The sequence below is a fragment of the Diorhabda carinulata genome, chromosome X, assembly GCF_026250575.1.
Source record: "Diorhabda carinulata isolate Delta chromosome X, icDioCari1.1, whole genome shotgun sequence".
Classification (NCBI taxonomy): Eukaryota; Metazoa; Arthropoda; class Insecta; order Coleoptera; family Chrysomelidae; genus Diorhabda; species Diorhabda carinulata.
This window is the reverse complement of record NC_079472.1, coordinates 997712-1131794: the sequence shown is the minus strand read 5'-3', so window position 1 is coordinate 1131794 and position 134083 is coordinate 997712. Positions and strand designations below refer to the sequence as shown.

Genomic DNA, 134083 nt, shown 5'->3' with positions numbered 1-134083 from the left:
GTCGTTTCCAAAAACAAAAATAACAGCGACGCTGATTTATAACGCAAATAAAAATAAGTGATATAGCTGTTGTTTTTTGAAACCTCCTTTTCAGCATTATAATTAATCTCCTTCAAAACCTCCGTTGTTTTCATTCAAAAACTCTTTAAGTCAATATATTATGTAAATTCGACGAAACTGTAATTACACTAAGAAAAATACTTTCTTAATAAAAATTGTCGGAAACGGATATTGAAAAAACTAATTTCGTTGCTGGTAAATCGTTTATTATGAAGTTTACATCAATCTACGATTAAATAAAAGTACAATAATCGGGATAATAAATAAATATTCTGAAAAAACATTTCTAACAACACCTGCCGTTGTAGTTGACGACGTACTTTGAGTCGTTGGAATTTCAGTTGTCGTACTACTACTAGATGTTATCTCTTCTTTATCGTTATATTTATTAAGAGTATTAATGACGTAATAATTAACAAAGTCATCCGTATTATCAGCTATCAAAAACCCCAAATGACTGAAACGTTTATAATCGATGATATGATCGTCAATAACATTCGGTAAATCTTCGATCAAACGCTCGGTATCCTGGAAAATAAATATCATAACCTAAAAAAATATATAACCGATTATTTACTTACAACAAGTGATACAATCAGATCATTTTCACCGTAGTAAATTCCTATTGGTACTGATATCGCAGAAAGATTATAAGATGGCGGGTTGATACTGTCATAAATGTCTAAATTTTTAATTTTTCCGTAATCATATCGAGCGAAATTACCTGTATAACATTAAATTAAGTAATAAAATTAATTTCTTCGAATATTTATATTCTAAAATGCCTTTTTTTCATTTAATATAATTCAAATGAACAATTCATAAGTTACAATTAATTGGCTGGACAAGCACGCGAGGTTGAGGCCAGTGTTTGTATTATAAAAGACGAAGAACCGAACCTGGTAGTTTCGTGAACATGTACATCAATAAAACATCAAGTTTTTGTCTTTTTTGAGCTCTTGTTAGACTTGAGCTAAGACCAAAGTCCAAAGAATGTTTTGGATTGTAACTAATTTCTTTTCGTTCATAAAATAATTTTATTAATTGAAATATCGTACCTGTGAGTTTCAACTGTAGGAAGTGATTAAGATTTTTAGTGGACGTTCCTGCTGGAAAGGATCTGAACAAATTCCTCACGTTGATCTAAAATAAAAATACGACATTTCCTTACCGATTTTCGTGATTTAAATAATACTGACTTCAGTTATTTGCGTTTTATCGAAACCTGTAAGGAAAAACAAAACTGCCGAACATAATTCTTTAATTTTATCGATTCGGCAAACTAGATCTAGACCTGTGTTCAATATCTTGAGATGCGGTAGGATTTCCGTCAAGTTTAGCGACTTTTCAGCGGCCTAAAACAAATACTGAAAGTAGATAATCACCGTTTATAATGATAATTTATAATTACCAATATCGCCGGATAATCTACGGGGTTTACGAAATTTAATAGCAAACTAGTTGTGTGATTCATATAAACGACCGGCGCTAGGGCAGCCATAACTTTTATTTTCTCGTTATATTCCGGTCGAGTGGATGTTAATATGAAAAATTGAGAAGCCCCCGTCGAATGTCCGATATAAGAAATTCGATCGTTTCCGGTTATTTTCAATATATAATCGATTGTTGATGAAACATCGTACAATGCGAGTTCGTCTAAACTAAATAATTTAATCAAAAAAATAAATAGATTCAGTACATTTTTTTTATATTTATATCGATACCTGAAATCCCAAAATTCTTCGTCTGTATCAGGATTTAGAGTTTTATGTTGCCTTCCCCAACTATTTCCTCGATTGTTTCCGACCCAAACGTCGTAACCTTCATCGGCAAGTCTTAAAGGTAGAGATTTTCCAGTACCTATGTGGAAAAAATCCGCGGAACTACCAAGAAAACCTAAAAAGCAGAATACACTCGGATTTTTGAGTCCAATAAGAGTTGTGAGTGTCTAGATAATCAGAAGAAGACTTAGCTTGAGCTACTGGATCTAAATTGAGCCCAACCTCCGAGGAGCTTGATTACGATTTACCAATATATTTGGACTGATGAAATATGGTGTTAAAAGGAAAAGATTTAACGGAAGTTGAAGTTTTGGACAGTCTTGCATAAAAGGAAACGTTGATTTTAGAGGAGGAGGTTATTGGATGGTGAAAACCACGAATTTTTTGTCCAGAAATCTTGTACAAGCCACGAAATTTGATCCCAAAACGGCGCTGAATCAGGAATGGGATAACATGGAACCAGATCAAATAAAGAAGGAATTTTGACGAATTTTTTGTCCAGAAATCTTGTACAATCCACGAAATTTGACCCCAAAACGACGCTGAATCAGGAATGGGATAACATGGAACCAGATCAAATAGAGAAGGAATTTTGACGAATTTTTTGTCCAGAAATCTTGTACAATCCACGAAATTTGACCCCAAAACGACGCTGAATCAGGAATGGGATAACATGGAACCAGATCAAATAGAGAAGGAATTTTGACGAATTTTTTGTCCAGAAATCTTGTACAAGCCACGAAATTTGACCCCAAAACGACGCTGAATCAGGAATGGGATAACATGGAACCAGATCAAATAAAGAAGGAATTTTGACGAATTTTTTGTCCAAAAATCTTGTACAATCCACGAAATTTGACCCCAAAACGACGCTGAATCAGGAATGGGATAACATGGAACCAGATCAAATAGAGAAGGAATTTTGACGAATTTTTTGTCCAGAAATCTTGTACAAGCCACGAAATTTGATCCCAAAACGACGCTGAATCAGGAATGGGATAACCTGGAACCAGATCAAATAGAGAAGGAATTTTGACGAATTTTTTGTCCAGAAATCTTGTACAATCCACGAAATTTGACCCCAAAACGACGCTGAATCAGGAATGGGATAACATGGAACCAGATCAAATAGAGAAGGAATTTTGACGAATTTTTTGTCCAAAAATCTTGTACAATCCACGAAATTTGATCCCAAAACGACGCTGAATCAGGAATGGGATAACATGGAACCAGATCAAATAGAGAAGGAATTTTGACGAATTTTTTGTCCAGAAATCTTGTACAAGCCACGAAATTTGATCCCAAAACGACGCTGAATCAGGAATGGGATAACATGGAACCAGATCAAATAGAGAAGGAATTTTGACGAATTTTTTGTCCAAAAATCTTGTACAATCCACGAAATTTGACCCCAAAACGACGCTGAATCAGGAATGGGATAACATGGAACCAGATCAAATAGAGAAGGAATTTTGACGAATTTTTTGTCCAGAAATCTTGTACAAGCCACGAAATTTGACCCCAAAACGACGCTGAATCAGGAATGGGATAACATGGAACCAGATCAAATAAAGAAGGAATTTTGACGAATTTTTTGTCCAAAAATCTTGTACAATCCACGAAATTTGACCCCAAAACGACGCTGAATCAGGAATGGGATAACATGGAACCAGATCAAATAGAGAAGGAATTTTGACGAATTTTTTGTCCAGAAATCTTGTACAAGCCACGAAATTTGATCCCAAAACGACGCTGAATCAGGAATGGGATAACCTGGAACCAGATCAAATAGAGAAGGAATTTTGACGAATTTTTTGTCCAGAAATCTTGTACAATCCACGAAATTTGACCCCAAAACGACGCTGAATCAGGAATGGGATAACATGGAACCAGATCAAATAGAGAAGGAATTTTGACGAATTTTTTGTCCAAAAATCTTGTACAATCCACGAAATTTGATCCCAAAACGACGCTGAATCAGGAATGGGATAACATGGAACCAGATCAAATAGAGAAGGAATTTTGACGAATTTTTTGTCCAGAAATCTTGTACAAGCCACGAAATTTGATCCCAAAACGACGCTGAATCAGGAATGGGATAACATGGAACCAGATCAAATAGAGAAGGAATTTTGACGAATTTTTTGTCCAAAAATCTTGTACAATCCACGAAATTTGACCCCAAAACGACGCTGAATCAGGAATGGGATAACATGGAACCAGATCAAATAGAGAAGGAATTTTGACGAATTTTTTGTCCAGAAATCTTGTACAAGCCACGAAATTTGATCCCAAAACGACGCTGAATCAGGAATGGGATAACATGGAACCAGATCAAATAGAGAAGGAATTTTTTGTCCAGAAATCTTGTACAAGCCACGAAATTTGATCCCAAAACGACGCTGAATCAGGAATGGGATAACATGGAACCAGATCAAATAGAGAAGGAATTTTGACGAATTTTTTGTCCAAAAATCTTGTACAATCCACGAAATTTGACCCCAAAACGACGCTGAATCAGGAATGGGATAACATGGAACCAGATCAAATAGAGAAGGAATTTTGACGAATTTTTTGTCCAGAAATCTTGTACAAGCCACGAAATTTGATCCCAAAACGACGCTGAATCAGGAATGGGATAACATGGAACCAGATCAAATAGAGAAGGAATTTTGACGAATTTTTTGTCCAGAAATCTTGTACAAGCCACGAAATTTGATCCCAAAACGACGCTGAATCAGGAATGGGATAACATGGAACCAGATCAAATAGAGAAGGAATTTTGACGAATTTTTTGTCCAGAAATCTTGTACAAGCCACGAAATTTGATCCCAAAACGACGCTGAATCAGGAATGGGATAACATGGAACCAGATCAAATAGAGAAGGAATTTTGACGAATTTTTTGTCCAAAAATCTTGTACAATCCACGAAATTTGACCCCAAAACGACGCTGAATCAGGAATGGGATAACATGGAACCAGATCAAATAGAGAAGGAATTTTGACGAATTTTTTGTCCAGAAATCTTGTACAAGCCACGAAATTTGATCCCAAAACGACGCTGAATCAGGAATGGGATAACATGGAACCAGATCAAATAGAGAAGGAATTTTGACGAATTTTTTGTCCAGAAATCTTGTACAAGCCACGAAATTTGATCCCAAAACGACGCTGAATCAGGAATGGGATAACATGGAACCAGATCAAATAGAGAAGGAATTTTGACGAATTTTTTGTCCAAAAATCTTGTACAATCCACGAAATTTGACCCCAAAACGACGCTGAATCAGGAATGGGATAACATGGAACCAGATCAAATAGAGAAGGAATTTTGACGAATTTTTTGTCCAGAAATCTTGTACAAGCCACGAAATTTGATCCCAAAACGACGCTGAATCAGGAATGGGATAACATGGAACCAGATCAAATAGAGAAGGAATTTTGACGAATTTTTTGTCCAAAAATCTTGTACAATCCACGAAATTTGACCCCAAAACGACGCTGAATCAGGAATGGGATAACATGGAACCAGATCAAATAGAGAAGGAATTTTGACGAATTTTTTGTCCAGAAATCTTGTACAAGCCACGAAATTTGATCCCAAAACGACGCTGAATCAGGAATGGGATAACATGGAACCAGATCAAATAGAGAAGGAATTTTGACGAATTTTTTGTCCAGAAATCTTGTACAAGCCACGAAATTTGATCCCAAAACGACGCTGAATCAGGAATGGGATAACATGGAACCAGATCAAATAGAGAAGGAATTTTGACGAATTTTTTGTCCAGAAATCTTGTACAAGCCACGAAATTTGATCCCAAAACGACGCTGAATCAGGAATGGGATAACATGGAACCAGATCAAATAGAGAAGGAATTTTGACGAATTTTTTGTCCAAAAATCTTGTACAATCCACGAAATTTGACCCCAAAACGACGCTGAATCAGGAATGGGATAACATGGAACCAGATCAAATAGAGAAGGAATTTTGACGAATTTTTTGTCCAGAAATCTTGTACAAGCCACGAAATTTGATCCCAAAACGACGCTGAATCAGGAATGGGATAACATGGAACCAGATCAAATAGAGAAGGAATTTTGACGAATTTTTTGTCCAGAAATCTTGTACAAGCCACGAAATTTGATCCCAAAACGACGCTGAATCAGGAATGGGATAACCTGGAACCAGATCAAATAGAGAAGGAATTTTGACGAATTTTTTGTCCAAAAACCTTGTACAAGCCACGAAATTTGACCCCAAAATTTTTACTAGAGATATTTGAAAGTGATTTTGTTTTTTTTTCATTCTAGAGTATATTTGGAATCAAATGAATAAAGCATGTGTACAAAGATTCAGATAACTTATCTTTTATCAAAATCAAAGTTCAAGTAATCAAAAGCGACTTACAAATATTTCAAATGTTTGAATTTTTCAAATAAATAGAAATTTCGTGAAACAATTTCTCAATTAACTAATATTTTTTCACCTAATTTTGAGCATCGAAATTTTACATTCCATCTGCTATCGTTCTTCCAATATTTAAGGTAAATTTCAATCAGTTAAAGTGAATAAACTATTTCTATGGATGCAGAAAACATCCAATTCTGGTTACCAATAGCAAGATAATCAATATTTTCCTGTCTGTCAAGATCATTAGCTTCGAAACGAAGAAAAACTATCCTCCAGACCAATTAACACCATACAGTGTATGAATCCAACGTTGAAAATCGGCATTAGCACTGAATACTATTAGTTTACATAATCAGCAGGTTGTTCAATGCTCTAGAATCCAATTTTGGTGAATTATCTTCATGCCTGCTAACTATCCACCAACTGTCAGCTGTCTATCTGTCACGTCATTATCATGTCAACTGTCAACCAAAAGCGCGAAATTCAAATATTGCGTTCTCATTGTGTATATAATAATAAATTTACTTACCGTGCCATAATAAAACTGCAGGTTTATCGGTATTTGCATATTTGGTAATCGACACACGATGACATTCTAATTTATAACCATCTTCAGTGTCTATATTGTGTGTTTCCATTTGGTATCCCAAGCCATTAACGAATTTGGTCTTTTAGAATTGAAAAATTTAGAAGAAAAGTTTGATTATTATAAATAAACTTACCAAATCGAATTTAAAAACATCTCCCGAGATATTTTTAGATGTTCCAGCTACGTATGCATTAAAAATAACAAAAAAGAAGTTAAATATAACTAAATTCATGGTTTTAGAAAAATATGAGACCGAATCACGTTTACGATTATCGTTTTTATCGATAAATATAAATTTGAAGTGTCCCTTAGATTTATCGATATATTTTTATCAATTGCTGCAACTTATTTTTTGTTTATTAACGATAATTATTGATAAAATTGTATGAAATATGTGAATAATCATTATTCGCTCTGTTTTAGTATTAACCTTGTTGCCGGATGTTTAGTTTTAATCGGAAATCTAAAGAAATCACCCGTCAATACGTTGTAATTCTGAAACGCTAAGAATTCGTGTTATATGTAAAAATAAAATTGGATTTGTTGACGTTTTCTAACAAGTTTAAGTAGTTCCCACATCGATGCACACGAAGTTTCGAAGCTGATTTAAACTTAAGACACTCGTTTTTAGATGCATTATTCATATCGAGCATACAAAATTTCAACCACACATTTCCGCAATAAAAAGTTCCTAGAAAGTTTTGCTTAATGATGGAAGTAGGTAAAGACACCTTAGATATAACCTTTTAGAGTTTAAATGACATCGCAGTGCACTGGCGGAGTGTAATGTGAGTGTAAAGACACGGTATAAAAATAACGAGAAAGGCATATCAATTGTGAGTATGGAAAGGAGGCAACTTATAAAAAGTGTCTAGGTATTGAAAACGGCTTACAAAGTGACTAAAAAGTGCAGACAGCTCATAAAAAGTCACTATGAGATGCAGGCAGCTCATAAAAAGTGTCTAGAAAACAAGAGCATTCATAAAAAGTAACTAGAAAATGCAGACAGCTCATAAAAAGTGTCTTGGAAACAATAGCTTTTATAAAAAGTGACTAGAAAATACAGACAGCTAATAAAAAGTGTCTAGAAAACAAAAGCTTCTATAAAAAGTGACTAAGAGATGCAGTCAGCTCATAAAAAGTGTCTTGCAAACAAAATCTTCTATAAAAAGTGACTAAGAGATGCAGACAGCTCATAAAAAGTGTCTTGCGAACAAAAACTTTTATAAAAAGTGACTATGAGATGCAGACAGCTCATAAAAAGTGTCTTGCAAACAAAAGCTTTTATAAAAAGTGACTATAAGATGCAGACAGCTCATAAAAAGTGTCTTGCAAACAAAAGCCTTTATAAAAAGTGACTAAGAGATGCAGACAGCTCATAAAAAGTGTCTTGCAAGCAAAATATTTTATAAAAAGTGACTAAGAGATGCAGACAGCTCATAAAAAGTGTCTTGCAAACAAAAGCCTTTATAAAAAGTGACTAAGAGATGCAGACAGCTCATAAAAAGTGTCTTGCAAACAAAAGCCTTTATAAAAAGTGACTAGAAAATACAGACAGCTAATAAAAAGTGTCTAGAAAACAAAAGCTTCTATAAAAAGTGACTATGAGATGCAGACAGCTCATAAAAAGTGTCTAGAAAACAAAAGCCTTTATAAAAAGTGACTAAGAGATGCAGACAGCTCATAAAAAGTGTCTTGCAAGCAAAATATTTTATAAAAAGTGACTAAGAGATGCAGACAGCTCATAAAAAATGTCTAGTAAACAAAAGCTTTTATAAAAAGTGACTAAGAGATGCAGACAGCTCATAAAAAGTGTCTTGCAAACAAAAGCCTTTATAAAAAGTGACTAGAAAATACAGACAGCTAAAAAGTGTCTAGAAAACAAAAGCTTCTATAAAAAGTGACTATGAGATGCAGACAGCTCAAAGAAAATGTCTAGAAAACAAAAGCTTTTATAAAAATTGACTAAGAGATGCAGACATCTCATAAAAAGTGTCTTGAAAACAAAAGCTTTTATAAAAAGTGACTATGAGATGCAGACAGCTCATAAAAAATGTCTAGAAAACAAAAGCTTTTATAAAAAGTGACTAAGAGATGCAGACAGCTCATAAAAAGTGTCTTGCAAACGAAAGCTTTTATAAAAAGTGACTAGAAAATACAGACATCTCATAAAAAGTGTCTTGCAAACAAAAGCCTTTATAAAAAGTGACTAAGAGATGTAGACAGCTCATAAAAAGTGTCTTGCAAACAAAAGCCTTTATAAAAAGTGACTAAGAGATGCAGACAGCTCATAAAAAGTGTCTTGCAAACAAAAGCCTTTATAAAAAGTGAATAAGAGATGCAGACAGCTCATAAAAAGTGTCTTGCAAACAAAAGCTTCTATAAAAAGTGACTAAGAGATGCAGACAGCTCATAAAAAATGTCTAGAAAACAAAAGCTTTTATAAAAAGTGACTAAGAGATGTAGACAGCTCATAAAAAGTGTCTTGCAAACGAAAGTTTTTATAAAAAGTGACTAAGAGATGCAGACAGCTCATAAAAAATGTCTAGAAAACAAAAGCTTTTATAAAAAGTGTCTAAGAGATGTAGACAGCTCATAAAAAGTGTCTTGCAAACGAAAGCTTTTATAAAAAGTGACTAGAAAATACAGACAGCACATAAAAAGTGTCTTGCAAACAAAAGCCTTTATAAAAAGTGACTAAGAGATGCAGGCAGCTCATAAAAAATGTCTAGAAAACAAAAGCTTCTATAAAAAGTGACTATGAGATGCAGACAGCTCATAAAAAGTGTCTTGCAAACAAAAGCTTCTATAAAAAGTGACTAAGAGATGCAGGCAGCTCATAAAAAATGTCTTGCAAACAAAAGCTTCTATAAAAAGTGACTATGAGATGCAGACAGCTCATAAAAAGTGTCTTGCAAACAAAAGCTTCTATAAAAAGTGACTAAGAGATGCAGACAGCTCATAAAAAATGTCTAGAAAACAAAAGCTTTTATAAAAAGTGACTAAGAGATGTAGACAGCTCATAAAAAGTGTCTTGCAAACGAAAGCTTTTATAAAAAGTGACTAAGAGATGCTGACAGCTGATAAAAAATGTCTAGAAAACAAAAGCTTTTATAAAAAGTGACTAAGAGATGTAGACAGCTCATAAAAAGTGTCTTGCAAACGAAAGCTTTTATAAAAAGTGACTAAGAGATGCAGACAGCTCATAAAAAATGTCTAGAAAACAAAAGCTTTTATAAAAAGTGACTAAGAGATGTAGACAGCTCATAAAAAGTGTCTTGCAAACGAAAGCTTTTATAAAAAGTGACTAGAAAATACAGACAGCTCATAAAAAGTGTCTTGCAAACAAAAGCCTTTATAAAAAGTGACTAAGAGATGCAGGCAGCTCATAAAAAATGTCTAGAAAACAAAAGCTTCTATAAAAAGTGACTATGAGATGCAGACAGCTCATAAAAAATGTCTTGCAAACAAAAGCTTTTATAAAAAGTGACTAAGAGATGCAGACAGCTCATAAAAAGTGTCTAGGAATCATTTTGCTTAAACTATCATCCAAATTTCTAAATGTATGTTTATCTAACGATATATTTCATCTTTAACAAAAATAAAACCATACAGTATGCGTCATTTATATTGAAAACTCGCTTAAAAACTTGGAATTGTTCGTAATCGTAATTTTATAAAAAAAAATTTCGTTATTATGTCATTTATAAAAAAAAAAGTTCGTCTAATGTAAAAACATTCTAGGCAAGGACCATAAGGATGAATAAATATGTATACAACCAGAAATTGAGTTTTTTTTTCGTAAATGACGACTCAGAATGTTACCTCTAGTCTCTGATGAATTTTTGATGCTTTTTTGAGTAGGTGATTTGTACTGGTCATGTGATTTTTTTTTATTAAATCCCTACAATATAATTTTGAAAAATTACTCGATGCTAAAGAAGGCTTGCCAATCTATTAAAAACAAACATACGAGGTGGAGAAAAAATCTACATAACACACAGACGACAAAACTTGCAGAAAAGCACACAGAAAACAATCAACTAAAATACTTCGAACTTTAGAAATATTTAGGGGAGGAAAACCAACATCAATAAGGGTTGAAAATGAACTAATACCTGGATGGATGAAATCCACGAAGCTCTACACTTAAAACTAGCGAAAAATCGAGTGAAATCGAAGAATATTTTGGAGAAAAGAGACACAACTCAAAGTCTTAAGCAATAATGACATAAAAGACAATACGTATCAGATAAATACTTAATATGGAAGGACTTTATTCATCCCGTGTCCGAATTAAAAAATTTCTACGTACAAAAATGTTATAAACTTCTTTTTTTTTTTTATTTAGACAACTACATAATCGTCTCCTCTCTTTAGACAAGCACATAATCGACCTCTCCCCAAGGATCAACTTCATATTTATAAAAACGAGGAGCTTCACAGCTTCAAGGCTGTACATGGTAATACATCACACGCAATGTTTTGAGACAGCCTCAGGTCGTGGCCCAATCATAAAAAACAAACCTCGCGACGTTCTAATAATACTAGACGGTTTTATGATGGAAGAAAAAATGTTTCGAGCTCTATTCAGGCATTGCCGGAACGATTATTTTCTATCTAAGGGTATTTTTTTTCATCTAAAGTAAACAAACATTTTTTTTTCACTATTCCAATGTTTAATTTAAGTAAAACGTTGAATCAACACCCCCGGTATATTTAATCCGGTGTTGCTGACGAATACTCCAGGAAAATACCCCTAAAACACCTTGGATTGGTACAAAATTTGAATTAGTTCATCGTTTTTTACAGGTGGTGCAGGTGTTCAAACTTAAAATGTTGTCAAGCCTCCGCATTCTTTAATACAGCTCCGATTTTTCCGAAAATTTATAATTAAGCTAATCTCACCCCCTATATCAAGATCTATATATTGCGAGGTGTGCAAATTGATTTTAAGGAGTGAAAACCACCCCCAATCGAAAAATATCGATATTATAGTTTTTCCTACTTTTTTTCCAATTCAAATGTTTTTGTTTATGTGACATAACTATCTTAACAAACTGTATAATATAAAATTTATAAATTTCCAAGTATCAACCCTTAAAAATCTTTAAAAACTACCCTTATGATGAAAATAATACAAAAAAAATGTTTTAACGATTTAAAACACTGCAATTTCGTTTTTACTGTGAAAAATTCATTGCATTTTAAAAAAATTGATTAATTAGTTATTAATTTTTAATATTCAACCCTTAAAAACTACCCCTTTGCAGAGAATAAACTAAAAATAAATCTAATTACTGCCAACTTTTAGATTTTGCATTATTTTTGATATTAAAGTTTTTTGTCTCTATTTGAAGTAATTTTTTATTGTTTATACCCTGTCAACCCTTAAGAACCACCCTTTTGATAAAAAATAAAAAATTTTTTAATGACTTTTAATGTTTTGATTTTGAATTTTTTCGGTATTTGAGTGTATTTTCCAAACACGAAGGGATTTTTCATTCTCTACACCCTGACACCCCTTAAGAACCACCCCTTCACCAATATTATTAGTATATCATCTCTTGGTACTCTCAAATGTACCTACAGGCAATTCAGCATCAACAGAAAAAATCCGCGCGCCAAAATTTGAAACTTTTTCATATCCTATAATTCACCAAAAAAAAAATTTTTATTTTTTTTTGTAACTCCATTATTTTTGAAGCTATCACGTTCTAAAAAAAACTATTTTAAAGGTTATTTTCAGAACTATAAGTCTATATATGTTAAAAGGGCTTGTAGCCCTTCACATTTTATTAATAAAGGGTCAAAGGGTTGTGGATAAGCAATCATCAAATTATAGTGACAGATTAATTTGATTATAACTCCGTCAATTTTCATGCTAAAAACAAATAAAAAAAAACATAATAATCGTCATAAAAAATGCTTTAATTTGATTGTTTTTTTGTTTCTGTATCTCTCATAGTAATTGAGAAAAAAAATGAGAAAAAAAAGATTTTTTGAAAAATTAAAAAAAAAGTATTATTTAAAGCTGATTTTTTTCAAAATTATGCATTTCTAATCAGTCAAACTTTCAGATGTCGTGAATAACATCCAAATAAAGTATTTGGTACAAGTAATAAGTTTTATTTTGATTTTCAATGAAATGGCATTAGTTTTAGTGTAATTTTTTTTTTAACTTCAACTATTTTACATCATATCTCACTGAAATTTCAGTCGTAACGACTTTTATCAGTAGTCATTTGAAAGGTCTTTTCAAGCTCTTTAAAAAGTATTCCATGATTTTTCGTTGAAAAATGTATATTTTTCCAGTTATTTGAGGTTAAATGCTCAATTACGTAAAACAAAATCTTTTCAAGTATCTATAACTTGCTTTAGGTAAAACATTAAGTATTTAAATTATAGCTTAATTCCTTTGTTCTTGTATAAGCTTCATTTTTGTTCATTACACTTTTTTCGATAAAATGCATCATTACAGAGTAATACGTAAAAAACTATTGAAAAATGGGGTGAAAAATCGTATTTTTCAATTGCGAATAATTCAAAAACTATTGATCTGGCGAAAAAACTTTATATAACATTTTTTACTTTAAATTTTCTGATCTTTCGATTATCATCAAAATCAAGACTAGATATTTGGAAAATTTCCCTCTAATTTCGAACAAAATGCGCCAATGTTAAACATCCTTCCCAAATTTTATATCTAAAAAAAAAAGACAAACGAAAAGAAAGTTTTTATTATTAATACAGCAATTCGTTATTTTGACATAACAGAATTAGTTACAACCCTTCTTCTTTTTTAATAAATTGTTACAGAGGGCGAATAAAAAGTTATTAAAACATTCAATGAGTTGATACAAAAAACGAAAAAAGTTGTTTGCAGTTGCCGTCCTAGAGATGGCAGTACCTATACAGTTTCGACGAGACCGTACGACCCGCGAATACCAAAAACAGCGGTCCAACAAAGTAGCTATAATGTTTTTTATTAATTTGAGCTTATGGTGTAGTTCGTAAAGTTTTGAAAACAGAAAATGATACTCTAAAGCTATTATCCGATTTAGTACAACTCCAATCACGGAAGTAATTACAAATTTATCTTATCTTTTATCGGAAAAGTCGATTTGCAAACCAATTAATTCCAACTCCGTGTGACCCTCGGCATAAAACTCCGAACTAGATTTGTATGGATACAAATAAAGTTTGATAAAGACTAACAGGATTTAATATTTGAATTTAAAACTGAAATATTACCACAAATATTGATGTGTACTTAAAAACATTGAGTTTTATAAGTTGGAAGTTTAGGAGCAAAAACTTAATCCAAAGGGGCTAAATCTGGTTAATATTTTTACTGATTTGAATGAATGAAACGCCAATTAAAACGTGAATCAATATTTTAACTTAAATTCCCAAATAAAGGTAGTCGAAGCAAGTTAAAAGTTTGCTTATAGAAATAACGTTGAAGTTAATGTTTGAAAACTTCTGTGTAAAATTCAATTGATATCGTCGAGTTTATAAAGATTTCTTTCCAGATAAAGTAAAAAAACAACTTGGAAAAAGCATTTAACTAATTCAAATTTGAACCATGTCTTCGGAAGTTTTTCAATAAAAAGTGTTCGAAAAAAAAGGTCGAAAATCAAAAATAAAACACGTAGACACAAGTTGAAAAGTTTCGTTTCTGTAGAAAGATAACTATGAATTGGAAAAATAAGAAATTTTTATCGCAATATAATAATTTTTGTTTTCGTAAGATGTCTTCGGTCTTTTAATAACTCCGAAATAAATTTCCATATTTGAAAAACGATTAACTGCCTACGGATATTTTCATTTCATTCCTGTGATCAAAGAGCGGTTCACAGAAACTTGTAATTGCTCGAAAGTTTTCTTTATTTCTCACAAAAAAATCATTATATAACATATTTCTTTGATTCTCATAAAAATATATGTTTTTACTAAAAAATTAAATGTTTGTACGAACCCTGTATAGAATTTCATGAAAATACGAGCGACATTTTGTATAAATCTAGAAGAATTCCCTCCCAAGACGACAATTTAGGACTCCAAATGGTGAAATGGCCTAGGGTGGGCACTTTATACTAACATTAAATTAAAGCAAACGTAGCAAGAAAGAAATTAATTTATTTTCAATGTAAATAACCTTATCACTTATGCAGAAAGTCATTCCCCTATACGAAATATTAACGAATAATTCTATAATATATAAATACTTTTTTATCTACACTCGTAACATCAACTGTCAATAATTAGTGATTCAACTACAAGGTTAATAAATAATAGGTTGACCGATGTGTAAAACAAACGAAAAAAGGATGCCGTTACGTCATTTGTTGAAGAATAAGAAATTTTTATGTTTAATTTGTGTCATTTGTGTCAAGCAAATCTATGAAAATTGTGTCATTCCTATGTTCTCGTAGATTTTCACCTGATGACGTCAACATACATCGGATAAGTTATCGGTCAACCCATTCTCTATTAACCTTGATGATCTGACGTTTATTCTAGTCGGACGGTTATGACACTTGGTTTTCAAACACGAGTTTTCATTTTAGTAACATAATATTTACAATATAAATTGTTTTACTGTGAAATTTGAGATTAATTAAAGTGATTTAATAATTATTTAATTTTTAGATATTAAACATAACATAATCTCTATATTAGAATTGTAATTAGACATTTAAATACACTGATTTGGAATTATTATAAATATAAGTGAATTCAATGTCATACGTCAAACAGTGGCGTACTTATATATTGTTTATTACGTTGTTATTCAATGGCGTGTTTCGATATAATTAAAAATATTTAATATTAAAAATAGACATAATAAAAACTGTATTTTAAGCACATTTTCACAAAAATAACAGTTAAAAGGTGTAAAAATGATAATTATAACGGTTAACGTCAACTTAGTCACAACTTTACGGAAATCGCCGAAAGAGGTCGTCGTAAATTTCATTAGGTTAATGACGTGTACTTTTATGTTGATGTCCGTGGACCGAATGATTTGATTCCGCGAATAAGATACCTGCTTTATCGACTCGAACTATCTTGTAGTCGACGACATCGTGTTTATCAAGATCTGAATATTTTTTCAGTTGACACGACGTCGTCGATGAAATCTCACCGGGAGTTGAGGTGAGAGTCACGTGCCACTGATTCAGTTTCGTCTGCTTCGATTTGAATAATATTTTAATTCAGTGACTAAATTTGACGAAAATAATATTAAACTCGTAGTTAATTATCACGCTTTCGTGTTTTTTGTCGAGAATAAAACCCAACTATTCCTAATTTAATCTGTTAATCAACGAAACTAAATCCGAAAGTTCCGAAGGTCCTTTTTTTCAAGGTAAAACTCCTGTACAACATCTTGTTTAGAAACTATTCAGCAAATGAGTCAGGCAATTCCAGACAACGGGCGTGATTCTTCAACTTAATGAGAACTTTTAGGACAAAGCGAACAAACACTGTTTTTAATATCGGTAGTGGCTACTACTCCGTACATTGTCAGCCTATTGGGAAAATCATTTTTATTAATTCGAAATATAAGTTTACATTTTATAATAACAACGACGTAAAATTAGTACAAGGGAACGTACTTCTGGAGATAAATATAGGAAAGTGTTCCGTCGTATAAAACTCTATGTCATTTTAATGAAAGTCTACTGCGTGATTTAAATATAGGAAAGAGTTCCGTCATTGATTAAATTGACTGATTGATGAACGGTTATATTTATTAAATATTATAGCGAAGATTTTTCGTCTGTCAGTTGATAAAGTAGTGAGAAAAAATATAAAAAAAGCTTAATTGAAACTTTATCTAACTATTGCAATGCATAAATTAATCTATAGGCCTTTCGATAAACGTCTAGGACAAACAATGTTTTTAATATCGGTGGTGGCTACTACTCCGTATATTGTGAGCTTATTTGGAAAATCATAGCGAAAAATCAGTCGTAAAATCGATCGTTAACGATGAATTGCATCACGTATTTTTTCAAAAACGACTTTATTGACCATTCGAGTTCAAATAGTTTTCTTTCCAATCTCTGTCCTAAAGACATAAATTTAATTTTCGTAAAAGTGTGAATAAACTTTGTTTCATGCGACCAATTTTTAGTAATTCGAAATATTAATTTACATTTTATAATAACAACGACGTAAAATTAGTACAAAGGAACGTACTTCTGGAGATAAATATAGGAAATTGTTCCGACGTATAAAACTCTATGTCATTTTAATGAAAGTCTACTGCGTGATTTAAATATAGGAAAGGGTTCCGTCATTGATTAAATTGACTGATTGATGAACGGTTATATTTATTAAATATTATAGCGAAGATTAGTGAGTAGTGAGAAAAAATATAAAAAAAACTTAATTGAAACATTATCTAACTACTTCTAACTATTGCAATGCATAAATTAATCTTTAGTCCTTTCGATAAACGTCTAGGACAAACAATGTTTTCAATATCGGTGGTGGCTACTACTCCGTATATCGTGTGATTAAATTTGACTCTAATTAAAAACTTTTTACGTATTTTACTATAAATCTTCATTATTTTCGACCCAATTTGATACGGTTTTTTCAGTTTGGCATCTTCGGAAGCACCTTTCACTAGATAATTATAAATAACTTGACCAGACGTCCCGTTAGTTAGATATTCTATGTAAAAATAGAATAACATATGAAAAATTTCGTTTTTATTATTTGAATTAATCATTTTCTATGCAGAAAAGACAGTATACACTTCTGAAAACGGTTGAATTCTCACAAACAACCTAGAGAAAACAAGATGTAAAATTAGCAGAGTAAAATGCGGAGTGGGATTTTAAGAAAATGCTTAAATCTGCATATTTCTAGTCCAGCGAGGATACGTTAACGCAAAACCGCTTTTCAGCTTTTCCTATTCATCATTAACTTGCAATTCCAAGTTAAACAATTCGTTTTAAGTATTCATCATTCGAATTTCGTTTATTTCCACATAATATATTTGATTTATAATGAAGATGGAATAAAAATAGTATGAAACAAGCTTGTCATTACGTAAAATGCCATCTCTAGTATAGTTTAGGTACTAATTGACCTACAACGAAACCCAAAACTAATAAATCTAACCTCAAATATTAATTATAGCAAACAGTGGATAAAAAATTCATTATTTTACAATAAAAATATTACGAATCGATTATATGATATTCGTATATTCAAATTTTTAATTTGTACAATTGTAGAATTCCCTGAAAACATTTCATTTTATAAACGCCATTGACATTATGAAACAAATATATCAACATTATACAACGACATACATTCATATGCGTTTTTTCGAGATTATCCCTGCTACGTAAGCCCCTTTTGTTGTATAATTCAGGGAAAGAAGATTTAAGATGTCGTAGTAGCTTTTCGATTCTTATTTATACCGTTAAAGTAGTTTTTCTTGCCATCTCCGTCTTAGAGACGTAAATTCAATCTTCGGAAAAGTGTGAATAACATTTTTTACATACTTTTCGAATAATTATTAAAACTAGTACAAAGGAACGTACTTCTAGGGAGATAAATATAGAAAAGGGTTCCGTCATAGAAATCTTTCTGTCATTTTAATAAAAGCCTACAGCTGGATTTAAATATAGGAAAAGATTCCGTCGTCAAATACATTCACTGATTAATAAGTTTATATCAGTTATTTGTAGAATTGATAAACCAATTATCAGTTTTGTCGATGAACGTTTATTTCAAGAATTGAATATAGAAAAAGATTCCGTCAACGAAAACACAAAATAAACTTGTTATGAAGATAATTATAGGAAATTGTTCCGTCATCCAGTCATTTTGAAGAACGTCTACTTCTGGGGATAAATATAGAAATGCGTTCCGTCATAGAAATCTTTCTGTCATTTTAATAAAAGCCTACAGCTGGATTTAAATATAGGAAAACGTTCCCTTTGAATATATATTTACTGATTGACGAGTTTATATAAAGTTTTATAGCATTTTAGGGAAAATATACGGCGAATCGAATCAGTTATATTTATTCAACGTTATAGCAAAGATTCCTTATCCGTTAGTTGATATTCTAGAGGAAAAAAATTAATGCGTTTTCTAAATATCTAAATAAAACGCTTCATTTAAATCAATTTAGCCCCAGAAGAAATTGAGATATGGCAACGTTGATTTGAATATGTCAAATCTGACATTGCATTGTCTTTGTTTACCAGAAGTGATAAATAAAAAAAAATAACACGAAAACCAATCGGTGAAGTTCGAAGCAAATTCCTTTTATTTTCAAAAAACTTCTTCCAAATACTAGAATTGATAAACCAACTGTCATTTTGATGAACGTCTACTTCTGGGGATAAATATAGAAATGAGTTCCGTCATAGAAATCTTTCTGTCATTTTAATAAAAGCCTCCAGCTGGATTTAAATATAGGAAAAGGTTCCGTTGTAAAATACATTTACTGATCAATGAGTTTATATCAAGTTTCATCGTTTTTTGAAAAAAATAGACAGCCAATCGAATCAGTTATATGTATTTATAACTATAACAAAGATTCCTTATCTGTCAGTTGATAAACTAGTGGAAAAAATTGAGAAAAACTCAACTGAGACTTTATCTATCTTCTTGCAAAAACTAGAATTGATAAACCAACTGTCAGTCTTGTCGATGAACGTTTATTCCAAGAAATGAATATAGAAAAAGATTCCGTCACCGAAAACACAAAATAAACTTGTTATGAAGATAATTATAGGAAATTGTTCCGTCATTTTGATGAACGTGTACTTCTGGGGATAAATATAGAAATGAGTTCCGTCATAGAAATCTTTCCGTCAATTTTAGATGAAATGACAATTGACAGAAACAAATATATATTATTTAATAATGAAGTAGACTTATTTTCAGTTTTTTAATGATATTGATATAACCGCTACGCCTATACAATCAAATTTAGTCTCAAAAGAAAGCTAATAAGATTCACTATAATCTAACTAGATATAATATTTCGCGTGAAATCGATAGTTTAGAAGATATTTCATAAAATAAGTAACGATTTCGAAAAAATTCACCATAAACTGTATCTTTGGAATGAATTGTTATATAAAATTCGTGCTGGTTTCAAATTAAAACTAATAAATCAAACAATAATTGGAAATATCGATGTTAAAAATTAGAAAATAGAAAATTCTAGTTATATATTTCGAATTGAATAGCTTTATATATGTTATAATATAAGTTTTGACCTCTCGATGGTTTCTATTGTCTCATTACTGGTGAAACTCTTGATTGATGGCTATTCGGGGAGCGTGAATATGTTCTTTCGACCCTTTGAAAAATTGCCTTCTACTCTGACGAATGTTCTCACCACACTTTCAGAGCTCTTAATACGTATATATTTTTTCCAGCTGACGCTGATTAATAATTTTTCGGTTTGTTTACTGTTATTCGTCATCGTCAATTCAATTTCCGAAACAAATATAGACAAAGAATAAAATAAAAACTATTTTCACACTGAATTACCCATTCTCAAGTGTATAAATCGCGGTTAAATAGTCCGAAACGTTGTCCGAATATGAATTCGCTTGATTCACTCCAAATATGTTCGTTCGAGTTATCAATTTTTTCCGTAGAAACTTTTCTATTTATTATTTATTATATTACGCGACAAAAAATTCGGAAAACAAAAAAAAAATATTTAATTTCAAAGTTGGAAGTCGGCATTGAGTGCAGAATCGGATATATATGTTTGACAGTCACTTTATTAGAATTTACGCCCTCTGGGGGAATTAAAAGGTAGTCGAATGGCTTTAGAAGTTCCGGACGACAATGCCGGTGTAATATATCGACTTTCGTCGTCTTTTTTCCTAATAGGAAAACCATTAACTACTAGATAAGCAGAGTTTATATTTCATAATATTTCGTTGTTAAAAACAATGGAAAGGAAAACTTGTATTTTCCACATTTTAGTTACAACGATGCGTTTTCTAAATATCTAAATAAAGTCTTTAAAACGCTTCATTTAAATCAATTTGGTTTCAGAATAAATTGAGATATGGCAACGTTGATTTCAATACGTCAAATCTGACATTGCATTGTCTTTGTTTACCGGAAGTGTTAGATAAAGAAAAATAACACGAAAACCAATCGGTGAAGTTCGAAACAAATTCCCTTCCAAACATTAGAACTCATAAACCAACCCTAAGTCTTGTCGATGAACGTTTATTCCAAGAAATGAATATAGAAAAAGATTCCGTCATTCTGTCATTTTGAAGAACGTCTACTTCTGGGGATAAATATAGAAATGAGTTCCGTCATAGAAATCTTTCTGTCATTTCAATAAAAGCCTACAGCTGGATTTAAATATAGGAAAAGGTTCCGTTTGAATATATATTTACTGATTGACGAGTTTATATAAAGTTTTATAGTATTTCAGGAAAAATATACGACGAATTGAATCAGTTATATTTATTCAACGTTATAGAAAAAGATTCCGTCACCGAAAACACAAAATAAACTTGTTATGAAGATAATTATAGGAAATTCTTCCGTCATTCTGTCATGTTGAAGAACGTCTACTTCTGGGGATAAATATAGAAATGAGTTCCGTCATAGAAATCTTTCTGTCATTTCAATAAAAGCCTACAGTTGGATTTAAATATAGGAAACGGTTCCGTTTGAATATATATTTACTGATTGACGAGTTTATATAAAGTTTTTTAGTATTATAGGAAAAATATACGACGAATTGAATCAGTTATATCTATTCAACGTTATAGAAAAAGATTCCGTCACCGAAAACACAAAATAAACTTGTTATGAAGATAATTATAGGAAATTCTTCCGTCATTCTGTCATTTTGAAGAACGTCTACTTCTGGGGATAAATATAGAAATGAGTTCCGTCATAGAAATCTTTCTGTCATTTCAATAAAAGCCTACAGCTGGATTTAAATATAGGAAAAGGTTCCGTTTGAATATATATTTACTGATTGACGAGTTTATATAAAGTTTTATAGTATTTCAGGAAAAATATACGACGAATTGAATCAGTTATATTTATTCAACGTTATAGAAAAAGATTCCGTCACCGAAAACACAAAATAAACTTGTTATGAAGATAATTATAGGAAATTCTTCCGTCATTCTGTCATTTTGAAGAACGTCTACTTCTGGGGATAAATATAGAAATGAGTTCCGTCATAGAAATCTTTCTGTCATTTCAATAAAAGCCTACAGCTGGATTTAAATATAGGAAAAGGTTCCGTTTGAATATATATTTACTGATTGACGAGTTTATATAAAGTTTTATAGTATTTCAGGAAAAATATACGACGAATTGAATCAGTTATATCTATTCAACGTTATAGAAAAAGATTCCGTCACCGAAAACACAAAATAAACTTGTTATGAAGATAATTATAGGAAATTCTTCCGTCATTCTGTCATTTTGAAGAACGTCTACTTCTGGGGATAAATATAGAAATGAGTTCCGTCATAGAAATCTTTCTGTCATTTCAATAAAAGCCTACAGCTGGATTTAAATATAGGAAAAGGTTCCGTTTGAATATATATTTACTGATTGACGAGTTTATATAAAGTTTTATAGTATTTCAGGAAAAATATACGACGAATTGAATCAGTTATATTTATTCAACGTTATAGAAAAAGATTCCGTCACCGAAAACACAAAATAAACTTGTTATGAAGATAATTATAGGAAATTCTTCCGTCATTCTGTCATTTTGAAGAACGTCTACTTCTGGGGATAAATATAGAAATGAGTTCCGTCATAGAAATCTTTCTGTCATTTCAATAAAAGCCTACAGCTGGATTTAAATATAGGAAAAGGTTCCGTTTGAATATATATTTACTGATTGACGAGTTTATATAAAGTTTTATAGTATTTCAGGAAAAATATACGACGAATTGAATCAGTTATATTTATTCAACGTTATAGAAAAAGATTCCGTCACCGAAAACACAAAATAAACTTGTTATGAAGATAATTATAGGAAATTCTTCCGTCATTCTGTCATTTTGAAGAACGTCTACTTCTGGGGATAAATATAGAAATGAGTTCCGTCATAGAAATCTTTCTGTCATTTCAATAAAAGCCTACAGCTGGATTTAAATATAGGAAAAGGTTCCGTTTGAATATATATTTACTGATTGACGAGTTTATATAAAGTTTTATAGTATTTCAGGAAAAATATACGACGAATTGAATCAGTTATATTTATTCAACGTTATAGAAAAAGATTCCGTCACCGAAAACACAAAATAAACTTGTTATGAAGATAATTATAGGAAATTCTTCCGTCATTCTGTCATTTTGAAGAACGTCTACTTCTGGGGATAAATATAGAAATGAGTTCCGTCATAGAAATCTTTCTGTCATTTCAATAAAAGCCTACAGTTGGATTTAAATATAGGAAACGGTTCCGTTTGAAAATACATTTACTGATTGACGAGTTTATATAAAGTTTAATAGTATTTTAGGAAAAATATACAACCAAATTCGAAACAAATTCCTTCTAGTATCAAAAAACTGTAGATAAAGCTGAATAGCTCGTTTTTTTTTTGTTCAACACGAATGATCATTTCGCAGCCACTTGTGTATATGAACGAATTGTTTCGTTGATTTGATTGACGTCGTTGCTTGTTCTATATGCAATCGTACTAATCAATTTATTTATTATTCAAATACGGACTTTAAGATACAGCAATCATTGATAAACACAACACCAGATTATCCTCTAAAGTATACAGATGGAACCGCAGTAGTTGTTCTCATAAATTATTAACAGACACTCCTTCCCGAACTTCCCGAGAGTTAAACCAGAACACGAGGAATTCAACTCCTCGAGCGTCATCTGTACCATATATAAATAAACTATGAATCAATTCCATTTATACCGACTGAATTCTTATGTAATCTTATCATTTTTATATCAATTTCGAATTGAATTTCTTTTGTTTGATTCGATGAAAAAGTTGGTACGAAAAACGAAATAGAAAACGGCTGCGATTCGAGAAAAACCGTTTTTTACTATCTACGAGCTTCGCAAAAAAACTTGCGCTCAATTAGAACATTCTAAATCGAATATTTACATATAAACGTACACGAGAAATTCAATTTCTAAACATTTTCTAATACAACGTTTGCCCGGATTAACTTAATAAAACCCAACCCCTACTCGGAATAGCAGGTTGACGGGTGGTAATCAGCGTAGGGTCGATACATTTTTACTTCATTTCTACTTCTCTATTTGAGTCGGAAGAGAATCAGGTCACGAATACCAATTAGAAAAACCTGTTCCAAACATTCACATTCGGCAGTTGTTAAAAGACCGCTGCACCGAAACATACAAACCACAAAAAATCGATTGTAATAAAAGATTTTCATATACTGATTGCGATAATACAAAAAAACATCATTTTTTCACAAACACCCATCAGTAATTTCATCAAAAAACGTTTTCTATAACTATTTTAATTAGAATACTATATTTTTACTTTAAAACGCCGTATCTCGTTAAAATACTGTGATATTAAATACTATGAATGACGACAAGTATTAAATTTGCGATTAGTTTAACCTAAAACATAAAACCACGACTTTTTGACTAACTTTTATAATAATAGATAACTCAATTAACCGACCGTTGGTCATTTAGCCATAATCAATCATATAAGTTTCATTTTGCAATCATTGTTTATCTGGTACGTAAAAAAACATCATTTTTTTACAAATACCCATCAGTAATTTCATCAAAAAACGTTTTCTATAACTATTTTAATTAGAATACTATATTTTTACTTTAAAACGCCGTATCTCGTTAAAATACTGTGATATTAAATACTATGAATGACGACAAGTATTAAATTTGCGATTAGTTTAACCTAAAACATAAAACCACGACTTTTTGACTAACTTTTATAATAATAGATAACTTAATTAACCGACCGTTGGTCATTTAGCCATAATCAATCATATAAGTTTCATTTTGCAATCATTGTTTATCTGGTACGTAAAAAAACATCATTTTTTTACAAATACCCATCAGTAATTTCATCAAAAAACGTTTTCTATAACTATTTTAATTAGAATACTATATTTTTACTTTAAAACGCCGTATCTCGTTAAAATACTGTGATATTAAATACTATAAATAACGACAAGTATTAAATTTGCGATTAGTTTAACCTAAAACATAAAACCACGACTTTTTGACTAACTTATACAATAATAGATAACTTAATTAACCGACCGTTGGTCATTTAGCCATAATCAATCATATAAGTTTCATTTTGCAATCATTGTTTATCTGGTACGTAAAAAAACATCATTTTTTCACAAACACCCATCAGTAATTTCATCAAAAAACGTTTTCTATAACTATTTTAATTAGAATACTATATTTTTACTTTAAAACGCCGTATCTCGTTAAAATACTGTGATATTAAATACTATGAATGACGACAAGTATTAAATTTGCGATTAGTTTAACCTAAAACATAAAACCACGACTTTTTGACTAACTTTTATAATAATAGATAACTCAATTAACCGACCGTTGGTCATTTAGCCATAATCAATCATACAAGTTTCATTTTGCAATCATTGTTTATCTGGTAGGTAAAACAAAACATCGTCTAGTATATATTCCTAAAAACAAAACTTCGTAACTGCCATCTTTTGTTTCCAAAGTTTCCACTTTAATATTGTAACTTAGTTAACAAATTTCTAATCAGAGTTTTTAGTATTATGAAAAACCATTATCTGAATATTAATATATTAGTACGGTAAATAGATGGCAGTGTAAACAACATTATTAACTTAATATGTCGATATTAATTGAAATCGATATAAACAGATGTCGCTAGTGATTAAGTCTATACGTAAAATCGGAATAATTTAGATTTAAAAACCCCTTGAATACGAAGTTGAATAAACCACCGAACTATCACTGTCAAAAACAACAAAAAGTAAAATGCGAAGTACTGGAAAACGACGAAGAGAAAATGGGAAACAGATTAAACGATAGCACGTGAACATTTAGGATCAGAGTAGAATATTGAGATAAGAAACGAAGAGAATTCAGATTAGTTTTTAGGGAAAAGAAGTTATCCTGTCTTATAGGGAACGCATTATTATAAAATGTAAAATTGGATGCTGTATGCCTGGCACGAAATGTACTTTACATTTATTGTCTTATACGTGATGGTTTCCGAGGGAAATCTAACCATTTTTTTAGATAACGAGATGTTTGAAAATTGTATTCGAACGAATAAAATGAAATTTTAACCGACGAATGAAAAAAAAGTCACTTTTAATCACACATGTATGTCATTCCGACTATTTATTATTCATAATCATATTAGTTATCAGAAAAAAAATGTAATTCCACCAAATATACTAAGAATTATAAATAGTACTGCCATCTATATTAGAATAGCAAAAGCTTTTTGAAAACTTTCTTGACATATTCCATTTAATTACGTAGTCAACTGTAAACTCTTAATATTAAATTAAATAATAGTTTATAACCTCACTAATAGATGGTAATATCGATAAATAACATATTAAATATTAAACAAATAATATTAACTCAATTTAAGTTAGTATTTCTAGTTTTTTTTTCAAAAAATAAATGTTATTGTAATTTAAATGTTTTATCGCCATCTATGTACCAATAGACGAAGCTATTTGTAATAATATTTCTAGTATAATTTTCAAATCTGTAGTTAACTGTAATAGTAGTTTCAATAATTTTTGAATAGAGGGCGATTCTGGTTACAAAATAATAAATTTAATTGTTAATAGGAATTTTTATAGTTCATTATCGAAAAAAAAAAATTAAAAAGAGTGTGTAGTTGGCGTGGAATTTAAATATGTGGAGATATAAATTCATAATCTGGTACTTACAATATTTAAAGACTCGTATTGAATTACGGGAAGTTGTTTTTTTTTGTAATATTTATGTATCTTATTACTTACAACTCAATAATTTCATTGCGAACAATCAGAGCTTATAAAGCGTAACAAAACTCTGCGTGTCGCACACGTTACCACAAAAAGAAAACTTGTTTGTCCCAAAAAGGCATATACGTCCCAACAAAACATATTGGTAAATAAATATCGTTCGTTCCAGCTTCTGTAACTTTTTATTTTATTGGCATGTTTTAGTAAATCATTTAAAAGGTTCACAAATTTATTATTCTATACCCTATAAGGCTCATATATTAATATTTTATAATGCCGTAGTTGCTTTCTTAATTATATGTAAATTATTCAGAATCTTTACGCAATATACCGAGTTGTCAATATCGTTGGTAGCAGATGTCTCAGTTGATAAATTGATACATCAACAGGAAATATTTATTCAGCAATCATTTCTTAATTCACTTTTTAAATAACAAAAGTGGAACACAAAATATAAATTTATAAATAAATTCAATGTTTATTTGACCAAAGACAAGAATGACAGAAGAAATCATAGATAAAATGAAAGTATAGAGGTTCAAATTATATTTCACATAGAGAAATAAGAAATGTAAATAATTAAGTCATTGTTTGATGAATTATTGAAGAAATTACAACTTGATATAGTAAAAATCGTAGAGGAAACGAAAGTATACAGGTTTTGAAGAAATTTCGTACAGAAAAAAAATAGTATAAACAAATATATATATAAAAATACCCAGTGGCTGTTTAATGAACGATAGAAAAGTAGATAATCCAATCGAAAAGAAGAAGAAATCATAGAGGAAATGAAAGTATAGAGGTTCAAAAACTATTTCACATAGAGAAATAATAAATTTGAATAATTAAGTTATTGTTTGGTGAAGTATTGAAATGATGAAAGAAATTACAACTTAATGTAGTAAAAATCGTAGAGGAAACGAAAGTATACTGGTTTTGAAGAAATAGTACAAACAAATATATATATAAATATACAGTGGCTGTTCAATGTTTAATAATCCAATCGAAAAGAAGAGGAAATGAAAGTATAGAGGTACAAAATAAATGTCAGTTGCAGTTAGACACAAACAAACTAAAAACGGAATAAGAATTAGGCACAGGACCGTACCCGTACTAAGGGAAAATAAACAAATTTCACTATTTGAAAGATTCACAATGTCAAATACGATATTTCATCCAACAAATGTTTCATAATAACTCTCATACTCTGTATATCAATCAGAATAGTTACAGCTTTCACTATATAACAACTTTAATCTAATCTATATATTACACAATTCATCTTTCAAACCGAAAATGTCTTTCCGATGTTACCTATCACAATGACCATTGTATTGCTTACATTTGAAACTACTCATAGTGCGCAATCGAAATATCCCAAGACCTGCAATTAACTCCGTTGTGAAGATCCTCACTCATTATATCCGTGAGCTTTTCAATTCAAACAAAATAACACACTTGTAATCACATAAGTAGTGACAGTGATATAGTGACGGTTTATTGTATAGGATGACTCTTATTTCGACGTCAGTGGCGTCCGGCATTTCCCACAATTAGTACCGCAAAATGTCGATTTACTCATATGGGGATTCTAAGAACACCTTATAGGTTAGAATTGAGTTTTTCGCAACGAAAAACCGCAAACGTAACGATTTATCGCCGAACTTGTTTTTTTGTGTACTACAATTAGTCGCCGATGTCACATGAAAGTACGAACAACATTTTTTTGACGAGTATTTCCACCTGTTTCAATTTTAGTTGCACGTGGCGGAAAAATCGCAACGCGTTTTGTTTGTTACATAATTTTTATCGAGCGAATCTTGTACTTAGCGTTGTATAATATTATATAAAAAAAAGGTCGTTAAATCAGTAGGTAGAGACTCATTAAAACAACACCTGATGTTTACAAGTTAAGAAATTAATTTTTACACGTTGACACGCCGATAAATTACTAATAAAACAATTTTTCGCGTGTGATTTTTAACTTATATCATTTCCAAAATGGATTCATCATCGTTTTATTCATTACATTTGTAAATTATCAATTATTCAATCACGAAATCCGAAACGTCGTTCATCGATTTGTTTTTCGAACAAATAAGACTAAAAAAAAACCACTAAAGTATGTTTAACGAAGAAAAATAGTAAACGAAAACAACGATCATCACATCATCGTCATTAATCCAAATCAGTAGCACCATAAAACACCGTAAAGATAAAGTTTCGTGGAAGGGACGCATCGCCGCAGAAGCCACTAGATTTTTTGCCAAAAAGAACCAGGTCTGGACTACATAGTGGATGTAGTATTCGATATCGATTGTATCTTCGATAATCGATTAATAATATACCATGCGCATCACAAAATACTGAAGCCGTAACTGATTTTTGTACCATTGGACGTTTAGGATGTGGTTTTCGGGTGGTAGTTCGTTCAGATGATGATCGTTTTGATTCCGGAATGAAGTGATGGATCCGTGTTTCGTCTATTATCACGTATCGACGCAAAAAATCTGATTTATTCCGTGTAAACATGACCAAACACTGCTCCGAATCATCGATTGTGAGTAAACGCGTTACATACTTTGAAAAAAGCTTCCGCGTTGTCAAATATTCGTGTTTTTTTGTAAGTAAACCGTCTTTTGATATCTTTAGGATCCAAACTATCTAACGCAATTCCAATTTTCGATCAGATATAACAGATTTGTGGAGTTTTCCGCAGTAGTTATCGACCAGAACGTTCGACATCATCGTTGACTGAATTAAAGTCAGCAAACGATTAAAAAAATGTTTTTTTCCGATAGAACAGAGTCCTGATAACACTTTTGAACCATTACCGAGCTTGTACACTATTTTTTCTATCCAGAATTAATAACAAAAGTTAGTTCAATTAAATAGCTGTCACTTTTTTCTGACAGATCGAAATGTCATGGAATTTGACACGTAGTTGGTACGTCGTATGTATTTGACAATTGCAGCGCCATCTTTGCGTTAGTCACGCAAATTATTGAATGATGTATTAGCGTCTGGGTGCTCGTGCAAAAATCGTACGTCACTGGATATTCAGAAAAGAAAGTAATCATACCAGAGGCTTTTTTTTTTCATTATAATTGATAGCTTTTATCGTTACGGTGTTTAAATATTATTTTTTTTTTGTTCTTTATTCAAACTTCTACTAAAAGGTATTGCCTTATAAAAATTAATGAAACCAGTACATCAGTGATAATTTGTTAATAGATGCCATACCATATTATACCGTGTAATTTGAATGAAATGGAAATAATTTTCAATATTCAGACACTGGTTTCATGGTAGTTTTTTGTAGGTATAAACGTTGATTGATTTTTAAAAGTGTGATACATTGTTTCATATGACGAACTGAAAAAGTTTTTTCTTTAACAGCAATTTAATACAATGTTTGTTTTTTATTTTCTAATCATATAAACTTACACTAAAAAAAAATCGTTAAATATTTAATAATGTTTGTCTAAATTGAAGAGAACTTTGTGATTTCGCCAATAGATGGTGCCACAAGAAACAAAATAATACAACACCAAAAAGTCGTGAGTTATACAATGAAAAAACAACTTGGATTGTCAAAATTATGACTTATTTCAAATAAACTCATCGATATTTATCGTTTTTTCCCGTTTTGAAGCCCGATTTCCTGCCCGAACTTTTCTCGTAACTTTGTGACGACTATGACATATGACATTTCATTCAAAAGCACTTAATACATAACCTCAATAAAACGATAATCCATCCACACCTGACTGAGCCAAACCTGACCCAACAAAGTCCAAATAACGTAGAATTAAACTAATCCTACTTAATATACTTGATTTTAAGAAAAAACGAGAAACCTTCTACTTTAATTTTGTCTAGTTCAATTAACATTGCATCTGGAAAGTCGTAGACGGACTGGGGTTAATTTGAGGTTAGTAGTTGACGTTTGTGATTTGAGGTTAGGTGTTTTTGGTATTCAAAAGCAATATCATACAAAAAATAGTGAATATGAATGTATAAATACGCCCAGTAGTTATTTAATCAATATCAAATAATAGAAAAAATTGTAAAGGTCAAAAGAAATGTCAAACAGAATAATATAAAAATTAATTTATAAAAAAGTCAAGTTGCTGTTTAGGCAACGACAAAAACGGTAAAAAGGAGGAAGATTTCATAGAGAAAATAAAACTATAGAGGTTCAAAAGATATTTCTCATAGAGAAATTTCAATAATTCTGTCATTGTTTGATGAAGTATTGAAATGATTAAAAAAATTACAACTTAAGGCAGTAAAATTGTAGAGAAAACGAAAGTATACAGGTTTTGAAGAAATTTCGTACAGAAAAAATGGTACAAACGAATATATATAAAAATACCCAGTGGCTGTTTAATGAACGAGAGAAAAGTAGATAATTCAATGGAAAAGAAGAAGAAATCATAGAGGAAATGAAAGTATAGAGGTTCAAATTATATTTCACATAGAGAAATAATAAATTTAAATAATTCAGTCATTGTTTGATGAAGTATGAAAATGATGAAAAAAATTACAACTTAAGGCAGTAAAAATCGTAGAGGAAACGAAAGTATACAGGTTTTGAAGAAATAGTACAAACAAATATATATATATATATATATATATATATATATATATATATATATATATATATATATATATATATATATATATATATATATATATATATATATAATATACAGTGGCTGTTCAATGTTTGATAATCCAATCGAAAAGAAGAGGAAATCATAGAGGAAGTGAAAGTATAGAGGTACAAATTATATTTCACATAGAGAAATAATAAATTTAAATAATTCAGTCATTGTTTGATGAAGTATGAAAATGATGAAAAAAATTACAACTTAAGGCAGTAAAAATCGTAGAGGAAACGAAAGTATACAGGTTTTGAAGAAATAGTACAAACAAATATATATATATATATATATATATATATATATATATATATATATATATATATATATATATATATATATATAAATATACAGTGGCTGTTCAATGTTTGATAATCCAATCGAAAAGAAGAGGAAATCATAGAGGAAGTGAAAGTATAGAGGTACAAAATAAATGTCAGTTGCAGTTAGACACAAACAAACTAAAAACGGAATAAGAATTAGACACAGGGCCGTACCCGTAACGATTTTCAGTTTTTTGATCTACCAAATTATTAAAATATCGTCTCTATATATATATACACGGTGTTTTAAGAAAAATGTGCTTCCATAAAAAATTGTTTCAACAGTTTTCGATAGAATCTCAAAAGAAAACACGAAAATTTTATAAAATCTCCAATCACCGAGTCGTTTTGTCAAATTTGATGACAGAAAATCATCCGAGGGGGTTAAATCTGGCGAATAGGTTGCATAATGTAGTAAATCAAACTTTAATTTATTAATTATGGCAATTGCAATATCGGATTTATTAGCTAATGCATTATTTTCGCAGTTTTTGGTTTATTTCTTGGCTGAAACGTCGCAATTTAAAAACAATCGTTCCAACACCAAAGTTTTTCCTATTATTTGCATCCGGAAATGACGTAATTATGTCGGGAATTACCGTTAAATCGTCGACGTGTATTATTTCGAATCAAAATGAAAAAACTATATAATTTTTTGAATTAAAAGCTTTCTAATTTTTTTCCCGAAATATCTCAATTCAATCGGTCATGAAACAGGTGATATTTTTTTGTCGAGAAATTAATATCACCTGCGTTATTTATAACGTAAAATAGAATAAAAACCCCACACGTTTCATTATTTTTTTCCTATCCAATTGAAATTCCACGTTAATCAAATTATAGTCCATACTTTTCACAAACTCGAGGTAAATACGTACTTACCCTCGTATATCAGTTTTTAAATCATTTAAATGGTTCCTTTAACAAATCAATCTAACAAAAAATGATTAATTAAAAAAATTTGATACGTATTTGACTATTTGAATATTCTACACATGCCTTAATTTGAATAACCAAATTACGTCTCCCGGTGGTATTAATATATTTTTTTAAAAATTTTTTTTCGTAGCAGACGTCATCACAAGATTGTTAAGTAGCAGGTGGACGTTCTGTATATTATCTATCGTTAAAATAAATGAGAAGATGATTTGGTTAATTTCCTTTTTCTATCATTTTAATGACGTCAATCGAATTAGAAAAGTTTTTAACCTAAAAAAATGCGGAGATGTCAAAAAAAATAGGTTATGTCTTCTTTATTAATATAATGACGTGGTTTATTACCTTATGTATCAAATTTATCCACTTTTTTTCTACTTATCATTGTTTTTTTCATATTCCCGAACATCAGTTTTTTTTTTATTTTTATTTCCGTCTTATTTTCCACGTGTCATCTTGAACTAACATACATTTTGTTTTGTTTTGATTAATATTTAATCCTCTGGTTTCTGTTTACTCAATTATCTTTGCTAGCGCTTTTTCTATATTTTCTCCGTCTTTTTATTTGTGTTTTACTTCATATAGTCCGGTCAAATTAGACATTTGAAGTTACATAAATTCCCATCGAGCTGAAAATCAGTAAAATTGTTTAAAATACAATTGAAAGTGAAATTTGAATGTTTCCCATCGTTTCCATGTATGGAAAAAATTTTATTCAAGGTCAAAGGTCAAAAAAATGAGTTTTTCACGATTATCAACGAAACGGTAAGTTTTATCATAAAAATACTTTAGACAAAAATTGTAGATCATAAAATTATCTACAAAAAACGTATATATACTTTTTATCCTACGAGCCACCGTTTCTGAGATATAAGTTGTAAAAGTTGTATTTAATGGTTTCACCAATATATTTTCAGCAGTAAGCTTTTCTTACAACTTGTGATTATTTGTAAGCAATTATCAATTTACGAAGATGTTGTTAAAGTTCGACGATGTTGTTCTACAGCTTTGGTATTTGTCCTACAATCATTATACTACAGTAAAACTGAAACATTATAACTTTAACAACTTATATCTCAGAAACGGTGGTTCGTAGTAAAAAAAGTATTGATACATTTTTTGTAGACAATTTTATGATCTACAATTTTTGTTGGAAGTATTTTTCTGATAAAACTCACTGTTTTGCGGAAAATCGCGAAAAACTTATTTTTTTGACTTTTGACCTTGAAGAAAATTTTTTTCATGTACGGAGATGATGGGAAACATTCAAATTTCATTTTTTAATTGTATTTTAAACAATTTCACTGATTTTCAGTTTAATTGGAATTTATGTAACCTCACTTATTTTTTGGTCTAATTTGACCGGACTAATTCTAAGTTTTATTAAAGTTATGAGTTGAATTTCAATTTTCTCCATTTTTTTTTAATGAAAAATTCTTCTAATTGTGTCGAAAAATATTCTCAATAGAGAAATGTTAAGATTTATATACGTGGTTTGTCGAAAAAATTAAATTTTCGATTTTGAAAAGCGATTTTTTGGAAACACATATAAGATGATTAAAAGAAAATAAAACAAGAATTTTATTTTTCATAAAGTTAGAGATTAGTATTAACAAGAATCCTTTCGTATAATAACACAAAAATATATACAGGGTGCTATAAAAAAACGGAATATAACAGAAGCAGCTTCAAAATGATTTAAGGACATTGTATCGGTTTTTTGAGATACTCGTGGGATTATTTTCGTTGATTATCTTGTAAATATCAACGATGAAGATTATGCTAACTTATTGAAGCGTTTGAAGGTTAAAAATAAAGCAAAAACGGCCGTATTTGGCTAAGAAGAAAGTGTCGTTTAAAAAGTTTGAATTACTACATAACGCACCCTATTCGCCAGATTTAGTTCGCTGGGGTTATCATCTGTTTCCAGACTTGAAAAAATATGTCGGCGGTCAAAGATTTTCCGGCGATTAATGTATTTTCCGAGAAGCTTTACGTTTCTTGTTATAAAAACGAAGCGTGACTTTTTTATTGCACCATCCTCGTATATAGAATAAATTCGGTTGTGAATTGTGTAAAAAAATGTAAAAATCTAATTAAATTCGTTGATAAAAGACGCAGTATGTAAATTATTCGGTTATTTATTAAGTAAATTGAGTCCCACCTAGAATCGAATACATAAAGACATCAATATTGACAGTACACACGAGGCCCTTATTTTTAAGAAATTTTACACAAACCGGCAATTTCCTTTCAAGTATATTCCGCACATGGCTAACAAGAAACTTCATTGTAAGTTTTCGAAAACGTAATGGGACAAGCGGGCACTTCCGAATCGTAAATCAGACGGTACTTGATGTATGTCGGTACCACAAACTAATTAGGAACGAATTTAAACAACTAGCGACTGAATTCTTCTACTGAATTCAGATAAAATCTTTTATTTAAGTCGATATTGTATTAAATTGATAAAAAAAATTATATACCAGGGTTTATATAAAAGATATCTAACGGAAAAAGCGAAATTTTTGACATATCAATTGAAAAGTGACAGTGACATCTTTTATAACCTCAATTTCTTAATTCTTCTTCTTTCTACGCTATCCAGTGATGAATGACATCTGATTATTCTATCCAGTCTTCGTTGGAAAAAGAAGAATTAGAAAAATAAGGTTATAAAAGAAAGGAGGTTTATTAAACGCGGTAGAATTTTGAAATTAGCGTAGAAAACTGTTTTCGTACACTCAAAAGTTTAATAAACTGATTTTTATACGCGAATTATTAGAAATTATGATATACGAGAGAAAAAAAAATGTTTTATATTTACTTCTATTATTTTATGAATTAAAATAAAATCTCTACAAAGTGAGGGTTTATTTAATGAACTGTAATGATGTTGATCAGGTAGTTTTACCTTTTCGAAATCCAGGTAGATAAAAACATTAACCCAGATGGTCCTTCCCTTAGAAATATGTGAACGTTCTTTATCATTTCATCTGTAATTAGTCAAATTAAAAAGGTGTGAAGTTTGGGGTAGTTATATGACAGAAATAACATTTTATTTAAGGGAAAAATTAAGAAAACCACACACAAACTTTTATTGACTTCAACACGAGAAAAAAATACATCGAAATGAGTTTAAATGGATGTCGATTGAAGAAAAATATTTAATTTATACGATAGTTTTGAGATATGGCAACGTTGTTGAAATTTACATTACCAATATGACATTTTGACTGATTCAAATTATGATAGTCTTTTGATTTACCAGATTATATCGATGTGTCTAATTAATCGTAAAAATGAATGATAATAAAGGTGAAATAAAACAACTACAACTACGAAAAAATTAAAATAGTGAAAATGTTTAACTTGAACGATAAATATATTTGAAAAAAACAAAGAAAATAATTAAGTAAAAGCTGTGGAAATTATTGGAAAGAGTAATGAAATAAATGAGGGGAAAGAAATTGAATTATAAATGAAAAATTTGATGAAATTATAAGGAACGTAAATAAAAATAGAAATCTTAGATAGGGATAGAGATAGTAGATAGAAGAAACGAAAAAAAAAAGCGAAAAAAAACATAATTAATGAAAATAATCAAATTGCACATCAAATCAATTTGAATTTCGAAGCAACAATAACAGAATAAGAAAATAGGAAAAACAAACACAAAATTTTGTTTACTCCCCGTATAAAAGTGAATATCTAACAAATCGTCAGTCCAAGTGATCTGATCATCTCCTCTATTTACCAATCAAAGCATCGATTCGTTTACATAAATGCATTTCTATTGGCCGAAGCTGTCAGAAGGCGTTTGTAGACAATTCCTGTTAGACAGTCTGCGATAAACAGTGGCGTGGCTAAGTGAGATTCATCTAATCCATAAATTTCTTTAAATAAATAGAAATATGGACGTTATTTAGACCATGGACGAATAAATATTCAATAAGAATTTAATAATAAAGATTTATATATACAAACACACCAAATTATTCAGTAATCTGATAAAGCAATTATAATTAGAATTGCTGTAGATCATTCACAGAGCCGAAAAACATTTAAAAAAAAAACTGAAATAAATTGACGAAACTAATCAAAATTTTATACGTAGGGAAATTAATAGTTAGGTACAAAAATTGCTCAGTTCACGTCTGGTATCATGTTTAAACCGAACGCCCCCTTTTACTCGTCTCAGTATCCATTTGTACCAAGTTAACGACGTATAATGTCCAATTTATTTCTTAAAATATAAATATTTTCGATATAAAAATAATAAATCCATAAAATGATAGTTTAAACAAAATTATCGGGTTATTACGATATTTTAAGAAATTCCTGTTAGACAGTCTGCGATAAACAGTGGCGTGGCTAAGTGAGATTCATCTAATCCATAAATTTCTTTAAATAAATAGAAATATGGGCGTTATTTAGACCATGGACGAATAAATATTTAATAAGAATTAATTAATAAAGATTTATATATACAAACACACCAAATTGTTTTAAATATATCCGAATGTTTCCAAGTGGACTCATCCTCTCCGCTGTTTACCAATCAATACATCGAATCGTAAATATAAACGCATTTCTATTGGCCGAAGCTATCGGAAAGCGTGTGTACATAATTTCTTCGAAATATTCCTGCCAGACAGTCCGCGATAAGCAGTGGTGTGGCTAGGAAAAACTAAAACACAGCGTAAGGTAGCAGATTATCAAGAAAAATTGCGTCAAGTTTTATCACACAAAAAACTAAATAAACAAATAAAAATATATGAATCGTCAAGGATAGTTCGATGGCTATAAGATTATTTGCGTCAAATAAAACACTAACGAAGTTGTATTAGACGATTGGGGTACAAAAAGTGCTCAGTTCACGTCTGGTATCATGTTTAAACCAAACGTCCCCTTTTACTCGTCTTAGTATTCGGTTGTAGCAAGTTAACGAGGTTATAATAATGATTTTTTTTTCCTAAATAGGACTACAATTAAGTAAAACCGTATTCAACGAATGTTTTTCTCAATATAAAGACAATTTCAGAAGCTACAAAGATCAATTAACCGAATTAGAAGAAGTCTTCCGTCGAAGATACCGAGATGGAAAACAAAATAAAAGGTATAAACACCAAAAGGGCCTCTGCCAACAATGATATTGCAAGTCAGTGAATGCCCATTATTACTGATGGTGATTACAAACCCAGCGGGGGTGCGGCTTGTCACTTTCAAACCAAATTATACATAATTACTACCACGATGTAAACCCACTACATAAATATTTACAGGGTGTTGTAAGCAATTGACTTTTCTCAATGCAACTGTTGGTTTCGATAATTCACGATCAATTGGGTTCAAATCGGGCGACTGCGACGACCAAATCATCACTTTCAGTATATTCTTTCTTTCTATTTCCATAAAATACTCTTCGTATTGTTTCCAAGGATCGTTATCATGATGGAAAATAAATTTTCTGGTAATTAACACGGATTTCAATTTACTGCTGTAAACTCCCTTTTTTATCATGAATATTGACCCCAGTAGAGTCTCCAGTGGACCTTTACACCGACAACACTGTACTGTACTGTAAATTAAACGTAAAGAAGTCGATTCTAACCTATAATTTCCTTCCAACAGTCCTACTAGGACCCCCATGACTATAATGACTATTAAATGCTTAATTAGTGCGGGTTTTTTTTCAAAATTTGAACGTTTATATAAGAAAAACATGTACAAAAGTATTGCCCATTTGAAACTAAGACTTTTTCCCATCTTTCTGGCAATTTTTGGATCTCATCATCATGTTTGGCAACCAAGAATGAAAGAATCCAATTTTTGATATCTTGCTCTGATGGGAACTGTTCTACATCGACCGGAACAAATGGTAGTTACAAGGGGCAAAGTCTGGGCTATAAAGAGGGTGAGGAAAAACTTCCACTGTTTTCCAAATAATTCTTAACCGGAATAGCAATTTGAGGACGAGCGTTGTCATGATTGGAAAATTATCGTATTTATCGCATATTTCGGGCGTTTTTCAGCTACTGCACTCTTCAAATTGATCAAATTTTATTCATTAACGTTCTCCATTGATGATTTCACCAGAATTTAACAGCTCATAGTACAGCACACCCTTCTGATCCCACCATTACCTTCGCGCCGAGGATATTCGACTTTACCATTGAATTGGTTGGTTAGACGGATCTCACATATGATTTTTTGCGCTTGGAGTTATCGTAATTGATCCATTTTTCATCACCAGTTTTAATCCGATGCAAAAATGACTTCCTTCGGTGGAGTTCCGGCGGTCTTTCGGCTTGAGTCCATGAGGAGCCCAATATCCTTGCTTTTGAATATATCCAGCTGCTTTTAAACGTTTTGAAATAGATTCTGCGAGTTATTTTTTGCATTTGGCAACATTCCTTATCGAGTAATGCTTCCAGTTTGTTATCTACGAACTTTTTTGGCTGCCCATGAGGTTAATCGTCTTCCAAAAACCAAAATCGCCATTTTTAACAAGTGCTAACCACTTTTGGCACGTTCGATCACAAAATACGGATGATTTTCGGTATACCAAGATGTTCTAAATGAGTTTTATGTATCAGAAATGATCGATTCCAATTTAGAATGATGATTGAAGGCCAGCTTTCATACCATCTTGGAAGTTCTGTTCACGTGATCTTCTTGGACCGATCCCATCTCACTATATCCTGTATGTCTTCATCATTTGAGAAGTTCTCTGGTTTCTACGTCATCTTCTGGTCTTACCCAGGATGTTTGAGTGTTGAAATCTTTGGTTATTATCATTAAAAACTCAGTTTTTGATAATACAACTTGTAAACAGTTCAATGTATGAACGAGAATCCAATAAGGAATGAATAATGTTTGTGAAATATCGACGTCGTCTTTAACTGTTTCGAACTAATGCTTTTCCCATCTTAATGTATCTTATTTGTCATACGTCACTAAATTCTTCATCAGAAATTCCCCGCACGAGATTTATAATAATAATAAAGAATGAGGAATAAATCATAGTATAATATACTTCGGGCATTGATGGGTCGAATATAAAAAACGAATATCAAAGATGTATAGCTGATACTCGCTTTTTTTAAAACTAAGACCCTCGTATGATCAATTTCTCATATGAGTTATTTATAGTGTGGAATTATTTTCGGTGTCAAAACGACGCAATATGAATACAGAGTAATTTCAATGTTTTTTTGATAAAATAACGACGAAGAAAATATTTTATTTCAGTATAAACCGACTCCTTTTAAAGTATTATATCTGAAGACGATAATTTAGTTATCGAAACGTTGTAATTAACAGTTTATATTCCTTAAAATATCGTAATAACCCGATAATTTTGTTTAAACTATCATTTTATGGATTTATTATTTTTATATCGAAAATATTTATATTTTAAGAAATAAATTGGACATTATACGTCGTTAACTTGGTACAAATGGATACTGAGACGAGTAAAAGGGGGCGTTCGGTTTAAACATGATACCAGACGTGAACTGAGCAATTTTTGTACCTAACTATTAATTTCCCTACGTATAAAATTTTGATTAGTTTCGTCAATTTATTTCAGTTTTTTTTTTAAATGTTTTTCGGCTCTGTGAATGATCTACAGCAATTCTAATTATAATTGCTTTATCAGATTACTGAATAATTTGGTGTGTTTGTATATATAAATCTTTATTATTAAATTCTTATTGAATATTTATTCGTCCATGGTCTAAATAACGTCCATATTTCTATTTATTTAAAGAAATTTATGGATTAGATGAATCTCACTTAGCCACGCCACTGTTTATCGCAGACTGTCCAACAGGAATTGTCTACAAACGCCTTCTGACAGCTTCGGCCAATAGAAATGCATTTATGTAAACGAATCGATGCTTTGATTGGTAAATAGAGGAGATGATCAGATCACTTGGACTGACGATTTGTTAGATATTCACTTTTATACGGGGAGTAAACAAAATTTTGTTTTTGTTTTTCCTATTTTCTTATTCTGTTATTGTTGCTTCGAAATTCAAATTGATTAGATGTGCAATTTGATTATTTTCATTAATTATGTTTTTTTTCGCTTTTTTTTTTTCGTTTCTTCTATCTACTATCTCTATCCCTATCTAAGATTCCTATTTTTATTCACGTTCCTTATAATTTCATCAAATTTTTCATTTATAATTCAATTTCTTTCCCCTCATTTATTTCATTACTCTTTCCAATAATTTCCACAGCTTTTACTTAATTATTTTCTTTGTTTTTTTCAAATATATTTATCGTTCAAGTTAAACATTTTCACTATTTTAATTTTTTCGTAGTTGTAGTTGTTTTATTTCACCTTTATTATCATTCATTTTTACGATTAATTAGACACATCGATATAATCTGGTAAATCAAAAGACTGTCATAATTTGAATCAGTCAAAATGTCATATTGGTAATGTAAATTTGAACAACGTTGCCATATCTCAAAACTATCGAATAAATTAAATATTTTTCTTCAATCGACATCCATTTAAACTCATTTTAATGTATTTTTTTTCTCGAGTTGAAGTCGATTCATATATTGCCACGCCACTGCTTATCGCGGACCGTCTGGCAGGAATATTTCGAAGAAATTATGTACATACGTCTTCCGACAGCTTCGGCCAATAGAAATACATTTACGTTTACGATTCGATGTTTTTATTGAAGATGATGAGTCCACTTGGACTGACGGTTTATTAGATGTTTCCTTTTACACATTATAAACATTATTTTTCATTTTTTAATATCGTTTCTGTCTTTTGCAATCGACATACCACCAAAACATGTAAATTCTTCAACGTATTTTTGAATAGAAACTGAAACTTCAGACAGTTTATATAACTTATATATAGAACAGTCAAACAATAGATTAGGAGACCTCCCAGTTAATCATGAAGAAGCCGTGAGTACGAAAACCTATTAAAGAATCATTTTCTGCCACGTCACGTTGGAATGTTAACATTTGATTTTTGGTAAGCTGATATACTATACCCATTTGGTGGGTATGCTTCAACCGATCCGTACACAAAATATAAATTGACTACCATTCAGTTTGTTGAGCTTATCGTAATATAAATCGCTCGGATGTACAAGGACCGTATTTCACTGAAAAAATAAAAACACGCGAAGTTTGTTAATAGTTAATTGGAAAAATAACAAAATCCACCCCTTTTAGACGAGAAAAAAAACTGTATTAAAGAAAAATATGCGATTGGAGGAAATCTTTGAGCTACGGTGCTAAAATTCCACGCCAAATCATTGTGAACTAAACCCGAGGGGTTACAAGACTACAATAAATGATATGAATGTGATAGAAAGGAAATTCCGGATCGAAAATACCTAAACAAGGTTCCTTGTCAATGGTGCGGAAGGTCCTGGTACACCTTTACATCAATACTAAAGAAAATTGGATATTTGAAGTTGTAACTGAGTGCGTTGGTTCGAAACTAGATGCTGGACGTGTGCTGGAATTCAATTGGAACACAAGTTGATGATGTTAACCTCCAAATGTGTTTAGTCATTCCTCAAAAGTCTACTGGAAGTCGTCGTCTAGTAACCCAAGAAGAATTTAAGATGAAAAGCTACTGCAAACGCAGGAACCAGGAAGTATAAGATTACCTCGTGGTTCCTTCTACATCAGAGACTACTACCAGTCGTCCATCTTCTCAAGATCGTTCTCAAAAGTCTACTGGAAGTCGTGGTCCAGTAATTCAAGAAGAATTTAAGATGAAAAGCTACTGCAAACGCAGGAACCACGAGGTACAACATTACCTCGTGGTTCCTTCTACATCGGAGACTATTACCAGTCGTCCATCTTCTCAAGATCGTTCTCAAAAGTCTACTGGAAGTCCTGGTCTAGTAACCCAAGAAGAATTTAAGATGAAAAGCTACTGCAAACGCAGGAACCACGAGGTACAACATTACCTCGTGGTTCCTTCTACATCGGAGACTATTACCAGTCGTCCATCTTCTCAAGATCGTTCTCAAAAGTCTACTGGAAGTCCTGGTCTAGTAACCCAAGAAGAATTTAAGATGAAAAGCTACTGCAAACGCAGGAACCACGAGGTACAAGATTACCTCGTGGTTCCTTCTACATCAGAGACTATTACCAGTCGTCCATCTTCTCAAGATCGTTCTCAAAAGTCTACTGGAAGTCCTGGTCTAGTAACCCAAGAAGAATTTAAGATGAAAAGCTACTGCAAACGCAGGAACCACGAGGTACAACATTACCTCGTGGTTCCTTCTACATCGGAGACTATTACCAGTCGTCCATCTTCTCAAGATCGTTCTCAAAAGTCTACTGGAAGTCCTGGTCTAGTAACCCAAGAAGAATTTAAGATGAAAAGCTACTGCAAACGCAGGAACCACGAGGTACAAGATTACCTCGTGGTTCCTTCTACATCAGAGACTATTACCAGTCGTCCATCTTCTCAAGATCGTTCTCAAAAGTCTACTGGAAGTCGTGGTCCAGTAATTCAAGAAGAATTTAAGATGAAAAGCTACTGCAAACGCAGGAACCACGAGGTACAACATTACCTCGTGGTTCCTTCTACATCGGAGACTGTTACCAATCGTCCATCTCCTCAAGATCGTTCTCAAAAGTCTACTGAAAGTCGTGGTCCAGTAACCCAAGAAGAATTTAAGATGAAAAGCTACTGCAAACGCAGGAACCACGAGGTACAACATTACCTCGTGGTTTCATTCTACATCGGAGACTGTTACCAATCGTCCATCTCCTCAAGATCGTTCTCAAAAGTCTACTGGAAGTCGTCGTCTAGTAACCCAAGAAGAATTTAAGATGAAAAGCTACTGCAAACGCAGGAACCACGAGGTACAACATTACCTCGTGGTTCCTTCTACATCGGAGACTGTTACCAATCGTCCATCTCCTCAAGATCGTTCTCAAAAGTCTACTGGAAGTCGTCGTCTAGTAACCCAAGAAGAATTTAAGATGAAAAGCTACTGCAAACGCAGGAACCACGAGGTACAAGATTACCTCGTGGTTCCTTCTACATCGGAGACTGTTACCAATCGTCCATCTCCTTAAGATCGTTCTCAAAAGTCTACTGGAAGTCGTCGTCTAGTAACCCAAGAAGAATTTAAGATGAAAAGCTACTGCAAACGCAGGAACCACGAGGTACAAGATTACCTCGTGGTTCCTTCTACATCGGAGACTGTTACCAATCGTCCATCTCCTTAAGATCGTTCTCAAAAGTCTACTGGAAGTCGTCGTCTAGTAACCCAAGAAGAATTTAAGATGAAAAGCTACTGCAAACGCAGGAACCACGAGGTACAAGATTACCTCGTGGTTCCTTCTACATCGGAGACTGTTACCAATCGTCCATCTCCTTAAGATCGTTCTCAAAAGTCTACTGGAAGTCGTCGTCTAGTAACCCAAGAAGAATTTAAGATGAAAAGCTACTGCAAACGCAGGAACCACGAGGTACAAGATTACCTCGTGGTTCCTTCTACATCGGAGACTGTTACCAATCGTCCATCTCCTTAAGATCGTTCTCAAAAGTCTACTGGAAGTCGTCGTCTAGTAACCCAAGAAGAATTTAAGATGAAAAGCTACTGCAAACGCAGGAACCACGAGGTACAACATTACCTCGTGGTTCCTTCTACATCGGAGACTATTACCAGTCGTCCATCTTCTCAAGATCGTTCTCAAAAGTCTACTGGAAGTCGTGGTCCAGTAATTCAAGAAGAACATAGAGGAATATGTAAAGAGAAGTTGATAGATGATATCAATCAGTTTGTTAACATTCCCAGCAGTTTTATGGAAGATTTTATAGAAAAATCTAGTGCAGATGCAACCAAATGGTCATCGTAAGCTCCGGTGATTCCATGATGAGCTTGAAGTACAAAATTCTGTTGAAAATTTTATCTTCACAACGTTTTTTTATCTACAGTTTGATTGGTGACTAATATCGAAGTCGAATACGGTCCTGTATCTTTTTTTTTTCTTCTAAATCGTTTCTCTTTATTTCTGTTCAGTCAGTGTGTGAAAAGTATTAGTTACCAACCTAAATAATTTCAATTCGGATTGATTGGTTCGTCTGTACAAATAAAGTGTTGAAAAAAAATTTGTCTTTCTATAATAACGAATATAAAAATTCCAATTTTCATTCAATTTATTTAATTAAAAGTGGTTATAGTCCATCGTATTTTCTCTATTGACTGATTACCACATCTCGGTAGACATGTTACACGTAATTTTTCTTTCTGAAGTTTACAAATAGGTAATATTGGATTGAGTAATAAGCTACCCGAAGATCAACAAGATTTATTAGTTAATAAATCCACTGTTGGTTGTAGAAGAAAGCGATGTATTAAATAAAGTCATCATCAAATCTATACTTGAAGAAAATCCGTCAGAATTTGTGATTATGTTGGACAAACTCGACGAAACGATGTTTAATAGTATAAAGGATCATATAAAAGCTTCTCTATTGGAGTTTTTCGAATCCCCTTATGACTTTTGAGGGTAATTTGACAATAATTCTTGACATATTCTTCAATAAGTCTAATCTGATCAATCGTGAGTAAACGCGGCATCCATTTGGTCGACAACTGCGCTGCTGGTCTCCCTAGATCGTACGGTCTCGTCTAAACTTTGCTATTCAACATTTTACTGTATTTTACTATTTTGGTTGTGGTTTTTATTCACTGTTGGTTGTAAAATAGTATCAAGGATCATATAAAAGCTTCTCTACTAGAGCTTTTCGAATCCTCTTATTACTTTTGAGGGTAATTTGACAATAATTCTTGACATATTCTTCAATAAGTCCAATCTAATCAATCGTGAGTAAACGCGGCATCCATTTGGTCGACAACTGCGCTGCTGGTCTCCCTAGATCGTACGGTCTCGTCTAAACTTTGCTATTCAACATTTTACTATTTCGGTTGTGGTTTTTATTCACTGTTGGTTGTAAAAGAAAGCGATGTATTAAATAAAGTCATCATCAAATCTATACTTGAAGAAAATCCGTCAGAATTTGTGATTATGTTGGACAAACTCGACGAAACGATGTTTAATAGTATAAAGGATCATATAAAACCTTCTCTATTGGAGTTTTTCGAATCCCCTTATGACTTTTGAGGGTAATTTGACAATAATTCTTGACATATTCTTCAATAAGTCTAATCTGATCAATCGTGAGTAAACGCGGCATCCATTTGGTCGACAACTGCGCTGCTGGTCTCCCTAGATCGTACGGTCTCGTCTAAACTTTGCTATTCAACATTTTACTATTTTGGTTGTGGTTTTTATTCACTGTTGGTTGTAAAATAGTATCAAGGATCATATAAAAGCTTCTCTATTAGAGTTTTTCGAATCCCCTTATCACTTTTGAGGGTAATTTGACAATAATTCTTGACATATTCTTCAATAAGTCCAATCTGATCAATCGTGAGTAAACGCGGCATCCATTTGGTCGACAACTGCGCTGCTGGTCTCCCTAGATCGTACGGTCTCGTCTAAACTTTGCTATTCAACATTTTACTGTATTTTACTATTTTGGTTGTGGTTTTTATTTCGGTTGTGTTAAAGCCTCTCAAATCAAAGTATTTTTTGATACAGTTGGTATTTTTCGAACAACTACCGCCATCTTTTGGTCCGCCGCCCTATATATAAAAAAAATGTGGAATATTTGAAAGTGTTTATAAGAGAATTATGAATAGGATATCGAATTAAGTAAAATGTTTCTCTGAATCGCCCACCACTAATAATAAAGGATTCTTTTTCGAAATAATTTGAGGTTAGAGATAGTTGCCTAACCAGCCACTGTCTTTCGCCTTGTAATTTATCTTCAGGGGCACTCCGAAATTATACAAATATAAAAATTTTGTCTATACACTTTCGTGACTAGTTCGAAATCGCGTGCGACTCCAATTTATTTTTTTAAAAATTTTTTATTAGGTCACCAATCAATAGAACGAAAAAAATATGGACTCATATATACAGAACGTCCAAAACAAATAAACTTTTATTGAATTTTTTTATCGAACCGCTCAATTTTCTATTCTATGGCCATCATTCAAACAATCACAATTAAAACTTATGTTAACACCAACAAAAAGAGTTGTAGAGCTAAAGAAGTGAAGGAATTAACGAAAAAGAAGAAGAATATGAAGGACACAATCAAATACAACAACAAAAAATCATGAGATTATCGAAGAAAAGTAAAATAGATATGAAAGATGATAAATTAGTAAATTTGGAAGAAGTTGTTGATGATATTGAAGTAAAAAATGAAAAATCAAAAAACACGGATAACTGAGAGGTAAAATTACAAGTCAAAATGTTAAATAAGAGCTGGGTATTCAAGATAAGCTAAAAATCGTGATGAAATCATGTCAAGAGGATACCAGAAAACACCAAATTGCACCAAATCCCAGTAGGACTGTTCTTAGATATCTTGGGGATCTTTTAGTACGTTGATACTCATTCCAAGAATGCACTACAATAATAAAACATAATCAAAAACCCATGGAGTACGAATACGAAGGTTACTAGTCGATTTTGAACGCATCAACTGCTTCATAAGTTGTTGACCACGCGGAAATTAGCGTTGCCAAACAAGGAATGTACTTAGGACGATCTATCAACTGTTAAAAAGCGTTTTTGTTTGATCTGATGTGTGTTTTGTGTTCTGAGATTGATATTTTCCCGATTTAAATCCATTTTTCGATCAACAACCACTCGTAAATCTTCAAAAACCGTTTAGATGTTTTATAAAAGTTCCTGGACATACTATATGTTGAAGATATTCATGAATATTTTGATTGTTGCCGTTTTCATCATCGTCTAAATTATACGTTTAGTTTTTTCAACTGAAATTATTCGAATTATCTATTAAAATATCTGAAACTTGATTTCGCAGTATCATCAAACCTCAAGATATATTTTTTACGAATATTTCGATAATTTTTAATGAATTTTGAATTCTAGGTGAACCAAATAACTAAAATATTTAATATTAATGGGGAAAAATGATTTTTCTGATGACCAATTAATGAAAAATCGCTAAAATTATTTTTTTTAATGTGTCTGAATAACAAATCTTTGTATCTCGAGTAATTAAATGCCGAAAAACAACGATTTTGATGCACAATTTTATATACAGGTTATATAATTCATCGTAAAATCATTTAATTTGCAAATATTTCAAAAATCTGGTGAACTTTCACTAGGGCTTCACCTGGCGCTAAGTGTAGTAGTCTTTTCATCTGCTCCGTATAATTTTTAATTAAATTATTAGTCACTTTACGGATTTATACATTAAATTATCGTCCATTATACAGCTGCGTCCCGTGGCTATATCTACCTGTTTTTTTTTTAATTAAATGACATTTTTTATTGCTATATATATAAATTGTCACTTAAATAATTAATAGCATCGAATATCGGAAATGTTTCCATAGATTTTCTTATTTTTTGACACCAAAATGGCCTTTGGGAACCATTAAAAGAGAATTGTACAACAAGCGAATATAAATTCAGTAAAATTAAGTACAAACATGATTATTCTAATGCTGATCTCAATCTCGTTTTCTTCAGATGCAGCAATCACTTTGTTAAAACCAAAAATTCGTTAAAATCACTTTTTTTTCTTATTTAAATGACATTTTTTATTGCTATATATAAATTATGACTTAAATAATTAATAGCATCAAATATCGGAAATGTTTCCATTGATTTTCTTATTTTTTTGACACCAAAATGGCCTTTGGGAACCATTAAAAGAGAATTGTACAACAAGCGAATGTAAATTCAGTAAAATTAAGTACAAACATGATTATTCTAAAGCTGATCTCAATCACGTTTACATCAGACGCAGCAATCACATTGTTAAAACAAAAAATTCGTTAAAATCACTTTTTTTTCTTATTTAAATGACATTTTTTATTGCTATATATAAATTATGACTTAAATAATTAATAGCATCAAATATCGGAAATGTTTCCATTGATTTTCTTATTTTTTTGACACCAAAATGGCCTTTGGGAACCATTAAAAGAGAATTGTACAACAAGCGAATGTAAATTCAGTAAAATTAAGTACAAACATGATTATTCTAAAGCTGATCTCAATCACGTTTACATCAGACGCAGCAATCACATTGTTAAAACAAAAAATTCGTTAAAATCACTTTTTTTTCTTATTTAAATGACATTTTTTATTGCTATATATAAATTATGACTTAAATAATTAATAGCATCAAATATCGGAAATGTTTCCATTGATTTTCTTATTTTTTTGACACCAAAATGGCCTTTGGGAACCATTAAAAGAGAATTGTACAACAAGCGAATGTAAATTCAGTAAAATTAAGTACAAACATGATTATTCTAAAGCTGATCTCAATCACGTTTACATCAGACGCAGCAATCACATTGTTAAAACAAAAAATTCGTTAAAATCACTTTTTTTTCTTATTTAAATGACATTTTTTATTGCTATATATAAATTATGACTTAAATAATTAATAGCATCAAATATCGGAAATGTTTCCATAGATTTTCTTATTTTTTTGACACCAAAATGGCCTTTGGAAACCATTAAAAGAGAATTGTACAACAAGCGAATGTAAATTCAGTAAAATTAAGTACAAACATGATTATTCTAATGCTGATCTCAATCACGTTTACATCAGACGCAGCAATCACATTGTTAAAACAAAAAATTCGTTAAAATCACTTTTTTTTCTTATTTAAATGACATTTTTTATTGCTATATATAAATTATGACTTAAATAATTAATAGCATCAAATATCGGAAATGTTTCCATTGATTTTCTTATTTTTTTGACACCAAAATGGCCTTTGGGAACCATTAAAAGAGAATTGTACAACAAGCGAATGTAAATTCAGTAAAATTAAGTACAAACATGATTATTCTAAAGCTGATCTCAATCACGTTTACATCAGACGCAGCAATCACATTGTTAAAACAAAAAATTCGTTAAAATCACTTTTTTTTCTTATTTAAATGACATTTTTTATTGCTATATATAAATTATGACTTAAATAATTAATAGCATCAAATATCGGAAATGTTTCCATAGATTTTCTTATTTTTTTGACACCAAAATGGCCTTTGGAAACCATTAAAAGAGAATTGTACAACAAGCGAATGTAAATTCAGTAAAATTAAGTACAAACATGATTATTCTAATGCTGATCTCAATCACGTTTACATCAGACGCAGCAATCACTTTGTTAAAACAAAAAATTCGTTAAAATCACTTTTTTTTCTTATTTAAATGACATTTTTTATTGCTATATATAAATTATGACTTAAATAATTAATAGCATCGAATATCGGAAATGTTTCCATAGATTTTCTTATTTTTTGACACCAAAATGGCCTTTGGGAACCATTAAAAGAGAATTGTACAACAAGCGAATATAAATTCAGTAAAATTAAGTACAAACATGATTATTCTAATGCTGATCTCAATCACGTTTTCTTCAGATGCAGCAATCACTTTGTTAAAACCAAAAATTCGTTAAAATCACTTTTTTTTCTTATTTAAATGACATTTTTTATTGCTATATATAAATTATCACTTAAATAATTAATAGCATCAAATATCGGAAATGTTTCCATTGATTTTCTTATTTTTTTGACACCAAAATGGCCTTTGGGAACCATTAAAAGAGAATTGTACAACAAGCGAATATAAATTCAGTAAAATTAAGTACAAACATGATTATTCTAATGCTGATCTCAATCACGTTTTCTTCAGATGCAGCAATCACTTTGTTAAAACCAAAAATTCGTTAAAATCACTTTTTTTTCTTATTTAAATGACATTTTTTATTGCTATATATAAATTATCACTTAAATAATTAATAGCATCAAATATCGGAAATGTTTCCATTGATTTTCTTATTTTTTTGACACCAAAATGGCCTTTGGGAACCATTAAAAGAGAATTGTACAACAAGCGAATGTAAATTCAGTAAAATTAAGTACAAACATGATTATTCTAATGCTGATCTCAATCACGTTTTCTTCAGATGCAGCAATCACTTTGTTAAAACCAAAAATTCGTTAAAATCACTTTTTTTTCTTATTTAAATGACATTTTTTATTGCTATATATAAATTATCACTTAAATAATTAATAGCATCAAATATCGGAAATGTTTCCATTGATTTTCTTATTTTTTTGACACCAAAATGGCCTTTGGGAACCATTAAAAGAGAATTGTACAACAAGCGAATGTAAATTCAGTAAAATTAAGTACAAACATGATTATTCTAATGCTGATCTCAATCAGGTTTTCTTCAAACGCAGCAATCACTTTGTTAAAACAAAAAATTCGTTAAAATCACTTTTTTTCCTTATTTAAATGACATTTTTTTCTTCTTCTACAACTTTTCTTTATTTGTTTTAACTTTCCATTGATATCCCGTAAGTTTTTTAAGTAATTTTCTAATGTCGAATGTCAATTTCTTTATTTGCATGTAGTTTTTATCATATTTCTTTAATTTCAAACTAGTCTTGATGGAACATAGTCAAATTTTATTACGCGTTTCCAAGGATGAAGATAAGGACACATTTTGTATAACTGACACTCGCTTGTAATCAAAAAAGAAAGTGTTAATATCAATTTACTCGAATTAAGTTGTCAACATTATACGTAGTTATTCCAAAAAAGGTCATAAAATGAAATAATACGTATCAGATCAAGAAAGAACGTACAGAGACGGCTCGGGAATCGTTCAACCACGACGATTTTTAATTTTCGATATTTATTTCATATAATTAATTTGTAATGGTTTTTTTATTATCTTTACAAGGTTTTATGTATAATTTGAAGTGAATAAATAACTGAATTATTCATAATGATATAATTTTTCATATTAAATACGTCTCTGTATAATGATAAGCATAAGATTAACAGAGACGGCTCGGGAACTAATTTAATCAAAACATTTAACTGTTTTTGATTGTTATTTAAGCATATTTTCTTGAAAAAGCATCTTTTCTTCAATATTTCATCTCATTTATTAATATTTTAACATAAAACATCAACACAATCATTTAAAATGATAGTTTGTAGTGATATTTATCTTATTAAGACCGTATCTGTATGGTATTACGTATAAAATGAACAGAGACGGATCGGGGACTAATTCAATCAAAACATTTAACCGTTTTTGATTGTTATTTAAGCATATTTTCTTGAAAAAGCATCTTTTCTTCAATATTTCATCTCATTTATTAATATTTTGACATAAAACATCAACACAATCATTTAAAATGATAGTTTGTAGTGATATTTATCTTTTTAAGTCCGTCTCTGTATGGTATTACGTATAAAACCAACAGAGACGGCTCGGGGACTAGTTCAATCAAAACATTTAACTGTTTTTGATTGTTATTTAAGCATATTTTCTTGAAAAAGTATCTTTTCTTCAATATTTTATCTCCTTTATCAACATTTTGACATAAAACATCAACAGAATCATTCAAAATAATAGTTTGTAGTGATATTTATCTTATTAAGTCCGTCTCTGTATGGTATTACGTATAAAACCAACAGAGACGGCTCGGGGACCAATTTAATCAAAACATTTAACTGTTTTAGATTGTTATTTAAGCATATTTTCTTGAAAAAGCATCTTTTCTCCAATATTTCATCTCATTTATTAATATTTTGACATAAAACATCAACACAATCATTTAAAATGATAGTTTGTAGTGATATTTATTTTATTAAGTCCGTCTCTGTATGGTATTACGTATAAAATGAACAGAGATGGATCGGGGACTAATTTAATCAAAACATTTAACTGTTTTGGATTGTTATTTAAGCATATTTTCTTGAAAAAGCATCTTTTCTTCAATATTTCATCTCCTTTATCAACATTTTGACATAAAACATCAACAGAATCATTCAAAATAATAGTTTGTAGTGATATTTATCTTATTAAGTCCGTCTCTGTATGGTATTACGTATAAAATGAACAGAGATGGATCGGGGACTAATTTAATCAAAACATTTAACTGTTTTGGATTGTTATTTAAGCATATTTTCTTGAAAAAGCATCTTTTCTTCAATATTTCATCTCATTTATTAATATTTTGACATAAAACATCAACACAATCATTTAAAATGATAGTTTGTAGTGATATTTATCTTATTAAGTCCGTCTCTGTATGGTATTACGTATAAAATGAACAGAGACGGATCGGGGACTAATTCAATCAATACATTTAACCGTTTTAGATTGTTATTTAAGCATATTTTCTTGAAAAAGTATCTTTTCTTCAATATTTTATCTCCTTTATTAACATTTTGACATAAAACATCAACACAATCATTTAAAATGATAGTTTGTAGTGATATTTATCTTTTTAAGTCCGTCTCTGTATGGTATTACGTATAAAACCAACAGAGACGGTTTCAGAGTTATTTAAACGAATTATTGACTAATATCAAACAGTTTTTTATGTTTTGAAAGTCGTTTTTTCTTGTTAAAATATTTCAATGTAATTTGACATACATGATTATTATATTACTCAATAAGTTATGTGACAGATAAACAGAAGGCGTTGCCATTGTCAAATTCAGTCGGAGAACTACGTTCCAAGCGTCCAAAGACGCAACAGGGAGCTGGGAAGGTTACGGCTCCGATAATTTTGGATATACATGACAAAATTTCAATCCCCTTTTTCCAAAAATGTAAAAATACAAAAAAAAAAACGATCTTATATGTCGAATAAACTATCGCTGTATTACCATAACAAAGCACCCATCCACAAAACGATGATTGGATCGAAAAAATTGCTTTCTCAGCCACCGTATAGTCCAGATTTAGCCCTCAGCGACCACTGGCTATTCGCTGATCTCAAATAAATAAATACTCGGTAAGAAATTCAGCTGGAAAAAAGTAAATGATGAAATTGAAGTTTATTTTGAGGCAAAAAACAAATCCCTCCACAACTACGACATCTAGTAGTTGGAGAAAGGTCGAAATGATTGTATTGCTTTCAAATTCATGAATAAAATCGATTTTTGTTTTTTTTTTGTCAGTTAGTCGTAGTTAATTCACCGATACGTTAATTGTGTCAATCATATTAAGTACGTCTCTGTAAAATAATACGTATCAGATAAAACGGCGGGACATATGGTATAAACTGGTCAAGAATGAGTTAGATACTGAGTTTTCTATAAATGTAAAGCACCCATTTTATTACCTCACAGTTTAATAGTTGAAAACGATTGAGAATCGAGACTTGTTTCCTTTTTCTTTTATCTTAACTTCACTAGAACTTAGTAATAAAAAAAACGACACATTTTACTGATTAGAAGATAAAATTCAAACTAGTAAGTTCTTTAGATAACTTTGTTATTGATGATTAATCGTTTTTCCATGTGATTTTTTCATTATTTATTCTGTATCCGATTTAATAACTGATTTGATTTGATTGTTGTTGAAATGTCTTCGTTGACGTCCATTTTGTTATCATTAAAGCCTATTCGTATGGTTGACGTCCAGAACATAACCTCAACATTCGGTTGACGTCGAAAACATAACCTCAAAATACAATTGTATCACGAGATTTAGGATTCATTATCAAAAACAAAACGACACGTTACACCGATAAGAGTTTTTTAGATTTATAACTGATTGTTTAAATTTCCTTAATAAAAAATTGAAAGTACTTGTTGTAGATTTGATTTTTATCGAAATGGCTTCATCGACATCCATTTTGTTATCATTAAAACCTTCAAAACATCATCTAAATCTATTTATATAGAACTAGCTTTAAAAAAACGGTGATTGTTTCAATATTAAATTAAAAAAACTTTGAATAAACTGAATTTTGATAATAACTAGTCTAAACATTCGGTTGACGTCGAAAACATAACCTCAAAATACAATTGTATCACGAGATTTAGGATTCATTATCAAAAACAAAACGACACGTTTCACTGAAAAGAGTTTTTTAGATTTATAACTGATTGTTTAAATTTCCTCAATAAAAAATTGAAAGTACTTGTTGTAGATTTGATTTTTATCGAAATGGCTTCATCGACATCCATTTTGTTATCATTAAAACCTTCAAAACATCATCTAAATCTATTTATATAGAACTAGCTTTAAAAAAACGGTGATTGTTTGAATATTAAATTAAAAAAACTTTGAATAAACTGAATTTTGATAATAACTAGTCTAAACATTCGGTTGACGTCGAAAACATAACCTCAAAATACAATTGTATCACGAGATTTAGGATTCATTATCAAAAACAAAACGACACGTTTCACTGAAAAGAGTTTTTTAGATTTATAACTGTTTGTTTAAATTTCCTTAATGAAAAATTGAAAGTACTTGTTGTAGATTTGATTTTTATCGAAATGGCTTCATCGACATCCATTTTGTTATCATTAAAACCTTCAAAACATCATCTAAATCTATTTATATAGAACTAGCTTTAAAAAAACGGTGATTGTTTCAATATTAAATTAAAAAAACTTTGAATAAACTGAATTTTGATAATAACTAGTCTAAACATTCGGTTGACGTCGAAAACATAACCTCAAAATACAATTGTATCACGAGATTTAGGATTCATTATCAAAAACAAAACGACACGTTTCACTGAAAAGAGTTTTTTAGATTTATAACTGATTGTTTAAATTTCCTCAATAAAAAATTGAAAGTACTTGTTGTAGATTTGATTTTTATCGAAATGGCTTCATCGACATCCATTTTGTTATCATTAAAACCTTCAAAACATCATCTAAATCTATTTATATAGAACTAGCTTTAAAAAAACGGTGATTGTTTGAATATTAAATTAAAAAAACTTTGAATAAACTGAATTTTGATAATAACTAGTCTAAACATTCGGTTGACGTCGAAAACATAACCTCAAAATACAATTGTATCACGAGATTTAGGATTCATTATTAAAAACAAAACGACACGTTTCACCGATAAGAGTTTTTTAGATTTATAACTGATTGTTTAAATTTCCTCAATAAAAAATTGAAAGTACTTGTTGTAGATTTGATTTTTATCGAAATGGCTTCATCGACATCCATTTTGTTATCATTAAAACCTTCAAATTATCATCTAAATCTATTTATACAGTCCTAGCTTTAAAAAAACAGTGATTGTTTCAATATTAACTTAAAAAAACTTTGAATAAACTGAATTTGATAATAACTAGTCTAAACACTCGGTTGACGTCGAAAACATAACCTCAAAATGCAAATCAAAATTGTATCACGAGATTTAAGATCGAAAAAACATCAAAATTTCAATTAAATTGAAAAAATTGCTTTGGAGATATTGGAAAATAAACTATAAAAGAAAAGTTTCTAGTTTCATCTTAATCTTCAGCTCGAGCACTTTCAGCTGAAGATGTGGATTTTTTTCAACGTTTCTGGAGTCGTCACCTCATTTGATCGACCACTACGAAGCTGGTCTTCGTCATTGTCGATTTTCAGGCGTCAGTCGGCGTTGTGCTACAACTATGTCCGCCATTATTGATGCTTCCGCCATGTTTGATTCGTTTTCTACGTGCTGCGCCCTCGTATAACGAAAATATTATTAATAAAACTAATTTGTTGATAAATAAGCGATAAATTCCAAACTATGAAAAGTTAATTTAAATTAATTTGCATAGAACGTTAATAATAAATTTTAATTTTTCCTCAAGCACCGAAACACACAGTCAATTGATTTTGCCAGCGTATATTAACTTCTTTAACTCAAGATACACCCTTAGGTAATATAATTATAAATCAGAAAAAGCGTAGGCTTAGCAAGCGATGTCGTTCAAATGGTCATACATTAATAACTCAAACGAAATTTGTTGTGCTTTCAATTGAAAGAAAAATATCGATTTTTCAACAATATTTCAACAAACCCTCGTATTTACATATGAATTACCATCAATTATTTCCGCGAAATCACCTTTGGACGTTAAATTATGTAAAATTTCACACAGACGTGAACCAACCAGTCTCGTACGCGACTGTTGTTTTGTTTGTCCAATATTGAAGGTTTTTCGATGGAATAGAAACGGTCAAACACGCGCGGGCGTCTACTACTCTGAAAAAGAAGAAATTTACAGCACCAGTCAGTCTTCAAACACCGAATTCGATTTACAAATTGGTCAAACGAATCGATTGATTGTTCAATTGCAAATTTTTCGAAAAAGAAACTTGGATGACGTTGATCAAAAGTTAAAGTTGCTGTGAAAAAATTTCGAATGAGTATTTTGGAAATTCGGGATCTGTTGGTGACAAAAAGGACCAAAAGGAAGAAATTCTCAATTTTACAAACTCAGAAGGTCATCAGTTTACATCCAATTCGAATAGGCAGTAACAGATGATTCCACCAAATGTAAAATTCGTGGTGGAATCGATATTAGCGTTAAAAATATTGTTTTATCTAATTTGTTTCAAAGTACGTGGGCCAGGCACTACTCGGTGTGGGTTAACGCCCAAAAACCAAACGATTTATTAGAAAATTTTTGACACATTCTGAAATATTGTTAGAGGTGCTATAACTTTGAAGCCACGGCTCCGAAAACAGATTTTCTTGTTAATGACATTTATTTTTCAATATTTTTGGATTATGACATCGCTTCTTTATCGAAATGTCATTAAATATCACAAATAATCTTTCAAAAGTTGGTATTTCGTAAACGTCATATGGATTTGACAATTACACCGCCATCTTTATGTCATTATTGACTTATTGGTTGATGTTTCGTGCTGGACGGTTCAGAAAAGAGTTTTCCTTGTTAATGGCATTTCTTTTTCAATATTTTTGGATTATGACATCACTTCTTCATCGAAATGTCATTAAATATCAAAAATAATCTTTCAAAAGTTGGTATTTCGTAAACGTCATATGGATTTGACAATTACACCGCCATCTATGTGTCATTATTGACTTATTGGTTGATGTTTTATGTTGGACGGCTCCGAAAAGTGTTTTTCTTGTTAATGACATTTATTTTTCAATATTTTTGAATAATGACATCACTTCTTCATCGAAATGTCATTAAATATCAAAAATAATCTTTCAAAAGTTGGTATTTCGTAAACGTCATATGGATTTGACAATTACACCGCCATCTATGTGTCATTATTGACTTATTGGTTGATGTTTTATGTTGGACGGCTCCGAAAAGTGTTTTTCTTGTTAATGACATTTATTTTTCAATATTTTTGAATAATGACATCACTTCTTCATCGAAATGTCATTAAATATCAAAAATAATCTTTCAAAAGTTGGTATTTCGTAAACGTCATATGGATTTGACAATTACACCGCCATCTATGTGTCATTATTGACTTATAGGATGATGTTTTGTGCTGGACGATTCAGAAAGGACATTTTCTTGTTAATGTCGTCATTTCCTCTTTCGAATTATGACATTTCTTCTTTTTATTCCCAATTATTCTTGAAATCTGTTACTTTCCTTATAATTTTGAAACAAGGCTTAATCGATGATATTTCAAATTGATTTACAGCATTCTCATAAAGTCAAATAAAAAAAAATCAATTATCAAAACTTATGTAAGTGTTTTTTTTTACATTTATAAGATGCTATAAATACAGGAAATAGTAAAGATGTGTTACCTTTATATCTAAAAAAAAGATTTATAGACTATAAAAAAAAATAATTTACACAAGAAATTCCTTGCCCACACTTCTGAAGATTCCACAGAGTCGGATTCGATTGAAATTTGAATAAGCTGCTTCGAATTATTTTATTACAAAAGAATTCGATGACCTCTGAGTCAAGGGGTTTCGAAAAATGTCATAAAATTGGGTTGAGATCAACCCCAACACAAATTCATTCCAAAATTCTCCGTTTTCCAATTGAACACCCACCAAACAGCCCTGATCTGACCCCGTTCTACTATTTTTTCTTACCAAAGTGGAAGTTCCAAATAAACCGAATTTAGAATCACTTCAAATTTAATTGAAAAGTTGCGTACACACAAAATCTTTCCTTCGATTTGATTTTTTTTCAAATTTTTGTATTTTTTTTATTATTTTCACGCACTAAAATATCTGTACCTTCTTGATCGAATGATTATATAAAAAAAGAAATGTTTCCCAAGCTACTAAAAGTTCCAAAAGAAGCAGACAATAAAAACTTATCGGTCTAACAACTTTTTGAAAATTTAATGTCGCCCATTACCGAGCACTCAATAAATCTTTGAACGGGTTTAATTATTCCGAATTAACAACTTCTCGGATTGAATTTAAATGAGTTAATATTGTTCAAAAAGCAACATCTTAATCTTCGGTTGTTTTTCGAACGCGAACGTAGATAATAAAATTAATTCGGGGGGGTAATAAATTAAAATAAAGTTACCCCTAATAAGTTGGTCGTTGTAACAAACCTCTAAATGTACTTCGAATCAATTTACGAAGATGGTTCGAATATGAACTGGAAGTTTTGGTTCAACAGCCAATTACCAGCTACACAATTGAAAAAAAAGAATAAAAACATTTCAACAATCACAAAAAAAATATAAAATATATTTCCAAATTGAAGGGAACCGTTTTTACTTGATCTGGAGCTGTCTCTAGGTCTTCTTTGATTAAAAGAACCGTTCTTAGTTGATTCGGAATTATCTCTTCGTTTCTTTGATCCAAAAAACAGTTCTTATCTGATCTAGAGCTGTCTCTAGGTCTTCTTCGATCTAAAGAACCGTTCTTAGTTGATCTGGAGCTGTATCTTCGTTTCATTGATCCAAAGAATCGTGTTACTTGAGCTGGAGATATCTTTTTGTGTTCTTCGATCCAAAAAACAGTTCTTATCTGATCTAGAGCTTTCTCTAGGTCTTCTTTAACCCAAAGAACCATTCTTAGTTGATCCGGAGCTATCTCTAGTTCTTCTTTAACCCAAAGAACCGTTCTTATCTGATCTAGAGCTGTCTCTAGGTCTTCTTTGACCCAAATAACCGTTCTTAGTTGACCTGGAGCTGTCTCTTCGTTTCTTTGATCCAAAGAACCATGTTACTTGAGCTGGAGATATCTTTTTAGCTTCTTCGATCCAAAAAACAGTTCTTATCTGATCTAGAGCTGTCTCTAGGTCTTCTTTAACCCAAAGAACCGTTCTTAGTTGATCTGGAGCTGTCTCTAGTTCTTCTTTAACCCAAAGAACCGTTCTTATCTGATCTAGAGCTGTCTCTAGGTATTCTTTGACCCAAATAACCGTTCTTATCTGATCTAGAGCTGTCTCTAGTTCTTCTTTAACCCAAAGAACCGTTCTTATCTGATCTAGAGCTGTCTCTAGGTATTCTTTGACCCAAATAACCGTTCTTAGTTGACCTGGAGCTGTCTCTTCGTTTCTTTGATCCAAAGAACCATGTTACTTGAGCTGGAGATATCTTTTTAGCTTCTTCGATCCAAAAAACAGTTCTTATCTGATCTAGAGCTGTCTCTAGGTCTTCTTTAACCCAAAGAACCGTTCTTAGTTGATCTGGAGCTGTCTCTAGTTCTTCTTTAACCCAAAGAACCGTTCTTATCTGATCTAGAGCTGTCTCTAGGTATTCTTTGACCCAAATAACCGTTCTTATCTGATCTAGAGCTGTCTCTAGGTCTTCTTTAACCCAAAGAACCGTTCTTATCTGATCTAGAGCTGTCTCTAGGTATTCTTTGACCCAAATAACCGTTCTTAGTTGACCTGGAGCTGTCTCTTCGTTTCTTTGATCCAAAGAACCATGTTACTTGAGCTGGAGATATCTTTTTAGCTTCTTCGATCCAAAAAACAGTTCTTATCTGATCTAGAGCTGTCTCTAGGTCTTCTTTAACCCAAAGAACCGTTCTTAGTTGATCTGGAGCTGTCTCTAGTTCTTCTTTAACCCAAAGAACCGTTCTTATCTGATCTAGAGCTGTCTCTAGGTATTCTTTGACCCAAATAACCGTTTTTATCTGATCTAGAGCTGTCTCTAGTTCTTCTTTAACCCAAAGAACCGTTCTTATCTGATCTAGAGCTGTCTCTAGGTATTCTTTGACCCAAATAACCGTTCTTAGTTGACCTGGAGCTGTCTCTTCGTTTCTTTGATCCAAAGAACCATGTTACTTGAGCTGGAGATATCTTTTTAGCTTCTTCGATCCAAAAAACAGTTCTTATCTGATCTAGAGCTGTCTCTAGGTCTTCTTTAACCCAAAGAACCGTTCTTAGTTGATCTGGAGCTGTCTCTAGTTCTTCTTTAACCCAAAGAACCGTTCTTATCTGATCTAGAGCTGTCTCTAGGTATTCTTTGACCCAAATAACCGTTCTTATCTGATCTAGAGCTGTCTCTAGGTCTTCTTTAACCCAAAGAACCGTTCTTATCTGATCTAGAGCTGTCTCTAGGTATTCTTTGACCCAAATAACCGTTCTTAGTTGACCTGGAGCTGTCTCTTCGTTTCTTTGATCCAAAGAACCATGTTACTTGAGCTGGAGATATCTTTTTAGCTTCTTCGATCCAAAAAACAGTTCTTATCTGATCTAGAGCTGTCTCTAGGTCTTCTTCAACCCAAAGAACCGTTCTTAGTTGATCTGGAGCTGTCTCTAGTTCTTCTTTAACCCAAAGAACCGTTCTTATCTGATCTAGAGCTGTCTCTAGGTCTTCTTTGACCCAAATAACCGTTCTTAGTTGATACGGAGCTATCTCTTCGTCTTCTTCGATCCACTCAGTCTCCTAATCTTCATTCCTCTTTCTAGCACAATCTCAAACCAATTCACTCCAACCCCAGCTCTGCATAGGAGCAAATCCTGCATCAGATCCAACTCCAAGAAACCCACTTTTCTTTTTCTTCAATACTCGCGTGAAAACTTTAGTGTTTTTAGAGCAGCTGCATTGGATTTTAGACTGGTCTGTGGTAGGCATAGAAAACACCAAGTAATCCGACGAAAATCGATCGAAAATGAATTTTTGCTAGAGATTGTTATCGTAGAAAACAATTTTGAGGTTATAAATAAGAAGATGAAATAGCTGTCAATAGAGTAACGTGATTGGTTGTTGTTCGAAGTGTCATCTGTTGAGAAATCAACGTTCGCGTATAAAGTAATGAAAAAAGAAGAAGAATAAGACAATGAAGAGAAAAATTATCGGTTTTATTGATTTTTCTTGTTTTCTTTAATATCCAACAGAAGTTTTTTTGTATCTACCCCTGTTTAAAATCTCTAATGAATGTTAATGTCAACAAGAATTCTTCGTAGACGTTTTAATTAGAGATCCGATTCGTGATTCGTCGATTAGAAAAAGGCAAATGAAACTGTTGTCGACGAGATATTTTTCACGCCCCCTCGTATACTATTCACACGCGCTAAAAAGAATATTAAACGTTCGATATATTTCTAGCTTCTGTTTCGAATTAACGATGATCTATTTCATTTTTTTTTTGTTGTTGTTGTCGTTGTTGAAGGGATCGAAAAATGTAAATTTAAATTAAAAGTTGCCTTTCTATTATAGAATTTCAAAAATCCATTAAATTCTAACCCGAAGCGAGATCTGTGTAAGATGGTAGTTAAGTAATCATGTGCATTTTCATGAAAATTGTAGGATCGAAAGTCCCGAGGTGATCCGATGGCAGGCTACCTGAATTTGAGTAAACGAACCCCTCCGAGCTTTCCTTGCATAAATTTGTACACGGAGGTCACAAAAATTGTTTGGGAATCATTTAGAACTAGAGATATTGAAGTAGACAGTTCGTAGATGTTTGGATTTTGCACTAAGACGTCTGGCAACGCTGTATACTTGTTGGTAAATGAAAAACGATTCAAAAATCACGATCGTTTTGGGATTTCATGCAGAAAATGTTTATTTTCGAGAATGCATAGACAGACGAATAATCGTTGATTTCAACCTGTGGAATCGATTTTTCATTAGAGAACCGCCCAACTTCCGTGCTACAATAGAAGAAGAGTTTGGAGCTCCTCGCTGACATCTTGACGCACGTCACCGGAGCTGCTTTTCCTTTGAGGAACGTCTGATCAAAATAATCATCAATTTGATCAATTACAGCATTTTTTGTCTATGATTTCAACCTGTGGAATCGATTTTTCACTAGAGGACCGCCCAACTTCCGTGCTACAATAGAAGAAGAGTTTGGAGCTCCTCGCTGACATCTTGACGCACGTCACCGGAGCTGCTTTTCCTTTGAGGAACGTCTGATCAAAATAATCATCAATTTGATCAATTACAGCATTTTTTGTCTATGATTTCAACCTGTGGAATCGATTTTTCACTAGAGGACCGCCCAACTTCCGTGCTACAATAGAAGAAGAGTTTGGAGCTCCTCGCTGACATCTTGACGCACGTCACCGGAGCTGCTTTTCCTTTGAGGAACGTCTGATCAAAATAATCATCAATTTGATCAATTACAGCATTTTTTGTCTATGATTTCAACCTGTGGAATCGATTTTTCACTAGAGGACCGCCCAACTTCCGTGCTACAATAGAAGAAGAGTTTGGAGCTCCTCGCTGACATCTTGACGCACGTCACCGGAGCTGCTTTTCCTTTGAGGAACGTCTGATCAAAATAATCATCAATTTGATCAATTACAGCATTTTTTGTCTATGATTTCAACCTGTGGAATCGATTTTTCACTAGAGGACCGCCCAACTTCCGTGCTACAATAGAAGAAGAGTTTGGAGCTCCTCGCTGACATCTTGACGCACGTCACCGGAGCTGCTTTTCCTTTGAGGAACGTCTGATCAAAATAATCATCAATTTGATCAATTACAGCATTTTTTGTCTATGATTTCAACCTGTGGAATCGATTTTTCACTAGAGGACCGCCCAACTTCCGTGCTACAATAGAAGAAGAGTTTGGAGCTCCTCGCTGACATCTTAACGCACGTCACCGGAGCTGCTTTTCCTTTGAGGAACGTCTGATCAAAATAATCATCAATTTGATCAATTACAGCATTTTTTGTCTATGATTTCAACCTGTGGAATCGATTTTTCACTAGAGGACCGCCCAACTTCCGTGCTACAATAGAAGAAGAGTTTGGAGCTCCTCGCTGACATCTTGACGCACGTCACCGGAGCTGCTTTTCCTTTGAGGAACGTCTGATCAAAATAATCATCAATTTGATCAATTACAGCATTTTTTGTCTATGATTTCAACCTGTGGAATCGATTTTTCACTAGAGGACCGCCCAACTTCCGTGCTACAATAGAAGAAGAGTTTGGAGCTCCTCGCTGACATCTTGACGCACGTCACCGGAGCTGCTTTTCCTTTGAGGAACGTCTGATCAAAATAATCATCAATTTGATCAATTACAGCATTTTTTGTCTATGATTTCAACCTGTGGAATCGATTTTTCACTAGAGGACCGCCCAACTTCCGTGCTACAATAGAAGAAGAGTTTGGAGCTCCTCGCTGACATCTTGACGCACGTCACCGGAGCTGCTTTTCCTTTGAGGAACGTCTGATCAAAATAATCATCAATTTGATCAATTACAGCATTTTTTGTCTATGATTTCAACCTGTGGAATCGATTTTTCACTAGAGGACCGCCCAACTTCCGTGCTACAATAGAAGAAGAGTTTGGAGCTCCTCGCTGACATCTTGACGCACGTCACCGGAGCTGCTTTTCCTTTGAGGAACGTCTGATCAAAATAATCATCAATTTGAACAATTACAGCATTTTTTTGTCTATGATTTTAACCTGTGGAATCGATTTTTCATTAGAGGACCGCCCAACTTCCGTGCTACAATAGAAGAAGAGTTTGGAGCTCCTCGCTGACATCTTGACGCACGTCACCGGAGCTGCTTTTCCTTTGAGGAACGTCTGATCAAAATAATCATCAATTTGATCAATTACAGCATTTTTTGTCTATGATTTCAACCTGTGGAATCGATTTTTCACTAGAGGACCGCCCAACTTCCGTGCTACAATAGAAGAAGAGTTTGGAGCTCCTCGCTGACATCTTGACGCACGTCACCGGAGCTGCTTTTCCTTTGAGGAACGTCTGATCAAAATAATCATCAATTTGATCAATTACAGCATTTTTTGTCTATGATTTCAACCTGTGGAATCGATTTTTCACTAGAGGACCGCCCAACTTCCGTGCTACAATAGAAGAAGAGTTTGGAGCTCCTCGCTGACATCTTGACGCACGTCACCGGAGCTGCTTTTCCTTTGAGGAACGTCTGATCAAAATAATCATCAATTTGAACAATTACAGCATTTTTTTGTCTATGATTTTAACCTGTGGAATCGATTTTTCATTAGAGGACCGCCCAACTTCCGTGCTACAATAGAAGAAGAGTTTGGAGCTCCTCGCTGACATCTTGACGCACGTCACCGGAGCTGCTTTTCCTTTGAGGAACGTCTGATCAAAATAATCATCAATTTGAACAATTACAGCATTTTTTTGTCTATGATTTTAACCTGTGGAATCGATTTTTCATTAGAGGACCGCCCAACTTCCGTGCTACAATAGAAGAAGAGTTTGGAGCTCCTCGCTGACATCTTGACGCACGTCACCGGAGCTGCTTTTCCTTTGAGGAACGTCTGATCAAAATAATCATCAATTTGAACAATTACAGCATTTTTTTGTCTATGATTTTAACCTGTGGAATCGATTTTTCATTAGAGGACCGCCCAACTTCCGTGCTACAATAGAAGAAGAGTTTGGAGCTCCTCGCTGACATCTTGACGCACGTCACCGGAGCTGCTTTTCCTTTGAGGAACGTCTGATCAAAATAATCATCAATTTGAACAATTACAGCATTTTTTTGTCTATGATTTTAACCTGTGGAATCGATTTTTCATTAGAGGACCGCCCAACTTCCGTGCTACAATAGAAGAAGAGTTTGGAGCTCCTCGCTGACATCTTGACGCACGTCACCGGAGCTGCTTTTCCTTTGAGGAACGTTTGATCAAAATAATCATCAATTTGAACAATTACAGCATTTTTTTGTCTATGATTTCAACCTGTGGAATCGGTTTTTTACTTGAGGACCGCCCAACTATCGAACTGCAATTACTTTGCAATAAGAAAAAACGATCCGTGATGAAAATTTTGACGTGGGAATGTTGTGGAGAATCGGATTTGTTTTCTTGGGATATAATAACGAAAATAAAGACACCCTGTGTAGTTAAAACGATATTTAAACTCGAAGAAAACGTGTCAAATGAGGAAGCAATTCCGAGAAACCGATTTGCATTATCCCTACAGCTTTACGCTGTAGGTAACTTATTATTTTATGCATATTATGCAATTACGATTTGCGTACATCAAAAATCGGGTAACTTGTAACTTGTTTTCATCTACGTCAAACGGAAAAAAGAAGAAGAAGAATGTTCAATTAGTTTTATTTGTATGGGGAGCTAATTTCATTCGGTATGATGGTAATTTTGTATTTAATTGAAACGTAATCCAAATTTACAACGTTTATCGAAATAATTTGATAAAGACTGAAATAAATCGAAACGTCAGTTTTTATATGTCTGCAAACTTATTAAACAAAAACTAATTTTAAAACAGAAGAGACCTAAAGTTAACAACGAAGTTTGCTACTTAAGTTCTGCGATTGGCATCACTGACGTGATTATGTCAAATATGACATCGCCTTGTTGCCATATTGAGACACTCGAAACAAACATCTTGGTTAATCACATGACTAGAACCATGCCTGTTGGATGCAAAAGGATGCAAAATAGCCTCACCCCTGTCGTAGCAGCAATTTCAATGAGTAGTTTTTGGTGGTTGCTATACAGGATGTCCCAAAACATGTTAAACTATCTATATATGGCAAAATGCTTATAGTAGAATCATGAAAATTTCTACGTTTGGGTTTTCGGATACGATCTTTTTAAATAGAATATTTTTAAAGATGGCCAACTTCCGGTTCTACCGGAAATTGACTATAACTTTGTTATTTTTGATAGAACACCCAGTATATTGATTTATTTTGAAATATGCTTAAAATTTTAGTAAACTTTTGTTTGAAAACTTTTTTCGAAAAATTCATACTTTTTGAGTTATTAATTTTTTTTTTTTAAATTTAACAGTTGCAGACCCTTATAAATTATTTTTTTACGAAGATACCCTTAAAGATATGAAAATGGTTTCTATTCGGTTGTTTTTAACAAGGCCAGACGTGTTTGAAACTATGTTAAAAATTTTTTTATTTCATACAGGGTGTGCATAAAGAGTGTTCAAAATTTAACTTAATAAATATCAAATTTCTTAATTATTTTAAATAGAACCACCCGGTTTTTTCTATTTTAAGGCATTCAAGGGTATATATATATAAATAGAAAATATATATAAATAGAAAAAACTGGGTGGTTCTATTTAAAATAATTAAGAAATTTGATATGTATGAAGTTAAACTTTGATCACTTTTTATACACACCCTGTATAGAAAAAAAAAATTTTCAACATAGATTCAAATACGTCTGACCTTACTGAAAGCAACCGAATAGGAATCATTTTTATATTTTTAAGGGTATCATCGCAAAAAAATAATTTATAAGCACTGAATTTTTTATAAAAAAATTAATAATTCAAAAAGTAAAGATTTTTCGAAAAAAGTTTTTAGACAAAACCATACTAAAATTTCACGTAGATTTTAAAAATGTATTAATATAAAGGGTGTTTTATCTAAAATAACAAAGTTACAGTCGACTTCCGGTAGAACCGGAAGTCTGCCATCTTTTAAAATATATTAGTTGAAAAGGTCGTATCCGAAAACCCAAAAGTAGAAATTTTCATGATTTTATTACAAGTATTTTGCCATATATACAGTTAGTTTTATCTCGTCGTGGGACACCCTGTATATCTGTTTCGATTTTTCAAACTTACAATCGTTGATTTATCAGTCTCAACCCAAAAAACGTCACGATGAACGTCAAAAGTTGTTAGATAACCTGCAATGTTGTCAGTTGTCATTTGACGTTCTCAATAATTTTTTCGATTTTGAAAACAAAAACAAAAACGAAATAATACAAGAAATTACCATCTATTTTTAAAACGCAATGATAGACGCGTTTAAAAAAATATTCTCGTTACAAATTATACATAAATCAGAACTGGATTCCAAACGAACATTGTTCGAAATGACAGCAATAATTACCAATCAATTATTTGTAAAAAAGAAGAAGAACTACGTGATAAAAAATGAAGAAATATCAGACATCGAATCGTTTCAAACACATCTCTATCGAGAACATTCTTTAATTTCTTTTGAAATCTTATTACAATTTTAAATTGTTCATTTTTGTATTATTTAACCGAATAAAAATCTTTTATCTAAAGATTATAACCTAAATATTTCCTTAAAATATATATTAACTAATATAAATAACTATATACTAATAATACAGTTCACCAAGTTAACAAAACATGACAGAACATGACTGAACATGACAGAACATGGCAGAACATGACAGAACATGACTGTAGATGACAGAACATGACTGGAGATGACTAAATGTGACAGTAGATGACAGAAGATGACAGACAGAACATGACTGGAGATGACTGATTGTGACAGTAGATGACTGAAGATGACTGAATATGACAGAAGATGACAGAAGATGACAGAAGGTGACAGAAGGTGACAGAAGGTGACAGAAGGTGACAGAAGGTGACAGAAGGTGACAGAAGGTGACAGAAGGTGACAGAAGGTGACAGAAGGTGACAGAAGGTGACAGAAGGTGACAGAAGGTGACAGAAGGTGACAGAAGGTGACAGAAGGTGACAGAAGGTGACAGAAGGTGACAGAAGGTGACAGAAGGTGACAGAAGGTGACAGAAGGTGACAGAAGGTGACAGAAGGTGACAGAAAGTGACTGAAGATGACTGAAGATGACTAAAGATGACTAAAGATGACTAAAGATGTCAGAAGATGACAGAACATGACTGAAGATGACTGAATATGACAGAAGATGACAGAAGATGACAGAAGGTGACAGAAAGTGACAGAAGGTGACAGAAGGTGACAGAAGGTGACAGAAGGTGACAGAAGGTGACAGAAGATGACAGAAGGTGACTGAAAATGACAGAAGATGTCAGAAGATGGCAGAAGACGACAAAACAAGACAGAAGATGACTGAAAATGACAGAATATGACTGAAAATGACAGAAGATGTTTTCCCAATGACATTTTTCATCTTTAAAAGCAAGTATATTGTATAGTAAACATGTAAATAATATTTTATTAGTTTTTTAATTAAGATCTTCAATTTACCGTGCCGATTTGATCAAACTTCATCGTTGGCACGTTTACTTTTCGCAAAAGCTTTCTTAAGCACACGCTTAAGCACTTTCCGCGAAGTTTTTGATGCTTAGATGCTTAGAGTATCCGCTAATAGACATTTTGTCTTTTACACGGTCTTAGCCAAACGTCTTCAAGACGAGGAAATTCATTTTGAGACGATATTCGATGTACTTGGATGTCTCGGCAACTCAAACACGTTCTTAACTAATTAGTGGTTTTTATTAGTTCGAATACATCAGTGAACGTGTTGAAGCAGGGATACCGGTAGCTATATAGATCGATCGGAGAGATTCGAAACCGAAACGCAATAATATTTTGACGATAAAAAAAAACTAAACACCACAGGATGATGAAGCAGTTTAGTTATAATTCGACTTCCTTTTATAGTAGGAGGTTTATCATTAATTTACAAACTGGCAGATTATTATTGTTTATTGTAACATATACCGGTGCCATATTAATTTATTTAACTGACAGTTGCGAGAAGGGCGGCTTAGAAAAATGCTTATTTCGTATGTAATTTTACGTACATTCAGAAATTTGTCGTATATATTGTTCGATAACTTCAATTTATGTCCAGAGAGAATCCTTAAGCAGATGAGGTCCAAATCTGATAGAACACGTCAATTTTTTTACGTCTTGAAGCAATTTAATCAGAAAATTGGTCATTAAACAAGTTTTTGGAATTGGAAATTGAATAAAAACCAATCTCTTCAAAAATTTGTGTTTTGTTATCAATTATTTTTTTTTTAAATGTGTTATTATTATAGATAGATTGGAAAATATGAATTTTATGATCGGAGGTGCAGCATACAACGTTTTTTTGCTTAAAATTAACACAATTATCGATTTGTGAGGTTAATTTCCACTTTTGACACTTATGGTACTTACTAGTACCTAAATTTGACTGGGTTCTCTATACGAGGGCTGGTTGAAGTAAAACTAGCACAAAATTATTTTGTGATTGATTTGGATTTTTTTTATTTGTCTATCGTATATATTTCCGTTTTTTACGAATTGATTGTTGGTTTTGAATGGAAAAATAATTATTTTTTTAAATTTTTAACGTTAATTTTGACTATTTGGAAGTTTATTTTTCTTTATTTTGATAATTTTTGAAACCAAAAAAAATTATATTGGGATGAAATCTATTGAAAATGGTGGAGAATATGATGAAAATAATTTACTAACGATCTGAAGTCGGGAAAGGAAAGGGGGTGGGTTTTTAAGGGTGAAAAACGGTTTTTTTTCAATTTTCGAAGAAACTATGAGTCTTATGAAAAAAAATCAAATAGCAAAGTTGTAGGTAATAAAAAGATTTACAACTTTTGTATTCAAACTTTTTTCACATAACCTCAAAATTTATGTGAAAAATTGGAAAAACTAAGTTTTTAGTTTTTCATTTATATCTTTTACAAAAAATAATTATTTTTAACGAAATTTTGTGAACAGTCGTCTTTTTATGTCCTTTATACATTGTTATTTATTTGATTTTAAAATATTTATTTTTTAACCTTATTTTGAAATAATATTGTAAAAGCACCCCAATTTTCAAACGAGAATTCTCCCATTAAAAAACTAGATTTTTTCAAAAAGTTGACGAGTTTTTTGTTCATTGAAATCTTTACTTTCTGATAGTGTGAAAAAATATTACCATCACTATGGTAAATTTTCTCAAAAAAGGTAAAAAAAACGAAAAAAAAACATTTTCCGAAAATTTTTTTTTAATCTTTATGTACAATTTTCAAAAAATTCGAAATTTAATAACTCATGTTTATCAATGTATTACAAAATCTTACATTTTTGGTGTAATTAGAGGGAAAAAATTTAATAAATAACTCAAAATTGTACATAATGATTAAAAAAAAATTTCGAAAAAAAGTTTTTTTCGTTTTTTACCTTTTTTGACAAAATTTACCATAGTGATGGTAATATTTTTTCACATCATCATAAAGTAAAGGTTTCAACGAACAAAATATTCACCGACTTTTTGAAAAAATCTGCTTTTTTAACGGGAGAATTCTCGTTTGAAAATAGGGGTGCTTTTTCAATATTATATCAAAATAAAGTTAAAAAATAAATATTTTCAAATCAAATAAATAACACTATCTAAAGGACATAAAAAGACGACTGTTTACAAAATTTCGTTAAAAAAAAATATTTTTTGTAAAAGATATAAACAAAAAACCAAAAACTTTGTTATTTCAATTTTTCACATAAATTTTGAGGTTATGTAAAAAAATTGTCGTAACAAAAGTTGAAGATCTTCTAATTACCTACAACTTTGCTATCAAACATTTTTTCATAACACCCATAGTTTTCCCAAAAATCGAAAAAAACCATTTTTTACCCTTAAAAACTCACCCCTTTCCCTTTTTCTAACCTCAGATCGCTAGTAAATAATTTTTCCTACCATTTTCAGCATATTCTCTTCGTTTTCCAATAAATTTCATTTCACTATTATTTTTTTTCACTTCTAATTATTTTTAAAAACTTCTACCCCAATATTCGATCGGAAATTTTCATAATGAAATAACAAAATTCGAATTTTTTTCATTTTGTAAGAGAACTCTTTCAAAATATTATATTTTTAACTAGATTCTTCGATTTCGATGCTACCAAAGTATTTTTTTTAGTATTAGTACTAAGAAGGACCCAGATTTACCTAAAACGATGTTTTAAAATAAATTTAACAACGAATTTCATCCAAATTTGTCCCAATTTTCTTATTTCTTTTTTCTTAACTCTTAATCTCGGTTTCAACCACCACAAAATGCATCCCCGGGCAACACCAAACCTCTCTAAGGTGTGTCCATCGACAGCGAACTGGTTGGATCGGTCTTCGAGGAAAATACCAAATCAGTCGATGGGTCAGAACGATAACCTGTACGATATTAATTTATTTAGAAGATTGACACGCCACATCCTGCGAAAACTATCGATATTTCTACCGCTATTATTGTGGATTGTGACATAGAAATATCTTCAATTGGTTGGTCCAAACTTTCGATAAATCCCCTTGGTATCAAAATTCTATTTCCTGCAACTCTAGACACGCTCTGCGGTAGATTTGACGCGCGTTTCGTTAACCAACTTACCATCTTCAGAGACTGAAGGTAAACCGTCAGTTTGAGCTAAATTCGAAGCGAATAATCGTCGGTTATTGGACTAAAACATTTCGAGGATTAAAATCGAGTTGTCGAGCATTGAATTTTTAAACAAATCTCGTTACGGGACGTGATAATAAGACAGGTACTAATTTTCTCGAACAATAGATTCGAGTCTCGAGGTTTTATTGTGATAAAATAAACAAGAAAACAAAAGTTTTGGTACACAGTGTACCGAAAGAGATGCGTAGATCATTATACTACAATTATTAGAAAAGAAGGCATTACTAAATAACTAATTTGACGCCTATGGTGTTAACTCTCATAGGCAATCACCTGTCTTGTTACAATTTTGATTAATTTTCAATCAATTGTTCGATGATTAATTGTCTTAAATATTGGGGAGGAATGGCGAATCATTCCCAGTGGCGTACCACGTAAAAATATACACACATAATAAATATCGATGTTAATTATGAAGACGATGAAAATTAGACAAAAATTAAGGGGTTGTTTTTTTAATTAGGGGTCGAAAATATTATTTTTTAACATCCCAATGAACTAAAATTAATAAAAAACGTACTATTTATTAGTTAAATACGAGGGTTAGTCAAAATTAATATTAAAATTTTCGAAAAGCAAATTTCAAGTTAAAACATAATTTTTGAGTCTTTAAACTAATTTTTTTCCATAAAAACTGTTGTTTTAAACAATTTATAACAAATTAATAACGAAATTAATTCATTATTCAACTTGATTTTGTTGTTTTAGTTCGTTGTTTCGTTAGTTGTTTTATTAAACTTTTTTGATAGTTTTAGTTGTTGTAGAAAGTTTCTAAGGCATCTCAAGCTTTTAATCCTTAAAATAACTCTAATTCAATGTATAAAGGGGGTCAATAAACTTTCAAAACCAGGATTTATGGTGATAAGACACGTCAAATTCTTCAATTATTTGTACGTACGATTCTAGATGAATCCATCAAGTTATCGATTGATTACAGTCAATTTGAGACAATGAGGGATGAATTTAACTCTAAAAAATCATTATTCGATTAGTGGGGGTACTGTCAATTGTAAAAAAACTCCCTTAGAACTCAAAAATATCTGAAAAATTGATAAAAACTAAACTTGGATACTGATTAGGTTTCAGAAATGATTCAGGTCAACTTGAACGTTATTCGGTGGTTGATTGGGGATATTGATGAAATTAAAAACACGTATGTCATTATCAGTGATCTGAATAACGCCTTTGACTGCGTGAAATCGAACATTTTATTTTTTTAAGATGGAAAACTGTGGATTCAAAAATATAAAACTTTGAATCTTATTTAGAAAATTTGTGAATCTAGTTTGGTATTATTGAGCGATATGAGGCAACTTTAGAGGAGTCCAAAGGGTTTTTACTCTTCAGAAGACTGCATTCTGGTTACCAGGATCGTCTTCATGAGCTTGGAGATTACCAAAACTCGAGTAAAAGTGTTTTTCGGCGCTACTGCTTTTTCGTAACAATGAAAATCATGAAAATTAACCTTATTGAAGCTATTGGCGTTTTCTACAAAATCATGGTTTATTAAAAGGGACAAACCATCGTGGGTTGGTGGTTATTGTTATGGGTATGTTGAAACTTCACAGCGCATTATTTGGCAAATCGATTATTTCGAAAAATCGTGTTCTAACCTTTCTAATATTATTAATAATAATTGATTTTTATTCGGGGTTCGGGTCTACTACCACGTAAAATGAAATAACATGTTAAGATCGTATACAGGGTGTCCCACGACGAGTTATAAATATTTATAGTAAAGTCGACTGTAACTTTGTTATTTTGTATGGAACGCCCTGTATATTAATAAATTTTCGAAATCTACGTAAAATTTTAGTATACTTTTGTCTAAAAACTTTTTTCGAAAAACGTATATTTTTTGAGTTATTAATTTTTTTACAAAAAAATTGACAGTTGCAGACCCTTATAAATTATTTTTTTACGAGGATACCCTTGAAAATATGAAAAATGTTTCTGTTCAGTTACTTTTAATAAGGTCAGACGTATTTGATTCTATTTTGAAAATTTTTACATTTTATACAGGGTGTGTATAAAAAGTGTTCAAATCATCTCCAAAAATTTACAGTAAATATTTAATATCTGGATAGCGGTACGGTTTAGATATAGGGAAGTATTTATATAATTGCCTTATTTTTCACCCCCGAATACATTAAAATAGAAAAAACCGGGTGAATCTACGTAAAAAAATTAAAAAATTTGATATTTACGACGTTAAACTTTGAACACTTTTTATGCACACCCTGTATAATATAAAAAATTTTTCAACATACAAACAAATACGTTTAGCTTTGTTGAAAACAACCGAATAGAAACTATTTTCGTATGTTTAAGGGTATCCTCGTAAAAAAATAATTTGTAAGGGTCTGCAACTGTCAAATTTTTTGTAAAAAAATTAATAACTCAAAATGTATACATTTTTCAAAAAAAATTTTCGAACAAAAGTGCACTAAAATTTCACGTAGATTTCAAAAATAATTAATATATAGGGTGTTCTATTTGAAATAACAAAGTTATAATCAATTTCCGGTAGAACCGGAAGTCGGCCATCTTTGAAAATATTTTAGTTAAAAAGATCGTATCCGAAAACCCAAACGTTGAAATTTTCATGACTTTACTAAAAGTATTTTACCACATACAGATAGTTTTAACTCGTCGTGGGACACCCTGTAGAAACCAGCTGTCAGATATTGAATTTTTGTAACCTTATACGAGGTTTTTTGAAAAATATTATATCCCAGATGTTGAACTCTAAATTGGATGATTTTTATATCAAATATCCCATCCCGAATGCAATTTCTTTACGAATAGTAAAACCCAAAATACTTTCTCAATAAAGAGGTTATGTTCTATCATAACCTAATGTTTGATGATAATAGTTATTTTACGAGGGATGTTTGGAAAGTTTCCGACTATTTTCCATCTTTCTATAATCAATATATAACAAACACTTTGGGTTTAAAACAAATTTAGGGCCATTTTTTCCACAGAATCTATTGAAAATGCAAGAATTCATAAATTTGATCTTATATAAACTATTTTGACCACTTGTAAACCTCTAGATTCCTTATAAAAACTTCCTACGTTCATTATATCAGAATTTCAACTGAAAAGAAACGAAATATCAATGTTGGAACGTGAATAGAAACCGTCACAACTCTAAGAAGTCTTAATCTTTCAGTTTCCTTAACAGATCATCAAGAATTGAGTTCAAAAAGACATAAAAATGGTTACAGTAGTACCAGGCCTGATCTAGAGATGGAGTTAGTTATTCGAAAAACATTGTATTGGAAAGTAGACTGTTTCTTCGTTATAAATAGTAAAATATTGGGTATTTCATGAACTCTATTGGCTAGATTTATTTCCCTTGGATTATTATCTGTTCTTAGATCTAAAAAACGACGTGGAGGTTAGAGGTTATGTTCACAATTGATGGTTATTTAGAGAAGCTTCAAGTTACGTCACGAAAACATTTATTGCTGTTTGGTACATGACTGTTAGTTACGATACTTTTTGTAATGATGAATTTTTTTATATTTTAACGCGTTGTAAAGAAAAAAATGGTTTTTTTCAAAAAAAAATATAGTTTATTGTTGTTTTAGATTGATTAGGACATTTATTACGTGAAATTCGTTGATGTAATTGAATATTTTTTACGTTTAAAGTAGAAAAAAAGTAAATAATCAATCAATAGTAATAACGACATTTATTAAACAAAATAAAGAATTATAATTTGAAAAATAATGATTTTTAACTTACCTTGTATAATAAATCGAAGTAACTACATAGATATTTAAGCGTATTTAATTATTTTTACAAAATTCTGTTATTATAACTGATTGTTATAACTGTCATGAACCAAATGATGAATAATGCGTAGTCGTATTATAACCCACAACTAAAATTATTTTTCTAGATGAATTTATAGATCAATATAGTGATCAATATAATGATTTTTTCACTCTTTTTATATATTGATTAATATATTGATCAATTACAAGTTGCTTGATTAAAGTATGGTAAAATCTTTCAAGTTATTTCGCGAAAACATTTATGCTGTTTGGTACATGACTGTTAATTACGACTCTTTCTGTTATGACGAATTTTTTTTTTTAATTTAACCAGGTATTGAATTTTTGTAACCTTATATAAGGTTTGTTAAAAAATATTGTTAAAGAAATGAAAAAACTTTATTACATAAAGGAAATGAATTTCCATCTGATCCAGTCGCTCTTTCTATGCATCTGAAAGTATACTATGAAAGTATAAAACCAGAAGGTTTTATATACGAAGAATTTAAGTGGAAAATGACATGGACCTTCCAGGAAATAAATATCGTTGTTTAAGTGAGCCCAAAAACAATACAGATATTATAGAAAACTCAAATAAACTATCGCCAATTGTTTGTTAAAAATAAAATCGAAATAAGTACGGATCTGCGTTCAAAAATCAAGTACGATTAAACAAAAAATATAAAATCAAATATCTGGTGGTAATTTTCGATATAAATTACGAACTTCATGGTCAAAACAATAACGTTTTAAACAGCAGAGATCTTCGAATCGATAAGTTTCCTTCTGATAAAATGCAAATATATTTAAAGCAGATGTTAACATTTATGCTATAAATGAAGAAACTTCTAAATCTTTCGATCAGTATCCATTTTATGAAGCTTAAAAACAAAAAGAAATTTATAAAAATTTAATAAACGTCATACTAAAAACACCAAAAAACGAAATCAAAGTACCAAAAGAAACTGGGCTAAGAGGAAACATACAACGACTCCATAATGAACACCATGACCCCTTGAAATTGATGACTCGAGGATTAGATGGAAATTTATAAGAGAAAACGTCAAAAAATTCATAACCATGTGATGATTAATCATCTAATAAGTCACTACAACTTTAAACATCTCAAGGAAGTAAATTTATATACGATTACTTTTGTTTTTTGCAGTTTGAAATTTGTTTTTGTCGAATTCTCGTCGTTGCTATCATAAATCGAACAGATCTGTCATTATTTGTAGGTTATACTATACGTAAACGTTTGACATATGACATTTGACAAAGAATTTTATAAAAATCCAATAAACGAAGCTTCTAATGTCAAACGTCATACTAAAAACACCAAAAAACGAAATCAAAGTACCAAAAGAAACTGGGCTAAGAGGAAACAAGCAACGACTCCATAATGAACACCATGACCCCTTGAAATTGATGACTCGAGGATTAGATGGAAATTTATAAGAGAAAACGTCAAAAAATTCATAACCATGTGATGATTAATCATCTAATAAGTCACTACAACTTTAAACATCTCAAGGAAGTAAATTTATATACGATTACTTTTGTTTTTTGCAGTTTGAAATTTGTTTTTGTCGAATTCTCGTCGTTGCTATCATAAATCGAACAGATCTGTCATTATTTGTAGGTTATACTATACGTAAACGTTTGACATATGACATTTGACAAAGAATTTGATAAAAATTCAATAAACGAAGCTGCTAATGTCAAACGTCATACTAAAAACACCAAAAAACGAAATCAAACAGTACCAAAAGAGACTGGGCTAAGAGGAAACATGCAACGACTCCATATTTAACACCAAGACCTCGTAAAGTTGATGAATCGAGTATTAGATGGAAATTTATAAGAGAAAACGTCAAAAAATCCATAACCACGTGATGATTAATCATCTAATAGGTCACTACAACTTTAAACATCTCAAAGAAATAAATTTATATACGTTAACTTTTGTTTTTTGCAGTTTGAAATTTGTTTTTGTCGAATTCTCGTCGTTGCTATCATAAATCGAACAGATCTGTCATTATTTGTAGGTTATACTATACGTAAACGTTTGACATATGACATTTGACAAAGAATTTGATAAAAATTCAATAAACGAAGCTGCTAATGTCAAACGTCATACTAAAAACACCAAAAAACGAAATCAAACAGTACCAAAAGAGACTGGGCTAAGAGGAAACATGCAACGACTCCATATTTAACACCAAGACCTCGTAAAGTTGATGAATCGAGTATTAGATGGAAATTTATAAGAGAAAACGTCAAAAAATCCATAACCACGTGATGATTAATCATCTAATAGGTCACTACAACTTTAAACATCTCAAAGAAATAAATTTATATACGATTACTTTTGTTTTTTGCAGTTTGAAATTTGGTTTCGTCGAATTCTCGTCATTGCTATCATAAATCGAACAGATCTGTCATTATTTGTAGGTTATACTATACGTAAACGTTTGACATATGACATTTGACACACGACGCGAAGTAACTATTAAATAAAATTGGTTATGTGTCAAGTTAGTTCCCGAGTACGATCCTGTCGATTTAACGGCATCTCATCGTAATCGTCCCTACTAATTCCTTCCATAAATTTCGACTGGTATCGAAATCATTAGTTCCTAGACGGTCGACTGTAATTTAAAAGAAATCAAAGTTATCTGTTGTTTTAACCTATGGGATATTCAATATCCAATACACTCCGACACCTTCGTCTTTAAGTAGGTTGTTTATCCGAGGTAATTTCATTAAATTTGAATAATTTCCTCGTATAAGCTCAACAAATTAACGAGACACTATTATTGGTATCGCTTCGAAACGTTAATGGCTTTATCGGTTTTGCTCGGGCTTCTCTACGAATATTTTTCTTCGATTAAAGTTCGTTTTTTTCGCGGTTGAAACGTATCGAGTTCATTTTTCGATTGCGCTAATTACATTTTTTGAAAAAAATACGCGGGGTGATCAAAAAGTAATATCGAATTTGAATCATGTATCTGAGGGTTTTTGTTGTAGAAAAAAACAAAAATAGGTTCGTTAATAGCCAAGGGATGGGGCGAAAAAAGAAGAAGATCGATTTAATTTTGTGTCTGGTCTATCATTTAGAATAATTACTAAGCAAAAATGGAAAATAATGACGAAGAGATAAATATAAAATTAATTTATTTGGAAATTCGATAAACTCGGAATTTGTTTCAATATTTTCTGTTTCGTCTTGTTGTGTTAACATAATATAAGGAGTGTCATTGGTAGCTTTTCGATTTACGATTTGGAGGTAATACTTGTAGGCCGATAACGCTCACATAACAAGAAGACTGTTGACCGGCCATAAACAACACAATCTGGTCTGGTCGATGCACTTAATCCTAAAATGTTAGGTATGTTTATTTGTTTTACTTTGTTTTTGTTTCGATTGTTGTTTTCGATTGATTAAGACGTTTATTACGTGAAAGGCGTGGATGGAATTAGGTCTTTTTTACGTTTAAGACAGAAAAAACAGTAAATACTTAATCAATAAACGGAATAAACAACTATAATTTGAAAAATATTAATTTTTAACTTACCTTGTATAATAAATTTTAGTAACTACATAGATATTTAACCGTATTTAATAATTATTGCAGAATTTTATAATTATAACTGATAGTTATAACTCTCATGAACCAAATGATGAATTATACGTAGTCGTATTATAACCCACAACTAAAGTTATTTTTATAGATCAATATAGTGTTCAATATAATGATTTTTTCACTCTTTTTATATGTTGATTAATATATTGATCAATTACAAGTTGTTTGATTAAAATATGATGAAATCTTTCAAGTCATTTCGGGAAAACATTTATGCTATTTGGTACATAACTGTTAATTACGACACTTTCTGTTATGATGATTTTTTTTATATTTTAACGCGTTATAAAGAAAAAAATGGTTTTTTCAAAGAAAATACCGTTTATTTTTGTTTTCAATTGATTAAGACATTTATTATCTGGAAGGTATTGATGTAATTAGATATTTTCTACGTTTGAGACAGGAAAAGAATTAAATAATGATTCAATACTAATAACGACACTTTTTAAACAAAATAAAGCACTATAATTTGAGAAATTACGATTTTTAACTTACCTTGTATAATAAATTGAAGTAACTACATAGATATTTGACCGTATTTAATAATTATTGCAAATTTTTTTTGATTATAACTGATAGTTAGAACTCTCATGAACCAAATGATGAATTATGCGTAGTCGTATTATAACCCACAACTAAAGTTATTTTTATAGATCAATATAGTGTTCAATATAATGATTTTATCACTCTTTTTATATGTTGATTAATATATTGATCAACTACAAGTTGTTTGATTAAATTATGGTAAAATCTTTCAAGTTATTTCGCGAAAACATTTATGCTATTTGGTACATAACTGTTAATTACGATACTTTTTGTAATGATAATTTTTTTATATTTTAACACGTTATAAAGAAAAAACTGATTTTTTCAAAGAAAATACCGTTTATTGTTGTTTTCAATTGATTAAGACATTTATTATCTGGAAGGAATTAATGTAATTAGATATTTTCTACGGTTAAGACAGAAAAGGAATTAGATAATGATTCAATATTAACAACGACACTTTTTGAACAAAATAAAGCGATATAATTTGAAAAATATTAATTTTTAACTTACCTTGTATAAAAAAATTGAAGTAACTACATAGATATTTAACCGTATTTAATAATTATTGCAGAATTTTATAATTATAACTGATAGTTAGAACTCTCATGAACCAAATGATGAATTATGCGTAGTCGTATTATAACCCACAACTAAAGTTATTTTTATAGATGAATTTATAGATCAATAAAGTGATCAATATAATGATTTTTTCACTCTTTTTATATATTGATTAATATATTGATCAACTACAAGTTGTTTGATTAAATTATGGTAAAATCTTTCAAGTTATTTCGCGAAAACATTTATGCTGTTTGGTACATAACTGTTAATTACGATACTTTTTGTGATGATGAAATTTTTCTATATTTTAACGCATTGTGAAGGAAAAAAATTTTTTTTTGAAAAAAAAATATAGTTTATTGTTGTTTTAAATTGATTAAGACATTTATTACGTGGAAAGCGTTGATATAATCAAATATTTTTTACGTTTAAGGCAGAAAAAAAGTAAATAATCAATCAATAGTAATAACGACACTTTTTAAATAAAATAAAGCACTATAATTTGAAAAATATTAATTTTTAACTTACCTTGTATAAAAAATTGAAATAACTACATAGATATTTAACCGTATTTAATAATTATTGCAAAATTTTATGATTATAACTGATAGTTATAACTGTCATGAACCAAATGATGAATAATGCGTAGTCGTATTATAACCCACAACTAAAGTTATTTTTCTAGATGAATTTATAGATCAATAAAGTGATCAATATAATGATTTTATCACTCTTTTTATATATTGATTAATATATTGATCAACTACAAGTTGTTTGATTAAAATACGATAAAATCTTTCAAGTTATTTCGCGAAAACATTTATGCTGTTTGGTACATAACTGTTAATTACGATACTTTTTGTGATGATGAAATTTTTCTATATTTTAACGCATTGTGAAGAAAAAAATTTTTTTTTGAAAAAAAAAATATAGTTTATTGTTGTTTTAAATTGATTAAGACATTTATTACGTGAAAAGCGTTGATATAATCAAATATTTTTTACGTTTAAGGCAGAAAAAAAGTAAATAATCAATCAATAGTAATAACGACACTTTTTAAATAAAATAAAGCACTATAATTTGAAAAATATTAATTTTTAACTTACCTTGTATAATAAATCGAAGTAACTACATAGATATTTAAGCGTATTTAATTATTTTTACAAAATTCTGTTATTATAACTGATTGTTATAACTGTCATGAACCAAATGATGAATAATGCGTAGTCGTATTATAACCCATAACTAAAGTTATTTTTCTAGATGAATTTATAGATCAATAAAGTGATCAATATAATGATTTTATCACTCTTTTTATATATTGATTAATATATTGATCAACTACAAGTTGTTTGATTAAAATACGATAAAATCTTTCAAGTTATTTCGCGAAAACATTTATGCTGTTTGGTACATGACTGTTAATTACGACACTTTTTGTGATGATGAAATTTTTTTATATTTTAACGCGTTGTAAAGTAAAAAAAAAAGGTTTTTTCAAAAGAAAATCGTTTATTTTTAACAATAATAGTTACACCTTATTCTAATATACAATAACGACGAGATTAAATAATCTTAAAATATTTTTACAGACTTTACACTGGACTTGTATATCTAATCACTGAAAATTTGAATATGTCATGTTGAAATTTCCTTGATAATAACTAGTTTCAAAAACACTCAGTGTGTGGTTTTGAAATTTTGAAAAGGGTTTTTCGTAGTTAAACAAGTCCTTAAGGAAATAATTTAAAAACTATGTACAGAAATTGTAGGAACAAATTGGATGGAACTTGTCGATAAAACGATTTTTTTTTCTATAAAAATCATTCAAAGAATCAAAAATATTTACACGATATCTTTTTAATTTTTCCTTGTTCTAGCCTTCTTATAATCCAGACCTAATCCCAACAACTATATGATTTTAACGATCGTATTTACATGAAAAAAGTCATAAATAGATACTACGAGGACCCAGTGATAACCGAAATACCACGAATCAACGAAAATTTTTCCTCATAAACCGTCAGATATACCGAAGGATCCTCATTCGTCGACTGATTTGGTAGTTTCCTCGAAGACCGGATCCAACCAGTTCGATGTCGATGGACGCACCTTAGAGAGGTTTGGTGTTCCTCGGGGATGCATTTTGTGGTGGTTGGAACCGAGATTAAGTGTTAAGAAAAGAGAAATTAGAAAATTGGGACGAATTTGGATGAAATTCGTTGTTAAATTTATTTTAAAACATCGTTTTAGGTAAATCTGGGTCCTTCTTAGTACTAATACTAAAAAAAATACTTTGGTAGCATCGAAATCGAAGAATCTAGTTAAATTTATAATATTTTGAAAGAGTTCTCTTACAAAATGAAAAAAATTCGAACTTTGTTTTTTTATTATGAAAATTTCCGATCGAATATTGGGGTAGAAGTTTTTAAAAATAATTAGAAGTGAAAAAAAATAATAGTGAAATGAAATTTATTGGAAAACGAAGAGAATATGCTGAAAATGGTAGGAAAAATTATTTACTAGCGATCTGAGGTTAGAAAAAGGGAAAGGGGTGAGTTTTTAAGGGTAAGAAATGGTTTTTTTCGATTTTTGGGAAAACTATGGGTGTTATGAAAAAATGTTTGATAGCAAAGTTGTAGGTAATTAGAAGATCTTCAACTTTTGTTACGACAATTTTTTTACATAACCTCAAAATTTATGTGAAAAATTGAAATAACAAAGTTTTTGGTTTTTTGTTTATATCTTTTACAAAAAATATTTTTTTTTAACGAAATTTTGTAAACAGTCGTCTTTTTATGTCCTTTAGATAGTGTTATTTATTTGATTTGAAAATATTTATTTTTTAACTTTATTTTGATATAATATTGAAAAAGCACCCCTATTTTCAAACGAGAATTCTCCCGTTAAAAAAGCAGATTTTTTCAAAAAGTCGGTGAATATTTTGTTCGTTGAAACCTTTACTTTATGATGATGTGAAAAAATATTACCATCACTATGGTAAATTTTGTCAAAAAAGGTAAAAAACGAAAAAAACTTTTTTTCGAAAATTTTTTTTAATCATTATGTACAATTTTGAGTTATTTATTAAATTTTTTCCCTCTAATTACACCAAAAATGTAAGATTTTGTAATACATTGATAAACATGAGTTATTAAATTTCGAATTTTTTGAAAATTGTACATAAAGATTAAAAAAAAATTTTCGGAAAATGTTTTTTTTTCGTTTTTTTTACCTTTTTTGAGAAAATTTACCATAGTGATGGTAATATTTTTTCACACTATCAGAAAGTGAAGATTTCAATGAACAAAAAACTCGTCAACTTTTTGAAAAAATCTAGTTTTTTAACGGGAGAATTCTCGTTTGAAAATTGGGGTGCTTTTACAATATTATTTCAAAATAAGGTTAAAAAATAAATATTTCAAAATCAAATAAATAACAATGTATAAAGAACATAAAAAGACGACTGTTTACAAAATTTCGTTAAAAATAATTATTTTTTGTAAAAGATATAAATAAAAAACTAAAAACTTGGTTTTTCCAATTTTTCACATAAATTTTGAGGTTATGTGAAAAAAGTTTGTATACAAAAGTTGTAAATCTTTTTATTACCTACAACTTTGCTATGAAACATTTTTCCATAAGACCCATAGTTTTTCCGAAAATTGAAAAAAACCGTTTTTCACCCTTAAAAACCCACCCCCTTTCCTTTCCCGACTTCAGATCGTTAGTAAATTATTTTCATCATATTCTCCACCATTTTCAATAGATTTCATCCCAATATAATTTTTTTCGGTTTCAAAAATTATCAAAATAAAGAAAAATAAACTTCCAAAAAGTCAAAATTAAAGTTAAAAACTGAAAAAAAAATTATTTTTCCATTAAAAACCAACAATCAATTCGTAAAAAATAGAAATATATATACGATGGACAAATAAAAAAAAATCCGAATCAATCACAAAATAATTTTGTGTTAGTTTTACTTCAACCGCCCCTCGTATAGAGAACCCTCTCAAATTTATTCGCGCAAATCCTCATTTTTTTCCCCGAAAACACTCATTTAACTCGTTCGCTAGTCCCTGTTGTGTATTGTCAGTTGTAGCGGTTGACACGTGGGTGGATCTTTCGATGAAGCCGCCATCACATCGACAACCTCGACCGGACTCGAACACGTCGATATCCTCTCCTCCGTCGGCTCCTCCAGGTCCGATTCGTCGTTTACGTTTATTTCCTCCTCGGAATCAGAAACGTAATCGCTCAATCTGAAATAATATCCACTTAAATAACAATAAAATGATATTTTTCACCTGTTTGCACCTTCTCAGTCTATCCGACGTTAGCGCGTTCGGTACCAGAGCCTTGAACGCGCTATTCTCCCCTCCCATACCGAGGAGAAGCGACGAATGGGGGGCGAGATGCGTAGTAAGCGGCGAACCAGGGGTGGAACCTCCCTTGTAGTGCGGCGACGGCGTCAGCCGGGCTCCGAACATCGATTGATTCGACGGGGTTCCTCTTCCCGAACCGTCCGACTGCTTCAGAAGGTTCATCCTCTGGTGGCGTCGCCATTTCGCCCGTCTGTTGGAAAACCAAACCTGGTTACAGTGCACCAATTAGTTCCCTTGGGTATTTCATATATCAAAATAAACGAGATATTCACCTGGACTCTAGCTTCCGAAAGCGACGTCTTCGAGGCCAATCTTTCCCTTGTCGAAACACACGGATAATGACTTTTCTCGAACTCCTTCTCCAATTCCTCCAATTGATCCGGACTGAAAGTAGTCCTGTTCCTCCTAAATTTCGGTTGTTCCGAACTATCCAGGCTCGAATCGTCTTTATCAATGTTGCAACCAGGCGGGGAGCTCATTAGACCCGTATCAGGATGCGGGGAACCTGACGAAACCGGCGAAGACGACATAACATTGGGATTCGTCGAATTCGGAGGACCTGGTATCCCTAAAGGACCGTTCGGCCATAGAGGCGAATGCCAGGGGAATCCCGCCGTAGCGTACGGATGAGGATGGTACAGGCCGTAACCGGCAGCTCGGGCAAATTCTGCCGCTGCTCGTTCGGCCGCGCGATTACGTAAAATTCGATTTATACTGCTCACCGATGGTGCGGTTGCATTTGTACAAACACCTGCAACAAATTAAAGATGCGCCAGGTAAAAAACCGTTATTAGATCAATATTTGTGCGTACGGGGGTTATACGGGGGTTGTAATTGAAATAGATGTACATTTTTGTATTGTTCGACGTTGACATTAAAATATGAGTTTTTATTTATCGATCGCCCCTCGTAATATTGAAGAAAATACGCGGTCGAAGCGGATATTTCAATTATTCGATTTTTTATTTCTAATTCCCGGCTTGGATAATTGACTAGTCATGATGAAGCACCACGATCGACGTTAAGCCGAACATCGGAAAGCTGTTCGTAATCTGTCGACGTGTAATAGGAAGTTTGATAATTTCCATTTGGATATTTCAGTTTTCGCGTTGACTGGAAAGTATTTCCGCGACAATCGAAATTATAACGGAATTGAAATATTCGAAATTTTAAATCAATCATATCATTAAACTTTGTAATAGTGTAAATACAGTTTGAAATATGATTAAACGTAAAATTTTACAGGAAAAATCCGTAGGGGTTAAATAGGTACTGCACGGTGGTCACTTCTACTAGAAATTTCGTTAAATCGAAGTAGAAATCAATTGAAAATTCGTGGAGTTGATCAGTATTACTAGAACCGTGTTTTTAAGTTATATAGGGAAGCTAAATTCAAGTTTTTTAATAAATCTAGCCGGTGTACGAGTGGTGGTGGCAGAAAAACCACGATTTTTTCGGACTTGTTCCAGTTTTTGGCTTATAACTCCCAAACTACGCATTATAACGAAAAAATATTATATATCTTTTTAAAGTAGATAAAAATCGCTATCGTTTAAGACTAATTGAAGATTTGTAGGTCTAATAGTTCTCGAGATACAGCTCTTCAAAATTAAAGAATTTTTTCCAAAAATTTAAAAATTAATGTTTTGGCCGTGTTTTGCACGAAATATTTGTTAAGCCATTGATCCCACGAAGAAGTTATGAAAATGAAGTTGTAGAGCAATTATTTAGCTTCAATTTAAGCATAACCTCAACGCTGTATAACGAATAGTTCGCAAGTTATAAGGAAAAATCGAAACATCAACAAAATCCGATTTCTCGAGAAATGAAGCTCTCAATAATATAGCAGTTATCCTGTACAAAATTGAGAAGTTATTGATTAGAAATGTTGGGATATAGTTCGGGGATGCCAAGAGAAGCTAAATCCAAGTTTTCGAATAAATCTAGCCCGTGCTCGAATGGGGGTGGCCGAAATACCACGATTTTTTTGAAGTCTTTCGGTTTTGGTCTATATCTCAAAAACTATGCATCCTGCCAAAAAATATGTGATATATCTTTTCAAAGTAGATAAAAATCGCTATCGTTTAAGCCGAATCGTAGCTTTGTAGGTCTAATAGTTCTCGAGATACAGCTCTTCAAAATTAAAGAATTTTTTCCAAAAATTTGAAAATTTATGTTTTGTCCGTCTTTTGCACGAAATATTGGCTAAACTATTGATTCCACGAGGAATTTTTGACAAATGAAGTTGTAGGGCAGCTATTTAGCTTCAATTTAAGCATGAACGCAAGGCGGTAAAACGAATAGTTTGCAAGTTATAAGGAAAAATCGAAACATCAACAAAATTCGATTTCTCAAAAATTTGAGCCTGTATCTTTGGAATTATACGGTTAAAAAAATAATGTGAAAAGTTTAATTTGAGGGAAATTTAATGCTCATCCTGAAAATGGAATAAAAAAACCTTACGATACATAGTTTGTGAGATATAGGCCAAAAACCAAAAGACGTCAGAAAAAATCGTGGTTTTTCGGCCACCCCACTCGAGCACAGGTTTTTTTGTCAAAAAAACTCGGATTAAGCCTTCTTAGCCATCCTCGAACAATATCTCAAAATTTTTAATCAATAACTTCGTAATTTTGTACAGGATAACCGCTATATTATTGAGAACTTCATTTTTTGAGAAATCGGATTTTGTTGATGTTTCGATTTTTCCTTATAACTTGCAAACTATTCGTTCTACAGCCTTGCGATTGTGTTTAAATTGAAGTTAAATAACTGCTCTACAACTTTATTTGTCATAACTTCTTCGTGGGATCAATGGCTTAGCAAATATTTCGTGCAAAAGACGGACAAAACATAAATTTTCAAACTTTTGGAAAAAATTCTTTAATTTTGAAGAGCTGTATCTCAAGAACTATTGGACCTACAAAGCTGTAATTAGTCTTAAACGATAGCGATTTTTATCTACTTTAAAAAGATATATAATATTTTTTTCGTTATAATGCGTAGTTTAGGAGTTATAAGCCAAAAAATGAAACAAGTCCGAAAAAATCCTGGTTTTTCAGCCACCCCCACTCGAGCACAGGCTAGATTTATTCGAAAACTTGGATTTAGCTTCCCTTGGCATCCCCGAACTATATCCCAACATTTCTAATCAATAACTTCTCAATTTTGTACAGGATAACTGCTATATTATTGAGAACTTCATTTTTTGAGAAATCGGATTTTGTTGATGTTTCGATTTTTCCTTATAACTTGCAAACTATTCGTTCTACAGCCTTGCGATTGTGTTTAAATTGAAGTTAAATAACTGCTCTACAACTTTATTTGTCATAACTTCTTCGTGGGATCAATGGTTTAGCAAATATTTCGTGCAAAAGACGGACAAAACATAAATTTTCAAACTTTTGGAAAAAATTCTTTAATTTTGAATAGCTGTATCTCAAGAACTATTGGACCTACAAAGCTGTAATTAGTCTTAAACGATAGCGATTTTTATCTACTTTAAAAAGATATATAATATTTTTTTCGTTATAATGCGTAGTTTAGGAGTTATAAGCCAAAAAATGAAACAAGTCCGAAAAAATCCTGGTTTTTCAGCCACCCCCACTCGAGCACAGGCTAGATTTATTCGAAAACTTGGATTTAGCTTCCCTTGGCATCCCCGAACTATATCCCAACATTTCTAATCAATAACTTCTCAATTTTGTACAGGATAACTGCTATATTATTGAGAACTTCATTTTTTGAGAAATCGGATTTTGTTGATGTTTCGATTTTTCCTTATAACTTGCAAACTATTCGTTCTACAGCCTTGCGATTGTGTTTAAATTGAAGTTAAATAACTGCTCTACAACTTTATTTGTCATAACTTCTTCGTGGGATCAATGGTTTAGCAAATATTTCGTGCAAAAGACGGACAAAACATAAATTTTCAAACTTTTGGAAAAAATTCTTTAATTTTGAATAGCTGTATCTCAAGAACTATTGGACCTACAAAGCTGTAATTAGTCTTAAACGATAGCGATTTTTATCTACTTTAAAAAGATATATAATATTTTTTTCGTTATAATGCGTAGTTTAGGAGTTATAAGCCAAAAAATGAAACAAGTCCGAAAAAATCCTGGTTTTTCAGCCACCCCCACTCGAGCACAGGCTAGATTTATTCGAAAACTTGGATTTAGCTTCCCTTGGCATCTCCGAACTATATCCGAAAATTTCATTAATTTTCTAAATTTGTCCAGGAGACACAATATTTTCGACATGACTGCTGCACTATTAAAGTTTAGCAGTTTTAGCAAATACACTTCACACTTTCACAAAACTACCCATTACAAATGATCTTCATACTAAAACAAGATCAAAATCAATCATCTGGTTTACAAAATCAAGTTTCCGAGGTCCCAATTCAAGCACCAATTGAATTTTGCGAAAACGCAGCTTCAAATCGACGCACGTTTGAACCAACAGCTTCGCGAAGACCGTTCCGGAAAACCTTAAGCTTCCAACGTCTGGTGCATCATTCAAATTACCGTTTTTGCGAAACTCCTTTTTCAAAAAACGTTCCACAACGACCGAATTCCCAAAAACGAGGCTACCCATCGAGGTAACTCCCAGATCTCTTCGAATAGCTGCTTCCTAAGGAATATGAAGCAACTTGTAGTATGTTCCATCTTCATTAAGGTCTGAACTACCTTCCGAAACGTTTCCGGTGATGTGGATCATCAAAAATTGACGTATGACATCATTCAAACGCTCCTCGGTGTCGCTGGATGATTAATCTTCAATAAACATGATTAATTTGTGGTTGGATACGTTTCCTTGTCCACGGAAGATCAAAATCAAAATTCCAAGGCTAAAATTTCGAAAATAGAATCGCCTTCTACGAGAAATGGATAAAAACAACTGCAGGCAAGGTCGTGGCGTCGGTTTTTTGGGATAATTTCCATTAACTATGTTGAAAATGACTAAAAATATCAATATTTTTATATAATAATTTCCGTTTTGGTTAGAAATCATCTTCTTTTTTAACGTCGAGTTACCTTCGATTTAAATTATCATAGAAATCACAGAGTTTATGATATTTCAATTGTCATATGTCTTATGTCAAATTTGAAGTTAGTTTTGACGTACAACTTGGATAATCGGAAAAATTGATAGGAAATAGTAAAAAAATTGACATTGTACTTGGTGGAAAGTGCAAAAAAAACAAATTAGATACATAAATACAATGTTAGAACGGGTATACCACATAACCATAACCAAAGAAATGTCAAAAGTTGCTGAAAAATATCTAGTTGATATCGTGGATGATTTTATCGCATTTAGAATTAGAAATATTATAGATTATACGAGGGTTATATGGAAAATAGTCCTAACTACGTCGAATATTAATCCAGAAGATGGAAATTTGAGTTGATTTCAACAATGTATTGAAGAAATCAAATATTAAACTGATTTAAGCTCTCGAATGTTCCCCAGGTCTCCATTTTGATCGAAATTGGGTTAAAAAAGTGTTGGAAAACCGAAAATTAGTAACGGAGTATTTCGTTTAGCGAAATGGCGTTTTAAATTGAGTTTTTTGTTAACTATATGTCGAGAAATTTCCCATGACTGACTTTTTATAACAAAAATTGTTGATAATGAGAATAATTATGACAGTAATGACAGTAATGACGTATCCGAACGGTGTCTAGAATTTATTTTTTTTTGTCGTTGATTCGTTACGATAATTGGTGAATCAGAACTGCTGTTATTTATAAGTTGTTTCACTTGTTGATGCGTGTCAAGAAATTATTAGATAAATTCATATGATTTATTTAAAAAAAAAACGTTCAAACGTTTCCAGCAACGGAAATCGTTCGTAATATACGAGGTCCGGTTATTAAATAACGAAACCGGTTACGAAAAAAGGTTAAAAATATTCTACATTCGAATTCTACCCTTAAATACACCCCCCTTTCCTCGCCACACGCCTTTCCACACGTTTTTTCCATTGATCGAAGCAGTGCTGGAAGTCTTCTTCAGCGAGTGCCTCCAGGAGCTTTCCCATCGACTCCAATCGGGTCCCTTTCGAAGGAAATCTTTTTCTAAGGAAATCCGAGCAAAAACATTGATCCAGCAGGTGGATTTTTCGGCGTTTACATCCTCAGCAATCATTCGATGTTGTGCGCGTAGATTTTGGTTGGTTTTGGTCGTTATTTCAAGAGTTGGTCATCTTCATCGGTCTATAGACACGTACTAAAACGTTTACACAACTCAAAAACACGCGTACTACATAAATAATTACCCCCGTAGGTTTTTTCCAGCAATTTATAGCGCGCAGTCGCATTATTTAATAACCAGACCTCGTATATACTATAAAAACCTTGATTTTTTGAACGTTCCCCATAGAAAAAATATCGAAAGTGATAAAATCACGTAAAACTAGCCGAATGTACAGGGAGAGTTATAGATTTAGTTTCAATTAGCAAATGATTGTGCATTTTTTTCAAATTGTAAAGTATCGAGCCTTTTATTTAATTACGAACTACGAGTAGCGTTTCTAATTGGAGAAAAATGTGTCGCATTAAAAGGGAAAAGGCGCGAAACAGACAGAAATCGAGGGAAATTGTCAAAAAAAACCCTTAAGAGTTTTACAAAATCAATTACGTTCGCGGCTTTAAAGCAATTTGAAAAATTTTTGAAATAAATATAAATACGGTAATTAATTGATTCGTCTTGTGTATAGTCCTAATATACAGGGTGAAACATGAGGAACTTTTGATTTTTATCGTTTTGATTCACCCCGTATGGAAAATTGCGGCGTTTACTTTTCGACGCGTGAATAAAAACACTTTAGAATATTTGTAGAACCGCAAAAAATAACGATTCAATGACAATGTTTAGGGCGAACGTAGTTCGAAATACGAGGGTTCGTTGTTGTACGAATACCACAAAAAAAAAGATAATTATAGACATTCGTAAAGAAAAAAATGTTAAAACCGCTTATTTCGGTCGGGAAATTGTATGGGACGTTAAGTCGAATTAAAAATTACAACGGCCCTCGAGGCCATATGGTGAAGAAACCTATAAAACGCCAGTGTTACGAGGTGAGTGGATTTTTTCGAAAAAATAACCTCGATATTGTAACTCACCTTCAGAAATTAATCGTTCTCTAATTTCCCATGCGAAAATTGTGGGATTTTCTCGTTTGTACTGCTCTATTTTGGATACGACCGCGGGGGTTGCTACTTTAGGTTTACTACCCCCGATTAATCCGGGAGGCCTCAATGTTCCTGAAATACAAATTAAAATATTAAAAAAAATATCACTCGCACTTCATTTTATAACTTAAGTAACTTTTTATCGCGTTTTTTTTACTAACTAACCTATAAATATAAATTTTCGATATACCCCCGTATAATTCCATTTATAAAAATAGAGTAAAATGTTTTTAAATGTAAATTAGAGTTTTCTCTAATCGAATATTTAAATTCGTGTACGAGGTTTATCGAAAAATACGGATTTTTTATACGAGGATCGTTCATAAAATTAGACAACAAATTGTGACAACGTAAACGGCAGTTGTTTACGAAAATTCCTCCCCCTTTACAATACGACTACTATCCGCTTTGTTTTTGTATCGAAATTCTATATATTTTCATTAGCAAACACCTTGCGATCAATTATTAATGTTTTTAGAACTGAATAATACATTTTGTGAACCTAAAAGACAGATGCCGATCTTAAATCGACTTGTTATAATGTTATAAACGCGGTTGTCTATAAATTTATCAGAGGCGGAACTACAACGAATTGATCAGTTATGATACACCCGGTATATAACGATTGTATATGATTTTACGCAATTTTTGATCGCGAGTAATATCGCTCGAAGATCCAATTCTATTTTTCACCAATAGACACCGTAGCAACGTTATTTTTTGGGATAATTACTGCGCATGAGTTAGGAGACATATTTTTATGACAATAATCTGGAATTAACAAGAATTCTTCCATTGAATAATGGTATTCGGTGTCTCAAATCAATCTGGATCTGTTGGAAAGCTTGAGCTGAATATTTGAATGTGATAGCGATTTCTAGAGGTACTGCAATCACAAATCAATTGAAAATCACAAATCAAACAATAACAGATCCAAAAAAACACGAATTTCGATCTTTCTATAAGTTTGGTATCGTTTTTACAATAAAAATCAATAATATCCACGAATTATTCATTAAATACAGACATTTCGTATTAATTGATGGAAAATCTATCACAAATCAATCGAAATTCACAAATCAAACAATAACAGATCCAAAAAAACACGAATTTCGATCCTTCTATAAGTTTGGTATCGTTTTTACAATAAAAATCATTAATATCCACGAATTATTCATTAAATACAGACATTTCGTATTAATTGATGGAAAATCTATCACAAATCAATTGAAATTCACAAATCAAACAATAACAGATCCAAAAAAACAGGAATTTCGATCTTTCTATAAGTTTGGTATCGTTTTTACAATAAAAATCATTAATATCCACGAATTATTCATTAAATACAGACATTTCGTATTAATTGATGGAAAATCTATCACAAATCAATCGAAATTCACAAATCAAACAATAACAGATCCAAAAAAACACGAATTTCGATCCTTCTATAAGTTTGGTATCGTTTTTACAATAAAAATCATTAATATCCACGAATTATTCATTAAATACAGACATTTCGTATTAATTGATGGAAAATCTATCACAAATCAATCGAAATTCACAAATCAAACAATAACAGATCCAAAAAAACACGAATTTCGATCCTTCTATAAGTTTGGTATCGTTTTTACAATAAAAATCATTAATATCCACGAATTATTCATTAAATACAGACATTTCGTATTAATTGATGGAAAATCTATCACAAATCAATTGAAATTCACAAATCAAACAATAACAGATCCAAAAAAACAGGAATTTCGATCTTTCTATAAGTTTGGTATCGTTTTTACAATAAAAATCATTAATATCCACGAATTATTCATTGAATACAGACATTTCGTATTAATTGATGGAAAATCTATCACAAATCAATCGAAATTCACAAATCAAACAATAACAGATCCAAAAAAACACGAATTTCGATCTTTCTATAAGTTTGGTATCGTTTTTACAATAAAAATCATTAATATCCACGAATTATTCATTAAATACAGACATTTCGTATTAATTGATGGAAAATCTATCACAAATCAATCGAAATTCACAAATCAAACAATAACAGATCCAAAAAAACACGAATTTCGATCCTTCTATAAGTTTGGTATCGTTTTTACAATAAAAATCATTAATATCCACGAATTATTCATTAAATACAGACATTTCGTATTAATTGATGGAAAATCTATCACAAATCAATCGAAATTCACAAATCAAAAAATAACAGATCCAAAAAAACACGAATTTCGATCTTTCTATAAGTTTGGTATCGTTTTTACAATAAAAATCATTAATATCCTCGAATTATTCATTAAATACAAACATTTCGTATTAATCGATGGAAAATCTATCACAAATCAATCGAAATTCACAAATCAAACAATAACAGATCCAAAAAAACACGAATTTCGATCCTTCTATAAATTTGGTATCGTTTTTACAATAAAAATCATTAATATCCACGAATTATACATTAAATACAGACATTTCGTATTAATTGATGGAAAATCTATCACAAATCAATTGAAATTCACAAATCAAACAATAACAGATCCAAAAAAACACGAATTTCGATCCTTCTATAAATTTGGTATCGTTTTTACAATAAAAATCATTAATATCCACGAATTATTCATTAAATACAGACATTTCGTATTAATTGATGGAAAATCTATCACAAATCAATTGAAATTCACAAATCAAACAATAACAGATCCAAAAAAACACGAATTTCGATCCTTCCATAAATTTGGTATCGTTTTTACAATAAAAATCATTAATATCCACGAATTATTCATTAAATACAGACATTTCGTATTAATTGATGGAAAATCTATCACAAATCAATTGAAATTCACAAATCAGACAATAACAGATCCAAAAAAACACGAATTTCGATCCTTCTATAAATTTGGTATCGTTTTTACAATAAAAATCATTAATATCCACGAATTATTCATTAAATACAGACATTTCGTATTAATTGATGGAAAATCTATCACAAATCAATTGAAATTCACAAATCAAACAATAACAGATCCAAAAAAACACGAATTTCGATCCTTCTATAAATTTGGTATCGTTTTTACAATAAAAATCATTAATATCCACGCATTATTCATTAAATACAGACATTTCGTATTAATTGATGGAAAATCTATCACAAATCAATTGAAATTCACAAATCAAACAATAACAGATCCAAAAAAACAGGAATTTCGATCTTTCTATAAGTTTGGTATCGTTTTTACAATAAAAATCATTAATATCCACGAATTATTCATTGAATACAGACATTTCGTATTAATTGATGGAAAATCTATCACAAATCAATCGAAATTCACAAATCAAACAATAACAGATCCAAAAAAACACGAATTTCGATCTTTCTATAAGTTTGGTATCGTTTTTACAATAAAAATCAATAATATCCACGAATTATTCATTAAATACAGACATTTCGTATTAATTGATGGAAAATCTATCACAAATCAATCGAAATTCACAAATCAAACAATAACAGATCCAAAAAAACACGAATTTCGATCCTTCTATAAGTTTGGTATCGTTTTTACAATAAAAATCATTAATATCCACGAATTATTCATTAAATACAGACATTTCGTATTAATTGATGGAAAATCTATCACAAATCAATTGAAATTCACAAATCAAACAATAACAGATCCAAAAAAACAGGAATTTCGATCTTTCTATAAGTTTGGTATCGTTTTTACAATAAAAATCATTAATATCCACGAATTATTCATTAAATACAGACATTTCGTATTAATTGATGGAAAATCTATCACAAATCAATCGAAATTCACAAATCAAACAATAACAGATCCAAAAAAACACGAATTTCGATCCTTCTATAAGTTTGGTATCGTTTTTACAATAAAAATCATTAATATCCACGAATTATTCATTAAATACAGACATTTCGTATTAATTGATGGAAAATCTATCACAAATCAATTGAAATTCACAAATCAAACAATAACAGATCCAAAAAAACAGGAATTTCGATCTTTCTATAAGTTTGGTATCGTTTTTACAATAAAAATCAATAATATCCACGAATTATTCATTAAATACAGACATTTCGTATTAATTGATGGAAAATCTATCACAAATCAATCGAAATTCACAAATCAAACAATAACAGATCCAAAAAAACACGAATTTCGATCCTTCTATAAGTTTGGTATCGTTTTTACAATAAAAATCATTAATATCCACGAATTATTCATTAAATACAGACATTTCGTATTAATTGATGGAAAATCTATCACAAATCAATTGAAATTCACAAATCAAACAATAACAGATCCAAAAAAACAGGAATTTCGATCTTTCTATAAGTTTGGTATCGTTTTTACAATAAAAATCATTAATATCCACGAATTATTCATTAAATACAGACATTTCGTATTAATTGATGGAAAATCTATCACAAATCAATCGAAATTCACAAATCAAACAATAACAGATCCAAAAAAACACGAATTTCGATCCTTCTATAAGTTTGGTATCGTTTTTACAATAAAAATCATTAATATCCACGAATTATTCATTAAATACAGACATTTCGTATTAATTGATGGAAAATCTATCACAAATCAATCGAAATTCACAAATCAAACAATAACAGATCCAAAAAAACACGAATTTCGATCCTTCTATAAGTTTGGTATCGTTTTTACAATAAAAATCATTAATATCCACGAATTATTCATTAAATACAGACATTTCGTATTAATTGATGGAAAATCTATCACAAATCAATTGAAATTCACAAATCAAACAATAACAGATCCAAAAAAACAGGAATTTCGATCTTTCTATAAGTTTGGTATCGTTTTTACAATAAAAATCATTAATATCCACGAATTATTCATTGAATACAGACATTTCGTATTAATTGATGGAAAATCTATCACAAATCAATCGAAATTCACAAATCAAACAATAACAGATCCAAAAAAACACGAATTTCGATCTTTCTATAAGTTTGGTATCGTTTTTACAATAAAAATCATTAATATCCACGAATTATTCATTAAATACAGACATTTCGTATTAATTGATGGAAAATCTATCACAAATCAATCGAAATTCACAAATCAAACAATAACAGATCCAAAAAAACACGAATTTCGATCCTTCTATAAGTTTGGTATCGTTTTTACAATAAAAATCATTAATATCCACGAATTATTCATTAAATACAGACATTTCGTATTAATTGATGGAAAATCTATCACAAATCAATCGAAATTCACAAATCAAAAAATAACAGATCCAAAAAAACACGAATTTCGATCTTTCTATAAGTTTGGTATCGTTTTTACAATAAAAATCATTAATATCCTCGAATTATTCATTAAATACAAACATTTCGTATTAATCGATGGAAAATCTATCACAAATCAATCGAAATTCACAAATCAAACAATAACAGATCCAAAAAAACACGAATTTCGATCCTTCTATAAATTTGGTATCGTTTTTACAATAAAAATCATTAATATCCACGAATTATACATTAAATACAGACATTTCGTATTAATTGATGGAAAATCTATCACAAATCAATTGAAATTCACAAATCAAACAATAACAGATCCAAAAAAACACGAATTTCGATCCTTCTATAAATTTGGTATCGTTTTTACAATAAAAATCATTAATATCCACGAATTATTCATTAAATACAGACATTTCGTATTAATTGATGGAAAATCTATCACAAATCAATTGAAATTCACAAATCAAACAATAACAGATCCAAAAAAACACGAATTTCGATCCTTCCATAAATTTGGTATCGTTTTTACAATAAAAATCATTAATATCCACGAATTATTCATTAAATACAGACATTTCGTATTAATTGATGGAAAATCTATCACAAATCAATTGAAATTCACAAATCAGACAATAACAGATCCAAAAAAACACGAATTTCGATCCTTCTATAAATTTGGTATCGTTTTTACAATAAAAATCATTAATATCCACGAATTATTCATTAAATACAGACATTTCGTATTAATTGATGGAAAATCTATCACAAATCAATTGAAATTCACAAATCAAACAATAACAGATCCAAAAAAACACGAATTTCGATCCTTCTATAAATTTGGTATCGTTTTTACAATAAAAATCATTAATATCCACGCATTATTCATTAAATACAGACATTTCGTATTAATTGATGGAAAATCTATCACAAATCAATTGAAATTCACAAATCAAACAATAACAGATCCAAAAAAACAGGAATTTCGATCTTTCTATAAGTTTGGTATCGTTTTTACAATAAAAATCATTAATATCCACGAATTATTCATTGAATACAGACATTTCGTATTAATTGATGGAAAATCTATCACAAATCAATCGAAATTCACAAATCAAACAATAACAGATCCAAAAAAACACGAATTTCGATCTTTCTATAAGTTTGGTATCGTTTTTACAATAAAAATCATTAATATCCACGAATTATTCATTAAATACAGACATTTCGTATTAATTGATGGAAAATCTATCACAAATCAATTGAAATTCACAAATCAAACAATAACAGATCCAAAAAAACACGAATTTCGATCCTTCTATAAATTTGGTATCGTTTTTACAATAAAAATCATTAATATCCACGAATTATTCATTAAATACAGACATTTCGTATTAATTGATGGAAAATCTATCACAAATCAATTGAAATTCACAAATCAAACAATAACAGATCCAAAAAAACACGAATTTCGATCCTTCTATAAATTTGGTATCGTTTTTACAATGAAAATCATTAATATCCACGAATTATTCATTAAATACAGACATTTCGTATTAATTGATGGAAAATCTATCACAAATCAATTGAAATTCACAAATCAAACAATAACAGATCCAAAAAAACACGAATTTCGATCTTTCTATAAATTTGGTATCGTTTTTACAATAAAAATCATTAATATCCACGAATTATTCATTAAATACAGACATTTCGTATTAATTGATGGAAAATCTATCACAAATCAATTGAAATTCACAAATCAAACAATAACAGATCCAAAAAAACACGAATTTCGATCTTTCTATAAATTTGGTATCGTTTTTACAATGAAAATCATTAATATCCACGAATTATTTATTAATTACAGACATTTCGTATTAGTTGATGGAAAATCTATCACAAATCAATTGAAATTCACAAATCAAACAATAACAGATCCAAAAAAACACGAATTTCGATCCTTCCATAAATTTGGTATCGTTTTTACAATAAAAATCATTAATATCCACGAATTATTCATTAAATACAGACATTTCGTATTAATTGATGGAAAATCTATCACAAATCAATTGAAATTCACAAATCAGACAATAACAGATCCAAAAAAACACGAATTTCGATCTTTCTATAAATTTGGTATCGTTTTTACAATGAAAATCATTAATATCCACGAATTATTTATTAATTACAGACATTTCGTATTAATTGATGGAAAATCTATCACAAATCAATTGAAATTCACAAATCAAACAATAACAGATCCAAAAAAACACGAATTTCGATCCTTCCATAAATTTGGTATCGTTTTTACAATAAAAATCATTAATATCCACGAATTATTCATTAAATACAGACATTTCGTATTAATTGATGGAAAATCTATCACAAATCAATTGAAATTCACAAATCAGACAATAACAGATCCAAAAAAACACGAATTTCGATCCTTCTATAAATTTGGTATCGTTTTTACAATAAAAATCATTAATATCCACGCATTATTCATTAAATACAGACATTTCGTATTAATTGATGGAAAATCTATCACAAATCAATTGAAATTCACAAATCAGACAATAACAGATCCAAAAAAACACGAATTTCGATCTTTCTATAAATTTGGTATCGTTTTTACAATGAAAATCATTAATATCCACGAATTATTTATTAATTACAGACATTTCGTATTAATTGATGGAAAATCTATCACAAATCAATTGAAATTCACAAATCAAACAATAACAGATCCAAAAAAACACGAATTTCGATCCTTCCATAAATTTGGTATCGTTTTTACAATAAAAATCATTAATATCCACGAATTATTCATTAAATACAGACATTTCGTATTAATTGATGGAAAATCTATCACAAATCAATTGAAATTCACAAATCAGACAATAACAGATCCAAAAAAACACGAATTTCGATCCTTCTATAAATTTGGTATCGTTTTTACAATAAAAATCATTAATATCCACGAATTATTCATTAAATACAGACATTTCGTATTAATTGATGGAAAATCTATCACAAATCAATTGAAATTCACAAATCAAACAATAACAGATCCAAAAAAACACGAATTTCGATCCTTCTATAAATTTGGTATCGTTTTTACAATAAAAATCATTAATATCCACGCATTATTCATTAAATACAGACATTTCGTATTAATTGATGGAAAATCTATCACAAATCAATTGAAATTCACAAATCAAACAATAACAGATCCAAAAAAACACGAATTTCGATCCTTCTATAAATTTGGTATCGTTTTTACAATAAAAATCATTAATATCCACGCATTATTCATTAAATACAGACATTTCGTATTAATTGATGGAAAATCTATCACAAATCAATTGAAATTCACAAATCAAACAATAACAGATCCAAAAAAACACGAATTTCGATCCTTCTATAAATTTGGTATCGTTTTTACAATAAAAATCATTAATATCCACGAATTATTCATTAAATACAGACATTTCGTATTAATTGATGGAAAATCTATCACAAATCAATTGAAATTCACAAATCAAACAATAACAGATCCAAAAAAACACGAATTTCGATCTTTCTATAAATTTGGTATCGTTTTTACAATAAAAATCATTAATATCCACGAATTATTCATTAAATACAGACATTTCGTATTAATTGATGGAAAATCTATCACAAATCAATTGAAATTCACAAATCAAACAATAACAGATCCAAAAAAACACGAATTTCGATCTTTCTATAAATTTGGTATCGTTTTTACAATGAAAATCATTAATATCCACGAATTATTTATTAATTACAGACATTTCGTATTAGTTGATGGAAAATCTATCACAAATCAATTGAAATTCACAAATCAAACAATAACAGATCCAAAAAAACACGAATTTCGATCCTTCCATAAATTTGGTATCGTTTTTACAATAAAAATCATTAATATCCACGAATTATTCATTAAATACAGACATTTCGTATTAATTGATGGAAAATCTATCACAAATCAATTGAAATTCACAAATCAGACAATAACAGATCCAAAAAAACACGAATTTCGATCTTTCTATAAATTTGGTATCGTTTTTACAATGAAAATCATTAATATCCACGAATTATTTATTAATTACAGACATTTCGTATTAATTGATGGAAAATCTATCACAAATCAATTGAAATTCACAAATCAAACAATAACAGATCCAAAAAAACACGAATTTCGATCCTTCCATAAATTTGGTATCGTTTTTACAATAAAAATCATTAATATCCACGAATTATTCATTAAATACAGACATTTCGTATTAATTGATGGAAAATCTATCACAAATCAATTGAAATTCACAAATCAGACAATAACAGATCCAAAAAAACACGAATTTCGATCCTTCTATAAATTTGGTATCGTTTTTACAATAAAAATCATTAATATCCACGAATTATTCATTAAATACAGACATTTCGTATTAATTGATGGAAAATCTATCACAAATCAATTGAAATTCACAAATCAAACAATAACAGATCCAAAAAAACACGAATTTCGATCCTTCTATAAATTTGGTATCGTTTTTACAATAAAAATCATTAATATCCACGCATTATTCATTAAATACAGACATTTCGTATTAATTGATGGAAAATCTATCACAAATCAATTGAAATTCACAAATCAAACAATAACAGATCCAAAAAAACAGGAATTTCGATCTTTCTATAAGTTTGGTATCGTTTTTACAATAAAAATCATTAATATCCACGAATTATTCATTGAATACAGACATTTCGTATTAATTGATGGAAAATCTATCACAAATCAATCGAAATTCACAAATCAAACAATAACAGATCCAAAAAAACACGAATTTCGATCTTTCTATAAGTTTGGTATCGTTTTTACAATAAAAATCATTAATATCCACGAATTATTCATTAAATACAGACATTTCGTATTAATTGATGGAAAATCTATCACAAATCAATTGAAATTCACAAATCAAACAATAACAGATCCAAAAAAACACGAATTTCGATCCTTCTATAAATTTGGTATCGTTTTTACAATAAAAATCATTAATATCCACGAATTATTCATTAAATACAGACATTTCGTATTAATTGATGGAAAATCTATCACAAATCAATTGAAATTCACAAATCAAACAATAACAGATCCAAAAAAACACGAATTTCGATCCTTCTATAAATTTGGTATCGTTTTTACAATAAAAATCATTAATATCCACGAATTATTCATTAAATACAGACATTTCGTATTAATTGATGGAAAATCTATCACAAATCAATTGAAATTCACAAATCAAACAATAACAGATCCAAAAAAACACGAATTTCGATCTTTCTATAAATTTGGTATCGTTTTTACAATAAAAATCATTAATATCCACGAATTATTCATTAAATACAGACATTTCGTATTAATTGATGGAAAATCTATCACAAATCAATTGAAATTCACAAATCAAACAATAACAGATCCAAAAAAACACGAATTTCGATCTTTCTATAAATTTGGTATCGTTTTTACAATGAAAATCATTAATATCCACGAATTATTTATTAATTACAGACATTTCGTATTAGTTGATGGAAAATCTTCGATCTTTTGGGCCGGGAAGAGAAAATAATCGGAGCGGATTGACATAAATAGTTTTTGGTACGACTCTGCGCGGAATTCTTGTGCGTACCTTTTGAAAAGATGCCCGGTTTTTGCTCTTCAGATTTCATGACGTATTCTGTATGCAAGAGCCTTATTAGCACTATTTAAGGAAATCATTGCGTCAATGCTCAACTTTTTTATTATTTTTACTTCGAAAACGAGAATGTCTTACCAGCGACAAGCAGTAAGCAATAAACTTTTTCTCCCGGCAGTACTAACAGTCAAAGAAGTAACTACCGAAAAAACCACGCGAAAGATGTTAACATCGGCAATGCCATAAAAATCAATGGTAGTGATTTGTCATTGGGTGAGGAGATATATTTTCTTGAGGCACGGTCGTGTCTAAGCAAATAAAGGCATCAAAGGAATCCACTACAAGTACTATCTTGGTTCCCTTGCCATATGGGTCCTTAAGTAATTATGCACCTTGCATTTTAAACGACTCTAAGAAATGATTGATGTCATGGGTGCCATGGGAAAAATTATTTTTCGATAACAGACTATTTCGCCAATATTTGAATATTCTCATCTATCAAAATCTATTTTCTTCATGAATTTGTTGTGGGAGGGTTTGTCTTTTACATCAAAATATGCTTCAGTTTCATCTGAATTGTTTACCATCGAGCATTTTTTTTTAGGTCATCGAATAGCCAATAGTCACTGGGGTCCAGATCTTGATTATACGGTGGATGGAAGGAAAAGCTATTCGTTCAATTGAACCGTCTTTTCCATCGAATTGAGAATCAGTGCATTGTCTGTTTTTATGACAATTGAATGCTTGTCGATCTTATTTAACAAACTCACGACATTTTTCATCATTTTTTGTCTTTACTTATCAGTTTTGAAGTGATTTATGACAATTTTTTCGTTTATATTCGTCCTATTCAATTTTATCATCATAACCTAGAAATTTCACGAATATTTCATCCATTTCAGATGTTTGTCGATCTTATTTAACAAATTCACGATATTTTTCATCATTTTTTGTCTCTACTTATCAGTTTTGAAGTGATTTATGACAATTTTTTCGTTTATATTCGTCCTATTCAATTTTATCATCATAACCTAGAAATTTTACGAATATTTCATCCATTTCAGATGCTTGTCGATCTTATTTAACAAATTCACGATATTTTTCATCATTTTTTGTCTCTACTTATCAGTTTTGAAGTGATTTATGACAATTTTTTCGTTTATATTCGTCCTATTCAATTTTATCATCATAACCTAGAAATTTTACGAATATTTCATCAATTTCAGATGCTTGTCGATCTTATTTAACAAACTCACGACATTTCTCATCATTTTTTGTCTTCACTTATCAGTTTTGAAGTGATTTATGACGATTGTTTCGTTTATATTCGTCCTATTCAATTTCTTCGTCATAACCTAGAAATTTCACGAATATTTCATCAATTTCAGATGTTTGTCGATCTTATTTAACAAACTCACGACATTTTTCATCATTTTTTGTCTTCACTTATCAGTTTTGAAGTGATTTATGACGATTGTTTCGTTTATATTCGTCCTATTCAATTTCTTCGTCATAACCTAGAAATTTTACGAATATTTCATCCATTTCAGATGCTTGTCGATCTTATTTAACAAACTCACGACATTTTTCATCATTTTTTGTCTTCACTTATCAGTTTTGAAGTGATTTATGACAATTGTTTCGTTTATATTCGTCCTATTCAATTTCTTCGTCATAACCTAGAAATTTCACGAATATTTCATCAATTTCAGATGTTTGTCGATCTTATTTAACAAACTCACGACATTTTTCATCATTTTTTGTCTTCACTTATCAGTTTTGAAGTGATTTATGACAATTGTTTCGTTTATATTCGTCCTATTCAATTTCTTCGTCATAACCTAGAAATTTCACGAATATTTCATCAATTTCAGATGTTTGTCGATCTTATTTAACAAACTCACGACATTTTTCATCATTTTTTGTCTTCACTTATCAGTTTTGAAGTGATTTATGACGATTGTTTCGTTTATATTCGTCCTATTCAATTTCTTCGTCATAACCTAGAAATTTTACGAATATTTCATCCATTTCAGATGCTTGTCGATCTTATTTAACAAACTCACGACATTTTTCATCATTTTTTGTCTTCACTTATCAGTTTTGAAGTGATTTATGACAATTGTTTCGTTTATATTCGTCCTATTCAATTTCTTCGTCATAACCTAGAAATTTTACGAATATTTCATCCATTTCAGATGCTTGTCGATCTTATTTAACAAACTCACGACATTTTTCATCATTTTTTGTCTTCACTTATCAGTTTTGAAGTGATTTATGACAATTGTTTCGTTTATATTCGTCCTATTCAATTTCTTCGTCATAACCTAGAAATTTCACGAATATTTCATCAATTTCAGATGTTTGTCGATCTTATTTAACAAACTCACGACATTTTTCATCATTTTTTGTCTTCACTTATCAGTTTTGAAGTGATTTATGACAATTGTTTCGTTTATATTCGTCCTATTCAATTTCTTCGTCATAACCTAGAAATTTCACGAATATTTCATCAATTTCAGATGTTTGTCGATCTTATTTAACAAACTCACGACATTTTTCATCATTTTTTGTCTTCACTTATCAGTTTTGAAGTGATTTATGACGATTGTTTCGTTTATATTCGTCCTATTCAATTTCTTCGTCATAACCTAGAAATTTTACGAATATTTCATCCATTTCAGATGCTTGTCGATCTTATTTAACAAACTCACGACATTTTTCATCATTTTTTGTCTTCACTTATCAGTTTTGAAGTGATTTATGACAATTGTTTCGTTTATATTCGTCCTATTCAATTTCTTCGTCATAACCTAGAAATTTTACGAATATTTCATCCATTTCAGATGCTTGTCGATCTTATTTAACAAACTCACGACATTTTTCATCATTTTTTGTCTTCACTTATCAGTTTTGAAGTGATTTATGACAATTGTTTCGTTTATATTCGTCCTATTCAATTTCTTCGTCATAACCTAGAAATTTCACGAATATTTCATCAATTTCAGATGTTTGTCGATCTTATTTAACAAACTCACGACATTTTTCATCATTTTTTGTCTTCACTTATCAGTTTTGAAGTGATTTATGACAATTGTTTCGTTTATATTCGTCCTATTCAATTTCTTCGTCATAACCTAGAAATTTTACGAATATTTCATCCATTTCAGATGCTTGTCGATCTTATTTAACAAACTCACGACATTTTTCATCATTTTTTGTCTTCACTTATCAGTTTTGAAGTGATTTATGACAATTGTTTCGTTTATATTCGTCCTATTCAATTTCTTCGTCATAACCTAGAAATTTTACGAATATTTCATCCATTTCAGATGCTTGTCGATCTTATTTAACAAACTCACGACATTTTTCATCATTTTTTGTCTTCTTTTATAAATTTTGAAGTGATTTATGACAATTGAATCGTTTATATTTATCCTGTTGAATTTTTTCATCATAACCTAGTATTCCATACATTTTTTGGTATCTCCTGTATCCTAATAATTACAAAATTCCAAATATGTCAATTAATAATAAAAATAACAATGACAACAATGTGTCAAGTGTCATATCTGTCAATAATTCGATAATTAAATTTTTTCAATTTTAAAACATCTGGGCCAGTACGGTCACGTCTTTTTCTTAATAGTCGATGTCAATAGTTAATTATTAGAGTACACATCTCACATATAGTCGTATAATATCATTGCTCGAGCAGACTAGATTCTCTATTACTCACAACCAAGTTTTACGTAACATGTTATATACAAAATGGCCGACTGTCTACAATAATAACAGAAATTATCGTATCGGAATTATTTATTTAACCACGTTTGCCGTTAAAACCACTATTGTATAATTTTTAGTTCCACACGATAATTATCTACTGTATGTTACTTTATTACCTACCAATGAAGTTTTTTAACTTACTACTAGGTATTGTTTATCAATATAAATGTTAAGTGAAAGGTTTTTGAAGTGGAATTTTCATTATACGTTTAAATTATAAATAGCAGATCATAAAATTACAGAAATCTACATTTTTTCTTTCTTCCGCAACTGTCAAAATGTCAACAGACGATTGACGTATAAGCGGAAACGTGTTTTCCATGACATCTTCTTCTTTCATATCCTCTAGTGTCTGCCACTAACCTCAATCTTCTTTTAAAGATCTATTCTTGTTATTATTCGACCCGCATTGAATACGACCCTGTATATTTCTTCCGTAGTAACAATTTTTTCTATACGGATCACCGAGAACTTATTTTGTCATTTTTTTCTGTCTCTTAATAAAGAATTTACAAATTGTGAGACCACACGCATCGAAACTTTGAGGTTAGATACGTTTTTTTTTTTTCTCGACTCTACTTACCGGAATCAATTTTCGTAATTGATTTCTCGTACTTACGAGAATCATTTAATAACGAATTTGTTCAAAAGCGTGAAGAATCGAACCGAATACACAATGCCGTTAGAATATGTTTGTTACTTAAATTTATCCTTTTTAGTGGATGTTCCCAGATAGATCATCGACTATGAAATCGATTTTTGGTAACCAAAATATTGGATTTAGATGTATATAGATATCGTGATACTATATACGATGTATATCGAAAAGTATAACGACGAAATACCGTCGATTTTTAATGACTTGTGACAATTTTGGATTAGAAGAAGAAGAGTCGTAGATTGGCCTGTCATATGCCACCTATTTTGTCGTATTGTCACGTAGAGGTCGCTCTTTTATGTTTACGTTTTGGTCCTTCATTTGATCCCATTGATCTACCGTTTAATAATGTGTCAAAAATTGTTCCTTCGACCAAAAAGACTGTCTACTGGCCTTAAATTAACCTGGACTTGGAGAAAGATTCGCGCAACTCTGCATATAAGAAACTAGGCTTTTGGAGGAGGTTCTTGGATGTTTTGTGGGTCCAAATGCCATTGGAATCAAAGAAAGCGAAAACCGGGTTGGTTTTAGCAATTAACCTTGAACCAAAAAGACTGTCTACTGGCCTTAAATTAACCTTGACTTGGAGAAAGACTCACGCAATTTTGCATACAAGAAACTAGGGTTTTGGAGGAGGTTCTTGGATGTTTTGTGGGTCCAAATGTCATTGGAATCAAAGGAAGCGAAAACCGGGTTGGTTTTAGCAATTAACCTTGAACCAAAAAGACTGTCTACTGGCCTTAAATTAACCTTGACTTGGAGAAAGACTCACGCAATTTTGCATACAAGAAACTAGGGTTTTGGAGGAGGTTCTTGGATGTTTTGTGGGTCCAAATGCCATTGGAATCAAAGGAAGCGAAAACCGGGTTGGTTTTAGCAATTAACCTTGAACCAAGAAGACTGTCTACTGGCCTTAAATTAACCTGGACTTGGAGAAAGATTCGCGAAGTTTTACATTGAAGAAACTAGGGTTTTGGAGGAGGTTCTTGGATGTTTTATGGGTCCAAATGCCATTGGAATCAAAGGAAGCGAAAACCGGGTTGGTTTTAGCAATTAACCTTGAACCAAGAAGACTGTCTACTGGCCTTAAATTAACCTGGACTTGGAGAAAGATTCGCGCAACTCTGCATATAAGAAACTAGGCTTTTGGAGGAGGTTCTTGGATGTTTTGTGGGTCCAAATGCCATTGGAATCAAAGAAAGCGAAAACCGGGTTGGTTTTAGCAATTAACCTTGAACCAAAAAGACTGTCTACTGGCCTTAAATTAACCTGGACTTGGAGAAAGATTCGCGCAACTCTGCATACAAGAAACTAGGCTTTTGGAGGAGGTTCTTGGATGTTTTGTGGGTCCAAATGCCATTGGAATCAAAGGAAGCGAAAACCGGGTTGGTTTTAGCAATTAACCTTGAACCAAGAAGACTGTCTACTGGCCTTAAATTAACCTGGACTTGGAGAAAGATTCGCGCAACTCTGCATACAAGAAACTAGGCTTTTGGAGGAGGTTCTTGGATGTTTTGTGGGTCCAAATGCCATTGGAATCAAAGGAAGCGAAAACCGGGTTGGTTTTAGCAATTAACCTTGAACCAAAAAGACTGTCTACTGGCCTTAAATTAACCTGGACTTGGAGAAAGATTCGCGAAGTTTTACATTGAAGAAACTAGGGTTTTGGAGGAGGTTCTTGGATGTTTTATGGGTCCAAATGCCATTGGAATCAAAGGAAGCGAAAACCGGGTTGGTTTTAGCAATTAACCTTGAACCAAGAAGACTGTCTACTGGCCTTAAATTAACCTGGACTTGGAGAAAGATTCGCGCAACTCTGCATACAAGAAACTAGGCTTTTGGAGGAGGTTCTTGGATGTTTTGTGGGTCCAAATGCCATTGGAATCAAAGGAAGCGAAAACCGAGTTGGTTTTAGCAATTAACCTTGAACCAAAAAGACTGTCTACTGGCCTTAAATTAACCTGGACTTGGAGAAAGATTCGCGAAGTTTTACATTGAAGAAACTAGGGTTTTGGAGGAGGTTCTTGGATGTTTTATGGGTCCAAATGCCATTGGAATCAAAGGAAGCGAAAACCGGGTTGGTTTTAGCAATTAACCTTGAACCAAGAAGACTGTCTACTGGCCTTAAATTAACCTGGACTTGGAGAAAGATTCGCGCAACTCTGCATACAAGAAACTAGGCTTTTGGAGGAGGTTCTTGGATGTTTTGTGGGTCCAAATGCCATTGGAATCAAAGGAAGCGAAAACCGGGTTGGTTTTAGCAATTAACCTTGAACCAAAAAGACTGTCTACTGGCCTTAAATTAACCTGGACTTGGAGAAAGATTCGCGAAGTTTTACATTGAAGAAACTAGGGTTTTGGAGGAGGTTCTTGGATGTTTTATGGGTCCAAATGCCATTGGAATCAAAGGAAGCGAAAACCGGGTTGGTTTTAGCAATTAACCTTGAACCAAGAAGACTGTCTACTGGCCTTAAATTAACCTGGACTTGGAGAAAGATTCGCGCAACTCTGCATACAAGAAACTAGGCTTTTGGAGGAGGTTCTTGGATGTTTTGTGGGTCCAAATGCCATTGGAATCAAAGGAAGCGAAAACCGGGTTGGTTTTAGCAATTAACCTTGAACCAAAAAGACTGTCTACTGGCCTTAAATTAACCTGGACTTGGAGAAAGATTCGCGAAGTTTTACATTGAAGAAACTAGGGTTTTGGAGGAGGTTCTTGGATGTTTTATGGGTCCAAATGCCATTGGAATCAAAGGAAGCGAAAACCGGGTTGGTTTTAGCAATTAACCTTGAACCAAGAAGACTGTCTACTGGCCTTAAATTAACCTGGACTTGGAGAAAGATTCGCGCAACTCTGCATACAAGAAACTAGGCTTTTGGAGGAGGTTCTTGGATGTTTTGTGGGTCCAAATGCCATTGGAATCAAAGGAAGCGAAAACCGGGTTGGTTTTAGCAATTAACCTTGAACCAAAAAGACTGTCTACTGGCCTTAAATTAACCTTGACTTGGAGAAAGACTCACACAATTTTGCATACAAGAAACTAGGGTTTTGGAGGAGGTTCTTGGATGTTTTGTGGGTCCAAATGCCATTGGAATCAAAGGAAGCGAAAACCGGGTTGGTTTTAGCAATTAACCTTGAACCAAAAAGACTGTCTACTGGCCTTAAATTAACCTGGACTTGGAGAAAGATTCGCGAAGTTTTACATTGAAGAAACTAGGGTTTTGGAGGAGGTTCTTGGATGTTTTGTGGGTCCAAATACCATTGGAATCAATTGAAGCGAAAACCGGGTTGGTTTTTATCAAAACTAGCGGTAGAGCATGGGGCTAATGCAGGAAAATGCCCGTCCACATACTGCAGGTATCACATAGATCATTCATTATAAAGTTAAGATTAATATCTTTGAGATACTGAAATCAAAAAAAGAATCAAAGCTGTAGATTTTTGTGCTATAAACTTTTGACGGCGGACGTACGACTCGAGTCGATTTTTTTGCCCACTAGTGTATTTTGTGGTAATTTCTTGTCATTTGTCTATGGTGTAAACAACAATGAAACAAATAATATGAAAATTACATCCAAATTGACATTTGACACTCGTGAATTATTTAAATGAATCCACTGAATATCCCACCAATAACACTGTGTCATTACTGTCAATGTCAATTGTCAAGATAGATGATAATTTTGTGAATAAACAATTCTATGATCGTGAATTCAGGAAACTGTGAAACCGGAAATGAATTTGACATAAATTTAAAACTGTCATTTGAAATCCGCCATGTTGTTTACACTGAACAACAACCAAGTTTGCATATAGTATTTTCGGTGGCTGAATCATATCAATTTTCATAATTATCAGAGCCGATGACAATTTTAATGACACGAGTTTTTGTAGATTTTCGTAGCGCTCGCGTTCGAAAATGTGTTCTGAATTTTAAATCACAGAAACCTTCCAAACAGATACGAACGATCTCTCACAATCCTATCAATACGAGGGCTACTCAGAAAGTAAAAGACAATTTTGATATTAAAAACGAAGTAAAGACCAAATAATTTGGTCTACATCGTAAACAAATAACCGATTCGCCTTGATATTAACTTAACAACCATAAAGCACGAAAATATGTGTCTTTCCACCCTCGGTGAAAAATATAATGATAATTATGCGATAAATTCGAAAATTTGAGCTACGATAAGGAATTTGATACATTAATTGACTGAAATTTCGTTTATAAAACTTTGGAAAGTTGTTTCAATGAAAAATTACCCTTTTATTGAAGACCACAATATATAATATCGTTTAATTTTTGTTTAAGTGATGTCGTGACAATACTTTTATATTTATTTCATCATCTGTTTGTGTTCCATGGAAAAACGAACAATGCATCAATGACATATGTTTATTTGCGCTTCGGTATAAAAGACAAATTATATAGGGAAAGGTATCGACTGATAGAATGTAATAAACTTTGTTTTATAACCATAAATGAACGAATAAAATTTTGTTTTTATAAAAAAAAACGAATAGAATAAGACGCTTGAACTTGTAGATCAAGTTTATCGGTATGAATAATAATAAATTAGATAGTCTAACATCTGTTTATCGATTTATTCAAAAGAACACATCTAACTGTCATAATATAAAAATCAATATAAACGAACGTACATAACTGAAGCGCAAACTAACGCAACTGACCCAATTACATAGAAAAAACAACACAAACGAACGCATCTGTCAAAAATTATCGTAAATGAACATAAGTACCGAAATTTCTGTATGAATTAACGCGTACCACTGAAAGTGATCAAATATGAGCTCAAGTGAACGTATTTAACAGAATTATAACAAAAAATTCAACACAAACGAACGTATATCACAAAAAGTGTCTAAAACTAATACAAAAGAACGCACTTCATCATCTCTCTATGAATATATTCAAAAGAACGCATCTGACTGTCACTATATGAAAGTAACATAAACGAACGTACATCACCGAAGCTCAAACTAACGCAACTGATCCAATTTGATAGAAAAAACAACACAAACGAACGCATCTGTCAAAAATTATCGTAAATGAACATAAGTACCGAAATTTCTGTATGAATTAACGCGTACCACTGAAAGTGAGCAAATATGAGATCAAGCGAACGTATTTAACAGAATTATATGAAAAAAATCAACACAAACGAACGTATATCACAAAAGGTGTCGAAAATTAACTCGAGCGAACGTATTTGATCGATTTAGATCGAAATTAACACATTAGATTATCTGTTTATCGATTTTTTTAAAAGAACGCATCTGACTGCCATAATATAATAATCAATATAAACGAACGTACATCACCGAAGTTCAAACTAACGCAACTGATCCAATTTGATAGAAAAAACAACACAAACGAACGCATCTGTCAAAAATGAACATAAGTACCGCAATTTCTGTATGAATGAACGCGTATCACTGAAAGTGATCAAATATGAGCTCAAGGGAACGTATTTAACAGAATTATATCAAAAAATTCAGCATAAACGAACGTATATCACAAAAAGTGTCTAAAACTAATACAAAAGAACGCACTTCATCATCTCTCTATGAATATATTCAAAAGAACGCATCTGACTGTCACTATATGAAAGTAACATAAACGAACGTACATCACCGAAGCTCAAACTAACGCAACTGATCCGTTTGGATAGGAAAAACAACACAAACGAACGCATCTGTCAAAAATTATCGTAAATGAACACCGATGTATTTAATATTTAATTATTCATGCATTTACTTTGATGGTTAATTTTTTTATCACTTTTTCAACTAGGAACTTTGTGATATGGAAACAAATGATCCGTACTTTCCTCGATACAGGGTTTTTTTATTAAAAAAAAAAATTTTCCTGACGGCACTGGTCTTCGGATTGCATGCCAACATACCGTACACGCAACTAAGCTGGTTGTGCACCTACAGATTGGACAATTCTTTTAATGTAACTCAATTTGGGTTCATGTGACCGTACTTTCAAATATTTTAATTCAAACCACCAAAACGCAACGAAGAACATAATGGACGGACTCAATTATGTCCTCGGGCCACCCCATGACCGTCACACATCCAATCTCGATCCATTATTTCAATAAAAACTTGTTTATATTGAGAAAAATTTTGAAAAATATTACTAAAGCGTGAAATTTGTCATTTTAAAATCGCTTTAATCAGTTTATATTTAAAGTTATATAACAAAACGTACACGAGAAGTTTTTAAAAGGAAATTATGATAAACAAACGCCTTTCATGGAATATGTTCAAAAGAACGCACCTAATCAACGAATCTGTCACAATATATCTGGGAAAATCAGCATAAACAAACGCATATTATCGAGGATGCTCAAAACTAAGCTCAAGCGAACTTATTCAATCCAATTCAAACAAAAAAATTAATATAAACGAACTCATCTGACGAATACGATCGTATTTCATCAAATATTCTCTAATGTCAGAATGTGTGCTAGAAAATCAACAAATCACCGAAGACGGTTAAAAATAAGCTGCAGCGAACGTATCTGAGCGAAATAGTTGGATAATATTAGCACAAACGAACGTATCTGACAAAAATGTATAGGAATATTATCATAAAAGAATGCATTTCATAAGATGTGCTCTAAATAACGCATCTAATCAATGAATCTGTCACAATACATGTGGGGAAATCAGCATAAACGAACGCACATCGCTGAAGATGATCAATCAAGATCGATTGAAGGTATCCGATTGAATTAGATGGATGAAATCAACACAAACGAACGCATCCGTCGAAAGCTCTTTAAAATAATAAATATAAACGAACGCATCAGACAGGAGTTTATATGAAAATCATTATAAATAAACACATTTCATTGAATACGTTCAAAAGAACGCATCTGATCATCGAAACTGTCATTGTAAGTGTAAAAAAAGCAACATAAACGAACGCACATCCTTGTAGTTGGTCAAATAAGCTCGAATCAACATATCTGACTGAATTGTATGGATAAAATCCGCACAAACGAACGTATTTGACAAAAACTCTCAAAAAAGAAATATAAAGGAACGCATCTGACAGATTTTTATGAGGGAATCATTATAAGGAACGCGTTTCATTGAATACGTTCGAAAAAACGCATGTGACATCTAAACTGTCATTGTATGTGTAAAAAAAGCAGCATAAACGAACGCATCTCATTGATTATGTTCAAAAGAACGCATCTGATCAACGAAACTGTCATTGTATGTGTGAGGAAAGCAACATAAACGAACGCACATCCTCTTACTTGGTCAAATAAGCTCGAATCAACATATCTGACTAAATTATATGGATAAAATCACCACAAACGAACGCATTTGACAAAAACTCTCAAAAAAGAAATATAAAGGAACGCATCTAACAAATGTTCATAAGAGAACCATTATAAAGAACGTGTTTCATTGAATACATTCGAAAAAACGCATCTGACATCTAAACTGTCATTGTATGTGTAAAAAAAGCAACATAAACGAACGCGTTTCATTGAATATGTTCAAAAGAACGCATCTGACATCTAAACTGTCGTTGTAAGTGTAAGGAAAGCAACATAAACGAACGCACATCCTCGTAGTCAGTGAAACAAGCTGAAATCAACATATCTGACTAAATTATATGGATAAAATCACCACAAACGAACGCATTTGACAAAAACTCTCAAACAAGAAATATAAAGGAACGCATCTGACAGATTTTTATGAGGGAATCATTATAAGGAACGCGTTTCATTGAATACGTTCGAAAAAACGCATCTGACATCTAAACTGTCATTGTATGTGTAAAAAAAGCAGCATAAACGAACGCATCTCATTGAATATGTTCAAAAGAACGCATCTGATATCTAAACTGTCGTTGTAAGTGTAAGGAAAGCAACATAAACGAACGCACATCCTCGTAGTCAGTGAAATAAGCTGAAATCAACATATCTAACCAAATTATATGGATAAAATCAGCACAAACGAACGCATTTGACAAAAACTCTCAAAAAAGAAATATAAAGGAACGCATCTAACAAATGTTCATAAGAGAACCATTATAAAGAACGTGTTTCATTGAATACATTCGAAAAAACGCATCTGACATCTAAACTGTCATTGTATGTGTAAGAAAAGCAACATAAACGAACGCGTTTCATTGAATACGTTCAAAAGAACGCATCTGATCATCGAAACTGTCATTGTAAGTGTAAAAAAAGCAACATAAACGAACGCACATCCTTGTAGTTGGTCAAATAAGCTCGAATCAACATATCTGACTGAATTGTATGGATAAAATCCGCACAAACGAACGTATTTGACAAAAACTCTCAAAAAAGAAATATAAAGGAACGCATCTAACAAATGTTCATAAGAGAACCATTATAAAGAACGTGTTTCATTGAATACATTCGAAAAAACGCATCTGACATCTAAACTGTCATTGTATGTGTAAGAAAAGCAACATAAACGAACGCGTTTCATTGAATACGTTCAAAAGAACGCATCTGATCATCGAAACTGTCATTGTAAGTGTAAAAAAAGCAACATAAACGAACGCACATCCTTGTAGTTGGTCAAATAAGCTCGAATCAACATATCTGACTGAATTGTATGGATAAAATCCGCACAAACGAACGTATTTGACAAAAACTCTCAAAAAAGAAATATAAAGGAACGCATCTGACAGATTTTTATGAGGGAATCATTATAAGGAACGCGTTTCATTGAATACGTTCGAAAAAACGCATCTGACATCTAAACTGTCATTGTATGTGTAAAAAAAGCAGCATAAACGAACGCATCTCATTGAATATGTTCAAAAGAACGCATCTGACATCTAAACTGTCGTTGTAAGTGTAAGGAAAGCAACATAAACGAACGCACATCCTCGTAGTCAGTGAAATAAGCTGAAATCAACATATCTAACCAAATTATATGGATAAAATCAGCACAAACGAACGCATTTGACAAAAACTCTTAAACAAGAAATATAAAGGAACGCATCTTAGAAATGTTCATAAAAGAATCATTATAAAGAACGAATCTCATTGAATACGTTCGAAAAAACGCATCTGACATCTAAACTGTCATTGTATGTGTAAAAAAAGCAGCATAAACGAACGCATCTCATTGAATACGTTCAAAAGAACGCATCTGATCAACGAAACTGTCATTGTAAGTGTAAGGAAAGCAACATAAACGAACGCACATCACCTAGGCTCAAACTAACGTAACTGACCTAATCAGATGGAGAAAACAACACAAACGAACGCATCTGTCAAAAACCGAACGCATTCGACCGAATTAGATTGATAGTACCATCACAAAAGAACGCTTCTCACCAACGTATTTAAAAAATTAATTCAAACGAATTACTAATAACCAAATAAAAACAAAATAGATCTAAATCGTTTTTGGTCCGGCCCTGTCGCGAAAGCATTTACGGTAATGATCGGTATCTGTAGGTCCGTGTCATGGTCTGGCTCAGAACAAACAACGGAAGATGAAAACAAGCGAGTAAATACGATTAATTCTCTATTATTATTTGTAATATTTCATACAGGATCACACCAACGATCTTTTCCTACCATTTAAACAGTAAGAGGTGTTTTGCATACTTTCGATTCGTTATCTGAAGCATCCGAAACGTTCGGTGCCGTTAAACTCGCTTCGTATATACCAGGGAGTTCGACTATATCGCAACAAGAGATTCGTTCGTATTTATCCGGCGATACCTCTACGAAAACAGTTTATCTATGATACAAGAAATAGAATGTAGATCCCTGCATTACCGACACGGTGCGATGCTACAATTTCAATACGGTAGCGACGGAAAATCTGCATTCAATGCCGACATTTTGTAATTGACGTGGTGCTACCGATCTAAACAACGTAATAATTTCCGTTTTCGAACAACGAGAATTGCAGTATTCCAACTGCCTATTATTCGATGTTTAATTGTCTTAGTGTTGTGTACCAACAACTAATTGCTCTGTTTGATTCTGTTATTTGCTTTGTTCGATGATGGGAGGGAAAGATTGTTGTGGCTCGAACCCTGAAGCGTTCGAGATGTGATATCGATGATCATAGTGTATGCGGGAATTGATATTTATTTACTTAGTTTGATTATTTTGTCATTATTTTGATATAGGAACAGGAGCTTGATGGAAATATGATCGATTAACGGTGTTGCTTACTGGTAAAGTCAAATAAACGGTTATGGTGTACACGCAATAGCTAATTTTCGATTTGATTGTGATTATTTTACGAACGTCTTTTATAATGACAGAATTCAAGCAGAAATAGCATCAACAAACGAAGCTCAACTGAAGTGAGGCAAAAACGAACTTACCTCACACAAATAATTGAATAAATCAGCAAAATCGAACGTGTCTGACAGAAATTTTTCATCAAATTCAGAATATCATCATAAAAGGATGTATCTGACCGATATATATTGAAAAATTATCATAAACGAACGCATTTAACTGAATTATATCGAAAATCATTATAAACGAACGCTTCTGATCGTAATCGATTAAAAAATCATCGAAAACGAACGCATCTGACCGATCTGTATCAAAAAATTATCATAAACGAGCGCATCTGACAAAATTATATTAAAAACCATTATAAACGAACGCTTCTGACCGTAATCGATTAAAAAATCATCGAAAACGAAGGCATCTGACCGATATATATCGAAAAATTATCATAAACGAACGCGTCTGATTGAATTATATTAAAAATCATTATAAACGAACGCTTCTGAGCATAATTGATTCAAAAATCATCGAAAACGAAGGCATCTCACCGATATATATCGAAAAATTATCATAAACGAACGCGTCTGATTGAATTATATTAAAAATCATTATAAACGAACGCTTCTGATCGTAATCGATTAAAAAATCATCGAAAACGAACGCATCTGACCGATCTATATCAAAAAATTATCATAAACGAGCGCATCTGACAAAATTATATTAAAAACCATTATAAACGAACGCTTCTGGCCGTAATCGATTAAAAAATCATCGAAAACGAAGGCATCTCACCGATATATATCGAAAAATTATCATAAACGAACGCGTCTGATTGAATTATATTAAAAATCATTATAAACGAACGCTTCTGAGCATAATTGATTCAAAAATCATCGAAAACGAAGGCATCTCACCGATATATATCGAAAAATTATCATAAACGAACGCGTCTGATTGAATTATATTAAAAATCATTATAAACGAACGCTTCTGAGCATAATTGATTCAAAAATCATCGAAAACGAATGCATCTGACCGAATTATACTAAGAAATCGGCATAAACTAACGCATCTGACAGAATTATATCGAAAATCATTATAAGCGAACGCTTTTAACCGTAATCGATTAAAAAATAATCGAAAACGAACGCATCTGAGTGAGTTATATCGAAAAATCATCATAAACGAACGCTTTTGACCGTAATCGATTAAAAAATCATCGAAAACGAATGTATCTGACCAAAAAATATCGAAAAATTATCATAAACGAAAGCTTCTGAGGGAATTATATCAAAAATCATTATAAACGAACGCTTCTGAGCGTAATCGATTCAAAAATCTTCGAAAACGAATGCATCTGACTGAATTATATCGAAAATCATTATAAACGAACGCTTCTGACCGTAATCGATTCATAAATCAACGAAAACGAATGCATCTAACCGGTATATATCGAAAAATTATCACAAACTAACGCATCTGACTGAATTATATCGAAAATAATTATAAACGAACGCTTCTGACCGTAACTGATTGAAAAGTCATCGAAAACAAACGCATCTCACCGTAATCGATTCGAAAATCATCGAGAACGAATGCATCTGACCGAATTATATCGAAAATCATAACAAACGAACGCATTTTAGTTCGATTATTTCGTCATTATTTCGATTGATGAAAATATGATCGATTAACGGTGCTGCTTGCTAGTAAAGTCAAATAAACGGTTATGGTGTACACGCAATAGCTAATATTCGAACTGATTGGGATAATTTTACGAACGTCTATCATAATGACAGGGATCAAGCAGAAATATCCAACGTTATTAGTTCATGGTGCATGAGAATCGTATTTTTTTTAATGAAAATTATGTAAATTATTCTAATTATGGTTATTTAATGTAGATAGATAACTGTGAGGTTAATATTTAGTGACGTGCTAGATATTTTTGACAACTGAAATGTGTTTAACAATTATATACACGATATCATCGATCATTGACAGGTTAAATCGATGTAGCTCTACATAAACGAAACATTCATATAAAAAAAAGTGAAATTGAGTTTCCATAGAAATTACAACGTTCAACGTCAATCCAAAATTGTTTTAAAGAGCAAATGAGCGAACGCATCGAAGGTTGTTATAAAATTTCATATAAACGAACGTATCTCATAAAAACAGTGGAAATAATTAACATAAACGAACGCATAGTGCCGAAAGTGATTAAAACTAGTTACAGCGAACGTATCTTAGAGCATTAGATTAAAAAATCTGTATAAACGAACGCATCTGACAGAACTAAATAGAAAAATCAGTATAAACGAACGTATCTCAGTGAATTAGATCGAAAATTGGTATAAACGAACGAATCTCAGTGAATTAGATCGAAAAATTAGTATAAACGAATGAATCTGACAGAATTATATTGAAAATCATTATAAACGAACGCTTGTGACGATAATCGATTAAAAAATCATCGAAAACGAATGCATCTGTCGAATTATATCAAAAATCATTGAAAACGAACGCATCTGAGTAAGTGATATCGAAAAATCATCATAAACGAACGCATCTGACAGAACTAAATAGAAAAATCAGTATAAACGAACGTATCTCAGTGAATTAGATCGAAAAATTAGTATAAACGAATGAATCTGACAGAATTATATTGAAAATCATTATAAACGAACGCTTGTGACGATAATCGATTAAAAAATCATCGAAAACGAATGCATCTGTCGAATTATATCAAAAAAACGAACGCATCTGAGTAAGTGATATCGAAAAATCATCACAAACGAACGCATCTGACAGAATTATACTAAAAATTATTATAAACGAACGCTTCTGATCTTAATTGATTGAAAAATCATTGAAAACAAACACATCTTATCGTAATTGATTCGAAAATCATCGAAAACGAATGCATCTGACCAAAAAATATCGAAAAATTATCATAAACGAAAGCTTCTGAGGGAATTATATCAAAAATCATTATAAACGAACGCTTCTGAGCGTAATCGATTCAAAAATCAACAAAAACGAATGCATCTGATCGATATATATCGAAAAATCATCATAAACGAACGCATCTGACAGAATTATATCAAAAATCATTATAAACGAACGCTTCTGACCGTAATCGATTAAAAAATCATCGAAAACGAATGCATCTGACCGATATATATCGAAAAATTATCATAAACGAACGCATCTGACTGAATATTATCAAAAATCATTATAAACGAACGCTTCTGACCGTAATCGATTAAAAAATCATCGAAAACGAATGCATCTGACCGATATATATCGAAAAATTATCACAAACGAACGCATCTGACTGAATATTATCAAAAATCATTATAAACGAACGCTTCTGACCGTAATCGATTAAAAAATCATCGAAAACGAATGCATCTAACCGATATATATCGAAAAATTATCATAAACGAACGCATCTGACTGAATTATATCGAAAATCATTATAAACGAACGCTTCTGACCGTAATCGATTAAAAAATCATCGAAAACAAACGCATCTGAGTGAGTTATATCGAAAAAATCAGCAATCGGACATATCTGACAGAGTGTATTGAAAAAACGTATCTGACCGAAGTATATCAAAATATGATAATAAACAAACGCATTTCATAAAGTAATCATAAAAGAGAACACACGTAGACGGGTGTAGGGAAAATCAGCGTAAGCGAAGGCATCTTGCCGCTCAAAGAAAAAAAAAGATAAAAATCATTCGGGAAGCAATAAGTAGTGGCTAAAATATCACCAAAACGCCGGGTTTTGTTGTCCAAAGGGCAAAAACGCCAGACCATAAATTCAAAGTTAATTGTTGGTGAAAAGCGACCACACGATTTATACGATCCGGTTATATCGAAATTTATGACTTTAATTCTTAATAAATGATAGGATTTGAATGTAATCCAAAGATTTGTTATAGGTTTTAATTGTATATCGAAGAACTCGATTAAGATCTTCGTTTTTTACGGGTGCTCCTCGATAACCATCGATTTTTTAATAACTACCATTAAAACATGGAGAATTATTCATATCAAAGTGATAATTAATTGGTTCGATCGACATTTCCCACCTATACCGTGGGTATTGAAAATAAATTACTACAAAATACGCGGTTTTTTAGATTTTTTCTAAAAACCGTAAGTTAACTCGAAAAAATCTTCAAATAAAAATTGTAGATCATAAAATTTTCAACAAAATTTGCCTTATCATTTTTTTCAAAACAACTCACCGTTTCTGAGATATCGGCTTAGAAATGAAAACCAAAATATATTACTACAAAATAATCAGTTTTTTAGATTTTTTTCAAAAACAGTTTGTTAAATCGAAAAAATTTTCAATCAAAAGTTGTAGACTATAAGATTTTCTAAACAATTTGTTCAATCACTTTTTTTATACAACCCACCGTTTCTGAGATATTGGATTAGAATGACAACCAAAATAAATTACTAACAAAATACGCGGTTTTTTAGATTTTTTCTAAAAACCGTTAGTTAACTCGAAAAAATCTTCAAATAAAAATTGTAGATCATAAAATTTTCAACAAAATTTGCCTTATCATTTTTTTCAAAACAACTCACCGTTTCTGAGATATCGGCTTCGAAATGAAAACCAAAATAAATTACACAAAATACGCGGTTTTTTAAATTTTTTTCAAAAACATTGAATTAAATCAAAAAAATCTTCAAATAAAATTTATAGATTATAAAGTTTTCTACAAAATTTGTTCAAACACTTTTTTAATACAGTCCACCGTTTTTGAGATATCGGATTAGAATGACAACCAAAATAAATTACTAACAAAATACGCGGTTTTTTAGATTTTTTCTAAAAACCGTAAGTTAACTCGAAAAAATCTTCAAATAAAAATTGTAGATCATAAAATTTTCAACAAAATTTGTCTTATCATTTTTTTCAAAACAACTCACCGTTTCTGAGATATCGGCTTCGAAATGAAAACCAAAATAAATTACACAAAATACGCGGTTTTTTAAATTTTTTTCAAAAACATTGAATTAAATCAAAAAAATCTTCAAATAAAATTTATAGATTATAAAGTTTTCTACAAAATTTGTTCAAACACTTTTTTAATACAGTCCACCGTTTCTGAGATATCGGATTAGAATGACAACCAAAATAAATTACTAACAAAATACGCGGTTTTTTAGATTTTTTCTAAAAACCGTAAGTTAACTCGAAAAAATCTTCAAATAAAAATTGTAGATCATAAAATTTTCAACAAAATTTGTCTTATCATTTTTTTCAAAACAACTCACCGTTTCTGAGATATCGGCTTCGAAATGAAAACCAAAATAAATTACACAAAATACGCGGTTTTTTAAATTTTTTTCAAAAACATTGAATTAAATCAAAAAAATCTTCAAATAAAATTTATAGATTATAAAGTTTTCTACAAAATTTGTTCAAACACTTTTTTAATACAGTCCACCGTTTCTGAGATATCGGATTAGAATGACAACCAAAATAAATTACTAACAAAATACGCGGTTTTTTAGATTTTTTCTAAAAACCGTAAGTTAACTCGAAAAAATCTTCAAATAAAAATTGTAGATCATAAAATTTTCAACAAAATTTGTCTTATCATTTTTTTCAAAACAACTCACCGTTTCTGAGATATCGGCTTCGAAATGAAAACCAAAATAAATTACACAAAATACGCGGTTTTTTAAATTTTTTTCAAAAACATTGAATTAAATCAAAAAAATCTTCAAATAAAATTTATAGATTATAAAGTTTTCTACAAAATTTGTTCAAACACTTTTTTAATACAGTCCACCGTTTCTGAGATATCGGATTAGAATGACAACCAAAATAAATTACTAACAAAATACGCGGTTTTTTAGATTTTTTCTAAAAACCGTAAGTTAACTCGAAAAAATCTTCAAATAAAAATTGTAGATCATAAAATTTTCAACAAAATTTGTCTTATCATTTTTTTCAAAACAACTCACCGTTTCTGAGATATCGGCTTAGAAATGAAAACCAAAATAAATTACACAAAATACGCGGTTTTTTAAATTTTTTTCAAAAACATTGAATTAAATCAAAAAAATCTTCAAATAAAATTTATAGATTATAAAGTTTTCTACAAAATTTGTTCAAACACTTTTTTAATACAGTCCACCGTTTCTGAGATATCGGATTAGAATGACAACCAAAATAAATTACTAACAAAATACGCGGTTTTTTAGATTTTTTCCAAAAACATTCAGTTAAATCGAAAAAATTTTCAAATAAAAATTGTAGATTATAAAATTTTCTACAAAATTTGTCTTATCATTTTTTTCAAAACAACTCACCGTTTCTGAGATATCGGCTTCGAAATGAAAACCAAAATAAATTACACAAAATACGCGGTTTTTTAAATTTTTTTCAAAAACATTGAATTAAATCAAAAAAATCTTCAAATAAAATTTATAGATTATAAAGTTTTCTACAAAATTTGTTCAAACACTTTTTTAATACAGTCCACCGTTTCTGAGATATCGGATTAGAATGACAACCAAAATAAATTACTAACAAAATACGCGGTTTTTTAGATTTTTTCCAAAAACATTCAGTTAAATCGAAAAAATTTTCAAATAAAAATTGTAGATTATAAAATTTTCTACAAAATTTGTCTCATTACTTTTTTCAATAAAACTCACCGTTTCCGAGATATCGGAATAGAAATGAACACCAAAATAAATTACTACAAAATACGCGGTTTTCTAGATTTTTTCCAAAAACAATCAGTTAAATCGAAAAAATTTTCAAATAAAAATTGTAGATTATAAAATTTTCTACAAAATTTGTCCCATCACTTTTTTCAATACAGCCCACCGTTTCTGAGATATCGCCTCACTCACCTAATAATTTTGTAACTGCCCCTTGTTGAGTCAGCATGTGTTGAGCCAAGTCGTAATGCCTAAGTCCAAACCTAGACAACTCCAGGAACCTCTGTTGAGACACTAAGGAAGCCAGAGGATGTCCTGGAGTTGTAGCCGTGCTTCCGTATAACTCTCGAAGAGCAGCAGGACCTAGCGAAGTAGGCATCGAAACCGAAGACGCTACAGACACTTGACTAGGTATAACAGATGACGAAGAAACTGAAAACAAACATCAAATACGTCAAAATTCAGTATAAATCCAACAAGGACATTCGCATCTTTACTCGAACCGCATTTTCGATTAAATTCCAAATTTTAAATCATCTGCATCAATACAAACAGTCTAATAGAATTTTCATCGCAATATCTCCAACAATTACTCAAAATCAAACGAGTTTACAATACAAAATTATAGAGATAGAGTCTTTAAAGCATTTAGAGATATATACCACGTCCAAAATACAAGAGGTTCCAGAAAAAAGAAAATTCACTTCTCCACATATGACAACTGAAGTTGTCAATGTCTTTTCGTCGAATAATCGATTATTTTCTATCGTTTAATCGATTATTTCATTTTTTTACAACTTTAGATCGTAGTATTATTAACGAAAGTAGTTTTACCATAATTTGAAGCTTTTTATATATTTTTTTTTTGTTCGGAATCGTTTTAAGAAACTCGAGCAATGTTTATAATAATTAATATTTATACTGCGTCGAATCGAGGATGCCGATACGGCAATCGAACTCGTTAAACCTGTAAATCTCTCGATAAATAATTGTTATATAATTAGGTCCATTTGGACAGTACAAAAAGCGAAACAATTATAAAAACATATCATGACAAATTGTATCGCCATATAAGTTCAACTCCGGCGGCTCTGTTTTATATTCTACACGCCATTTTTTACAATTTATATAATTGCTTATCATTTTTCTAAGATAATTCGTTGTACGAAGATGGTTCCAGAAGTACCAGACGTGAATTAGAGATGGCGGTAGTTGATTGAAAAAAATCCACCGCGGAAAGTACTTAAATAACCTCGAAAACCCGAAAAATCATTTCGAGGAGTATTTTTTGTATTCCATTCAATTTAATTGACGAAACTATGACGAAATCCATCAATGAAACGATATATTCTTGTAAAACTAATCAAATCAGGTGAAAAACTACGAAAAATATGTTTTTTTCAAAACTGGGTGTGTATACGATACAAAAATTTATTAAATTCCACAAAAGAAGATCAAAAGTCGAATAATTGTGAAAATATTAATCAAAATTTCATGTTTTAATCAATTTTACACCTCAATTAATCGTTTAGAACGTGCATATTTGCATAAATTTATCATTTTTGATTACCCTCGTATATATGCAATAAAAAAATGTTCATCTACATTTATACGCAATAATTAATAAATAAAACGATCGTTTATTTGAATATTCAATTATAAATTATTAAAATAATTTAATATTTGAATGAATATGTCGAACCTGTGGGTGAAATCGAAATGGCCGTCGGCGGTAAGACATTAGCACCCGAATTAGACAATCCGACGGCGTCCATTTTCCAATTAACAATCGCCGATCGTGCCGCGGGAGTGACGGGAACGGGACAACACCCCGACAGGGCTGCCACACTAGAAAAATCGTTTCCTGCCGCACTTAATCCACTTCCGTTCGAAATCAACATTTTACATATAGCCACTACATTCACGTTTCATATAATTTCGAAAACGTTGATGAAGCTCACGGTACGCGACCACGACAAAGAATGACTAACCAACTACTTTTACAGGTTGCTAACGCTACTACCTTCATTACGGTTGGCTATTGTATGCATGTGATAGGCAGGCTTTACCCAACGGTGCTCAACCCACTCGAGCACGAAACAGAGACGGAATATCGATTGGAATAGTCGTGTAAGACAAAGATGAATGCCTAATAGATAACTGATAAATGATATGGATTTATTGACGTATTCGGCTTCTATATGTACGAGATACCTACTGTCTACATGGAGGTGTTTTATTTATAAATGACAACAGATACAGAGGTTATTTTCTTTTTTTTTTTTGTACTTCGGGAAGAATTCTTATCGCAGCAATTAAGGTTGAAATAAATGAGACTAGATTTGGGACTTTATATATATATATACAGGATGTCATATTGACGACTAGAAGAATCATGTTGCTGTTTAACAATGACTTTGTATACAGAGTGTCCCACGACGAATTAAAACTATCTGTATATATGGCAAGATACTTATAGTAGAATCATGAAAATTTCTACGTTTGAGTTTTCGGATACGATCTTTTTAAATAAAATATTTTTAAAGATGGCCGACTTCCGGTTCTACCGGAAATTGATTATAACTTTGTTATTTTAAATAGAACACCCTATATATTAATGCAGTTTTGGAATCTACGTGAAATTTTAGTAAACTTTTGTCTGAAAACATTTTTCGAAAAATGCGTACTTTTTGAGTTATTGAGTTTTTTGTAAAAAATTTGACTCTTACAAACTATTTTTTTACGAGAATACCCTTAAAAATATGAAAATTATTTCTATTCTATTGCTTTCATCAAAGTCAGACGTATTTGAATCTATATTGAAAATTTTTTTATTTTATACAGGGAGTGTGTAAAAAGTGTTCAAAGTTCAACTTCATAAATATCAAAATTTTTTAATTTTTTCAATTGAACCACCCGGTTTTTTCTATTTTAATGCGTTCAGGGGTGAAAAATAAAACAAATCGGATAAGTTCAATGTAGTATTTCAACTTCCAAATAGTCTTTTCTCCCTTACAAATTTTCGTTTTGATTATGGACTAGTTTTTTCGAATTTAATAAACACAGACGCCATTTCGCAGATCTGCGGTTGTGGTGATTGATTTTTGACGATACTACTTGAGGGTGATAAAAGAAAAAACGACCAAAAGGGGTTCGAAGATGAAAAAAAAGCTCCAACCTTAAAAAAACGATTCTTTCCAGGTTTTAAGGGCATATTTCGTAATTTTTTTGTTCTTTTCGCTTTTTTGTTAAATATAATTGAAGAATTATCTAATAACTTGAGGTAGATCCGCGTATGCTGCTGTTAGCAGCTGAAGAGGAGTTTCCTCTTGGGGTTTAGGACTAGGAGCCGTATTATCATTCGAATCCACCTCCCAACTGAGAATCTACGTGAAATTCACTCCCAAATAGACGATTTTTCCACGGATCTTGAGCCTATCTCCCAAAAATTTCAATTGGAAGTTTTGTAATTGATTTTTTTCGCGCAGGGAATTCGGATGCTTGAAGACGATGGTTTCCGTCTTCTTAATATCCATGAAGATGACAGAGACGCCCTGATGAACCCAATTTTTCGTTCTTCTTGAAAAGAATTTCATAAAGAGAACGTGGAGATGTCAAAATTCCATTTTTTACGTGATTTTTCCCAACCCAACAATTAAAATATCAAATAACAGATTTTTTTTCTGTATTTAATTAAACAGTTACTTAATACGTTATTATTTCTACTGAAAAGTAAGCGGTACATCTCTATATATCCCCTGACGGTTTATATGAAACGCTCATTTCTCATTGGCCTTCGACGCACACAATTTAAAACTCCACCCAAAAAGTTGAGGCCGGATTTATAATAAGGCGGAGTTGACGCCTAGCCACGCCTACGATAACAACATTACGTCTAAATATGTAGAAGGTACGTCTTTGTGTATAAAAGAAGAAGAATTATTAAGGTTAAATGAATTATTTATTAATTTATTTATATTTAAAATGTTATATTGAACAAACTATAGTTATCGATTTATCCGTTTTCATATGAATTTCATATCCTTGTACGATAAATCAAAAGTGTTTCTTTCCTACCCCATAATTTCCATAATTTCGTCATCAGCACAAAATGTCACCCGCCGATGCACCTAGATATTATTCCATGTCGTGTTCCAAATAATTGTGGCAAATATTTTCCTTGAGAACAATATTAATATGCAAATAGAGACATAGACGTAGGAAAATATTTTTTTACGTAAGTATTTTTCATAATATTATCCGTATTTTTAGGTTATATTGAATAATACACGTTCGATATTCTTCTGTTTCCTTACGGTGACGTCTCTGTCAAATATGTAAATATCATCGAAATCAGCTTATCGGTTAGCTATAGTTACCTACCTTACCGGCGGAGGCACGCACACGACATTAATCCCGATTTACATTAATATGCAAATTTCCCCTTATCTGGCATTTATTCAAATTTTCGAAATAATGGTACTGCACCGAGTTTACGTGCCGCTATGATATATTGTACGGCCATATTGGATTTCTAAACGCGATAATGCGAAATTAACAATTTTATGAAGAATCGTTATACGTCAATGCGCCATCTTGAACATAATACGTCTTTTGCAATATCCCTAATTAGGGGTAACAAAATTCAGTTTTCTATTAGACCAATTCATCTTTTTGGACTAATTTGACATCGCGTCCGAGATAAAATCGATGCTGAAAAGGTGGAAGCAAAAAAAAATCGAAAAAAACCCGTCTGACTAATAGAGCCAACGGAATAAAAATGTAAGGACTTGTATCGAGGGTGTCACTTCTTCTCCGAAGATATGGATGTCGATAAAACTAACATATTCAGTCTAATCTTCGTCTCTGTATACGCCCGACGTAAATCACGACATCAGGTACCATTTCGAAAGGTACTTCACACAGCACAAATACAAACACGTATATAATGTTGATGATAACCTGTAAAATTCGATATAAAACTTTATTTTTTCAATAAAATACGACGTTTTTAATATAAAATTAATAATTATCAACGATTTAAATGGTTTTTATTTATTATTTCGTATAAAAAGAGTTTTTAAATATATTTTGTATTGTAATTCGGTCTTTCGATCGGTAGACGAAGCGAGTTGCATCAAGTAGTCGGACGGTGGCTTGACGTTCGAACGAAATTGATCCTCAAATAACCAGTTCGATAAGATCGCTAATGGCGTGCTGCGTTCTTAGGATAAATTCCACGACGTAAATCACTGTCAAATATATCGACGATGTAACGCATTTATCCGTGGTAAAAGTCAGATTCAATGGCCACAATAATTATAAATTAGCTGAAAACTTGCCACTAATTTGCTGTCAGAATAACACCTTCGTCGTATCTAATTAATTTCGTAGTTATACCTAATGCGAATGCTACAATTTATATTTGTTAAATAAGTGAAAAATTCAAATATGACAAACAGTTTTGATAGAGATGACACGTTGAAGTTAACTTCCTCTTCTTCTTTTTTTTTTACGGACGTGGCTGTTTTCTTAGTATCAGTTATTATTCACTATCTTCCAAAGGGATCTTAATCTTGATGATCTAATAAATATTTGAATAACGTTATGATTAATAATTTCCAACACATTTTGTAGTTAAAATAAAATTAAAGATGAATTAAAGCCGTACGTTTGGTTAAAACAGGAGGTATTATTACAAATAAATAGTAGGCTGCGATACTAGTATATAATTAAATTATCAACCAACAGATGCCGCGAATTAATACACGTATATCGAGATTTAAATACCTACTGTATATTTTTAAGTAAAATATTGTGATATTTATAAAGAATTTAACATAATAATTGTTGTATTTGTTATATTTGAATATATTACTTTATTAGATGCAAGTGAAAGTTACGATTATTTGAAAAATAGGTTAAGTGACAATGACATTTGATTAGAAACATAAAATGACAAGTAAGTAAAGAAGAATCGAGACATTGAGATTTTATTTTGATCGCGACGAACTGCATACTCTACATTTTCATTTTCTCTATGATATATTCTTTTTTTCGATCGGTTTTTCTTCTATTCCGACTTTTAACTTTGTCGAACTGTACGTACACTCGTTTTAAACTCTACTCTATCGGTTTCTTTATGATTTCTTCTTCTTTTTTATCGAATTTTTTTCTATTTTGAATTTTGAGTGAGTCTATCTACGAATACGTCCATTTTAAGTCTCTGTCCTTTCGTTTGAACAATAATTTCTTCTATTTCGATATGATTTTCTTATATTTTCACTTTTGATTGGGCCTAATTACCTCTACACTCTAGTTTTCTCTATGATTTCCTTTATTTTCAACGAATTTTCTTCTATTCTGACTCATGATTGTGTCGAACTGCAAGTACAGTCATTTTAAGCCTTTTCTTTTACGTTTTCTCTATGATTTTTCTTTGTTTCAATCGAATTTATTTTATTTTGACTATTTAGTGGGTCCAACTGTACTTATATTCAAGTTGAACCTCGCCACTTTCTATTTTTCTATGATTTTCTCTTCTTTTTTATCAAATCAACTTCTATTTTGACTTGTAATTGTGTCGAATGGCAAATACAATCATTTTAAACCTTTTCTTTTCGGTTTTCTTCATGCTTTTCTCTTTTTTTCAATCGAATTTATTTTATTTTGACTTTTGAGTGAGTCGTACTGTACCTACATTAATATTAAATCTCTACTCTTTCGTTTTATCTATGATTTCCTTTACTTCCATCGAATTTTCTTCTATTTTGACACATGATTGTGTCAATCTGCAAGTATAGTCATGTTAAACCTCGCCACTTTCTATTTTTCTATGATTTTCTCTTCTTTTTTATCAAATCAACTTCTATTTTGACTTGTAATTGTGTCGAATGGCAAATACAATCATCTTAAACCTTTTCTTTTCGGTTTTCTTCATGCTTTTCTCTTTTTTTCAATCGAATTTATTTTATTTTGACTTTTGAGTGAGTCGTACTGTACCTACATTAATATTAAATCTCTACTCTTTCGTTTTATCTATGATTTCCTTTACTTCCATCGAATTTTCTTCTATTTTGACACATGATTGTGTCAAACTGCAAGTACAGTCATGTTAAACCTCGCCACTTTCTATTTTTCTATGATTTTCTCTTCTTTTTTATCAAATCAACTTCTATTTTGACTTGTAATTGTGTCGAATGGCAAATACAATCATTTTAAACCTTTTCTTTTCGGTTTTCTTCATGCTTTTCTCTTTTTTTCAATCGAATTTATTTTATTTTGACTTTTGAGTGAGTCGTACTGTACCTACATTAATATTAAATCTCTACTCTTTCGTTTTATCTATGATTTCCTTTACTTCCATCGAATTTTCTTCTATTTTGACACATGATTGTGTCAAACTGCAAGTACAGTCATGTTAAACCTCGCCACTTTCTATTTTTCTATGATTTTTTCTTCTTTTTATCAAATCAACTTCTATTTTGACTTGTAATTGTGTCGAATGGCAAATACAATCATTTTAAACCTTTTCTTTTCGGTTTTCTTCATGCTTTTCTCTTTTTTTCAATCGAATTTATTTTATTTTGACTTTTGAGTGAGTCGTACTGTACCTACATTAATATTAAATCTCTACTCTTTCGTTTTATCTATGATTTCCTTTACTTCCATCGAATTTTCTTCTATTTTGACACATGATTGTGTCAAACTGCAAGTACAGTCATGTTAAACCTCGCCACTTTCTATTTTTCTATGATTTTCTCTTCTTTTTTATCAAATCAACTTCTATTTTGACTTGTAATTGTGTCGAATGGCAAATACAATCATTTTAAACCTTTTCTTTTCGGTTTTCTTCATGCTTTTCTCTTTTTTTTAATCGAATTTATTTTATTTTGACTTTTGAGTGAGTCGTACTGTACCTACATTAATATTAAACCTCTACTCTTTCGTTTTATCTATGATTTCCTTTACTTCCATCGAATTTTCTTCTATTTTGACACATGATTGTGTCAAACTGCAAGTACAGTCATGTTAAACCTCGCCACTTTCTATTTTTCTATGATTTTCTCTTCTTTTTTATCAAATCAACTTCTATTTTGACTTGTAATTGTGTCGAATGGCAAATACAATCATCTTAAACCTTTTCTTTTCGGTTTTCTTCATGCTTTTCTCTTTTTTTCAATCGAATTTATTTTATTTTGACTTTTGAGTGAGTCGTACTGTACCTACATTAATATTAAACCTCTACTCTTTCGTTTTATCTATGATTTCCTTTACTTCCATCGAATTTTCTTCTATTTTGACACATGATTGTGTCAAACTGCAAGTACAGTCATGTTAAACCTCGCCACTTTCTATTTTTCTATGATTTTCTCTTCTTTTTTATCAAATCAACTTCTATTTTGACTTGTAATTGTGTCGAATGGCAAATACAATCATTTTAAACCTTTTCTTTTCGGTTTTCTTCATGCTTTTCTCTTTTTTTCAATCGAATTTATTTTATTTTGACTTTTGAGTGAGTCGTACTGTACCTACATTAATATTAAACCTCTACTCTTTCGTTTTATCTATGATTTCCTTTACTTCCATCGAATTTTCTTCTATTTTGACACATGATTGTGTCAAACTGCAAGTACAGTCATGTTAAACCTCGCCACTTTCTATTTTTCTATGATTTTCTCTTCTTTTTTATCAAATCAACTTCTATTTTGACTTGTAATTGTGTCGAATGGCAAATACAATCATCTTAAACCTTTTCTTTTCGGTTTTCTTCATGCTTTTCTCTTTTTTTCAATCGAATTTATTTTATTTTGACTTTTGAGTGAGTCGTACTGTACCTACATTAATATTAAATCTCTACTCTTTCGTTTTATCTATGATTTCCTTTACTTCCATCGAATTTTCTTCTATTTTGACACATGATTGTGTCAAACTGCAAGTACAGTCATGTTAAACCTCGCCACTTTCTATTTTTCTATGATTTTTTCTTCTTTTTATCAAATCAACTTCTATTTTGACTTGTAATTGTGTCGAATGGCAAATACAATCATTTTAAACCTTTTCTTTTCGGTTTTCTTCATGATTTTTTCTTTTTTTCAATCGAATTTATTTTATTTTGACTTTTGAGTGAGTCGTACTGTACCTACATTAATATTAAACCTCTACTCTTTCGTTTTATCTATGATTTCCTTTACTTCCATCGAATTTTCTTCTATTTTGACACATGATTGTGTCAAAA

At 31.1% G+C, this 134083-nt stretch overlaps 2 protein-coding genes across 2 annotated transcripts; both read right to left on the bottom strand.

Annotated features, from left to right (window-relative positions):
- Positions 1–244: 244 nt before the first annotated feature.
- On the bottom strand, positions 245–7197 carry LOC130902705 (lipase 1-like). Its single transcript, XM_057814964.1, has 8 exons — positions 6979–7197; positions 6786–6924; positions 1785–1956; positions 1472–1721; positions 1260–1415; positions 1119–1203; positions 642–784; positions 245–588 (listed from the first exon to the last, which is right to left on the bottom strand). The coding sequence occupies exons 1-8, from the start codon at positions 7075–7077 to the stop codon at positions 277–279; spliced, it is 1356 nt and encodes a 451-aa protein (XP_057670947.1). The 5' UTR covers positions 7078–7197; the 3' UTR covers positions 245–276.
- A 77525-nt stretch (positions 7198–84722) lies between these two features.
- LOC130902704 (paired box protein Pax-6-like) lies at positions 84723–126806 on the bottom strand. Its single transcript, XM_057814963.1, has 6 exons — positions 126548–126806; positions 125038–125277; positions 92290–92430; positions 85429–85907; positions 85089–85363; positions 84723–85033 (listed from the first exon to the last, which is right to left on the bottom strand). Exons 1-6 carry the CDS (start codon positions 126744–126746, stop codon positions 84844–84846), a joined length of 1524 nt encoding a protein of 507 aa, XP_057670946.1. The 5' UTR covers positions 126747–126806; the 3' UTR covers positions 84723–84843.
- Positions 126807–134083: the final 7277 nt, after the last annotated feature.

Coding starts and splice junctions, on each gene's coding strand:
- LOC130902705 (XM_057814964.1), bottom strand. CDS start 7,077: ATGAATTTAGTTATATTTAACTTCTTTTTTGTTATTTTTAATGCATAC. Junction 6,925..6,978: donor ATGTTTTTAAATTCGATTTG/GTAAGTTTATTT, acceptor CAATTCTAAAAG/ACCAAATTCGTTAATGGCTT. Junction 1,204..1,259: donor ATAAAACGCAAATAACTGAA/GTCAGTATTATT, acceptor TTTTTATTTTAG/ATCAACGTGAGGAATTTGTT.
- LOC130902704 (XM_057814963.1), bottom strand. CDS start 126,746: ATGTTGATTTCGAACGGAAGTGGATTAAGTGCGGCAGGAAACGATTTT. Junction 85,908..92,289: donor AGAACGATTAATTTCTGAAG/GTGAGTTACAAT, acceptor AATTTGTTGCAG/GTGTTTGTACAAATGCAACC. Junction 85,034..85,088: donor ACGTCGGATAGACTGAGAAG/GTGCAAACAGGT, acceptor ATATTATTTCAG/ATTGAGCGATTACGTTTCTG.